Source organism: Pieris napi, chromosome 11, assembly GCF_905475465.1.
Source record: "Pieris napi chromosome 11, ilPieNapi1.2, whole genome shotgun sequence".
In the NCBI taxonomy this organism is placed as follows: Eukaryota; Metazoa; Arthropoda; class Insecta; order Lepidoptera; family Pieridae; genus Pieris; species Pieris napi.
This window is the reverse complement of record NC_062244.1, coordinates 9,842,284-9,986,462: the sequence shown is the minus strand read 5'-3', so window position 1 is coordinate 9,986,462 and position 144,179 is coordinate 9,842,284. Positions and strand designations below refer to the sequence as shown.

At 33.2% G+C, this 144,179-nt stretch overlaps 7 protein-coding genes and 1 long non-coding RNA gene across 13 annotated transcripts; 3 read left to right on the top strand and 5 right to left on the bottom strand.

Moving 5' to 3' along the window:
- The first annotated feature begins 22,067 nt into the window (after nt 1-22,067).
- Nucleotides 22,068-23,897, top strand: LOC125053639 (cysteine synthase-like). The gene has a single exon (XM_047655089.1). It carries the CDS (start codon nt 22,133-22,135, stop codon nt 23,111-23,113), a length of 981 nt encoding a protein of 326 aa, XP_047511045.1. The 5' UTR covers nt 22,068-22,132; the 3' UTR covers nt 23,114-23,897.
- Nucleotides 23,898-49,415: 25,518 nt separating this feature from the next.
- On the bottom strand, nt 49,416-59,632 carry LOC125053644 (protein hairy). Of its 2 annotated transcripts, none has more exons than XM_047655107.1 (4): nt 59,439-59,632; nt 52,107-52,202; nt 51,710-52,004; nt 49,416-51,395 (listed from the first exon to the last, which is right to left on the bottom strand). In XM_047655107.1, exons 1-4 carry the CDS (start codon nt 59,520-59,522, stop codon nt 51,118-51,120), a joined length of 753 nt encoding a protein of 250 aa, XP_047511063.1. In that variant the 5' UTR covers nt 59,523-59,632; the 3' UTR covers nt 49,416-51,117. The 2 variants fall into 2 exon arrangements, with proteins under 2 accessions (XP_047511063.1, XP_047511065.1); XM_047655109.1 differs by having other exon boundaries at nt 49,416-51,392.
- Nucleotides 59,633-66,895: 7,263 nt separating this feature from the next.
- Nucleotides 66,896-67,300, top strand: LOC125053652. The gene is made up of 2 exons (XR_007117599.1): nt 66,896-66,982; nt 67,226-67,300. It is a non-coding gene; the product is annotated as an uncharacterized LOC125053652 (long non-coding RNA).
- A 5,906-nt stretch (nt 67,301-73,206) lies between these two features.
- Nucleotides 73,207-82,791, bottom strand: LOC125053631 (sialin). Its single transcript, XM_047655078.1, has 11 exons — nt 82,481-82,791; nt 82,009-82,208; nt 81,740-81,820; nt 81,417-81,660; nt 80,449-80,663; nt 79,041-79,202; nt 77,953-78,085; nt 76,908-77,021; nt 75,931-76,061; nt 74,063-74,161; nt 73,207-73,865 (listed from the first exon to the last, which is right to left on the bottom strand). The coding sequence occupies exons 1-11, from the start codon at nt 82,572-82,574 to the stop codon at nt 73,791-73,793; spliced, it is 1,548 nt and encodes a 515-aa protein (XP_047511034.1). The 5' UTR covers nt 82,575-82,791; the 3' UTR covers nt 73,207-73,790.
- A 3,148-nt stretch (nt 82,792-85,939) lies between these two features.
- On the bottom strand, nt 85,940-87,842 carry LOC125053637 (transmembrane protein 19). 2 transcript variants are annotated; one of them, XM_047655087.1, is made up of 6 exons: nt 87,752-87,842; nt 87,293-87,531; nt 86,976-87,224; nt 86,760-86,909; nt 86,368-86,688; nt 85,940-86,221 (listed from the first exon to the last, which is right to left on the bottom strand). In XM_047655087.1, the coding sequence occupies exons 2-6, from the start codon at nt 87,447-87,449 to the stop codon at nt 86,061-86,063; spliced, it is 1,038 nt and encodes a 345-aa protein (XP_047511043.1). In that variant the 5' UTR covers nt 87,450-87,531; nt 87,752-87,842; the 3' UTR covers nt 85,940-86,060. The 2 variants fall into 2 exon arrangements, with proteins under 2 accessions (XP_047511043.1, XP_047511042.1); XM_047655086.1 differs by having other exon boundaries at nt 87,642-87,765.
- A 162-nt stretch (nt 87,843-88,004) lies between these two features.
- Nucleotides 88,005-116,772, top strand: LOC125053627 (arf-GAP with coiled-coil, ANK repeat and PH domain-containing protein 2-like). Its single transcript, XM_047655073.1, has 20 exons — nt 88,005-88,241; nt 88,335-88,451; nt 88,632-88,805; nt 89,344-89,428; nt 89,723-89,866; nt 99,012-99,107; nt 100,224-100,480; nt 103,236-103,352; nt 104,654-104,845; nt 105,596-105,702; nt 106,279-106,367; nt 107,563-107,657; nt 109,068-109,202; nt 110,344-110,414; nt 110,926-111,057; nt 111,816-111,973; nt 113,184-113,297; nt 113,978-114,084; nt 115,050-115,198; nt 115,887-116,772. The coding sequence occupies exons 1-20, from the start codon at nt 88,189-88,191 to the stop codon at nt 115,904-115,906; spliced, it is 2,412 nt and encodes an 803-aa protein (XP_047511029.1). The 5' UTR covers nt 88,005-88,188; the 3' UTR covers nt 115,907-116,772.
- A 3,389-nt stretch (nt 116,773-120,161) lies between these two features.
- On the bottom strand, nt 120,162-122,988 carry LOC125053640. 4 transcript variants are annotated; one of them, XM_047655090.1, is made up of 7 exons: nt 122,827-122,988; nt 122,446-122,575; nt 122,221-122,322; nt 122,048-122,152; nt 121,829-121,980; nt 120,792-120,969; nt 120,162-120,493 (listed from the first exon to the last, which is right to left on the bottom strand). In XM_047655090.1, exons 1-7 carry the CDS (start codon nt 122,884-122,886, stop codon nt 120,318-120,320), a joined length of 903 nt encoding a protein of 300 aa, XP_047511046.1. In that variant the 5' UTR covers nt 122,887-122,988; the 3' UTR covers nt 120,162-120,317. The 4 variants fall into 4 exon arrangements, with proteins under 4 accessions (XP_047511046.1, XP_047511047.1, XP_047511050.1 ...); XM_047655091.1 differs by having other exon boundaries at nt 121,838-121,980; XM_047655094.1 differs by having other exon boundaries at nt 121,829-121,968.
- Nucleotides 122,989-125,523: 2,535 nt separating this feature from the next.
- LOC125053649 lies at nt 125,524-132,545 on the bottom strand. Its single transcript, XM_047655120.1, has 3 exons — nt 132,243-132,545; nt 127,143-127,255; nt 125,524-126,815 (listed from the first exon to the last, which is right to left on the bottom strand). Exons 1-3 carry the CDS (start codon nt 132,306-132,308, stop codon nt 126,686-126,688), a joined length of 309 nt encoding a protein of 102 aa, XP_047511076.1. The 5' UTR covers nt 132,309-132,545; the 3' UTR covers nt 125,524-126,685.
- Nucleotides 132,546-144,179: the final 11,634 nt, after the last annotated feature.

The window sequence follows — 144,179 nt, the reverse complement described above, 5'->3', positions numbered from 1 at the left end:
AAGTAAGTGATCAGCCTCCAGTGCCTGACCGCCGTCGTCTTTAAGGGCAAGCCGGTTTCGGTTCGAGCGAATGTTATGCGCAGCCGCGGATCGAACCATTGGGATGTGGCGCACGCTGAAGCCACTAGGCCAACACTGCTCATAACAATTTATATACATTTATATGTGTATTTGACAAGTTAAAGTATTTTTTTTTTTTTTTTTTTTGGAGTTAATTTTATTTACCACAGGTAATCAAAAGAATTTACCAGCTCTTTATAATACAATTCAATGCATGATAACTTTTCATTATACACCGCATTGAGATGTCTGCAAGGCTTAAAACACTTTAATTATGAGCTCTTTAAGGAGCTTGTTTAATTTGCTTTGATAAGGATATGTAAAAGCTTAAAATATTGACCGATTGCATCTGCTTGAGCTGTCAATTTATATAATTAACCACAGATTTATTTCTTTATAATAGCAGTATACGACCTCGTGGATCTCGTGGCTTGTGGTACTGTTCTGGTTGGGGTATCGGGTTCGGGCATCGCAGTAAAAATAGATTTGTAATTTGTTCTCCACCTCTACTGAGATGACCCGGTGAGGTTTATTTTTTATGTCTATTATATCTAGACAAGACACTGTTAGAATAAAGATTTATTTTGTAGACCATAGATAATTGTGCGAAAATAATAATAATTCGGTAATGCAAATTTTTATGAAAATAATTGAAGTTTAATTGAGGTTCGCGAGGTTCGCGAGGTGTGCCTACTACGAGGCACACCTTCACATCTGTTATATTCAAATTCAAAATTTCTTTATTCAAAAACAAGTTACATTGTTTAAGCAGATATTGGAGCAAATATCAGCAAAATGAGGAAATGCAAAAGTCCTGTTAAGAGCATTCTTTTGAGGTCTGAGAACAGGAATAAGTCGCTGGGGGCCTAATCTGGAGAATACAGTGGAAACGGGCAATTAGAAGCCCAATTCATGGAATTTTGCCATCGTTTCATTAATTTGTGACACGGTGCATTGTCTTGATCAAACAGCACTTTCTTTCTCTTTAAATGGGGCCGTTTTTCCGCGATTTTGTCTTTCAAACGAGATTGGAGAAATACTGAAACAGGAAGCAACAACTTCAAAACTTTTTACGCGTTGATCGTTGTCATTGACTCGTAATTCGATTCCGCGATCTTCAATTTATGTGTCAATTTTTTTGTTTGATATCGAATTCATTTAACAAAATGTCTGATAGATTGTGGTATGCCCTGAAAGCATTTTAATTAATACCATACCCATAACTATACATTTCAATTTAAATTCATCGACTATTTTGATTTTCACAATTTGTTAATCACAAAAGACTCTTTGTATGTAATTTGAATACCTAAAGATAAAAAATTAAAAAAACAAAACAATTAGTAGCAAACAACCTTTTTAGATCTGGCCCTCAGATTTCTGTATCTGTTTCATGATCATTTGTTAATCTAATAGGCAAGTAGGAGATCGATTTTTGGGTCTAAGGCAAGCCGTTTTCCTCATGATGTTTTCCTTCACCATTCGAACAAATGTTAAATGCGCACATTGAAAGAAAGCACATTGTTGAACAACCGGGGAGAGAAACTACGATCTCTGGAATAAGAGTCGCACGATGAAGCCACTTGGCCAACACTGCTCTAAAAAAATTTTTTTAAGAAAATACCGTTTATATAATTTACCTACTTAACATTATAATCAGTTTCCTCTTAAGTTTGACGAAAAGTCAACACCAACGTTTATAATACCACACACTATTATTTTTAGTATTTGTATACAAAAAAAACAAATAGGTAATAAAATTATACGTCCAAACAATTTTTAAATTATAATAATTAAAATGTAAGATCTATAAAAAAACGTGTGTAAACGCGTTAGAAGTAAAACTTCTTTGACATAAGACGATACAAATCTTTTCAAAAATTTTATTCTACGTTTGTAGAAAAACGACACTAACAATAGATAAAACTAAAATGTTAACTATAGCTTAACTTCAGGGTGACGGTGTGCGCGCGCATCGTAAAACTTTACTTTCTTAATTTTTCCCTAACGCGCCAAAAGAAGTATAACCTCAAAATCTTTAATCTTATCTTTATAAATCTTATCTGTGGAATACAAATGAAGCAAACTTTTAAAAAGGCTGACAGGCAATAAAAACGAATAAATAATTATGCATTCGGATGCATCGCTACCGGAGGAAACAAGCGCGTGCTGTCGAAATCCACGTGCATTATTCAATACGCAATTGTCAATAAATTATTGCTCACATGGCGTCTCTCCCCACATACTAATGACGACACGCGGCACGCCACTTTTTGCACCTACACTTCCATTCAAGCTTTCATTGATACAGAAAGAAATACCAGCGAAAATTTTGCGACTTTTTGTTAAGAGACGTGACTGTTGCTGCCAAGAGTGTCTTTTATGGATTGATCGCGAATTCCAAATTTATAGGTTTTGCCACAATAAAGTTTTTTAGCACTTAGCAATTAACGAGCCACTTTGTAGGTATATAAAATCAAATCTATGACATTTCAACTCTACATTACGTTAAAAATTAATAAAAATGAAATAAAAAATGCAATTTGTGTTAGAAACTTGTTACAGCAATCAGTCTGCTTTATTTTATTGTTGAAATACCATTTAATAAGTTAAACATAACAATCAAATATACAGTATTTACAATTTTCTTAATCTACATAGTAATGATAAATATAATTACAAATTAATAAAACGAAAGTTAAAACCAGTTTAAAAAGTTTGGTCCCTGTGGCAGTGTACCTTTTACGCTGGCCTTGCTGTATTGCGATACTTATTCGTTGAGCGAGGAAAGCACCAGCTCTGGGGTCACCGGTACTATATACCAGGCACCAGCTTAAATATTTAATAGCGCCTATGCACTTCAACCCCACGGCCCAGTCTCTACTGCAAAGGGAACAAAATCGAAGTTGGATGAAAGACTTATTTATTAATTTACACTTCGTCACCTTAAACATAAAAAGTACAGGATACATAAGTTATTAGGCAACCTGCGGTCTTATCGCTAACAAGTGATTACTTCCAGCCAAGTATGGAAAAATAAAAGAAACACCTACTGAGGGTCAATCATAAAATTACATGTAACACTAGAAATTATTACTTTAATATCAAGACACTAAAAATACATAGCTTTAAAATATATTCTCAAAATTTTCAAGAATTAAGTTTAAAATACTTATTAAACAAAATTGTTATTATCGTGCAAATCAAAACTGTCGTAAAATTTGCCATAAATATTTGCAAATAACCAATAATAATTACAAATTTTATAACCCAATAGCATCGTTAAGATACGGACAAGAACGCAGTAGAAATGCCAAAGGCAAAAAAGAAAATTAAAAACTTTATAGTATGTTACTTGTAAGATGTCTAAAGATACCTTGATCTGTATTATCTATAGTAATAAACCGAGGTTTTATTTCGGTCACATAAAACTGTGATCTATGCATGTTTCCTAAAGAAGGCATAGACCATAGACATACTTCTTCCTTTGTCCACTTCATAACAATATAATGCACGATTATAGGCGCTTATGACTTTTTAAAATCGGGACGAATAGAATACGTAAAATCAGGTAGCTATTGTAATAGATAAGATAATAAATAATGATAGATTTCTTGCGAGAGGTGGAAAGGCAGAATATGACGCTATGGAAATGTGGTGCTGGAGGAGAATGCTTGGGGTGTCGTGGTCAGAGTTTTGTATAAACGTCTCGATACTTCAAGAACTCGGTATTAAGCAGCGTCTGATCTCAACAGTACTCGGCGTGGTGATCAGTCCATAGAACGCCTTGTCGTCCAAAGGAAAGTGGAAGGCACTAAACCGTGCGGGAGGATAACTACGCGTTGAACTGACCAGATCAAGTGTGCCGGTTCACTCAATGGTTGCAGCAGGATGATCTCTAATAGGCAACGATGGTGAAACGTCGTTAAGCACGTCACCTCTGCCCCTTCTAATATTACTACTAAATAGCGATCATGACCGCTCAGTCAAGAGTATATCTGATAAGAAGAATCAGAAATAGATGTATATAGAAGAAACATTAAGAAGTTTCTTGACATGCCCAGGGAACTGACATATACGAAGTCTTTGCTAAACTTGCCAGATCTATCCTAACAGTTCACACACTCACCATGTATATCGATTTATTAAGTTCATCTACAATAATACTTTCATGTTGCTAAATGCCTCCAGAATATGAAATATAACAGTCATCTTAGTTGCGAAGTTTTTCCCGCGAAGTAATCATAATTATAATTTTAAACTGAAACATAATATTAATTCAATGAAACGGCAATTCCAGGGTTAAGTCATGTTTTATAGTTAGCAATATAGCTTGCCCACCGGTGTCTGGCTCCTATAGTCGAATTTTTAATTAGACGATATCAACTGACGTTTACGGTGTTGTCAGTTTTTAATGAAATAAAAATAGTGTTGTGACAAAGTAAAAACCCCTGAATTAATGATCGGTGATGGCACTAGTCGCCGCGCCGCGCTTTGTAATAAGACGTCAAAAAACTGATTGTAGTTACATAGTACTAGTACCTAACTTATATCAGAGCACTTTTATACAATTTTGAAATAGAAATAATATTCTTTTATTGTTTGAAATGATTGACTATTCACACTCATTGTTCATTCATCTGATTGAACAAGAACTGAACGCATCACTATTACTTTAAATATGGCAACATTATTTTACAAAGTGACATTAGCTACTGTCAGTTGGCTTCGTCTAATTAAAAATACGACTATATATAAAGTGGATTAAATTTTTATATCTAAACGGCAAATCTTACATACCACAATTACGTCTGCAGTACGCCTGCGTATTTATTTAGACTGTTGCATTAACAAAGCATATTCAAAAACAGTTTTCAAGACAAAACGGTAAAACTGGTAACAGGGAGTGTGTGGCACGGGCAAAAAGCAGTTGGCGGACGTCGCGGCTCCTCTGAAAGGCTCATTAAGTCATGTTATTATTCAGCCGGGGACGCCATCTTGTTTTAAGTCCAATTTACAGGTTGTATGTGACAGATGAGCGAAACGCGCATGCGCTGACGTTCGCATGTCATTATGCTCTTTTGTAAAGCTTGAGTACGTCGTACAATATAAAATGCTATGTTTTTTTTAATATTAAATAGTGGAACAAATTAAGAAAAGGCGCCAACAGAAGACCAGTGATTATATATAAATTAAATGGAACAAAACTTAAAAGGACACTTTGTTGAACTGGACAGAGTTTCCCTCCATAATTATGTCCATGTTAACATACATATATATTACTTAGTTAATAACATATAGCGTCTATATAGTTTATTAGGTAACTTGACGTTGCTTTTCAGAAGTCGTGGTAGCGAGTGTCTCGCCTTTACACTATTTACAATAAATTTTTGCTCTGTGGTCCGTTTTTTTATATAAAGCATGAAAGTTTGAGAAAAAAGTACGCCGACAGGTAACTGGTTTAAATTCTGATAATTAGCAGACATTGTGTTTGTACACATAATTTTAATACATTATGATTAAACTTTTAAAATAATATAGAAACTCATGATTAATTGGGTTAAAAAAAGCGACTAGACAACTTAACAAATGATTTTATAGTAACATTAAAATATTTGAAATATCTACGAAGTCCTTACCACAAGCGGCCATGCAAGCTATATGTCGCAATGAATACGTAATTATTAATTCTCAGACGGGCACATAAACATTTAATATTTGATTAACTTAGCATCCTTCCACAGTATTTCTTTCTATTTCTTAAGCTTGTTTTCCAAGCCTATCTCAAATGATTAGTTAAATTAATTGTCTTATTTGTGTGCTTTAAATTCAACGAATAATAAATAAATTTAATATTTTAGTAACGTTCACAAGAGTTCCAGTTAGAGTAGAGTAGATACTAGATAGAGTAGAGTTAGGTTTCCATATATAAATGTCTCTTTCTATAATATGTTCCAAGTTATAATAGACACTAATTTTAAGATTCAGACACTACGAATTCCTTAAGTCGAAACTGCATACGTTTTAGACAAACAGTAGCCACATTATCCGAGCTGTCAAACAGTGCCTCCATTATAACCTACCATTGCATTGGTCCATTTTAATGAGTAATGGGCGTTAATTTGTGTGCAATGCGAGCGAGCTGTCATCTATTTAAGGTAACATTTTGTACAATCGTACTTTTGCGTTCTTAACGTCCACCAATTACTGCAATGGCATGTCGAACAATGAATAACAAGACCGCCGTATACGTTCATGTCAATTTAATGAGGGATGTTTGGGATTTCGTAGTGTCAATTGGTATTCCATTCGATTGAATCGAGTCCTTTTTTAAGGCACAGTAGCTTTTTTATTTAAGACGTATAAATTTTTTTAAGTTTCTGTAGGTTTGGACTGGACCTGGATTTCTGCAAATGTTTCGTGATCATTTGTTTTTTCTAATAGACAAGACACGCTTGACGATGTTTCCCTTCACCGTACGAGTGAGTGTTAAATGCACACATAGATATATATATATCCTTTCGAGCACAGCCCGGGTTAGAATCTACAATCTCGGGAAAGAAAGTCACACGCTGATGGAAAGTAAGGTAAGTGCAAGAATTTTATTTATTCAAAATCCGCGTATATTATCTTAGATGAGTTTTCTGTTGATTGAAACCTTAAACCCCACAACTGGAGATGGACCAGACAAATATCTGCAAGTTTTTTTGGGCATTGAACCTCAAAATCGTTACACATAGGCAACATTTTGTACAATCGTTAACCTCTAAGTTTCAGAGCTAAGTTATATATTCCCGCATTATATTGTTAATACCCATCACCATACAAATTAAATAAACTTTCTCAATCCACAATCTCACAGTAAATTCAAGTGTAAATAAAACAAGTTCGATACAGTTATTATACCATTATTAAACCTTTTTGTGATTCCTAATTCTAAAAATAGAACAAACTACACATTCAACGAATCTCCTTCGATGTTCAACGGTAGCCAATTACATTACTTTATCTCATTTCAATGTTGTATACAAAAAAGAAGCCGATAGCTTTGTAAAGTGCCGCACTTAGCACAGTAGATTTAATATATTAGCATTAATAGGACGGGGAATTATTTTTAAACCCATTATATGGAGTTATCGTTTTCAACTGTTTATTGGCGTTAATTACATTTATTTTGCAACGTTCCCCTTTGTTTTATGAAATACCTCATCTGCAAGTTTATAAATGTACATATAGTATATAGCACTTTATAAAAAAAATATCAAAATATTACCGGATTTCGTATGAATGATCGTCATTTTAAAATTGTCGATTAATAAACATCGTTAATGTGGAAGCTGTTAGGGAAAGATGCAGCTTTCAACTGTCATTAGATAATGAAAAATGTCGCATAGACAATTACAGAATTAATAAATAATAGAGAAATAATGGCGCATAAAATTTCGTTTGTAAATACGTCGCTTTATTAAATATGTGTGTAATCAGCACTTCAGCCGCCCCTCATTAAGCTTCAATTCCTTAATCTTTTAATTGAAATGTTAACTTCACCGAGATAACTTGACTTGTGTCGGATTAAGCGCCATTTTATTCGATAATAGTCGCCCTTATATTTATTTTGGGTTTGAAGCCGACTTAAGTTCCGTCAAGCTTATAGAGTGTTTTAAGATTGCATTAAAATTATCTTTCCTGATAACCAAGTAATTGGTACAACTTTAAGTAACGTTGTATTTTAAATAATTTATTCGCAGTATTTATGCTTTACTGATGAGTGAGATGTAGGTAATTAATTAGATACAGGAAGTAAGACTTATAGCATATTCGTAAGCATTGATTATTTTGTTCTTACATTACAAATGAATTAACTTGTCAAAACCTTAGTAACCTAATTGAGGCATAAACTATAAGACTTATTATTGTACGACATTGTATTTATTTGAAATTAAATAAGTTATTAAATAAAACAATATTAACGCAATAGACAATCGATACCTATAGACCACCAAAAAGAAGGACTGAGAATAGTTTTGTATGACAGGTAAATAAGTTTATTTTTAATATATTTGTTGCTTAAATATAGTTGACATTTTCAGTTATCTCTATCACTCTAACATTTATGACTTTGTTCTACTGGAAAACACAGATTAAAGAGCACACTAGACTAAAAATAACTTATTGCCGACAGAACATAAATAAAATAAAACCACTATACAACAGCATAGGTCAGTTTTGTAATTAATGATAGATCTGAATGCCAATCATGAGTACGTAATTACTAAGTTATTAAGATGAGTAATTAATCAGTGTCTATGATAATCAACGCTCAATCAGAATTTTAGTGTCTGAATTTACAAAATATAATTTAATTATGTCATTGCCTCACGGAATGTAAGTTTAATTTAAATGTACTTAAGAACTTTTATGTGTAATATCGTTTTAACGATACTTAACCATGTTTTTAGTGTTCCACTACTACCACGAAAGGAGAAGGAAAGGAGGAATACTGTTAATAGCAGTATGATCGGCCATTTATTTGAGTTCTGTTACTTTATATTTTTATTTTGTGATGTATATAAAGTGTTATGAAATTTACTACTATAATGTAGGATTTTCTTGTTGCGTAAAAACTTTCTTGTCAAATAGTTAGTATGTTTCTGTTTCTTTGAAAATGTCTGTACTCATTTTTATAAATGCCCGTATTTCAACACCATAAATTTTAATGAAAAATTCATTGATTGATTTATTCAGTATCACTAATTGTTTTTCTATTTTAATTTAATCTCTGATTCTTGTATATTTGTAGAGTAGAAGGTCTTATACCAATTTGGTAGCCAATTTTCCTATCCATAGATATTAGTTTATTACAAAGAGAGTAAAATGGTCCACAGAGGTGACTGACAAAACATTTAGTTATTTGAATTTGTAGTTTATGAATCGGAATAACTCCAAATGTAATTTAGCTGAATTAGTTGGCAATCAACTTTAATAACAAACGAGATTTAAATATATAAATAATAGGCCGTTACTCATTTTTCCATTTCCATTGTTTACGGGTGAAGCTACGGGTGAGCGGTGTTTGGCGTGTCCGATACCTTCCGGTTGCTCCATTGTTCTGCTGCTAATTGAATCGATCCCACTGATAGATTGTGTTAAGGCAATGCAGTTAAATGCGCCTAATCCACGGTATTTTTAAACCCAGAAACGCAATCCAAATAAGAACACCGTTTTATGAATATATAGGTGAGTGAGAGGCTCCATATAATATTAATTTAATAAGTTTTAAGGCTAGGCTAAGTTAGAGAGAACGAGAATGTAAGTGCGAATGAAAGAAGATGAAGTCTTCTATCAGCAGTAGCCATGGTGAAATAGGAGCACGCACTTACAGTGAGCATCTTACGGCTGAACCCAATAACCTATCTCAATCCATAATCCTGAGATAGTAATCTTAATCCAAATGTTGTAACAAGTGTGCCAATTAACCAATCGACGGATTGTAATAGCCATCTGTAAACATGCACATGTATATTTTAATTTTTAATGTTATTTGTACGGTTTTATTTACTTTATTTGGTTTACATTGATTATCAAATAAGAGTGAAAACTCGGTAAAATGGAACGACAAAGAGCATTTTATCCGTCGCCAAAAATGGATTGTCTTTGTAGGGGTTGGTTATTGAGATGCAGGTAGGAGATCGATCGACTGTCACGGTCTGATAAGCAATCAAAATCTTAATAAGATTATTGGGTATCGGGCGTTAGAAACAAGAAGCCGTACAATTTTAGATAACAATTAATTAATACTTGAATAGTATAATGTAACGTAGTAATTTTTTTCACAAATAACATATAGAAATGTAAACAGATGATAGATGATCTGGATTTTACAATTACTTGAGGTAACATTTATAAATCCGAAGCTTTATGTGGCAAAGACAATCATAATTTTGGAATGACAGTTAACAATAAAAAAGAATTATGAAATTGTATTAATAAAGTGTACAAACCTATTCAACGTGTATACAGCATTTTTAATACAGTAATATTTAAAAAAACCTTTAAGAAAATTATGAAAACAAAATTGGTCGAAAGAGGTCGTTATCATTTGGTATCTGCACGTATTTTAATTTGCATAATAATTAATTTGCGTATTAACATAGAATTTAAACGTGTTTATACATATTCGTATCTAAATTCCATTGAGATAAAGTGGATATCGGAGCAATGAAATGAAGCTCTCGCAGTATTTTTACAATACAGAATTTAAGATTTTACTTTTTTTTTTTAATTAATTTATTTATTTTTTCTCACAAAAACTTAAACTTAGGACATAAGCAAGTGACAGTTATATTATACTTCTGTTTATGGAAAAAGTAAGTCTGTGTGAGACTGATGCCTGCTAAAGGTAAGAGTAGGTACCTGTGTTACAGGTCATCAGGCCTCCACCACTTAGGATCGACAAGATCACAATAAGATTTTACTGAAGTTGTATAATTGTTTTATGTATATTAAAGTTGAAATACATTTTAACTATTTTACAAAATGCAATATTTATCTATAAGAAATTTTTATCAACTCTATTCATTATAACAAGCATGTTATTAAGGCAACATCTTGTATGCCAGTATATATACATACTTCAAGTAAAAGTATTTAATAGTTTTTTTAAAACAATATCAGTATTTTTACCGTTAGCTATTTAATCCCATAGTGTAACTTAGCACCTGCGAACACGATTAAATCGCGTACTCCGTAGTATTGTAAAGGATATGTGCGGAATGATGTGTAATTAAAATATTGCATTCCAACGCTGCATTACTAAAAAAATTTAGGGAAACCTTACCGCTGGCAGCATTTTTCTGTTTTTCTGATGCAGTCATGCTGCGGGAGAAAATATAATTACATATATGGATATTACTAGTCGCACGTCTACGGTACAAAGGTCAGAAATATGTTTATTGTTTTCCGCCTGGTTTTTCCGCGGCTGCTATAACTACAATACTCATTCTGTCATATATTTTCTTGAATTTGATGCTTTAAAACTTAACATAGCAGTGAAAAGGCGAACATCATACATTCCTTTTTACTTTTATAGTTTTCCAGTTCATTTAACTAAATTTACTATTATCCTTATTTACTTTATTTAATTATTTATTATTTCTAAAGACGATGGCAAGCGGATTGGATGTCTTTGATCCCTTGGAGGATGGGACGGGGTTTGGTATGGGGTGCTACTTGTGTGGACACGATAGCCCCGTCTTACCTCCTTCGGATAAGCACAAAAGCTGGCGCGACCAGTACCGATGACTCCAGAGCTGGTGCAACCTCACTCAACGAATAAGTATCGCAATAAGTGAGGAAACGCTGCTAGCATTAAAGGTACACTGTAACAGGGACCTAACATTTTAATTTTGTTTTCATTTTTTTATTATTATTATTATTACTTAGGTTTAAAATATTGTAAATACTGTACATGTATTAAACGGTGTAATAATTTAAACAATTTACTTTAAATACATCACACGGGAATACTCTGTCTGCAGCATGTGTTGGATTTCAATTTGGGTAAGAAACCAGAAATAGTATCTAAGGCTAATAGTGTCTCGTTAGCACTAGATTTCGCTCCTTTATACTTGTTATTCAAAATACTGTTACACAAGTTTGATCACAGTTAGATAATAAGATGTGCACTAACTGACCTGCAATATATTTATGGCTATCCGTTACATAATAAATAACCTATCAAAAAACTTATTTGCTCACATAACACCATATTATATAACCATAGATTCTTAACTTAAGAGTGATTACGATTCTTTGTTCTATTATTAGTTGGAAAATATCGTACTTAAGTTTTTTACTTAAAAGACTTACGGTGCTATAGAAGAACCTGAAAAGTAGGAATTTTAAACAAAAGGCTCCAGATGGAACATTGCGTTGGATTGAGATTGGACAAATGAACGCTACAAGATGACGTTTCATGTCGCGTGTCAATGCGTGAGCTAGAGATGCCGTTGACCAATCATAATTTGCATGTACAAACGTATCTCCGTCTTACATTCATTCCCCGGTCATCTTTATTTTCACGACGTGATTACGCGTCTTAATTTAAAAAGTATACCTACTGTACTTTGAAATACTTAGATAAATGCAATGGATTCCGTCGTGCGAGCGAGTTGAAAACAAAGACAGGTAGAACCATAATTAGTCCCTCATAAAACGAGGCGATAAAACCGCTCTAAAGAACTTTCATTGAGTTATGAGGGACTGCGAACGTTATGGGTTTTGAGTTGAGGCAAATTTATTGTATTCTATTTGTTTCTTTGTTATTCCCGTTATTACATTTGCCTCAACCGCAATAAACTCAACAATGCTGAACGAGAAAAACCACAAGACGTAAAGTCTAGAATTTTTAATAGTCGCTTTAAACATTTTTTCACTTTACTTCAATTTTTTACTAAACTATATTTTATTTTTGCTTCCTATTGGTTTTAGCGATTACTTCATATACACCATTGAATACAATACTTGGTTTATTAAAGGGAATATTGTTTACATTGACTGCTACTAAGAAACAAAATATTAAAAAAAATGTGTCCGTACCAAGTCCTGACAGCCTGTTACTATGTTATAAAAATGAAGGGCTTATTTGACCTAAAGAACTTTGTTCCCCATGTGGCACAGAGGGTCCAGCCTGATCGGTCTTGGGCAGCTCTTATACTCCACGTCCTTCAAGTCTCTTTTGCCTCTGCAATGATGCTTCGTTGCCAGGACTGTTTTGGACATACCTCTCGAGAGCTTGCTTGACTATGTGACATCCCTCCAAACTGGCTCAACCTCTTTCATTTCCGGTATTTTATCGTTAACTATAAAATGGCTATGGTGAAGGAATTTTGTGCTGACCTCTACAATTTTGAACTGAAGTTTGATTATTACGGACGTAGATTTTTGTTTGTGAACAAAAAAGAATTATTGTTTTTGGATTTGGAACAAAAAGAATTATTGTTTTTTGATACCGTTATATTATCTGTAAATAATAAAATAAATGTATCGAATAGCTTGAATATAAACTGCTTCAAGCTTCGGACCACCTCAGAGACTTCTGTCATTCGGAAGATTTACAGCGACGTGTCAATGTGTCTTTGTCAGGAAGTCAAGTGCCCACTCACTTCACCAATGCGAGTAAAAAACCCTATCGAATCATTCACTGAGCTAATTCGTAAGAATTAAAAATAAAATAAGACAATTGATTTTGAATTATAAGATATTTGATATAGGTTCTAAAATAGTGATTATTATCATTCTAATTGTATTAAAATCCAATCCTAAAGTACCTACTGTGTTTAATATTGTACGGTAATACTGTACAATATTTTTCTTCATGTAATAAAACGGTAAACATTATAACCATTACGGTACTTCTTTAGTGCGTTTAATAAGTGTTTATGATTTAATATATTATTAAATATTAAACGCATATTATATGGTCATAGATAAGACAATGATAAGTACACTCATTCATATATCGAGTGTTTCATGTTTTAATAGTGCCTTCAAGATTTCTTAATAATTTAATTGCTTGTCCTGTAAAGTAATGAAATTGCATTTATCTGAACTATGGTCACAGATATATTCTGTTGAGTGTTTTATTTAGATGTTTTTGTTTTTGTGATGTAGCAAATTATAAATTATTATTATTATTAATTTTTTAGTCGATACCAACTCCGGGGAAATAAATACAGATAATGCAACTTTCTCTGCAGCTGTGATACTTTTTGACATTCAACATCTTTTGTCTTCAGTCACCGTGACCACGCACGCTGTAAAGCACGCGAAACGTCGGATAAATTTAAAATTATGTCAAATAGTTGTAAATTTATAATAATACATAACTTTAATCCGGTAAAAAGCGTTTTTCTTTAAAAGACCAAGGCTGCCAATCGCTATGGAGACTAGCCGAGAAGATAAGCGTGGCAAATGCACGTAGAGACAATTGTCCTCTGTAGTTTATAACACATATAAATTGTTTTTGTTGTAAACGCAGTTTGAGATTTTATTGTGATTAATAAACTAATGAAAATAAAAAAAAATAAAAAAATAATCTATTAATTTTAACTAGTTATTTAAATAAATAAATAATCTCCAAAACGAGTTTTGAAAGTTCCAGTACACACAATAATGTGACTACTAATGTTTGGTACCTGTGGTCATTGCTCGAGTCTATATTTTCATATAATTTAAACATTTATAATAAAAATTGGTCTCGCAATTCTCAGTATTCATAAACGTAATATTCAAGGAAGGTAACTGTATCGAGCATATTGCAGTTGGTGCAAAAAGGCGACCGTTGTCCGCCTCTCGGTCATTAAAATCACATCAGTGGCTGATAAATTATTTTATTAAATGTCGATTCACACCTTTGCTCCGAGAACCATATCTAATCGAACCAAACTTTCGACTAAACATCAATACTTATATAAATTATAATACTAGCTGACCCGGAAAACGTCGTTTTGCCATATATTTTCTTTCTAGGGAACATTTTTTCGAGTTCAATAATAAAAAATAGAGGTTGATCGTAGAGGGGTGATAATTAGGGGTTGTATGAATTTTTGTATGTGGTATCATAAAAAAATAAAAACAAAAAGTTTTTTCTAAAAAATTAAAATTTAGGGGGATGAAAAATAGATGATCTCCAATTCTCAGACTTACTAAATATGCATAAAAAATTTCATTAGAATCGGTCCAGCCCTTTCGGAGGAGTATGGGACGAACATTGTGACACGAGAATTTTATATATTAGATGTTAAAAATATACTGTACTTGTAACTATGCCCCAACTGTTACCCATAATTTTTTTTTGTAACAGGAGGCAAACGGGCTGAAGGCTCATATGGTAAGTGATACCTGCCGCCCATAGACACTCACATTGCCAGAAGGCTCGCAAGTGCGTTGCCGGCCTTTTAAGAATTGGTGCGCTCTTTTCTTGAAGGACCCTAAAGCGAATTGGTTCGGAAATATTCAGTGGGCAGCTGGTTCCCCATAGTGGTGGTTTTCGGCAAAAACTATCTTAAGAAACGCTCAGTTATAGTCGAGGCGATACGTAGGTATTTTGTATTCTGCATTGATGGACTGCCCAAGAGTTTATTCAATTCAAACATGTTTTCCAATATGTTTAACGCGTTCAAATAATCGTTTTACTAATGTTAATGGTTACGTTACTAAACATTTTTCATAGCTTAAAAAATATTCTATTGCATTCAACAATGGAAACACCGAATCATATATCTAGTTCATGTAAAGTACAATTTAATTACAGCCACACGATTGATCGCCTACCCGTGACAGTGTATTGTTAAGGGAATTAATCATAGGATAAGATAATTCATATGAAAATTAATCATAATATGAAGATCGCTATCTGACAAAAAGCGCAAAATGTGATAAGCGCTATTACGAAGCAATTACATGCTCATTAAGTTTATTCACTGCTCTTTGTAGAACGGATATATTATTTAACGCAAGTGTAAAATTATTTTAAAATTAATATTATTAAATTATACTGTCGAATTCCGATTATGAAATTATTCTGCATTAAGATACTTGATAAAAGCTTGGACTTGAACTAGAATTTGACTAAATACTGTTAATAGGCTTATATTCTGATACTGAAAATATTCTTATTGTACAAAAATAGTTTTAATATAAATGTGTAGAAATAATTAATATAACTTATAAAATACTGTTTTCATGTCAAAAGGAAGAGACTGGCTGCCCACAACACAGGGAATCCTAGTGTGGGGGCCAGTGCACTTTACTTTACTTTATCTAAATATCTTGTATATTGTGCATAATAAAGTTTTCTTTCTTTGTTTAAAAAAAAAAATCTGGGAGTTGAATCAAGATGTATGAAAATTTGTCGACACGAACTGTAATTTTCACACAAATTTAGTAGCCAACTTTCTACATACACTAATGTTAACACATCTTTTATCTTGACTAAGCCCCTTGTTTATAAATGTAGGGAAGTTATTAGCGGTGAAGGTCTTTGCGTCTAAAGATTTTTTAATTTTTTTATTAATTTTCACCTCACCAGAAATGTGAGGAACAAACCCGAAAGGTTGTAGCGACTCTGTTGTTTTTGACATTTGTTTTAGTTTATAAAACCCAAAAACAGATCAATAAACAGTATTGCAAAGAAACATTTCATTATAATATTACTAAGACTATTTCACATTTCATTAAAATTAAGCTTCCAACAAAAGTAGTAATTTCAATAAGTCATAAATCGTACCTCAATGTTTTATCGATTGCAGCTTTTATCGAACGACAATCAATTAAAGCTCAGCAATTCGATTATTGATTTCGTAATTAAAGCGCATTGGTGGGTGTGACTTGCGTGCTTTCAGACTTCTCTTTTTACTCATAAAGTATTGTACGACATAATTGTACTTTTGCCTTTTAAATTATAGTTTAAATAAAACACAACTGGTGGCGCCTTTGCGTTTTGTTGCAACGTTCGTAGGTCTTATATTTCTGTTTGTGTGATTGTTTTTTTATATACAAGGTCTGATCTCCGTAGGTAGATTTTCGTCACCAAGTTTTGGGTAAATGCGATATAAAAAAAATATGTTTGCGGCTGGACTCGAACCACGAAGTACCAGGAGGAACTTCCAAGCGTTAGAAGCTATCGTGTCATTGTGTTTGACACATTTAATTTTAATTGTTGAATATCTACTCGTTACTAGCTTTCAGTGTAATTACTCTAAACCCTGTATAATTTTATCGTCTTCGTATGGGCAATAAATTTAATAGAAGCAATTGCAATTAATTGCAATTAACGCATAAATTACAAAACTGCGGACACAGCGGAAAAATATTATGATTAACATGTACTTTGATTGAGTAATAAGCTCTGCCCAGTTCCCAAATCAAGGGCGTAGAACGGAGAAGAAGAACTTTCGTACTCCACCACTGTTTGTAAAAGCAAGTAAGAAAATGCAAACATTGACACAATGCTTGTAATAAAAGTAGCAAAACGTAATAATTGCGACTCGAATTTGCATAAAGTAGGCTTTGAGGTGTTGCTTTATTTATCGTCTACTAAAATCTCTCAAAATCCTTGAGACTTCATACAAACAAAAGCAGTGTAAAGTCGACATACAATTTTCTTAATAAATATATCTTTATCCTTTATAAATCTTTCAACCCAACCGAGGTACGTTAAAAAGGATTATTATAATAATTTTACGCTACGACCGCGATTTACACAATAGTATCATAAAAATATGTATCTCTGTTGTATACAGTCTGACAGTTCACATGAATAGTGGTAATTAAGGACCGGGAACACAATGACAGCGATCATAATGTAATTATTCTTTGGCTGGCTTTATGCTAAAAAGTAGGGTTCAGTGGTAAAGTTTTGAGGTTTTGACATTGTAATAATATGGACTTTGGTAAATCATACTTTTTTTTTAGTAATCATAACAATCAAATATACAGTATTTACAATTTTCTTAACCTACATAGTAATAATAAAAATAATACAAAATTAATAAAAAGAAAATTAAAACAAATTTAAAAAGTTTGGTCCCTGTGGCAGTGTACCTTTAACGCTGGCAGCATTTCCTTGCTGTATTGCGATACTTATTCGTTGGGAGAGGAAAGTACCAGCATTTTTTATATATATAATTGCCTGTGGCAAATCCAATTTATGATTGTAACTTTTTATTCAGACCTCAATCATAACTTATTTGTTTTAGAACGCGGTCTTTTTTAATTTGACACATTTTCATATGCTACTTGGCTATTAGAAAAAATAATGATATAGAAACAAACACACAAATGTATTTAGTCTGAGTCTGGTAGAGATTGAAATAATATCAAAGAAAAACAAATACTGCATAAATAAAAAATAAATAATTATAACTGCATAAGTTGATAAAAAATGCTATGCAATAGCTTTACCGGGGCAGTCCCTGAGTGCCAAACGTTTTTTTACAGTTTGTTTTTAGTTTACTGTAGTAAGACTTGCATCTCTAACAATATCTTTATCAGTTTAGTCGACTAATGACCGATGAAGATTTATGTTATCATAAGGTGTATAATTGTTTTTAATATATTACAAAACTACTTACATAAATACATAACTGGAACGATTTGTGATAGGTAATTAAGTTAAATGTTCCCGTTAGTTAATTAGGTCCTAGTTCTGTGGTAGTTAAAAATATAAAACGCAAAATAAAGCGTTGCGTTTGATTGTGATTTGTCAAACGCAAGTAATAGCATGACGCATCATGTCGCGCGTCATCGCATAGTGGTCTAGAGATGTTGTTAACCTTCTTCTTTTGGTGCCTCTTTATTACTGGAGGTTGACCGTCAGCGTCATGAAGCGTGTATTGTCATGTGCCGGATGCAACTCTTACGCAGTCGTAACACTCCCTGACGTTACGAAGCCATAATTTTTCTTCTGCCAACAAACCGCTTGTCCTGGATTTCACCTATCATAATTAGAAGGAGGGGGTAGCGGTCATGGCGTAACACGTGGCCTATGTACCCAACTTTCCGTTGCTTGATGTCCTGCGTTAATCAATTACAATCAAACGGAACGTTTCGCTTTCGTAAACCATTCGTATACCCCTGGTTACTTTCTAAGTTACTCGTTTCTTCTTCCTCTATTTCTTTATAATTGAATCTATCTAACCTAATACAGAAACTAATCTATCTAACCTAACTTTCGTACAAGCTGATGTGAAACTGATCTAAAATAATCGTGATTCATGTGCACTTTTTCTTTTACGTCCTTTTTTAATATTGTCCTGATCACTGTTTACATTTTAATTGCTTTATTCTGTTCAATTAGTTTTGTCTAAATAACTATATGTTTTATGTATTTCAACAGTGGTTGCCTGAAAGAGATCGCTCTAAGCGATAAGGCCGCCAGTGGTCGTCATTTTCATTTAATTATATCAATTGCATATTTCTGTATGCAACGTGTTAATAAATAATCATTGTCCAATGACTTTCATTTATTGTATGTTGATTAACTTTTTACTATAAAGCTATTAAAACTAAGACTTCAAAGATCACTACTAATCTCGATACACACTTAGCCTGTATCGCAAAAACTGGCTCCTTAATCATATCCGCCTTAATCGATTTTCGAAAACTTATTTTTCACCGCTCTTATTTTACGGTCAAGGGTAAATTGTCCATAATTTAGCGATTCCAAAATGATGATGCGAATATAATGCCACCATTGACGCAAACGTTTTCGAAGGATTAGGTACGGTGATTTGCGATAATTTTCGGTATCTATATATGTATGTATGATAGAATAATGTGCCAGAGAGTCATGGAAAGAAGCATGCTGAACATAAGAAAATTAGACAAGCAAATAAGCACAGACATATCAGCTAGAACAGGTGTGACAGATATTCTTACTAAGATAGACCAAATGAAATGGAGATAGACGGGTCACATCACACATGCTACAGAGCCCCCATGAAGCAAAATATTGGAGAAATGGTACCCTAGAGACGGAATACGAAGAGGAGGCTGACAACGCAAAAGATGGGAGGATGAACTCAAATAACCAGCCGGCTACAACTGGAGAAGAGCCACAAAGGATAGAGAACAGTGGAAAGAGTTAGAGGAGGCATTTGCCAAGAGGCACACCGAACTCGATATACTGTAGTGAAAATATATTAAAGATCACAGAGTTTCAGAATATTTAGGCTATATTATATAATGTATCTATTAATGTAAAATATACAAACTGTACGTGGCAAGCATATCTTCTGATTTCGTGTTGTCATATTTGATGCATACGGTTAATCAATCATGCAAATAGATACCTAACGTTTAAAAAGAGAATTTTGAAAAATCTTTTGAACTGGTGAAGATTAATTTTGTTTAAGGAAAGTATGAGACTTCTATTACTCCAACCATGACTTCATCGCGACTGCTAATATTTATAAGATCCGTGGCGCGGCATATAAATATAATAATTAATAAATTACAGACAAGGATATAGTTGACAAAAACCCTCCAAATGATACAAGCAACAACTACAACTGAGTGATTTGCATAACAAAAGCATTATATGTGATGTAGTAAATGCAAAATACAGTTTATTTTATTTATTTATAGCAAAAGCCAAACAGATTGCGAAGTGAAGTATGTTACTCTGTAAAGAAGTTCATTTAATCTAGTGACCATACGCCAAAAACGATTATAAATACACCTATAATATATTTGAGCAGTGTTGGCTTAGTGGCTTCAACATGCGACAATTATCCCGGTTCGATCCTCGGTTGTGCACCAATGCCCTTTCTATGTGCGCATCTAACATTCGCTTGAACGGTGGAGGAACACATCCTGAGAAAATTGACTTGGGTAAGACCCAAAAAGTCGATGGCGTTTGTTCACAGGAGGCTGATCACCTACTTGCCAATTATTGACAAATGATCATGAAATAGACATCTGAGCCTAACAAGGACGTAAGACCACTGGTTTTTTTACCTACCACCCTAATTATTACTGTATATAAAATATTGCCATACAAATTAAATTAGCATTCGCTCGAGTGCGGGGCGAGTACAACATTAATTAAATAAAATTCGAATCGAATGAGTCGGCGTCGCCATAATTGGCCGGACCGATGATTACTTTATTGCTAACGAAGATATCATTTATTAGCATTAATGTTTTTAATTCGTCATGGTGATTACTTGTTTTACAATGACGTATTTCAATGTAGGTAATATTAAATCTTTTCAGACAGTCATCTTGGGAATCAATAAATTGTAGACATCAAATCCTTTTGTAAAACGTTTGAATTACGCGTTATTGTTAATAGTATTATTTTCGACTTTCCAGTACTTGTCACCACATAATGGTAACTTTTAGGTATAAAGAGTCACTAGGTGGTCAGGAAACGTTTTACTACAGAAAAACGTTACGGTGCGTTAACCCGGGGGGGGGGTCTAATCGCGAACTTCGCATCGATCCCGAAAGTGTTTCGAATCCAACAACCGTTATAGGAAAATGGAAACACTTTCGTAATAGGAAAATGTAAGTTCCGTCAACCGTAACGTCGTATTTAGTTTTCTGTTATAGACCTCCTGCATTAATGTTGTCAAAATAGCCTGCAAATGTCAAAATAATTTAAAACATTTAGTTAACATCATAGTGAAAAATACGAAAAAAATACCCACGGTATGTACTTCTGGTTCATGTTTTTTTAAACGAACCACTAAGCCACCGAGGCACTTCAATGAGTTGAAATTATTCTCATTGTTATCAATTATTTATTTTGTTTGAAAAAATTGTCATAGTGCTGCTCCTTAATATATAAGATAACTTCGTTATCTGTTTTATATAATGATAATAATATGATAAAACTAAATCAATAACGTCAATTACATCATACTGATTTTTCCTAAAATAGATATGAATATTAACATACTAAAATGTGTGTATATATAAGTATTTACAAACTAGCCGAATAAAATATTGATGGAATTTGAAATGATCTTATTATTATTTTTTATATTTAAAAAGATTTCAACTACGGCTAGTCAATTGTTTTCCTAAAAAGTATTTAAATACATTATTTTAATAAGTAAAAATAATCATCACAATGTTGTTACATTTAATTAATCTTAGCTAATTTAATTATATGTAAATTTCCATTTCGTTTCCGTCCTTCAAGAAAAGGCTCTTTTCTTGAAAGGCCGGCAACGCACTTGCGAGCCTTCTGTCAATGTGAGTATCACTGCGGTATCACTTAATATCAGGTCCGTTTGCCTCCTATTACATTAAAAAAATCATCTTGTTCGAGTACAACCAAATCGTGAGTCTATAAAATAATAACAATCACACATCGTTATATTCTATTCGCGTACATCTTAATAGTTCGACAATGCTATATTCGGCAAAACAATTTAACTCAATTGTATTAATGACGTCTTATCTATTTTGATATTCCGTGCAGCCATCTTTAATTTACGATCGCTAGTCGTCCGTTTAAATTCGTACAGATAAGGTGTCTGAGTGCGTAAAATCAGAAACAATGACAGAAATTAATGGTGTAAAAAATGAAATTAAATCCTCGGCGTTGGAGCTAATTGGAAATACCCCGCTTCTCGCGTTAGACCGTCTACATCCGGGACCAGGTCGTATATTAGTGAAGTGTGAATTTATGAACCCGGGTGGTTCTATAAAATGCCGCTCATCATTACACATGATTGAAAAGGCCCGAGAACGAGGTGAGCTTAAGCCCGGCGGAGAAGTCGTTGAAGTCACTTCCGGAAACCAAGGTTGCGGACTCGCCGTTGTTTGCTCGATTTTGGGTCATCCACTTACCGTTACTATGTCTAAAGGAAATTCCATCCAACGTGCGATTCACATGGAAGCCCTTGGCGCGAAATGCATCAGGTATCCCCTAGTCGTAGGAAGTTACGGAAATGTCACATTCGCAGATGTTGAACCCGCTTTGGAAGGGGCTATGAAAATGTCAGAAGAAACTGGTACATTTTTCAGCCAACAAATGGCGAATCCAGATAACATTGATGCTCATTATAAGACTACAGGTCCCGAAATATGGCGGCAATCGGGACACCGGGTTGATGCTTTTGTCACTACGGTTGGTACATCTGGAACGTTCACTGGCGTTGCCACGTATTTGAAAGAACAAAACCCGGATATTCAATGCTTCGTTGTTGAACCAGAAGGTTCTCAACCACTAATAGGATGCCCGATAACTAAGCCGCTTCACATGCTTCAAGGTGCTAGCTATGGAGTTGTTCCAGATTTATTCAAGTCAGATCTGATGGAAGATAGTATTAGTGTTACTGATGAAGAGGCAGTGAAGTATAAGGATCTTATTGGAACAAAGGAAGGATTGTTTGTTGGTTATACAAGTGGTGCAAACGTTGCAGCGGCCGTGAAGTTGTTAAACTCGGGAAAAGTACCCAAAGATGCATGGATCGTTACTATACTATGTGACACTGGATTGAAATATACTCCTGTACCCGAAAACTTGATAGAATAGAATAGAAGATAAGATACACACAATACGTCTCTATCAACAAGTTTAATCAGTACATTTATTTGCTGTTGCACATAACAATAATATAATCGACTTGTTTAATTGGAGGTACAAATACAACGCAGCCGGTTGCTATCAATAATAAAAGTATAATTAATCAGTGGCTGTTAAAGTTCGTCGTTATACCTTAAAAGGATTAATGTCGCCGATTGGATAAGTCCTGGAGTTGACGCGTGGGCGTAGCGTCCTTCGGGTGACCGATGAATTTAAATAACTTGTTTCGGCTACCACTTTTGACATAGCCCTTATTTTGAAAACGTTTCCGTTTCTTTTCTTCTCATATCACATTTCTAGCTGTCTCGTTCTATTATAATTCTGTTAGGTGCTTGCAAAGTGGTGTTGTCGTGATAAAAACTTGCGGCGTCGCAAGCGCAGGTAGCACGTTTTTTGTTCGGTTTCTTTCGTTTAATTTGTGTTTATGTTGTTTTGTGCTGGCCCGTGCCAGACGTATGCAAAGCAGGTACTGCAATGCACAAGGAGATAAATCTTTATTGCTCTTGGCTATCAAATAACTTAATTCAACTCTTGAAATGTCTTATGTAATAGTGAGTTGGCTTTGATGACCCGATGCTTATGTCTAAACAAAACTCTACGTGTGCAAATCTATTAAGTGATAACAAAATGCGAATAGAATACCAAATATGTGTTTATAGTAATCATAAACCTGTATATTTCAACGTAATGTTTGCATAGTTTTAGTCTTCTTTAAATAAATGCTTAGTTACTTCGTGACAGTTTTATTGATGCTCAAACTAACACGAATTTAAAATACATCGCTTATCGACCAAATGAGTTGACAATTATATTCATTTAAAGAAAACACTTTTTTACCGGATTGAAGTTAGGTATTATAATAAATTTACAACTATTTTAAATATTTTTTCCGATGTTTCGCGTGCTTTGGTGGTCACCGTGGTCACCGTGACCACGCACGCTGTTACTTCAATCCGGTAAAAAAGTGTTTTCTTTAAATGTGTAAAAGTTATGTCAATAAAAGACAATAATAATATTCATGTATAAATTTTTCTCTAGATCGGAAACTAATTACAAAACAAGTCAACAAGGAATAAAAATCAACTATTTTAGTGGTCTTAAGATAACAATAACGTTAAAGTACGTGAGCATTGATATTTATAATAGAGTAGGCACAAAGCGGTGCGACTCGTAAAGCACACAGATTACATCTGTGGACGTGGGTATGCATGAATAAGATGCAACCATAGACAACTTACACCCAAGACAAACTATAAATTCTGACTTCAAAAAGTGCGAAGGTTTTATATGCCTGTTATCGATCTTTGCAGTTAACAATTTATTCAATTACATTCTGGAATAATTATTGTTATAGTAATTAATACTCCCTCGTACGGTGAAGGAAATCATCGTAGGGGAACCAGCATACCTCAGACCCAAAAAGTGACGTGTGTGTTCGTGTGACGACCAAATGCTGACCAAGTAGGCCTATTAGGCGCAACCTTAAAGGTTGTAGCGCCACAGTCTTTATAATAATGTTTAATTGAAATAAAGTTTCTACATCGTAGATAAACCAACAATGTAAAATATATTTAAACTAGAACTACAAATAATCATAATGGTTTCAAATTTGTTGAATTATAATTCATTAGGAAATCATCACATTTACAAGAACAACACCCTGGGCTCATTATTTATTAACTAATGACGGGTAAATTGTGTAGTCGGAATCGAACTCATAATCTTCGAATGAAAATGCATTATATAAATTAACCGCTTGATCATTAAACAGAGGCAGTCACTCGCACTCACATTTTATATTATATGGTAGACTATGGTGTTAATCTATGTATATAATTTAAAAACAGAATTAATACATTTAAAAATTCTTTAAATATTGTCTATATACTGAAGGTTATTAAAATATGGAATTATAAATCACGCGATCATGTGTTCAAGTCTTATCTATTATTCTTGTCTTATCTATCTATATATTATTAACTAGCCGTTTCGCGCCCGCTTTGCTGGACGAATTAAAATAAATTTTATGTTTCATTATTTTATTTATTTTCATATTTTTATTATTCTTCTTTTTAACTTCCCGCTAAGAAAATTGAAATATTTCGAAAATCGAGTTTTTAACAGATGTTGACGTTTAGAGGTTCTAGGAAGCCTCCCCGAATGTTTCCGCGGTGAAGTCCGTATGGATAAATTTTCATAAAAGTAAAACAGCAATAAAAAAATCGATACGATCAGTGGTTTAGGCGTGATTGAGCCTCAAACGAAGACCATTTTCATTATATATATATACATATCAGATATATGAATCTTGTATGTAAATATCTTAAATCTTTCCTACTAACAAAGGGTATGTAAAGTCTTCGTTGTCTATACTAATGAGCGTACGTCGGAAGCCTTTGAGGAAGAAAATATTGCTATGAACGGAATGTATTACTGGTTTTTAATGTTGCTTGTATAAATAACGTGATATCTATAAATACACAATAATTTCATAAATTTGTTTGTTTGCATTGAATAGGCTCCAAAAACTACTATTTGATAAGTTTTTTTACTATGAGACTTTCACTATAATTAGTCGAAGTCAAATTTCTAAGTCGAAATACACCATAAACAAAACTACTAAAAGACTAAAACTTCGATAAACATACATTACATACCAAACTCAGCACATATGTCTGGGAGAAGAAATATATTAAAATGTAGGATTCAACGTGTTCAAAGTCAAAGCTTAAGGAGCAGAAATTTAAATAAATATAATTAAAAAAAACTATAAAACACGCTTTTAAAGCACATCAAACTAAAAAGTGAAAAATAATTCGTAATTTAGGCTGAAAATGGTAAAATGGTTGAAATGAAGGTGTGAAATGGTTGCTCGATAGACGAAAAATATGGCACGGAGCGCCCCACGCTTTTTCACAATAATACCAGTATTTTTTGTTCATTACCATTTTCAGCCTAAATTAGGAATTATTATTCACTTTTTAGTCCTAGCAGCAATACGTGTCGACTCAATTTAATCGTATTGCTTTGTGGACTTAAAAAAAATTTCATTGTTTTTTCGATATAAACCTATGAAATTATTATATTGTCGCTGATTCTTTATAAGTGTACAAAGTTTGAATTAAATCTGTCCGTTTAGAGTGGGTCAAAATCGAGTCAGAAGGAGTCGGTTACATACATACATACAGGTGAAGTTAATATAAAGCGTGTAAAAATAGTAATCACTAAGCGATTCTTGTACTTGCACAACATTAATACTTCAAATTATCGGGCCTATTGCTTTGTTTAATTCAGCTACAATTCAATTATCGCCGCGTGCGCGTTGATGTTTTGCTACTGTAGCAATTGCTACGAGACTTTTATTAAATGAGCTTTTACATTTAGCACTGAGACTAATTTTAATAGTTATACGATATTAAGTAATGATTAAACAAACTTGTTATTTATTTGTTGCATTACAAAACTTGTACACTATTTCAATAACAAAGCGAGACACGGTCGGCTTTCGATTTCAAGCAATCCCTTTCAAGCAATTATTGTAAGAAGAAATTATGTTATCAAAAATGTTAATATAATTAAAATATGAGCGTCGTCGATGCTAAACTTCAATATAAAATACAGTAAGTATTACATTCAAGATGAGAGACACATAAAAAATCCCTATTAAGTGTTTATCTGCTTAATTCCGTACGATTTAGATATACATATATTGGTTATAAGTTTAAGAAGTTTGGGTAATGTGCCTTCTTTCCAGTAACTAAATGATGAAATTGATGTTTATAACACGCGTACCCTAAAGAAAAGGGAGCGACCGCAGTCCCAAATACATCTTCAGCTTCTTTGAACAAGTTAATTAAGGAATTATACAAAAAATTGTGTTATATACCTTAATGATATATAACAAAGTATATAAAAACTAAATAAATATAAAAAAAATCAATGAAATATAAGTAAACAGTTTGGTACAAAGAAAATAGTGTTCTTGTGTTAAAGTAATTTCAAATTTCGAATTCTTTTTAAAATATGAAGCAATAAAGAAAAATTGCAGTACATAATGAAGGCACGTATTGCACGGATATTGTATGTAATCTCACAAAAAGCATGGTTCTGTTCATTGTACCCATTACGGAGGATAAGTCCGTGAGAAACATTCCTTAAAAACCTTATATATGTGTATAAACATTATATTACATACATTTGGTAGTACTGGTTACAGCAAAATGTATATTTTAATATTATATATGTCGCATCAATGGTGCAACTGTCAGCTGCCATTGTCATATTAAGTCATAAATTAACAACCACAAGGTCTAATCAGTTTAAAACCGTTAATACGTCTTGTAGTTTATTCGAATTGCCATTATTAATAGATCTACAAATAAATGACTATTTAATAGTCATTAGTAATAGTGATTCCATAGTCATTATTATTATTAAAGAGTTAAGATAGAGCTTTTCCTACCTGATTTATATATATTTTTTGAACCTTATCTTTGTCTGACCCAATATTTAATATAAATAAATATTCAGAAACACTCTAATTGTACTTATCTAGTTACAGTACCCAGTCATCTCTTTCTGTCGAATTGTATTTACGCCGTGATGGAAAGAAACAGAAGAATACTTGTGTGAAAACCTTGCAATCACACTGCTTTATATTTTAATAACAAGTTTGTCATACTTCTAATAATTACAAAATGATTTTAAGTTACCTAGTAAGCTAGATTTGTTTCACATACGTGTAAAACGTGTAAACAAATCATTGGTACTTTAGCAAACCTATAGATAGCTATTTCATTACTTAGCTATGAAAATATGTAGTTTGAATGATTCTGAAAAATTAAAAACTAAATAAAAATGGTTGCTTTAAAAAGCAATTTCGTTTTGAGAGCTGTCTATTTCCCTCTTAAATATGGCCTATTAGCATAGACACGTGTAGGTACTTAAAATGTCCGAAGACCCGATTATAAACATTTATTTAAACGAAAATTATAGGCAATTTAAATTTGGTCGGTGGACATGTTTTTCCGCAAGTAGATTCTTAGCGGTCCATTTACGTAAGGACTGATTTAATGTATTATTATGAAGTTATTTTTACGGAACGAAGAGAAAAAGACGTCGTCAACAACAATAATTTGAAAAAGTTCCAGCGTACTAATTATACTCATTAAACTCTGCGTTCTTTGTAAACGACGCAAATACACGTTTCAACTTGCAATTATAAGAAATTACTTCTATTAAAAAATATAGTCATAATTTTCGAAATTTGAATGATTTCTATTTTTGAAATTATACTTTTTTATTTAAACTAGCCTTTTTGGTATGTTCACACCGCCGTTAATTTTGTGTGTTATCATCGTTAACAATATTGGTATTTATATGAAATAAACTTAAAAAAACCTATATGAACGCTATTATAAATTTTCCTTCACAGATAAGTCGTAATTATACAGAAAAGGTTATATATGTAGATTATAGCCATATATAATCTTTGCAGTTATTAGGATGTTCCTAATTTAAAAGCAGCATTAATCATAAATTCAAATTTGAAAAAGGAACGCTGCACCCACCCACTGCGCCATAAAATACAAGTTCATTGGTAACCTAACAAAAGCCAGTTAAAATCATGGTTAATTGTTCCCAAAGATTGCTTCTTAGCGAGGCGCTGGATAAAGGTTATTAGAGTGCTATAAATCACAAGGAGGTAAGGCGCGCCGGAGTTCGAATCTGTAGGCTAAACACCAGGCAGTACAGAGAAGTCACGCAGTAGGCTGACGAAGAAATTATAAGGTTGTGTAGTAATAAATGAGTATGGGATACTTTAGAAAAATACTGACGACATTTTCATAATGTACCTAGTCAATACGAATTCATGCCGTTTGAAAACCAAAAATTTGTTGAAAATTATGGTATAGTTCAGAGACACCTCTGTCCACAACGAGATTCTTAAAAAAAAAAAGTGTTAGGAGACGTTACACACGTTAGAAGCTATACTACTTTGGCGTAACAAGATAAAAATATTGTCAAAAAGGTTATTCTACGTTAGACTAAAAACTACTCTAACAATAAAAAAAAAAAAGTTGACTAGGGCTAACTTCAGGGAGTCGCTTTTTTGTGACTGTGTGCGTGCGCATCGTTAAAATTTACTCTTATAATTTTTCCATAACGCGCCAAAAGAAGTATCTCTTCAAAAAACGTGTTTAATGTTCAAGAGTTTCCAAGTACTAGGCTTTCCTAGTTCTTGACATGTTTATCTTCTAATCTCCAAGGTGGAACGATTTATACTAGACAAAGAAAACGGAAGCCCGAATGATGTCCACTGTTTATCTTTCGACTGTGGCGTGGGTGCACACGAGTGGGAGAGGCGAGGGGCACGGGGCGGGCATGGGGTCAGGCGGGCCGTGAGAACGCGCGCGCGCCGCCGGTTCCCAGGCACGCGCCGCCCGCGCCGGTTTCTTCAGACAATCATTCTAATACCTACCTACTTCTAGTATTTTTTCATCTTATACTTGACTCGACATTGTTGACTGCAGATGAAAGCTACACAGACTAAAGGCATATATCGTCAAAAATAATAGCTCAGATGTCAGAAATAATTATAAGTTATATATAAAGATTTAGCTTATATTATTTAAGAGCAGTGTTGGCCTAGTAGCTTCAGCGTGCGACTCTCATCCCTGAGGTCGTATGTTCGATCACCGGCTGTGCACCAATGGACTTTCTTTCTACGTGCGCATTTAACATTGTGACTAGGGAATGCAATCCCGATCCCGCGGGATTCTGATCTCGCGAGATCTCGTGTAATTTTTCGGGATCAATCCCGAAGCATAATATGACGAGATCCCGTTCGAGATTGACGGGATTGGGAGATAATGATTAATTTAGTGCAGAACATACGTTGCGTTTCATTATTCGAAAGCTAGAAGACCTAGAAACTACTCTCTCAGAAAAGTTGGTCTCTTCGATAAAAAATCTGAAAAATCCGAATAATTTTCAAGATGATTTGGAGCAATGGAAAGGCAATGAGACTTTCCAATTGAATAATCCAACACTGCCAAGCAAATATCTAAATCGAAGAAATCAAAAAATATAATCACACTATTATAGAGATTAATAGAGAGTAGTAGTAGTAGGAACAAGTACAAATTAATATATAGTATTAAACGAAGATCACTTGCCACTTTCTATGATTGCAGAGAATTTAATATGTATAAATTCTACTGTTACACAAACTAATACATTACTTTAAGAGGAATTAGAAGATACTCTCCGAAGCGCTAGCTTAGACAAATTAGAGTCAGTAATACAAAAATAAATGGATTTTTTTGAATGTAGAGGAACAAGGGGGCAATTTTTGCAGTTTACATAATATAATTGCTTATTCACGCTGTTGCCAACCAGTGTTGAGTTGGAGTAAGCATTCTCAGCAGCTGGGTACATCGCAACGAACATTAGATGCCGGTTATCAGATAGCACTCTTGATACACTTTTTTTAATAAGTAACTTTCAAAATGTACCTACTACTTTTTAATCTCCTTAAAAATAATATAAATTCTTTTATTTTAATATGTTAAGTTCGTAAAACTGTTAATTATTGTTATTAGTACTAAAGGCCTTTGTTTTCTTTCAAATAATATTTTGTTTTAATTAACCTCATTATCATAAACAAGCAGTTTTCATCATATTCATTCATGTGAAATTCACATTTTTTAAAACATGACGAGATCCCGAAAACCTCGGGATCCCGCTGGATTGATATTTCTAATCCCGCGGGATCTCGAATTTACGATCTCGAGTCGGGATTGCATTCCCTAATTGTGACACAGTTGACGTCGTGTGTCAGGCACCGGAGACTGATCACCTACTTGCCTATTTCATTGACACATGATATTGAAACAGATAAAGAAATCTGAGACCCAGACCTGATAAGGTTTAGATTTATTTTATGTTATAACATTGCAACGCTGCTTAGTAGTTAAACAAAATTCAATAAGATCCTTTTTTTACTTACATATTGTGCTAATTCTGTCCGCTGTCAAATAGAGCAAGATCCCAGGGCCGCCAGACGTCACGTATTTTCTGACGGATGAAATGTGGACGATTGGGTAGTGTTAGTATGTACTATGATCGTATGCCTACCTGCTAGCTTGGTCAAACGGCCAATTTCCAGGTATCAGGTAATCAAGGTACACAAAAACATTACTTACTTCACGTTAATTCTCATGGCTGATTTTTATATATGTTTTCGAGTGTATAGTTAAAAACAAATTGTCAATACTCCCAGACACTTTCCGTCGGCCATATTGCTTGACAGACGCTTTAAGGGTCTCAAAATAATTAGTGAACTTCACGTAAATTCTGACGCTCCATTTTTATATATGTTCATCCGACAACTATTTTAAAAGCTTTGACAAGAAGACAGACCGATCCAAGGGGCCAATCATCCCCTAAACTAAATTTTAATATCTCTGTGAGTGGGAGAGCATTATCTACGCGCATGAGACTGAGTGAGACCGACTGCGCTGTTAAAGCCATGAAAATTACTTGAACGTGTATTCAACATAATACAAAAATGTATCTGTGATGTTTCTGGAATAATTGATGTAGATGCTGCCAGACTACAGTTTTTTATTAATACATACATGGTATCTGATATAAATGAAGAATTCAATCGAAAGAATTTAAGAAACTTCGATGCCAGTAACTTACCACCTTGTAAAAGTGAGCTTTGGCAAAAGTTTCGACGGGCTAGCTATATCGCTAGTCTTTGGAACAATACAAGTATGAAGATGATAAATATTTTCAACCCCGAAAACAATGGCTGGACACTACAAGATGGTAAATATGATTTTCATTGGTTCGATGGAGATCAATTACCGGGTTTTGTCAGTGAGTCGCTGGAAGAACAATCAGGTAAATTATTTTCGTTTCTCATATTATTTGTATCTTTTTAGTTTTTTCAGACCTTCATTGTTTAACTTGTTTTTTACAGAGGAAGAAAATAAGGATAATGCTGATGATGACGATCACGATTTAGATATTCAATTTCAAGATTGGCTGGATGATGAATTATCTAATTTCAACGATGATGATAATGAAGATTAAAAGCCACTGTTAAGAAATATTGAAGAATTAATATTTTTCCACATTGTTTCCAAATTTTAAATAAATAATTAATTAAAATAATTGCTGCTATTTAAATATAAATGGTATTTTTAAAAAAAAATTTTAGTTCTAATTAATAAATTGAAAAAAAAAAAATCGGCTAACTTTAGTATTATTTATTATGTCATTTTTTTTTCTTATTTTTGTTGCTATAATTTACTTGTCAACAAAAGTTCTAAAAATTATAAAATATCTGTTCAAGTAATTTTCATGGCCTTAATAGCGCAGTCGGTCTCACTCAGTCTCATGCGCGTAGATAATGCTCTCCCACTCATAGAGATATTAAAATTTAGTTTAGGGGATGATTGGCCCCTTGGATCGGTCTGTCTTCTTGTCAAAGCTTTTAAAATAGTTGTCGGATGAACATATATAAAAATGGAGCGTCAGAATTTACGTGAAGTTGCCTAATTATTTTGAGACCCTTAAAGCGTCTGTTAAGCAATATGGCCGACGGAAAGTGTCTGGGAGTATTGACAATTTATTTTTAACCATACACTCGAAAACATATATAAAAATCAGCCATGAGAATTTACGTGAAGTAAGTAATGTTTTTGTGTACCTTGATTACCTGATACCTGGAAATTGGCCGTTTGACCAAGCTAGCAGGTAGGCATACGATCATAGTACATACTAACACTACTCAATCGTCTACATTTCATCCGTCAGAAAATACGTAACGTCTGGCGGCCCTGGGATCTTGGACTAAAACCGTATTTTATTAAATTTGTACTGTAAACTATATTTAATAATAGGTATTAGAAATATACTGTGTAAACTATATTTCTAATACCTATTTACGAGTATAGTAGAACTATTAGTTTTGTATAAACGTTTTCTTACGCATAAAGACTGGAGAGTTAGTATAGTTACATTTTCAGAATCATAATATGGTTAAAGGTAACCTTCGACCTACAACTAAACTAAAACACTAAACATATTTATTTCATAATAAACTTGGATAGTTGCATTATATGTTTTAGTTTTTTAACTAACTGGCACGAGTTATGTTAAGTGATAACTTCCACTCCGCGACGTCAAAAGAAACCGCAGCCGAAACGCTCAAGAAATCTGCCGCCGCTGCCCAAAGACATTTCCAGAAGGCAACAAGTGCGTTGCCGGCCTTTTAAGAACTGGTACGCTCTTTTCATGAAAGACACTTGTTAAATTACTTCTGTTTATTATTCGTTATTGTTGTTTCTTTGTATTCTTTTTTGTGTTGTGTAACTGTTAATAGTCGACTTCTTCTTCTTCTTCTTATAGTGCCATCTCCTTGCGAAGGTTGGCGATCATCATGGCTATTTTAATTTTGGATGCCGCGCTTCTAAACAATGACTTGGTGCTTTGACCAAGCCATTGTCTCAAGTTTTTCAACCAGGACGTGTGTCTGCGGCCAGGTCTCCTTCTACCTGCCACTTTGCCTTGTAAGATTAGTTGAAGGAGCTCATATTTTTTGGAGTTGCGTAAAACGTGTCCGAAATACTCAAGTTTCCTTTTCTTAACCGTCATAAGCACTTCTTTGTTCTTCTGCATTCTGTCCAGCACGGTTGTATTTCGTATGCGGTCTGTCCAAGATATTTTAAGCATACGTCGATAAACCCACATATCAAACGCTTCCAGTTTTTTGGACATAGTCTCTGTCAGCGTCCAAGATTCTACGCCGTAGAGCAGAGCACGAAAGAGATTAATTATAGGTGTATAAATGTTTCTGTGTAAAATATTTAAAAGTTGTAAAAGAAATAAAGATTGTATCATAAATACGATAACATCGGACCAAAATTTAACTTTTACATGGCCACAAATTACAGTATTATATACGTCAGAATAATTCATTGGGTCGTGTGAGGACGAGATGGTTCGTGACGTGCTCTCAGCGTGAGCAACGCCGAACATTATGCATTGCATGAGAGCCGAAGTGACAGTCGAACCGACCTGCTTTAAATAATTGCATTTTAACATGGTCTCCTTTGAAACGATATTTGATATATTAAAACGTTATTAATGTTTATAAAACGACCTTTGAAATTTCCCGATTTTAATAATTTAAAGAGAAACGAGGCGTCCACCACACGCTGCCCTTCGTATATTAGGGTCCTTCAAGAAGAGCATACCAATTCTTAAAAGGCCGGCAACGCACTCGCTAGCCCTCATATATCACTTAACTTCAGATAAACCTGCTGCCTGTTTGCACCGTGTTCAAAAAAAGCAGCTCTATTCTAACATCCGTAAACACGCGACCAGTTACGTCACGCCGTTTGGCCAATGGGAGTTAAACGTAAGGATTCGTCTTTTGTTTTTCACTCTCACCAGTACGGTGATGCTGTAAAGGAACTTGAACGAAGTTACCATACACCGCTCTTCGATTAGGTAAAGACGCATAATAACGCATACTTTGAGTGAGGTCTTTGAACGAGATTTATAGGGAGCTGTAACATTGTCTGGTTCACTAGTTACCATTCGTAGGTCTCTCACATTCTTCGTTCTTCTCTAACATTTTACACCGTTCCCCGTCTCTAGTTTATGATTTCCATATTATATACGTACTATTATCCGAAAATAATTTATATTATATCAAGAAATTAATTGTTTTTACATCGAATATAACTAGCTAATAGTTTATCTAGTATAGATACGCCATCAAATGCCATGCGCATTTCAAGTAGAATTAACCTAAAAAATACAACTTCTGTGCATTTAATGACAGAGAACAAATCACTAACCGGGGTTATATCAAGCTAAATGGGACTTAATAGCATTACTATAGCCAAATAGTTTACTATCTTAATCTTTAGTTGCTTCGACAAATTTATCACAATCGTGACTTTTTAATACTATTAAAATAAACGCAGGAAAGGTTGCAGAATTAATTCAGTTGAACGGCGAGCAGGGTCGGAAAGGCGTAACCGATGTAGAGACAGACAGACATCCCGCGTCGGTCACGGTACTGATTTGCACTTGTCTTTCGCCTTCATGCGTTGCCGACAAAGGGATAATTTTTAATCATAAAACAATATTTTATTCTAATAAAACAACTCGTGATGTGTAGGAACGCAGATTTAGGTTATAGTTTTTAATAAATCTGTAATATTATGTGTGCAGAGAATGAATTTAGCATGCGGTACCGAACGCTACTTAACCTGAAATTTATAAAGCTTACGCCAAGCTAAATTGGGTTCTTGCTCAGTGTAATCTCAAAGTGCAAATAAATAGTCCAGAAGTACTATAATTAGCCCCAGAAGGGGCTTACGAAGTGCAGGTTTAAGAAGATCTCAGCGAAAGGATCACGATAATCTTAAAAGGCCGGCAACGCACTCGCGAGCCCTCTGGCATTGAGAGTGTCCATGGACGGTATCACTTAACACCAGATGATCATTCTGCCGGTGTGCCCCGTGCTATATAAAGAAGAAAACACTCCGCCATGTGCGTGGTAGTACACAATGAAAACTCATAATTTAAACAGTATGGGAAGAAATTTGAATAGTTTAATCACAATAATGAATTTAGATTGTAATGAGACGTCATAAAATTATCTTATCTTCATTACATTTAATAGTGATTCAACTATCATGTCTTAATAAGTATATGGTTCTAAAGTGTTAATTATACAATATTTGTTAAAATATTTCGTTAGTAGAAGCAAATTCGTGATCGGTATGTACATATTTTCGTTAGACCTAATCAAAAGTTACTGCCGTCATGTGATGTCGAACACGCATCCACAAAAAATAAATAGAGATCTTACAAAGCTCCTGACTTAATAATTTAATTGAACTTATTCAGCCTTAAGCTAAATAACTATTATTTCGTCTATGTTATCATTAATATAATTATTAAACTGCAATTTGCGTAATAGCGGTCGTGATGGAACAATGGATGTTCGTTTACCCTTAGGTGAATTATAAAAAAGTGTAATTTATCTCTTGGAGGTTTTATTCTATAATTCGAGTGAGCCTCGGGCGAAAAATAACTGTAATAAACAACGTATTGATACCAATAAGTCACATTGCACTTACCCAGAAAATGCCTTAAGTTCTTGAGAGCCTCCATCGATTTAATATCAGAACACTATTGTATTTTAATCTTGCCATAAATAAGCATTATTAGTTCAGAAAAGGTTAAATTTATAAAGGACATGGAATTTTTCATCAATATGTTTTGCGATTCGCTATTCGTTCGATATATTGCAAGAGAATTTTAACCCTATTTTTACCTAGGTGTTACCATAGCCATACACTCTAAAAAAGGTTTTAATGGCGCTTGATTGAAACTCGCAAGAAAAGCGGAAGCGTGGCCAACCCACGCAAAGCATGTGCTGACTTCTTTCTCGACCATTTTGACGTCGGCAGTAACCACTATTAAATAAGGCCCTTGCACATTACTAACGCGCGCTAGTATTTGTCTATTGTTACTTTAGAGTTATTTTAAAACTGTGATAAATCATTTAAGATATTCTTTATTAAATGAATTGATGCTAAGGGAAATTTTAAATTAAATATTTGTGAATAATAATGAATTTATTTGGACCGCAGCGTATAGTAACCTATTAAACAAAATTATTATGTATTTATAGTAACACAATGTATAGTTTGAACGTACTAAGCCATGACCAAACTAATTCTATAGATTTATAATATAATTGAATATCTGATATTATTTCATTCGTTAATTTATATTCCTTACCTATTCAAGTTCTTGCGTCGGCTACCTGTTATGCTGCACTGTTTTGATGGGCTTTTAGTGGAGTGGTGTAATAATAATAAATTCAACAATAATTGTTTATATTGCTAAAAAAGGAACCATTTATTACATATTTGGGTAAATATTACACTCGAGCTACAAATATTATTCAAGCATATTCAAGATATCGCTATTATCCACGATAACATTTTCATTATTGTTTTATGTAAAATATTCCAAGTTACGACACGTATAACAAACACAATCTTTGTGTAATACGTAAAAAAAATGACAAATGCGCTTTCTGTTAAAAATGGCTCTCAATGTATCCAGTTTAAAAGTAACGCCGGCAGATGCGTGTTCCTTAAAAACTCCTTAGATAAATTTCATAGATAATACAGAGTATATACTATTATAATTATTGTCTACAGTCTATGGTTTGTATGTTCTTTTGACAGCATCAACAAGCCTGAATCCCGTCGTCACGTTTCGCAGCCCTCCGAGGCTAGTCACGAACTTATGCTTCACTTAATTAACGCAAATAAGACAGTTTTGCGAATAAAAATAATCTGGGGTCGACGTTTCCCAAACCGGATTTAAGTGTCTTTAGTCGGCGTCTTATTCCACACTTTATACCATATTTACTTTATAATGAGCTTTATCATGACTTTAATAATAATCCATGCGCCAGCTTAAAGAATTTCGTGAATCATTTTCCCTTTAGCTGTAGGTGGAATTTAATGCGAAGTCATTAAAGTGGCAAATTTTGAAGGCAACGAGTAGAGTGTAATAAGTTCTATTCATTTACCTACTTTAACTTCTTAAATAAAATAAAAATTAAATATCAGTAAGCGTTAAACAATATTTTGTATTTGAATAAAACCGTAAATTTATTACTCTTAAATAGCTTCCAGACATTTTTAAAATCAACAACCGGACCCGACAGAGGTTGTCCTACATGATATTTCAAGCGATTAGGATAAATTAAACAAAGTCTGAAAGTACCGACTGCAGCGCCATCTGACGGGCTAATTTGTGAATCTAAACCATTCTAGGGCTAAACCCAAACGCATACAAAAAAAACCATCAAATAGGTCCAGCCGTTTAAGAGGAGTTCAGTGACATACACACGTACAGTAGAAATATATATATCTATCATATTATCTTTTATGTTAGATCAAACTGCACACCGAGTGTACATTTTTTGAAACTGGTTAAGTAGTTTAGGAGTCCATAGCGGACAAACGTGACGCGTAATTTATATATATTAAGATTTATCAAAAGATTATTTTTTAAAAGCTCCCAATGCAAATTACATATTTGAAAATAATCTGCGTGAAGTCATAAATGAATATTCAAATATTAAATGCGGTAGGTGAAATCAATCGATAAACCGTTAAAAATCGACAATCAAAGGGGTTCAGGTAAAAAATAGCTAGTCATTGCTTTCGGCCTCTTCTATTCAACCGTGAACAAATTCACATGACGCGGCCGAGTAGAAGCAATTTTTTTGTTTAAATCGTTTTTCTTTCTTGTTTGTAAGAGTCAGACGGATTGAAATGTCATGCCACGAGGCGCGTGACTTTCGTTGAAGATTGTTATGTACTACGAGAACACTTATCACACACTTCTATATATTTCTTATTTACTTTTATAACGAGTACTGCGGTTTCACCCGCCTTAATAACCTTATAGCCTGCCTATTTTATCAATATATCTCTCTCGAAGACTTCTGTTTCACACGATACCCGATTTAAAAAAAGAATCTATTAGTTTTTTTTGGCCAACCGTCTTGACAAAAACGAACACAAAAGAAAGAATTACCCAATTTTGTGGAGTGGTGCGTTTTGCCCGTATTTCGGCTATACATTTTTATTTATGTTTATATATTTGTGTTTATGTATTTCAAACTTATTGCAGTCGCAGTCTATAAAGCTTATTTAATATACAAAAAATATTCAATTGTTATTGACCAAATCCATAATTGAATTATCATTCCGAATTATGCAAATCTCAATTTGAAATCAATAAGGAATAAAAACATGTTGTGTGGTCACTTGCGTGATAACTCGATATAATTTTATGCATTAAAAACTGTAAAACCGAATCACTCAGATCGATTTATTTCCTTGAATCCGTAATTATACATTTGAGAGACTAAGAACGGATTTAACTTAAGTATTTCAGGCAATTTCGATTCTCAAAAAGGTAATATTTTGAGCCTAACTTTATAAGGTTTTGCTTGCACAAGCCTTTTTCTCAAGGGTCATCAGAAGTTGTTCTGTATAACCTAATGGGTCCTAGTACGACTAGGATTTTTCCTAAAGATCGGTGAAGCGCTGTTACTAGTAGTTTCCGTCGAAATTTTTACCCGTACCAACCATAATTATCAACTATATAATTTACGTTCCGACGGAAAATAGAATCCAGGCTCTTCTTTCCGAAACCAATAGCAAAAATAAAACGGGTCTTGAGAGTTACTATAAATAAATAGTGGTTAAATATTGTCCCATTCAACACTGGAATCTCAAATGATAGGAATGTTTCTATGTAAAAACATAACGTCTCGGTACATAGCAATTCTAATAAACTGTAAACAATAGTTCACAAGTAGGCGCTCATTACTAGAATGCTGTTTCGTGCTTAGTTTTATGTGTAGACGCGCACCTGCCCAAGGCACACGCCAACTAAGCAATGTTCACACTGACAGTATTTTATAAACTATATATAATCTGCGCAATTAAGATTCATTAAGAAATTCATCATCAATTAAGAGAAAACTAATAAGCGCGTTCTGCTCTATTGTAATTAGTCAAAATAATCATTAGTAGACTTGATATGCTGACCGTAGCGTGAACATAATAGAGATGATCTCTCTGAGAGAACTTTTGATCAACGACCCCTTGTGTATTTGCATACTACACAATTACCTTTGTTATTAAGTGGAAGGAAATTTATGTCCAACACAGCTATTAATATAGAATCATTTTTCTTTAGCCATGACTACGTACATATGATATTAATTGTATTCTCTTTTTAAACTGAGTGTTTTCAACGCAGTCTCTGCTATTTAATGGTAATCTATATCTAATATTTCAATACTATCGTAATTTGTGATCGCTTAGCAAAATCAAATATTACAGAAATCATGTAAGGACAATATAACCCGCCCTTACAATGTGTCCTCGCTACGCGCAAGCAAAAGATAAGGCGTGTGCATTTTATTTATTTTAACATTTTTAAGGCCACGTTCGCGTGGGCGTTTTATTTTTTATTGGCAACTCGGTAAGTCACGAAGCGGGCACCTTGAGGGCTAAATAGCACCTACGATATCCTACAATCTCGAAGCACTTTTTACTGCCCACTGAAATAGACCGCCATACTTCTGCACGCTAATGGTTCTACCACTCTTTCTTTTTCCGTTATTAGACACCGACCCACTATCATAAAACTTGATAAGATTTAAAGGCACTATCTTTTATGGTACGATTTTATTAACTTGTATTTTTAGCGTAGAAGATATAAGAGGCCCATATGTATCCTTAAGGTGATATAAATAAGGCCTTAGAGCTTTATTATAAATATATATATATTATTTATAAACATATAACTTTGATAATAAAACTATAATTAGCTCAGTTTTAATGTTCTGTCTTATATTTACTACCCTGATACTATGTGATTGTCTCAATTATAGAAAATAATGAAAAAAGAGAGAGTGAGAAAGATATGTACTTACTTCTAAAGTTATTTATGACAGTAATTAAATAATAGTATGTTTTCAACTGGTACATTCAATTAAGCTATATAAAAATCTAATTTTCTTTTCTTCCAACTCGGATTTGGGGAAGATATACCATTTATTGTAAATAATAATATTACAGATGTAGCCGGGACGTATCGCGAGTATGATTTTAATTTATGTTTTTAGTAAAAATATAAGAGATGGAAAGAATGGCACAAAAAATAAAATAAAAGATTTACCAATAAAAATGCGCACGATATCTTCGCAAAAACATGGCGATGAGGTAGTACATTCATAATTAAAGCTACAATTATTATTCCAGTTGTCTGCAGTCAGCACCAAGTCGTGACGGGATCGTCCCTCAGAAATCCGTAGACACGCGTAGTGCAAGTCATTGAATAAGGTACATTAAAGGGGTACATTCAATGCGAAAACATTTTTATTTTTTATTTAGTACGGTGTTTTGCCTTCATAGCAAGAGAACATATATTATTTATGACATTAAATTAAAACTAGTTCGTTAGTACCAGAGATTGTCGTTTTTTCAGTTAGAACATAAACTATATGCAGTACAGTTAGAACCGAAATTTCAAACGCATACATAATTTAGATTTTTTGTAGTAGTAGAAAGTAGAATTTATATTTCTAGAACTCTACTAATACTAGTTTAATTTAATACTGTTCGTAGAAAACTCACCTTCAACCCTCGAAAAGTTTTCTTCAAAAAGTAAATCAAAGTTCTAATGTATTTTCTGTTCATTCGGGAAATAAAAGTAACAAAGTAATATTTCTGCTCATTACAAGGCAAAATACAGTCTGCCAGAACAAAATTTTCAATGAAATCGAGTAAATTACCTACTTCATGAGCCATTCAAGAATACCTGGTGAACAAAATGGTCAACATGCCTCAACAGTTTCTGAAATAGCCGAAAAACTAATTAAAATCGCATAGTTCGAGAGTCGGACTGAAGGTTGTCTCCGAGCTCGATAAAATTCCGTCTGGCAATTTTATTTTGAGGCGCGCATTAACAACGTAGGTAATTAAGCATCGAAATGTCGCCACTCCAGAGGCGTCGCCCTAAGTAATGGCCGCTTCACAGGCTATAAAAGTGACGAAGAAAAATAAACGGTAAAATCTTATTTTCAGTCATTAAGCATGTTGGTAATGTATTTTTTATGAATTCCATTTGGATAATGATTTTTTGTTTACAATGAAACGGTTTAAGAGAATACAATTTATTCTTTAAATAGCGCGAACATTTGAAGATGTGTTTTTTGTTTCTTATAGTACAGGGCTCAAACGGGCCTCCTGATGTTAGGAGATAACTTTGCCCATGTCTCAATGACAGAATCTTGCTAGTGCGTTGCGATCTTTTAAGAACTGGTACGCTCTTCTTGAAGAACCCAGGAAGGTTCCACATAGTGATTGAATGTGGTCCCATAAAAAAAATCAGTAGCGCTACAACCTCTTTAGGTCTTGGCCTCAGATTTCTGAATCTGTTTCATGATCATTTTTAAATATATGTAATAGGCAAGTAGGTGATCAGCCTCCAGCGCCTGACACACGCCGTCGACTTTTTGGGTCTAAGACATGTCGGTTTCTTCACGATGTTTTCCTTCACCGTTCGAGTTAAATGCGCACATAGAAAGAAAGTCCATTGGTGCACAGCCGGGGATCGAACCTACGACCTCAGGTATGAGAGTCGCACGCTGAAGCCACTAGGCCAATACTGCTCCATACCTTATATTATACCTATCTTATGACTATCCTTTTTTAAGGTGCCTCTCTATTACTGAAGGTTGAACGTCAGTCTCATGAAGCGTGTGTCAGATGCACCAACTCTTCCACAGTTGCAATACGTTGCAATGCCAGGTTTTTGTACCAACACGCCGTTAGATTAACTAACATAACTATCCTAATGCAACATAATTAGGCCCAACACGTCTTGATACTGTTATAAACAAAAACTGAACGTTCAATTGGTCAATCAATCCAATTAATTTGAAAGGACTCGATAGCCGGAGAACTCAGTAATTGGTACGATTAATGTTCACTCCCGATCGATTCTTTCTTTGTATCAACATATTGAAGGCATGTTTGGAATGAATCGAAGTTCGACTGCCCACGCGCTTCTGTTTTTATTTATGCCATTTAAGCTCGCTCCGTAATTCTATGTAGGACAGGATCATGATTCTAAATGGCTTTATATAAGTTTTATTCTAATTATAATCTTCTATTATAATGCATTTTTTATAATGAATAAATACTTTTTTATTTTTTTTATTATTAATTATTAATTATACATTACCTATATTTAAAATGAGTGTAATAATGTAGTATGTCTTATATTTTAATATTTTTGTTTATAATGATGTCAACAATTTATTTAAATAACACCTAATCATAACTGTCGCACAGCATAATACATCTTTAAAATACATAGTTATATTAAAATTAATAAAAAGGAAATTAAAACAAACTTAATATTTGATATTGCAAACTCCAATACAATTTTGTATTGACTACATTAATCTAACCCACACTATTTATGAGACAGATAGATTTTTGCGTACATTTCATTGATCTTCAAGCCTTTATTTGCTACCTATATCTACGAACCCGAACAATTATTGTTTTGATGAAACTTTAATTTAACATTTCAATTAATTTTAATTTAATTCACTACGTTGTCAATAAAAGTGCAGATTTCAGAATTTCACGAATTCCATCTCACACAGATGCGAACGTGTTATATTTCGTTAATTTTTTCTATATTTGAGGTACATGACGCACGTGCGGCGTCTATTCATTGTGGGTGGTGTAGTTTTTATCCTAACGTGAACCCAAGTAAACAACTTTTAGCGGTGCTCGTCCTTTACAAACACGGTGACACGAATCTTTATGAGCTGTTTGCTCCAGTGGCTAATATCTCGTAAAAATCATAAAGAATATTGAGTGCTTGTCATATCGGCTTATCGACCTTTGGCGGTTTGCGTTCGCTTGATAAATTTATTTTATTTTATTTATTTATTTATTAACACTTCGTTGCAAAAAACAATAAATCAAACACAATACAAAAAAAAATTATAAGGGATGCAACGGGCGGCCTTATCGCTAAAAAGCGATCTCTTCCAGGCAACCCTAGTTAAAGAAAAAAACTAAAAAAAAAGAAACATGATTCGTGCGAGAAGTGCAGAAACAAATGTTATATAAAAAAAATATATATATACATAGTACCTTAATCTAAAGTAATACAAAAAAAAATATTAACAACAGACTAAAAACTTAAAAGCTAATCTTACAAATACATGGACAGCAAATAGTGATGTAAAAGGAAACATAAGATTTATACAAGTCACGATTGATCAGGATAGGATAAATCTGTCGTATATCAACACTAAAAGTGTTAGTACGGGTTGTTTAGCAGTGGTTTAGGTTAAGCGGTGTCGAGTCGGTCTACTGTGCTATTTGGTAGTTTATTATTGTTATTGTTTTTTATTAAAACCTGTGTAATTACTTTGGGCTTAAGAAAACACAGTCTATCGTAAAAAAAGTTTTTTTCAAAGAACGAAAAATAGTAGGAAACTTAAGTTTTTTTGCCGCGCACCACCACTATATGGAACCAGCTGCCCACTGGAGTATTTTCGAACCAATTCGACTTAGGGTTCTTCAAGAAAACTCGCGAGCCCTCTGACATTGAGAGTGTCCATGGGCAGGACGGAATTGCTTAACACCAGGTGAGCCTCCTGCCCGTTTGCCCTCTGTTCTATTTAAAAATTAGTAAGTAGAATAAGGTCGTTTAAAATGTCCTGAAAATATATGACAACATATCTATGCTTTTATATTTAATACTGCGCAAACAATTTAATGGTCTAAAATCTATTAAACTATATTATAAGCAAGTAATACAAAGCTATTACACATAAAAGTAGAATCACCACAGACAATAATTATAGAGTGGAGTTGTGACTACGCCCTCCCATTCTCATTACGTCGTGTCACGAGTCATAACGCTGATTAATTGGCCCCCATCACACCGATACGAACAAATGAGAAAAAAGACGTCAAGAAGCAACGACCTTCCAATAACGAGCCGTCACTCACACCGGCAGGAACGCCGAACGGTTTGACAACCGCAATTTATATGGAACTTGAGACCAACATTCCCAACTTGAATGATAGGTAATAATGTTAAAACGCTTACCGATTATAAAAATGAACACAAAACCCTTTCTGAGCTTCAAACTTTTGGTCAATTAGCGCTTAAATGAACATTTATTAGGGCAAATTACAAGTTTTCGGAAATAATAAGGAATTTTTGCGTCCACTTGGGTGGTAGACAGATGTTTATAAAAAATCACTTTGAGATTATCTTCGGCTGTTAGAGGGCGATACTGTATACATTACACGCGATTGATATCTCATGAATTTTAATATATATTGTGAATTAATACAAATTAGCTGGACATAAATATGATTTTAGCAAACGAGTTTCACCTGTTTGCGAATATTTTATTACAATCGACTTCAATTCATCGCGAATATTATGATTAATATACAATTTCGAGTCTTATATAAATCTTATTAAATTATACAAATCTGTGTCCATACTAAGACGGTTAAAGATAAAAAATCGTCTCTCGACACTTTAACCAACGTACGATGAGTTTTTCTGAACATGTTATATCATCAAGAAAGTCTAGAAAATCTCATCGTGATTGGCAGAGTGGTGGGCATCAGATTTCGAGGCCGATCGCTAATCGCTGGACCGATCAAGTAAAGGCCCTTACGGATCTCACCATCACCCAGGCGCAGAGGCTTGCCGAAGACTGGAGAGAGTAGAGAAAGTTGTGCGTCGCCACTAACACGACCTTCAGAAATGAAGAGTGTGACCGAAGAAGAAGAGTCCTACTGTCTGTCTCAGATAAGTATTTATTTACATTGCTACATTCAACATTCAATTACACCAGTAATCAAGGTCAATTTTTATATTAAATTTAGGTGTTTAATTTATCTTATAAATAAGGACGACGGCGTAACAATATTCACTACATTTAATTTTTTTTATGTTATAGGAGGCAGACAGGAGGCTCACCTGATGATAAGTGATACCGCCGCCCATGGACACTCGCTCGCAAGCGCGCTGCCGGCCTTTTAAGAATTGGTCCGCTCTATTCTTGAAGGACCCTAAGTCGAATTGGTTCGGAAATACTTCAGTGGGCAGCCGGTTCCTCATAGTGATGGTGCGATGCAGAAATTGCCGTAAGAATCGCTCAGTTGTGGAACGTTCATCATATAACATTTGCTTAGAGTCTTAGCAAAAATTGTTTAATCAATGTATGTAGGTCGGTCAAAATTGTTTGATCGTAGTAATTGCAGGCCATTCATATTAATTTATTGCCCGAACTTATAATTAAATTTGCTTAAAACTTTTGACGGCTCACTTCTCGAAAATTATAGTGTGTTTAAATATACGCTTCGAGCTACCACGGTGGTATCGATGCGATGGTTGCATGAAAATAATTATGCGACGCGAACAGTGATTGTGGCAAATTACCTCCGCAATAACTCCTTCAATAGCCCGCTATTAGTGTCGAAACAGTGCAAACAAACGGATGTTATGGACCCTTCATTGACGAATTAGCCCGACCACCGTCGGCGTTTGAAACATCCGTAGCACGTAACCCTTTTGTTAGCAAAAAATGGCAATAGATATTCAAAATTGGATGCTAAAACAGTCATTTGTCAACCTCGTCTTAAATATAATCAAATCATGTATTCCAATTAGACCTAAAATGGCACTTTTGAAAGTAGTTTCGTGTGGAGAAGAATGAGGAGGAACTCCACACATATTCTTTTAAAATAGGTTTACAATATTTTGTATACATTAGTTAAATTATTATATGTAAAGACAATGTACTCCTAGAATAAAGCTACTATACTAAAATAGGCACAAAGTATTGCTTACAAATTAAGCAATGCAGCGGATATATTACTAAGGTTAAAAAATATTTATTTATTTCAATCTTCATTTCATTACAAAACCTGTAATGATAACACTTAAGTAATAAGGAGGGCAATGTGTGGCCTTATCGCTTTCAAGCGATCTCTTCCAGGATCAACCAAGTACTTGCGCAAAATTGGTATATTTTCTTAGGTTTTCTATAGTTTACTATAACAACGGTTGGTTGATTCAGTTTTCACACTTAGACTCTCATTAGGTCCGTTGTGCGTGAAGTCCTGGCTAACTAAGCCAGCCTAGCTCCTTCCAGAAGCACCTGGGCACTTCGCAGGCTTCACGGAGCGACCTCACTGCTCCGAGGATTTCTGTACGTTGATAAGCCACAGCCAGGCATTGCCGGACTTCTTAGAAAGTAGTGGTTCAAATACATTTTTTTTGTGGTGGATAGTCCATTTATTTATGTAACCCTTAAGCAATACATATTGTCTATATGCTGAGGGTATTTGGTGAGTGTACTCGGCCAGACACAGAACACATAGGAACATAAATAGATTGTAAGTTACATTGTAATCTCATACAAGCGATTATTGTAATTTTTGAGATTAAATATCCATCAACTTAAATCTAATAAGATATGTCGTTCAGCTAGTTATTTATTTTTCCTTTATCTATTAATATATAATTGGGATTTGAAGAAAAGAATAGACAAAATAAAGAATTTTTTTCTTTTTTTTCTTCAAGAAAAACAACTAAGGTAACAGATGTTACAAAAAAAAACTTAGGTGGAAATGGAACAAGAGGAACAGAAAAGTAGAGCCAAAAAGTACTAAACTGGTGCTCAAGGTACAGCAAACGAAGAAGAGGAAGACAACTTAAAAGGTGGAAGAACGAAATTAAAGAAACAGCAGGTACATGGCAAATAGTGGCACGGTGCAGAGAGAAATGGCGGGATTTGGAAGAGGCCTTTTGAAAAAAGGTCACACAGATACCCAAAAAAAAGATTTTAATAGTAACGTGTTTAAATGTAAAAGTATCTATTATTTTTATATAATATACAGTTAATATATATAAAAAGTCTAGTAGTTCACTGTAAGTTAATTTCTGTTTTATGTTCGATTTATGTAATTTTGAAAGTGCCTTTAAGCTAAATGAGCAGTATCCATGTACAGATTCAGGTTTTTTCTTCACATCACGACCTACATACAATAAGGCTATTCGTGATCCATACATTGTGCATGAGCGCGCTCAATTCATGTAGGCTTTGAATTAAACACGCTGAACTGATATCGGAGATAATAATCTAAATGGGTTTGCGTTGTTGGTACCTCTTCGTTATTTTATAGCCTTTTAAACAAAAAAGTTAGCGTGCGGTAAAAGAAAAAGTCTTTTAAAATGCGTGTTTATATTGTTTGGAGCTGTCTTGGCCTACTGGTGGGTTAGATAAACTTGGTTCCATCCTGGGCTGGCACCAATAGGGACAGAAAGGCTAATTACATTTGATTATAAAAATTATCACGAAACAGATAAAGAAACCTGAGGAGAATACTAAGGGTTGTAGCGACACTTTTTTTCTTTACTCAAAAATTGTATAAGGTTCTTAAACAATTTTCGAAATATAAGCTGAATATCGACTTTATTTCTAATCAAAAGTTAAATATAGTGGCGATACAAAATAGCATAAGTACGGGCGTTAATCTCTTAAAACATTTGATTTATTTAATTTATTACAGCCTACGCGAAAATGTTAACGTGGAATTACGATCTAAGCATATAAACAGCGGGAACCGCGTTATTTTACTAGAGAATATTATACACGTGAATGGTTTATATGTAAAATAATAGAAGAACAAGAATGGGTTTCATTATATTCTTGTTCCTTAAGGTTTTTAGTAGTAAAACAATAAGTAGATAAGTAATGCAACAGCAGAATATGATAACAGAAAAAAGGAACCAATTTAAGACATGCTGTGACCGGATAGCGTTTGACAGCATTCTAATATTTTACTGTCCACAGTCCATACACCGCCAACTCGCGGGCATTTTGTGGCACAGATAACCAAAGAAATAAAAAAATCAATGGCGCTAATCTCGGACTTTTGAGTCTTAGCCTTGATGAATCACCGTCATTCTATGAGCTCCAGAACCTTTTTGACCAAAAAATTAGAATGCACGATATAAACTAACATAGGGAGGCACACGTGATACTAGGCAAATCTATGATAGAAATATAGGTATTAACTAAAGTTTTTATAAAATAAATCCTATCGGACCAATACTAAAATATTATGGTTATAAAAATCTTTATTTCTGTTACAAAGTTTTTTTTGTATACAGAAGCATGTACATAAGCTGTTCAATTAATAGCCTAGCCTTTTAAGCTAGTTGGCTGCGACATATGTACCTATAATTAACCTCAAAAACAAGATAAAAGAATACAAAGAAACAACAACAATTTTGAGCCAATTATTATCAATCCTTGAGCAGTACGTAATGAATAATAATCATATTCTCATGATGTCCATGTAACTATGCATCACAGTCTTCGTGATGAGTTACTGTCTTGGAGATCCATAATTCGATTCCCGGCGTAACAATCATTTTTACAGATTATGAAGGCTAATTGCCTTAAAAGTTATTATTTAAACAGACGACGTTCAGTTTTCTTTCAAAAATAAACTTTGGGTGGAGATAATAAAAGATCACAATGATTTTAAACGTTTATTACATGTCTTTTCATACTTATGAGTAAACTTATCATAATATCACTTCATACATTTATAAAATAAGAATAAAAACTACAGGTAGGTAGGTATTTATGCACACATATATAATACAAAAACGTTTAATAACAAAATTGACATTTATCGACGTTTATTTTTACAATTAAATCGAAATGGTTATAAAATCGCGAATGCAATTTAAAAAATACACAGAACTTGTTGATTCATAATAATGCGAAAACTTCAGATTTTTACTTATATATTTTTTAACTTATGATTCGATTAAATGGTTTAATTGGATTTCCGGCCAGGTAAAGATGTCGTGGTAACAATAAGTACGTACGAATATAACTATTTTAACACTATAAACTAAAAAATATGTTAGTTATCGCTAAACATATTCTTTATACACTAATTTGTTATTTACGAGCGCAATATTTATCTCGTCAACTTAAATTAAATTATAATGGAAGACTATGACTTTGCTGTTTATTTTTAAGGCACGCAGAATTCTTAGTTAAATAATTAAATACAATGTTTTATATCTAGTTAATAGTATCTCTAAATTACCATTACCTGTTAACGGAATATTTTTAATGATAAATGTTGGATAATTATCTTAAAGAATAGAGCTTTATTTCTATCATTAAATTATTTGGTCATTACAAAAATTTTAAGACAAATTACTTAACAGATCAAAATTATTCAAACAAAGAAGAGAGATTCGAGATATAACAGGCCCTAAGTAACAAAAAAGCCCTGCCAATATGTATACCGTATCTATTATAATCCGTTCAATAGTTTAGGTGATTTTTTTAATAATATTCAACAGCGTTTAAGAGGCTTATTAGGCAACAATGTACCACGCTGTCGATGCCCTGGTCGATGCCTTTCAATCGCGATATCGAACCTGACGTATTTGTATGCAATTTCGATGTAGTTATTTCCGTACTGATTTGTACAAAAACTAAACATTGAAGTTGGGTTCACGATCTTATTGGGAATCACTAACTACCGGTGCTGGTTGGATGACGTAGGCATTCAATGTCCGGTTGTCCGGTCCGATGTTTTTCCCCACAATGCTAGCGTTATTATATAGAATGAATAAGCCGTTGGTGAACAAATTGAATACTCAAAGTCGAATTTACAGGTCGTATAGTTAATAAATTATAATTAGGATATACAAAAATGCGTGCTCTATTAATTCAACATTCACAATCTAATATAATATGGCACTAAGTGCAACATATGATTTAATATATTGGACACAATCGTCCCTCTCTCTGAAATACTGCCATAGATGTCATACACAAAACTTTACAAACTTAACCTAAGGGAAGACCTACCTAAATGGCGAAACTAATTCAACTGACCACGAATTAATTAATAGGAACTTTCGATCACTCATAAACCACATACAAGTTATTATAATATGTCTTACAGCGCTAAAATGATCTGACATGGGTCACAATGGCCGCCACAACTTAATTTATGGTGTTGTAAAATACTGCCAAATACAGAGCATTCAATGTGGAACAACATCCGTAAAGCTATGTTCATGGTTTAGAATTCTCTCAAATTAAAGACAGTAGAAGCAGGCGAAACTTTGCAACTAGTCAGATCAGATTAAGCTACTATACTTTAATTATTATGTATCACAGATAAGGCTAAGGAATGAAGGGAGTGTCACCAGGGTCTCCAAGGCTTTTCTTCAGCAGGTCTTCGAGTAACTAACGCTAAAGGTGATGATTCCTCTGTAGGTGGTGGGGGTGTATCCCAGCCTGAGCTAGCGGGGGAGAAACAGCGCGGCTCTGAAGCGGCTGATGATGCACCTCGAGGCGATAAAGGCACAAGTGATGGTACGGTGCTTAGGGTACCAGCGTTGACTCCAGCTGGTAGGACCAGAGCGATGTCTCCGTTGGGTAGACGCGTGGGCACCAAGCGTACACCAGAACCGGCACCTGCTAAAATTAATATCTCATTTAAAATCTATATGCATTTGTAAAAGTAGGATATTCAGAATTAGTTGTGTAGTTTAAAAAGAGAGATTTGTGAGAATTATAAATGATATTAAGACAAGCGTTATGTTGCGTTATCACTACAATTCGTGGTGTTTAAAATATTTTGTTTTGTAAATTCAATATCAAATAAGATAAGGCCATAGCTAAGATGCCATAGCTACTGCCAGAGAGGAGATAGACAACGTGTGAGATAGGTAAGTTGACATTCCAAAAAAAATTTGTAAGGAGATAATAAAAATAAAATCAATAAATCTTACCTGATATGAAAATAGCCGAGTGCTGTGGAGGATTAACATCTTCGACATCAGAAGGAGGAGTGGGCGCCGCAGCGGGTCTGCTTCCTGTTGTATTAACACATCCTTCCAAGTGTCTCACTAGGCGCCTCTTCAATCCAGTCTCAAGACCCGGGAATTTCGCAACCTCAGATACACAATGACGATATCCAGCCTTGAACCTATCAGGTGACCCGGTGCCTTCTGTTCGCAAACCTTCCAAATGCTTCACCGTCATCTCCAGAATGTCCGCCTTCTCAAGCTTCGAATGCCTGGCGGGCTGTAATAAAGAATCAGTTAAGAATTTCACGGTAATTTCAAACGCGTCAGCCATTACGAGCAGTAAGGCAAAGTGCTTTTTATGAGACAAGTAAATACTTACGTCTTTTTTCATCGCATCGAGGATCAGCGCCTTGAGCTCGTTGAGACAATTATTGATGCGCGCGCGACGCCTTTTTTCCATTATCGGCTTGTTGCTCTGTAACAAAAGTAATTCGTTAAGTCTCCAGCAAATTGTATATTGGAAATGTTAATATTGCAACTCATTCAATTTGCGTTTGATTGACACTCATGTACTTCAGTTATAATGTTACTAGTCACTCCTTATATTTCCTTCTGCATTTATACCGACTACGTATTTGGAATTAGTACATTTATAAAACCAGGGCAATAGATAGACAACAAAACTTTATTACAATTTCATCTAATTCAACAGTTTTATATTAATTAGCAACTGAAGTCTGCAAGATTATCGAGACACGCATGACGCCTCACGCCGAAGACATTAGCAATGATCACGACGCGTGCGCTGGTCAAGGTGAAGGTCGATTCACTGGACGTGACAGTCAGTCACGCGGGAGACACGTGACTTCATTACCTATTAATCCATGGATGTAAGAAATTCGCTATTCCTTTATTGAAAACACCTAAGATAAGGCGACTTATAAAACACCAATAGCGCGGTAGTTCGTCTGAATGAAGAACGATTGATTTCAACGCGTTCGATGTAAATTGTCAATTGTGAATGTATGATTTAATTAAGATGACATTTAGTCCATTAATGCGAAAACCTTGCTCATTATTTACACATCAAATAAGGCTAGACTTAAATTGTATATTGTATTTAAAATCGCATTGTGCTGTCAAGTTATATGCAAATCTCACATCTTGTGGCATTGAGATAACATGATGCGAACACGATATTATAAAATACAAAAATTATTCATTTTGCCAGTCTGTTATGCCTGCAGGCTGCAAGTGCAGGAACAAACTGATGCTTGTCACAAACGATGAAATATACAAAGATAATACAATAATAATTATGATGACTTTTAAGCAGGCGCTACTAAAAGAAAATAATATGATTTATGTTTATTTCAATTATCTATTAAACAGGAAATCTTCTGTGACAAAAAATATTGTGTACATATTTGTTTTTGCATGAGAAAATTCCAAAACCATTCTTCGCAAAATTTCGAAGTTTGAGGGACAACGTGCAAACGTGATAAATTCGTATACGTAATTTAGTGAATCAATTCAAAGTCTACCAATCTATGTTTAACTAATGAGTTATCTAGAGAGTGACGTATATGGCTTTGTCATGTAGGCTGAGTTAAATAGCATAAACGACCTTGTGACGTCTTTGAGTTTGGCACGTGCCTTGTAGCAAGTTATCAAACGCTTTAGTCACACTACGGATTGCCTGAGTTAAACTTGCTGATTTGTGCTAGAATAAATACAATTAAGCACGTCTAGGCATTATTTTCATTATATTCCTATATAATTTTTGATCAAATTTGGCGTAGATAAATATTAAATCATAATACACAACAGTCTTAATTTTTTCTAGTTTTTAAATTCAGTGTAGGTAACATGATAGACAAATCATTTAATACCTACTTATTTGAGGCAAATTATGAAACAGGGATTTCATAGTATATTACTAGAACAAAGCTATATATATATAAATATATTATGTATAGATATTCAGACGTTTTACGTAACACTTGGCAAGGTAACCCGTACGGAATTAAATACCGGCGCCGTCTGGCACACGTGTCTACAATCACTATTCAATCTCCGGTGGTGCCCGGTGACACATATACAAGGGAATATGTATGTTACCGTCAAACAGCATCACACGAATATACAGTATTTACAATACTTAATCTACATAGTAATCATAATTAAAAATTGATTAATAGAAATTAAAACAAATTTGAAAAGTTTGGTCCCTGTGGCAGTGTACCTTTAATGATGGCACTTCCTCGCTGTATTGCGATACTTCAAATAACAGTTTTAAGACCACATACTACTTCTCTCGAAAATCAAGTAATTGTCTTTTCTGGCATTCAAATATTATTTATATTTACAGATACATACATGATAGTAACTCTATTTTAAATATCTTAACATAGTCGCTTCTCGACATCTGTACGCTTATATCGTAGTGTATATCCGCAAATTATTACCCTTAGACTATGCTTTCCAAGACTGCTTTTCAAAGACTATGCTTTGCTTTTTATGTAAAAGAATTAGATTCATTGTTGAGACTTGCCCCGAAGTATGTAACTGTATGCCAAACGTAGATTTTGAGAGTGATACGCTAACTAGTGTTTAATATAATATCGTAAGATTTCATTTAATTATTTCATGAATATCTGAATATTAAACACAGAGACATAATTGAATCTGTAAGCTATTTCAGGGGTCACTTTCAACTGGTTATTTTCCACAAGTTGGCACACACCCAGTGTAAGATACATAGTATAGTTTATATAAGTATATGTACAATATACATAGTATAGTTATAAACATGTACATTAATTTATTTTATTTATTTATTTACGTATTTATTAGATCTACAAACAGAGAGGAAATCTTAGTTTTAAGTTATAACTAATCCTTATATAGTTAGACGGGATATATAGGCCGTGTTTTGGAAAAAAACTATTGACAAGAAGGAATATTTTAAAGATGTAATAACATTAGATTACAGCAGAGATACATGTTTTTTGAATAAAAAATAGAACGTACCAAAAGGTCTACCCTGACCTAGGCAAACACATTTAAAACTAATAGCTGAATCCAAAAATATTCACAGCAAGAACAGTGCCAAGATATAATTAATTGCACAATTTATACCCACTTCTTACAATAATTAAAAATCGAATTACAATATTGAGTCTGTTCTGATAGAAAACATAACGAATCATTAAAAAACATTCGAAATATAAAAGAACCATCATGTTTAGTTTACAATCTGCCGATCAATTAAATATATTTATAAAATTTCAATAAATTCAATTTTGAAATATTGAGCAAGAAAATATTATATTGATTCTATTTGAGTAACCACTGAATACAGTTGTCTTGTATTGTACGTAATATACATTATACCACAGAGGTAAATGACAGAGGCGTCTTACAGCTATGAAAAATTAGAGACTATGGCGCTATGCATTAAATGGTCACCCTCAAAGCAAGTATTCAGTAAATTGGCACAATATAGCTTGCCCTCCCGATGTATGCGGGCGCGCGTGCCAATGCGTGGGAGCGGTTTCCGGCACGCTCACGATTCGCACCAACGCCCGCTAATGACTATATCCATAACTATGTGTAACAACAATTATATTAATAATCTATGTATTGTCCATATATCACATATTAGAGCTCAGAGAAAAGGATTACGTGCTAATGTAAGCAACGTGTAATAATCATCTACCGTTAGAAAACGTAAATTTTTTAACTAAACTGGATCACTTTTGAATAATTAAAATTTTGTTAAGTGGAGTATCGATTCAATATAATTCTCAGTAGTAGCCTGTCATCATAGTGGGCGGGCGTTAAGGTGCGTAGGCGCATGCGACTGCGTTGACTCTGTAATCTTTGACGCGCCGCACTCTTAGACGAGTGCGCCTCACCTTAAATATTTCAAGCTCATCTCTTATTATCCGTGCATTGCGTGGCTCTTAAGGACTACAGTTCCTAATTCAAACATTGTACACGAACAATAGGTAGAATCGAATACTCATATAACAATTTTTTTTAACAGCCCTTTGTAGACGTATAAAACCAAACGGAAACACTACTGAACAAACCATAAAATAATACATATAAACTATACGGGTTGCTAAAGAAAATCTATGCTTTCTCCTTTTAGATACTGACAGCGTACACTTGGTTGGTAGGATACTCAAAAGTATTCCTAAATTACCGACTCAGAAACAGGTTTGAAGATTCTATGCGCTTCTAATTCCACAACATGGCTACCATTCCGATCGGCCACACATAATTCAACGTTCATAGTGGGCGACTGTTCCCACGTCAATTAGCCTACGGGTACCGGGTGCCCACTCCGTCCACCCACGCGGCGTGAATCATGATTGTCTGGCGCTTCAGGGCTGGCAAGGCCAACAATTTCATGGGCCCTTGAGATTGTTACCTTTTGATTATCTGTGCTATAAGTTATCTGTGGTGTTTTATTAATTGTATTCTGTTGTCTCTAAATTGATTTTTCTACTGTCGAAAAATAACGTTTGAGTATATCTTACATACTACCTCGTATTAGGTATATTATAAGTTTATATTTCAATGAATATATAATATATAATGGGAGTCAACAGGGTACTTACAGCGTATCTTAATTTTTAAATCTACAGATAAAAAGGCCTTTAGTCTATTCATAGACAATAAAAGTAAATTGTCGTTCTACTATTGTGGCTTATGGTACCAGATAAATAGTATATTATAATATTAATCAAAAAACATTATTTTATTATAGAAAATTACATAATATTACAAAACACGTTCCCAGTTGCCACACTCGTTTATTACTATTAAAGTAGGTGAGGTCTATTAGCTCTGGCACTCTAACAAATTACATTTAATTCTTTACCGCTTTTATTGGAATCCACTAATTAGTGGTACGATTTAAAGATCGGTCTTCATTAGTGAATCAAAGTTTCGTAATATAAAACATTCTTCAGACGAATATATATGATTGGAAAGAGAACTGGCGTTATGGGAACTAATATAATTCTTATGCGACATCGTCAATTAATTTATTCACAAATTATCAGACTCGAATTGTAAACCGCCTTGGGGATTTTTGATCAGTTAAAAATTGATTATCTATACGTCCGAACTAAATAATGTTTTGTCACCTTATGTCACATTCGCAGTGACATGAGAGTGACAAGGACAAAATATTTAATAGGTAGTAATAATAGTATGATAATGAGTAAAAGAGTTAGTACTAAGTTTTTAAACTACGGTTCAAAGCGGCCTGTATTTGTATCAGCTATGCTCCTTTACGGTATCCTGCTTTGGAACTCCACTCCTTACCTCCTTCAATATTATTAGCTATTTAATATATATTATATTATTTATTCACTGATTAAATCATTATAGTTATAAAATATTGCAAATATGACGTGAAAAAAATAGAAATGATCATGCTATCTTCATATTACATTTCCATCGATTTATACAATACTATTAAAATTAGTTTACTCAAATTACATACCCTGAGCTTTGTCTGGAAGAGATTGCATTATGCGATAAAGCCGTATGTTGTGAAAATTTTTTTAGCTGTGCAACTTAGTTTTTAACCAATTTGTTTATATTCTTTATTGTGGACAATAAATCCATCCATCAATTATTATTATTGATGGAAATATCATCTTCATTAGCTCAAGCAACTAAGTACTTTCGCAATAAGGAAGAAACTTATGACTAAGCAAGTCCCAGCTTCATTTTCACAGCGTTTTTCATTCGAGTGAATCATTAAACTATTCAAGATAAAAATCATTTTACTATATTAGTTAGCAAAGGCAAAAACATGATTCACTGGAATTCTATTCTGACGCATGAAATATCCAGAAATTAAATAAAATAAACGTTCAAACTAGGCCTGGTTTTATTGAAAATTTTATCTAAATTTTTACTTAGGAAAGTGCTTGGTGGTTTCCTCGCTCAACGAATAAGTATTGCAATACAGTGAGGAAATGCTGGCATTATTAAAGGTACACTGCCAAAGGGACCAAACTTTTTAAATTTGTTTTAATTCTGTTTATCAATTTATTATTATTATTACTATGTAGGTTAAGAATATTTTAAATACTGTATATATGTGTGTTGGAAATAAATTATCTACTCATTTAGAAAAGAAGAAGTCATAAGAAATATTCAAATTAACTTCTTTCTAGTTGCCGTTTCTAGTACTAGTTCGGAAAAGTTCTATTAAAAGCCCTGACTCTAGTACTACTACTTTAAGTTTGAACTTTCTATATTCAAAAGAATGGTCGTAATTGATACAGTTCGTAAAAATCTATTTTTTTTAGGCGAAGCGAGACACCACTCCTAAATATGAAGAATTTAGTAAGCCTAACTTTAATATTGACTGCACGATTTAGATATTAAATGGTTACGATATACATAAATAAGAATACATGAGTTATTAGACAGGACATAAATTATGCGCTGATGAACATGTCGAAACTAAAGCCTATTTTGACAAATCGTACTATAAAATGGTATCGAAAAATTTGATGACCGCTATAATCGTTGTACCGCTCTCGAAGGAAACTTTATTGAATAATCAAATCAAATTCTATTTAAAAAAAAATGGTTTCGATGTTAGCCTAGGATTTTTTTAGCCCACCTGATAAGGTATTCAATTTTGTTCTTGAAATGTTTTTCTCATAACTAACTATTCTTTATCTCAACGTGTTCAAATGATTTTCTACGTGTAATAAGTACCTAAGCATTTAACATGAACAAGGCGCAGACGCACGCGTTTCCAAGTCAACCTCACGTTTCCTCGTGATTAGGTACTAATTGTTTCTTTGTGTTAAAAACTTTATGCGTAGGGTTGTCTAACACTTGTAAATGTTCCATAAATCTTATGGAACTAATTTTATTGAATACCTACTAAAGACCGTAAATATTTACTATGTATTACTATTTTGATCAATGATTACCATTCCTCAAAACCATATTGAATTGATTGATTTGTATGAATAAATACTTTTACCCTTGTGTACATATTATTATTAGGATAGCGATATTTATGTAGACACAAGACGTGCCACAAGTAACAAATTGTTATTACAAAAATTCATTTGCGTATTTTTGAATACAGTTTTTATCCTCCATTTGTTTTATCAAAATATTTATAACACGGAACTGAAAACGCGGATGTTTATGTACATGTACTACCTATTACCCAATGACTAGATAATAACTAGACAACAATAACCAGTAGGTACTATTGCAAGCTCTGACGCAAATCGAATGAATATTTATATCATCTGTGGAAGATTTTTTGTATTAAATACTGGTTAGTTACTAAATTCAAAGACGGTATAATTTGGACATTCCTAAATTTTTAAGTCTTAATTGATTATTGGCTGAATCCGCTTCGGTTAAATTAAACAAAAGTGTAGTTTATGATCACTATTCTAAACTATATATGTTTCGGGCGCGACATTTAAAATAAGTTTATCTACAATGAAAATAAACTGCCCCTGGATTGAACCAAAATAAACTATAAATTAGTAACAATAAGATAAAACAATGTATGCATAATTAGGAGCATTGCTTATAGAATAAAAATTAATTAACGTGTTAAGTTAATTAATTGTAAAATATTTCCGTAACGCAATTTTTTTTAAAATAAGAAGAATTTAAAAAAATTTAATAAACTACTCACTCTTCTATTGTCTCCTTTTTTCTGGTCGCCATTTGAGCTCATGTTTGCAGGATGAGCCTGCGTGCCAGCCACACCAGTCACCATAATGTCAATAATTGTCACCAATTCACGAATGTTTATTTTACCTAATCACTGCATCTCACGTAAAGTTTACGGTTAATCTAGACACACGTCTGTCGCGTGCAAGCTTCGGCGCGCGACTGAATTTTGAAGCTACTTTGCAAATGCATTTTGCAGCTCACGACCGGCGGGCGTCATAATGCCACAGCCAACAAATTGCAGCTTGGGCATGCGTTCCAAATTCGAAAAAGCATTAATCATTCTTTTTAATTGTTAGATAAAGTTTTTATATAAAATTACCCACAGATTACAGTCTTCGCTGTAACTTTGGTAACTAAGATAAATAACACTTAAAATAGTTATAGAGATTGTTATTTAATTAAAATAAAAACTAAATTATAAAAGTATATCATAGGTGTTTAATTTAACAGACTATAATTAATCTAATGCTATTTCTGTTCATACATCTGAATCTTAATGCATAACAAACCATAACTATATAGACTAGCTATTTTTCTAAGCTATGTTCTCGTGTCATTATCTCGTGGCTCTGCGGCCGTCTTCCACGAGCGGGCACGCGTCGTAGCCACGAGGCAAGCGAGGCTTCTCTCGCGTGGCGCGTGAACGGCCTCAAACGCTTGATCACTCCTCCACAACTCCTGTAATTAATTAAAAATCTGTCCACAGCCATTGTAATTAGACTGAAAGGAAACTTACGGAAATAACTTCAATAATACAAACATTGCATATTTAAAAGAAATACATTTAATACGTGACACTTACATTTAATCAACATATCCGTGACCCAGTTTATTACAAGTTTCACAGTTTTCAGGCCAATACAAACATAATCAAATATTTATGTTTAGTGCATTTTTATACACTAAACAGTATTTTTTGTAGTTTATCTAAGATAAGAAAAAAATTGTCTTCCTTACCAATTGATATAAGACGAGCTATCTTTAAATTTATTTAAAAAATCTTATTTTGATCATTATTCTGCCTCGTAATTAGCTACTACTTATAAATATTAATTGTGCCTCAGTAAACCTTTTGATTGGCTTTTAAATTTTAGTTTATACATTTATTTTTATTTTTTCTTTATTTTATTTTAGTAATAGTTACATGTTATTTTGAGTTTTTGCTAATTTTTATGCACTAATTCTTGTAGTTTACCATCTGTAGGTGTTTTATTTTTATTGTTCCATATTAGGGTTGCCTGGAAGAAATCGCTTGTTAGCGATAAGGCCGCCCGTTGCTTTATAACTTATGTAACCTCCTTTTTTATATGTATGTTTTTGTAGGTAATAAAGTGTAAATAAATAAATTGTCTATTAATGTTTCCCATTTATATAGTATCACTATGATAAACGTAATAAACTAAACCTTTGCTTGCTTGTTTCTCTTAATTTTACTTGTACGTATTTATAAACGAATCTTGCTTACCACACTCGTTCTTATTAAAATTCTACGCATAGCATCCCGAATTATTTGGAACAATTTTGGCTCAACAGATCCGGTCGCAAAATTTAATTGAATTAGATTAAAATGGTCATTTAAAGACAATTTAGTCCATATCTACACGCTCAGACACAGATCAAAGCGGACCGCGTGCATTCAGAATCTACTTTGCATACTATTATGCAAGGACCAGCGACTATCCTAATGATGCGACGTCTTACGAGATATACGGAGATTTTATTAAGTAACGTGCATTCCATATGTAGTTATTCCTTTTATAAGTGTTTATTTATTTACAAGTAATCTTACATTACTTGCATAATATAAAAGAAAACACTTAAAACCATAACAGAATACATCGATAAACAAAATATACGAAACAGAAAACAGTTTAGTACCTTAATAGATAAAAAAGGTAAACTGAAATTAAACATGACACAAACGAGAACTTAATATTTAAAAAAAATAAATAAATAAAGTTAAGGTAAGGTGGAAAAAGTCTTCATAAATTGTATTGTAGTTAGCTAAAACCCGATACATTGGCGAATTACGCAGATAATTCATGTTCGTACGCGGCACATGGAACAATTGTGAATATATTGTCGCATACGGGGGAGGGATTCTTAAAGAATTGATAGCAATTGTGCCATTACAGTTTCTATACAAATACATAGACGTATTTATATTTGTATATAATACATAGACTTCCATAATCCAGACATCCTAATATCCTTTAGCAATATGTACATTGGCTATTAGTCTGTGCGAAAAGAGAACCGTTAGGATTTGGGGTCACTGCAGTTTTCACTTTTTTATTTACAACAAAATTCACAAAAACAACATATTTTTAAGTCAATGTGAATTGATTATGGCAAAAATTCATCTGGAATAGTATAGACTACACTAAACAAATACACTTATTGTATGGCAATCAAGTTTTATAATAATTTCTTTAAAACATTCAAATCTTCGTATCTTCGACTTACTTAATAATAATATACTTTTAGAAAAAAAATATTATTCTATTAATTTGAGTGAAACATTATAATTATTATTTATTTGATAATTGAATTAATTTTAATAATGTAGTGATACAATAATATAAAAATGACTTTGATGATTATATGGATAATGTAATGTAGTATGTAACTACTATATAAATTCTACCTTTTAATTATGTAAGACTAATTTGTACGACATTATGAGTGGCAGATTAATTAAATGAAAAGGAGGGCAACTGGCGGCCTTATCGCTTTCGAGCGATCGCGAGTGAGAAAAGAAAAAATGTATTTAATTGGATAAGGTAGGCAAGAAGTACAAAAACACATATTACATATATGTAGTTAATAAGCAAAAAAACTAAACTAATAAGGGATACATGAAAAATAAAAAGTGTGAATCACGATAATTTAATTTAAGATCAGTCTCTCGTAAGTTAGTAATTTAAGTACGAAAGTTAGGGATAAGATGTGGACAGGTAATGTTTGTACAGATGAAATTTAAAAGAAGATAGAGAAGAAGTTAAGCGAATAGGGACAGGAAGTGAATTCCATAGCCTAACTGCAGAGACCTTAAATGATTCGCCAAGGAGGAGTTATGAGATGGGATTTTAAGGATACAATTTTCGGAAGGTTACTCTAAGCGTAAGTAATTTTTTTTTTAAGTCGTTATCTTGTAATCAGTTAGCTAGATTATGAGCAGTGTGTTAAGAGCTATTAGGCGTTCAGAGCAAAATCTCCATCAAGACGGCTCCTCTCTTTCAACCGTGTCTATCAAGACTTAGGATTTGTCAAGCGTAAGTAATAACTATATTATTATTACGAAAGTTGTTACAGAATTTTCAAATACATTTCACATATGCACACCACTAAACCATCTAAGCATATGCAAAGGTTGCTCGGACACGGTTCTCATTACCATTCACTGAGGTCTCCATTTAAACTCGACTCGTTTAACGACGTCCGAACATCTTGAATACCAACCTATTCATTCCTAGTTGGTTATGTATGGAATTCGTTTCAGAGGAGAATTTCAGACGTTATTTTGCATGATGTATGTGGAATTCATATCTTATATATTGTTATGTTGGTTTGTGTACGCTTCAAAAACTCAAAAAGTTCTGCACCGATCGATCTGAAATTTTAGCATGATATATAATCCGCATTAAGAATAATTGCTTTTATCTTTTTTCTTTTGTTTTTTTTTTATCCACAAGAACATACTGTAAAATTAAACATGTAAGAAATGTATTCTTTGTTTTGTTTCTCATTTCTCAACCATTCAATCACAATGTGCCACAGCGAAGTGCGTAATATATAGTTAAAAATAATCCTGTCTAATTTTGGGTATTAAACCTATAATATAAGTGAAGCAACGTTTCATCAGACTGAGATATTAGAAGTCAGAATTGTAGGAGACTAGAATATTAGAATCAATTATGAATTATTCATAATTTTTTTTTAGGTAAAGGATGATATTTTCATAAAGATTTATTTAATATTTTTTTTAATCTAATAGGAGGCAAACGGGCAGGAGGCTCATCTAATTTTATGTGATACCGCCCGATATGGACACTCACATTGCCATAAGGCGCGCAAGTCCGTTGCCGGCCTTTTAAGAATTGGTACGCTCTTTTCTCGTAATGGCCCAAATATTAAGTTTAATAACTGCAATTAAATTAATACCTACATACAAACCATAAATTATTAAAAATGTTTGAGAATTAGATGATTTTATTTTCATTCAAAATAAAATTAACTTCTTCACTGTTAAGCCAAAAAGAATAAACCTATCCGTAAATAGTAAATATATCCTATAATAATGTTTTGACTTTTGTCCTTATGATTTTGCGAATAAATTTCTTAACTATTAAGGTTAATTAATAGTAGATTGAGGACTGTGTAAAATTGAGAACACATGTATAACTGATCTGATCGCTGATCGTTGTAATCAAATGAAAGCCGTAATAAGGGTCGATGAATAGGGAAATAGTGTATTACATTTTTTCTAAACGCGGCTTCGCTCTTTGATTCGCTCATAATTATATACTATAGTTATTCCTTTTATTTGTTCAATCTTACCACATCATAAATATCTACATGATATAATAGAAATACAATTTAAAAAATCTGAAATTTATGTTAAATAAAACAAAATTACCAGCAAAACAACGGATTAGGTAAGAGATAGGCACAAATAAAAATAATAAAAATAAACAATGCTTGCGAATATATCCAACTCCGGATTATTACTGTTAAATCCGTCCTTATCGCGAAGAATTCGAAGGACAGGTGCCTAAACTCCTAGGTTGGTTTTTGCAGACGGAATTTCGAAAATTTTAGATGTTTCTTAGATCTGTTGCACAAAACCAACTATTTAGCATGCATTACAGAATTAAACATTTTAGATTTGTCACGAGTACGCTATTATAATTTAGCCACTTTTACTAACATCTGCAATTTAATACCTTAGTGTAAATTTCTTTTTTTAGTTTAAACTCCTTTTCTCCGTATATACAATAATGCTATTTTTAATTTCAAATTTGCCGCCCAAGATCGCCTTAGCCTATAATTGCGCCACTATTACAACGTGCTAATCTTAGATAGTAGGTTAGGGTTAGGGTAGTAGGACTCCTTTCTCCGCAATTAGACTCGTAATTGGTCCGTTGTGCGTACGAGTCCTGGCTAATTTAGCCAGCCTAGCTCCTTCCAGAAGCACAGAAGTCTCCTGGGCACTTCACAGGCTTCCCGGAGCGACCTCACCGTTCCGAGGATTTTTTCACGTTGATTAGCCACAGCCTCGCAATCCAGGACTACGTGGGTGAATCTTAGATAATCTTAGATAATCTTAGATAGTATTAGTAGATGTAATCACAATAAAACACTGAGCTCACACAAAGTAATCTCAGACAAAACTAACAATTTATAAAAAAGTTCTCAGAAAACACGGTGCCGTTAATTTTTTATAATAAAATAATGTAACTGTTACAGTTTAACGGTCCAGATATTTTTTGTCTGTGTAAAAAGCCGCCTTTATTCAAAAGCCATATAAACAATAGAACTTGATCTATTTTCAAATGTTTTACGACCAAAACTGGAGCAACTATTTTCCTTGTCTTTGGTTTTTTACTTCGCAATTATTTGTCTTTTATTTGTTGCTAGGTTTTACCGTTTTCATCCCGAATGTTTTTTTATTTAAACAATGTTCCACAGACCATCATAATAATAGGAACTAATTTAAATGTCGAATTGAAATTGAGATGGAAGCGTGTCTCGTATTTTTTTATTTATTTACACCAGCATGTTTGCAAATTGAAATTCTAAAAAAATATAAATAAAACAAAATAATTATACATCACCAATTTTAATGGTGGTCAACATAATTGTTAACTTTTCGCCAGCAATTTGTTACAGCTAGTAATTTCTCCTTCGACAAAGGTAGTAGCAATAAAACTTGTGCCACAACAAAAGGGTTCACTTCTTCGAAACATCGCAGCGGTCAGTAAATAATTGGTGACGAATAAATAAATAACCAATGAGGCGAATGGTAATGTGTATCCATCCGAAACGAATTGTGAGTTGTGGAAATAATTGAACGTGGTGTCGGCACTCATTAGCCAGCGACACAATAGGTGTCTGGAGAAAAAGATACAAGACGTAGAAAACAATGAGCGTTAGGTAGGCACGGGTGAAGACCACATAAGAACACATGAATTATTGAAAATGCTTTTCTGTTTAGGTAGGTATTTGTGTTCAAATTATAGTATAGTACAAACTTTAGAGTCTTAATTATAAAAGGTTAACGAGTTGGTATTTGTTATTATGGTTACTTTTTGTAGTCCGATCTGATGATTGATTTTAATATGTAATATCTACTGCTACGTTACTTTCGATCTTCGCGATAAGCGTGACTCCCGTTTGTCACCTTTAGGAAGAGATTCAGAATCGAGACTTAGCGTGAACTATGACTTAGTTATCTTTCTCTCTCGTTTCTTTTCTCGTTCTCGTTTCCCATATGTCAAAATCCATTTTGTACTCAGAAATACTAAGTCAAAGTTGGGCTTTGTTTTCCCCAACTGATGGAAATTGGCGACTAGAGCGAGACTAAGCTAATCGGACAATCATGTGATTAAAAATACAGATAATAATTAAAATGTTTTTACAACGAATACTTTATTACATTTTTATCTGGTTTCACAGAATAGTAAAAAAGTTTTTTCCATAGACTTAGTATATACTGGCGTATAGACCAACAAAGCGAGCGAGGGAGAAGAAAATCCCTTACGGAAATTTGGCAAGATAGAAAAGGATAGCGAATCCAATGAAACTGTGACTGGTTTTGAATGACAGGTCATCACAAGTCGGCACGCGGAGAAACAACCCCTTAGTATTTTGGATTTTTTGCGTACATCGTGGTTTATTTTCAGTAAATCTAATTGTATTCAACAATGGTTACATGTTCTGTGAGTGATTGTGGTGTTAATAATAGAAATAATCCTGAAAATTGCACATTTCACAGGTAAATACCCAAATCGTCATCACTGGCATGACGCGTTTATTTTTGGTTAAAATTTGTCTTTTATCCTATATAAAATATAAAATAATGCTAATGCTTTTGTTTACTTTCATATTTTGTATATGTGGAAGTCCATTTGTTGATAATTTACATGATTTTAGTGGATAAATATTTCATCAATTAATTTTACATGTACGCTAGGGATTGACTCAAATTAATCGATAGAATTATCGATATTTTATCTTGAATGTTACTTATGAAAATAAATGCTTACTTACGTTTACCGTCTCGTATCTGAACCATTTTGCCCAATTTTGTATTATTTGTCCAACAGATTCCCTCTAGATACTATACTAAGAGGAAAATGGTTGAGATTAATTGGGCGCGTTGGTTGGAATCCAAAGAAGAACTCTACCATTTAGAGCAAACATTTCCCGGACGAATATAAAAGAAAAAGACGAATAAATACAGTTTTAGTTAAAGGAGCCATTCCAACTTTATTTGTACCAGTAAGCATATTGCTATTTTACGAATATCAATAATACCTATAAAACATTGATATACGCTAGAATTGGTGAAATTTTAGGGCCTATTGCGCCAAACGCGTTGCCGGTTTGTTGGCGTTGATCGCCTGGTTCATTTTAAAATAATTGTAAAAAATACCAGATTTTCATCCAATACCTTTTTATTCTAATTTTATGAAGTTTATTTTTTTATTAAATAATGATGTATTTTTTTCTTCACATTTTCAGGGACATATAAAAGAGAGAATCCCGTCATCGTATATCAATCGGGACATAGCTCTACCTTCGATATCACAAGCTCCAGAAAAAAGTGTTCAGCTCACACCAAGAACAAAAAAGCTTATTAGCAAAAACGACAAACTGAAACAAAAGCTACAAGAAAAACAAAAAAAAATACGTAGATTAGCAGCAAAAAATAAAAGACAGGCTCTAAAAATAGTCACCCTGAAAGACGTTCTACATGAAATTCATTCAAGACCGGGATTGAAAGATCACTACAGTGATGTTACTATGGCATGCAGTAATGAATTAATACATAATTTAATTAACCGGGTTAATGACAAAAAATGTGGTAAAGTGCAGTCTTCGTGTAAAGAAGATATAACGATTCTATCGAACTCAAAATTGACTACTGACCAGCAAATTAATACATCTTTGACATATAATAAAATAACAAAGGAGTTTTCATTATCTCAAGAAACCGAAAAAGATAATGATTTTGATGACTTATATATACCTCACAATGAAGACACACTATCAAAAACTATAAAAAATGTCGTAGAGTATATAGCAGGGTTTGTCGTAAAAAAAAATAAAATTAAAATTTCTTGCGAAGAGTGCTGCAATGCGTTACAGTCCTCCCGTCAATGTAGTAGCCAAGAATCCTTCATAAACAAAAGAGACTTTTCATCTAAGGCTGATCAAGGCTTTTTAACATACCCTTCAAAAGATGTGATACAACTTTGTCTAAAAATAGAAAAATTTATTCGTGAAAATAAAAAAATCACTCAAGCTATTGGGAAATCTACAATTTGCAAAGCGGTACTTCTTATATTAGAAGATAATTCCGGCTTATTTTCGAGTTTGGAAAACCACAATTTGGACCAAGATATTTTAAGTGGTCATAGGTATTTAATAATGAAATACGTTATAGAAATTTACTTTGACATTCGACTTACGTATGAATGTAAACTTAATAATTTAGGAAAGGAAACTGTAAGGAACCAGTTTAATAAGATTGTTCTGTTTAAAGGTCAATAAATTAAGAAGCAATGAAAAAAGTTGTTTTTTTTATTATTGCATTTTTTTTACATAATGTCATAATTATAATCTGGACAAAAACAGTCTATGGAACAACTTTCTCCAAGGGTCGAACATCTAACTTCAATAAGTTATCGATAGTCCTCCAAAGTAAAAGGTACATCACTAGCTAATGCACACACTGACAAATCAAAATTGGTCACGCTTTATCGAGCTGCCAGTTCGTCTATACGCCAGTATATACTAAGTCTATGGTTTTTTCTGTAATCATACCAAAAACAATAGAAACCAGACTTTACAAAATTTAACAAGAACAATGTTTTTGAATACGATTATGTTAAATTAGCTAAGTTACGACTCAGCTAAGCCCTGACTTTTACATTAGCTTTTCTGAATATCAGCATCGTCTCGACAATGAATGTAATCCTAAGACCGCAACAGCATCAATAATACCTAGTTTGAACAGAAACGGACATGCAAAACAAGCATTTAGTCCGTTACCATCTTGCAACCGTTAATTTTTATGATGCAACCATTCAAATCCAAAAGGTAACGGACGAAAATATTGTTAAAGTCATAAATGCCCATTTTGTTCCTTTGGCGGCTCGTAAAACGACCTTCGTTAATATTTGGTATTTAAACAATGAAAGCGACGGGTTGACTATAGGACAATACCCGCCAAAATATTTAGCAAACAAGATGAAATTACTTAACAGTTATTGCAAGGGTTCGTTTGTTGGTTTTTTATGCAACTTTATGATGGAGAAAGGCGTGCGATCGACACACTTCTCAAAAGAGCCGCAATAAAAGGCTATTTTTTTAGTTTTAGCTTTCTCTTAGGAGCTAATTACGATAACCTCTTTATTAACCATGATTAGGATAGACTAAAATTCATAAACAAATTTTTTGTAAACACCAAACAATAGAACATCCTAATTGTACTTATATCTTGAACACCCCGCTTTCAGAAATATTAAAAAGCAGATAAAAAGCAAATAAAAACATACGCATTATGAAAAACATTTTGCATGCATTAAGTAATAATAAAAAAAAGTGTTAAATTTTGACACCTTAGTAATTTAAATATTTGTTATATCAGCGCATCTCGATTCGGAAGAATGTTGCACCTGCACACACCAAATCGCTGTATGAAAATCACGATTCTGGCGTAATTACACACCTTCCAATCTCGTAACGTGGTAAATGCGTTATAAAAAATACACGGGGCGAAAACAAACATTAGTTTTTTACGATAATCGCTTGGCGTCGCGTCGGTGATACATTTTCGGATCGCTTCGTGTTAGGTTATAATTTCTTCGCGCCAATGCAAAAAGTGTTATATCATAATTTTACATGTCAAATCACTGGTCCTGATACCAAATTAATTCACACGTGTTTCTTCCGGTCTGCCCGTTCCAGGACAGAGAATGGCTGCAATTTTAATTTTAGTAATATACATAAATATATATTAAAATTAAACTTGTTTTATTACGTATACTAGATAAACTTACTTGTCTTGGTTTTTACTTTCATTACGTTATGAATATAAAAAATGCCAGCAATATAAAAAACCTCTACAACGTTTTGTTACGTAAACATTTGTTTTTTTTTTAATAAAAATATCATATACTTACTTTTATTTGTTTTAAGTCAACCTTCTGTGTCTCAGATATGACATCATTTAATTTTTTGTTGAGAGGGTAAAATTCAGAGACGAGAGTTAAAAACGTATAGGATTTTAAAATATGTGTTTCAAGGTTCCGATTAGAGCTAAGTCTAGTTTCTGAATCATAACCTAAGTCCTCATTTACTTTACGAGTGTTAAATTCGCAAAGAAAAGTCCATTCGTATCGGGGTTAAGTCTCGAGGTTAAAAAATGCTTGCAAGTAGCTTAATTCTAGTATTTTTTTAAATAAAACATGACATATTATCAAAATTTATTTGCGACTCGTTTACAAAAATACATTTATAAAATGATATACACATGGAATTATTATACTTAGGTATAAAATAAAACAATTTCATCAAATATTTAATAAAAGATGAGATTCAAATTAATATATGAATAAAAAAAAATACCGTTAAGAATTATTACTATTTACTTATTATTAGCTAAAGCACAGATTTCATTGGTACTTTCAAACTCTTGATAGTGATTCGATGCGATGTTAGCACCGCGCAACTTCAAGGCGCTACAGATGTTGAGAGTACTACCTGTATAGGCTATTTGACAATATTAAAAAAAAAAACAGGTTATTTATTAGGTTGTAGAATTTATACAAAACGTAATGTTAAATTTGGTTTGAATTTTTTTTTAATTCAACAAGCAAAAACACAACGTTTACAAACATGCTAGGGCATCGACTCTAAACCTGACCATTTTGTGTCACGTGGCTGACGAATAGAAATCAATATTGTAAATTATGGATTTTTACTAAATAATTCACTATCTACAAGTTACTCCATTATTCTTACTGTCAAATTTCCTACAAAAACTTCGAGTGTCGGAATCGCGATCACTATTGCGAGGCCGCGTCCCTGTTACGTACATTAAGTACGGGCTTTCTATGTATATTATATCTCTCAGGTCGAAGCTCATCAGTTCTGTCAAATATATTAATACAATTCCAACGATAAGATCGAAAAGTTTTTACATAATTTTTGCCCGTGTTTGGCAGAATTAATTCACTGTAGAAATACGGAGAGAAAAATGTACTCCTTGTTATTAGGCAACATATTATACCTAACGCCAACATAGGCGAAGGTAACATAATAAGCGCCGTGAATTAATATATTTTGCAGCAAAATTAATTAGTTAGGGCACTGGTACAAAGGTTAAGGCTCTCAAACAAAACCCTTGTTGTTCGATCACGTATTCGTATCAATCGAGACGCAAAACTGTACAGACTTAGTATTTTATCTAAAACCTTTAATCGTTTTTAATTACCTAATTTGTGTAAATTGTATACAATTCTAGTATTAAATAAAAAAAAAGCAAAAATCTAATAAATATAAGTACCTACTGATAATATTTGACACCGCTCCGTGGTCGGAACTTACCGGAAACAGGAATACAATACGAACGAAAAAATTATATTATGTATGATCGTCATGTTCGTTCTCATACTTATTTTTTAATTAAAATCGTAAAAATATTTGTTTGACGCTTTATGATATTGTTAAATAAGTATTGGGATACTATAAATTACCTTAATGTAATGGAATGGTGAAAATCAGCTAAGGACCCTATGGATCGCATTAAATGAAACTTTAGTGTAATAAAGAAAATTGTACTAGACAAGAGTAAAACGCAGGAACGATATTTTCTTCCAGTATACAATATTTCTTAATATATTTGATTTATGTAATTAATTTTTGATATGTTTTGACCGAAATGTAGGCTGTTTTTAAGTTTATATTCATTAGTTTATGAAAATATAGTTCCCTTGTGTTTGGTAAATTCAGAGAAACAATTATTAGCCCATATAGTTTTGGCAACTTTGGCAAATCCTAAATTTGATATTTCTTTGATATGAATAACATAAATTAAATATACATATTCTTGTATTCTGAAGTTATAAGTGTCATGTCACTGCCTTTGGCTTATAAGTTAAATGTTTGGATTAATTAAAAGCTAAAATAAATTAGAATCAACAGCCGTTGTAAAATACAATTGTTATTTGTACCAAGTGTAGATTTAGTCTAATTAATATCTGTGTGATCTGTCATTACTTGACAGTTCGAATTAGCTTAGTATCGATTTTGTCTTAGCATTGTCAGTGTCAAACATAGTACAAATATGTTTGTCAAATGTTTGACAGCTCAACACCAGTTTCAACTATCGAACTTCAAAAAAACAATTTTTTTTTCGTTTCGAAATACGGACCTATAATTATTAATTTGCGTTTAAATTATATGATCTGAAAAATAGCAAATTACTTAAAATAGTAATCATGACATAATAAATTCAAACTCTTATAATAACATTAGAGGGTAGTAGCATAAATATTTTCTTGATGTTTATACTACCAGGGACAATATTTGTAGTTTCTTATAAACTTCATTATTTCACAGTAGATGCGTCTTGCGAAATACAGTCGGCTTGCCATGCGTATAGACAATTTTATCGCGTTTCAGTTTTTTTCCTATAGTAACAGTAGTCTATGCGGAAAGAGAACCGGCGTGGCAGTATTGCGTTGTTTTCATATTAATCAAGACGATTATCCAACTTTAATGACGTAAGTGTTGTCAACATAAAAAAAAAGTATTTAGCAACTTTCACGACACTTACTGTTCACAGACTATCATATAAGTACTACAAAATAGTTCTGTCAAAAAAATCTAATTTTTACCGACTTTCGACGTAAACAAAAATAGAAAAATTCTAGAACGCGTCCAAAGCGGGCAGATATCTAAATTATTATCGCTACCTTGACCCTGATAGTATTTACAAAATTAAAAAAAATTACATAAGTTTTTTATAAGTGACACGTTCGCCATTAATCACAGTCGTTCGTTTAATACTTATTTCAAAATTATATAAAAAGCTAAAGCTACAAAAAGGAATCAATTGTTAAATACGCATATAGTATCATAACTGACTTTTAAAAACTCATAATTCATCGTAATTTAAATTAAGATTTCGATTTTTTAATTATTAATAACTACATCGTTTTAAGAGTACAAATATAATCAGGTAACTTAAATGGAATGCGGTTTTATCGCTAATAAGCAATTTGTTCCAGGCAACTCTAGAAAGAACCCCTAAAAATCCTAGATTTTTTTGCTTCAAAGGGTGATTATCAGATGAAATCTAACTTAATCCTTAAATATTTTATATTATTAAACAATGTTCCCAAACTTGACTGAGTGTTAATTTGGCATTAGTTTGATCCTAAACTGTCAATTTGGTAAGCGTCAAGGCCAAAGAACTTAACTTTTTCTTTAAAAAAAGTATCTTAATATCGAGAACAAAATAGCATTGTTTTTCAATTTGTAAAGTGGAAGTTTTTTAAATACCTGTTTATAAATGTACTTAAACAAGTTCGTTTTTATTATTGGTGAAGAATGTGAAGAATTTATTTCATTTTGAAGTTGGTTAATACTCTAAAAGGCACAATAACAAACCACTAAGAAAATTCATAAAACATTTCAGCATCAGCATATATCTTTAAAGAACATCATATAACTCATAATTACATTATAATAAATTAGCAAATTATATTTTATAGTGCAAAATTATCGGCATTAAAAAAACAATGGGAAAGACTTTATACTAAGAATTACATATTTCATAACTGCCAAAATTAATTATTTTTTCAATTAAATTTCATAAGTAAATAACAAATTTGTTGTATAATTGTTAAAATTCAAAATAAAAATCGTTATTATAGTTACATTTTCATGGTTCAATAGCACCAAATTGTTTAACTATTTTTTTCGAAATTCTAGCCAAATCACTTTTGACATAGTCAATGTCAGTTGTCAGTGTCAACTGTCACACCACGGTGTCCAAGTGTGATACAAGTATTTCCTAAGATTCGGGGAATAGTATACTCTCGACTGGAGCTGATGCTGTCATGTCGTCATCATCAGGCCGGGACCAATCCTGAAAGAGATTAATTTCTCACTTAATCTAGTATACAATAACTAAAAAAAGAATAAAACAAAAGATGTTGCGCTTTTTAAATTAATTTATAATCAAAGCGTAGTGATTATTGAAAATGGTTCAGTTTGTATTAGTTTGCAAAGGTTTTCTTTATGTTTAAAGTAAGCTGTATTTAGATTTTAGTAATAAAATATTACCTGTTCCTCAGTACTGGCAAAGAACAAATAGAAGAGATTCGCGCCAAGATCGATGGCGGCTGCTAAGTAGAACACTTCGCGCCACTGACCCAGTGTTTGCTGAAAATATAAATTATAATAAAAAAATAATTAAAATCATTTTTTATCTGAAATAAAATTCCACAGAATTAGCTTGAAGTAAGGCAACATCTAGGCCCTAGTATAAGCTGTTAAACAGCTAGTTCTAAATGAAGTCTGCTATAGAATGCTATAGGCCTGAGTTTAGAATTGAAAACGGGCGTTATATTTATCATCTCGCGTTTTTCAAGATATTCATTTTAATAATGCCTATGTGCTTTAGGTAACACTTTAAATGATTCATTTCGTGGTAAATTTATAAAAAGCTATTTCTTAGACTAGGATGGTTTCTTTGGATTAAAAAAATGTGTGCGTGTACTAGGTGTACACACGTAAGAAGTGAAACTTCTTTATGACCTTAGTTTTCGAAAAATGATCTACTATATGCAACTTAACGAAATTGGTTAAATAAAGTTTAACAAAAGGCTTTTATTATCATAGACATGAATACAAATACAATTATTTCATTTTACCTTATTACTACTAAGATTGTTACAGAATTTCATTAATTGTAATAGAATTATTACTATCATTGTTATCGTTATTATATATTTTTGTTATTAATGGCTTCGAATCTCTTCGGATCAACCGTGGTAGGGACAAGAAAATGATGGCGCGTAAACGAAAAACGTGACGATTTGCTACAAAATTTCTCCCATACTTCGATAAAAAATTCATTCTAACGCCGATAAAGAAGTTTGACTTCAAAAAGCAACATGGCGCGTAACCGAAGAACGTGACGATTTGCTATAAAATTTCTCCCATACGTCGATAAAGAACTTTCATTCCAACGCCGATAAAGAGGTTCGACTTCAAAAAACAACATGGCGCGTAACCGAAAAATGTGACGCGTAACGAAAAAATGTTACACTAAATTTTTTTCCAACCCCGATAAAGAAGTTTCACTTCAATAAATTTTTAATATTCATACGATATATTTGGGAATTGCCACTGTCGAGGAAGACATAAAAAGATTAACCGTACGATACAAAAGGAGACTTCATAACATGAACCCCCTAGCTTCGGGCCTCTTGGAAACGACGGACAGTGTGTATCGGCTGAAAAGGGCGAAACTTGCCGCAGTCTGATAGTTTACGATTTGCGTTCCCTAATGTCATCATTTCATAAAATCTGATAAAAGAATACTTAGACCTGTTTCCTCTTTCCTTTCTACTTCTAGTTATGGTTTTAAGTTATTGAATATTTACTTCTTCAAACAAAGGTAGGGTTTTTGCTTGTACGTAAATTTTATCTATATTTTTAGTAAAATCAACGACCTTCGTCGAAGGCGGCGTTCTCTTGTCTCATAGGTCAATACTGACGATGATGATGATGGATTTTAAGTAAGTAATCACAGGATCATATGATTACTTTCATCTCATACTTTTTTAGGATAGAATTCAACACAATTTTGGACACGCCTCAAGTAAAATTGAGATTTAATTGATGATTTCATGTAAGTCCGCGACACACTATACCATGACATACAACTCTTCTATCTGTCAAAATTTATTTAACAGTTGGGAGTAGGCTAAAGCTTTACTTAAATATGAAGAAAATAGCAATAAATTTTTAGAATATAACCTCTTAATTTTATAAACAATGGATCGATTTAGTAAATCGTATTTTTTTTAAAATATAGACGACAATATCTCGTAATGTCACAGATTAGAGAGAAAACACAGACTACAAACTTAATTATGAGTAAGTGACATCTATAAGGCGCGAAATTTAAATTATCATAACAATACCTGTTCAGAGCTGATGATTTGTCCAATCACATATGGTGCCATGAACCCGCAGATATTGCTGGCCGCGTTCGTTATACCATACATTGTACCAGCAAACTGCGGCGATAGGTCCATATGGTTCATTTGGTTACCTATATGAAAAACGAAGTTTAATTTCATAATAATAAAAAAATTTGTTGGATCAGTGTTCGAATCCCGTAACCGTTTTACAAGTTTCGGATAGTTTCGTATAAGGGCGTCTAAAATCTAAACAAAACGACACGTTTCAGCAGGTTTTTGTTGATTACATTACTCACAAAAATATGTAATTAAAAAGAAAACATGTAATATGTTACACATAGGTTATAAGTTAATATGTGCAATGTATAAAGCTAAATGTTTTTTTTATAGCTTTACAATTTATTGCATTTTTATTTTAATAGATAAAACTGAGGAGGTATATAATAGTTGACCTATATGACCGATTATAAAACCTACTGATAACCTAGACTAGATAAAACCTATAAGTATAACTAAATTATTACATACTATTTGTTTTTATATTTTACTTCAATCTTATAATGAAACTATCCGAAATAATTACATAACCGTAACCGTATCCAAAACCGATATAATTTTATTCCTATATAGATCCGTATCCAGATCCGAAATATCATATCCATCACATCTCTAATTTATATCAATACGTAAATAGCTTCCGTGTGCTAGAAATGTCTAGATAAATCTGCTTCTTAATACATTTTAACTATAATTTAGAAAGATTTATGTATTTCAGTCAATTTACATAAAACCATAATGATACACCAAAATCAGCTCAATATTTAATTTTTCAAGGTTTACGACTCACTTCTGCCCTTGCAAATCAAGGGCGGGGAACGGGTCGCGAGTTTTAATAAAAATGATTAAATAATGAAATCTGAGGGATCCCAAATAGGGTTGTAGACGTACTGTATTATTATTAAACATTGTATAATTACCAGCATACACTGCGCCACCAAACGCTGATGTTATACTCAGCAGCAGCATGACAGCAATCCTGTCGCAGCCAGCCCATGCGATGCCCAACAAACCGAAAGCGGGGACAAAGGCCGCTTAAAATGATAGCACAGTTAAAAATCAAAATCATATTGGTAACTATACTCTGATTTTTAATTCCGTAGAATTCTGACAGCCATAATTTTTTGACATTTCAGAGATTACAAACCTTTTTGGCCGGGCACATTTTTTAATTTCAATACAAGTCAATATCTGACTCTATACAAACATTTTGTTTGTTAGTGAATGTATCCATTTTATTAAGTGCGGTGCTCAACATTAAAAGTGCTTTTACGGCGACTGATAATTACGTCACAAACAGTAAAAAACGCATAAGTAAAGATAACATTTTTTTTAAAGGTTTACTAAACCTGGAATTAGTAGGCAGTGATAAAAAAAATAATTAAAGTTAATTCGATATATTGTTCGTGATATTGAAATATTTCTTATCTTTGTATTAGGTCACTTGAGTAAATAATTATTAAAATTTACCTTTTTGTAGGTAAAACATAAAAATACGTAGCATTTTATTTTATTGGCCTAAAATGGGTCAAATTTGTCCCTTTTCGGTGAAGAACTCTTTTAGTTGCAAAATTTATGAAATGTCAGAATTCTACGTAATTAAAAATCATAGTATATGTACACTTATGAACGTTAATATAATAATAAATTATAAAATTAAAACACGTTTTTCGTCGAATATCGTAGAACTTCAAAACCTATCTGTGTGTCTTTATTTTACCGAAAAAACTAAGAATGTCTAACACGATATTTAACGGACTGACAGTAAGGTATAGTTACCAAAAAAACATTGTTTCTCTCGGTTTTTAACAGTTTGTAATAAAATACGAGACAAACACCGAGATAGTATCACTAGAATAATATTAAAATCTTTTATTTGTATCAAAATTCAGTGATTCGCTTAAGAAAGTTACTAGCTTGTTATTGTTGTTGTTATTTATGAAGTCAGTGAAATATTTAGCTTACCAACAGTGTTCCACAGCTTCATACTGTTAAGTCGCGAGATCCAGCCCTTGGCTAACACCCAGTCAGCAAAAATACTGATTAAAATACCCGCGATCCATGCGGTTAAGTACGGAAGCGCTGATAAGCGCGCGTTCTGAAATAAATATGGTTTAACATTTTATAGTATTAAACTATAAGGATGCATAAAAGATGGAGGGAAGCAAGGGATAATGTACAAAGAAGGTAAGAGAATGGTACCCTAGGGATGTAAAAAGAAGTAAGGGAAGAAATATGAGGTGTTCAGAGGATGAAAAATAATAGCCGGAGTAAAATGATTAACAGAAGCGAGGCGACAGATGTAAATGGCGACTTTTGGAGACCTTTTTAAAGAAGCTGACTAGTTGCCAAATAACAGAAAAAGTAAATAAATCTCTTCTAGTGGAGCACTTTATAAGATAAGTAAAGCCGTTAAGCATGACGTATTTCTCGAGCTCTGTACTTCGAGAGCAAACAACGTCTATGGTGAAATCAATTTATTACTACCAAATGTGCATTTGAAATAATCTAATCTTTATTGTAGTTATGGGTCACTATTTTGGTTATAATGGATTGCACATAAGACAGATATATATATGTCACCGTAAAATTGTAAATACCGTTCGATTGTAATCTATCTCGCGAGATTATAAACTGTCGAAAGATTGTGAACCTTAACGTATTGCTTACAATTTAACGTATATTCGGTTCGTATTATTCGGTAGATTGTAATCTATGTATCTTATTACAATTTTACGGTGACATATATACTGTGGCGAGCTTTTTTGTATGACTATTTAAGATAAACTTCCCATCACATATTACATATATGTTGTAACTCTAGCGGTTTTGGCAGCGCACGCCAGAATAGCTCTCAGATGGTAGATTTTTTCCTACTTACTTGATATTTTGGAAAATCTGGATCTTTATAAATTGTATGTGTTATTCTGATGTATAAGCTACAATATTATTGTAAAGTTTCAATAAAATTCATTCAGTAGTTTTTACGTGAAAGAATAACAAACATCCGTCAATTCAAATTTCGCGTTTTTAATTAGTAGGATTATACTTACTGACACAATATCGAAATGCAGAATATTATTCATATATGTAGGCAATTCCGTTAGCTGAGTATAGAACAGCCATGACTGCCCACACTGGGCTATTAATATTGCCCATAATGGAAGACAGGTGAGGAATTTAAACCATGGTATTGACATAGAGGATTTTTCTTCCTGGAAATATAATACGGAATATAAAACAAAAGAAATAACTTATTATATTTTTTGGTAAATTAGGTGTTAGGTACGAAGAGACTGGGAGAAACCTATTTAATACTTTTTAACAAGTAATTTGAAGGTTTTGTAAGATTAGGAGATACAGATACGCAACATTTATGTACCATAGGTATCCCTACCAGAGACCAGTATAAAAAAAATAGCTTTATTCATACAATTAAATAAGTAAATCAGTGGCGCTAAAACCTTTTTAGGTCTGGGCCTCAGACTTGTGTGTCTCTTTCATTATCATTTGTCAACCTAATAGGCAAGGAGGTGATCAGCCTCTTGTACCTGACGCACACCGTCGAACTTTAAATAGGCACACAGAAAAGTCTATTGGGTTACAGCCGGGGTCGAACCTACGATCTCAGGGCTGGGAGTCGCACGCTGAAACCACTAGGGCAACACTCCTCTAACGTTCTTATAATTATTAGTAAATAATCTTAAATGGAAATCTGTCTGGCTTAAAAAATATGGGGTTTGACCCAAGTCTTTTAAAGAAATCAAATTCAAGTACCGAATTAACTACTTGGGCGATTGGCATTTAGCATTTCTGGCAATTAAATTTACTAAATTATAATATATAATTGATACAGCTGTGTCCTAAATTGAAATCTGTTTCATTTAGATAATGACTAATCACTATTGAGACAATGCCCGCCGTTACATAGAGTAATAACAAAGATATACCTTCCATTTAACAGAAAATATCAAAAGATCCCCCAGTTTTGAGATGAAGAGCTAATGACAGTAAGAATTAATAATAAAAATTTATTAATCATAGAAAATTCTGGTAAATAATATGTGGTTTTGTTTTTATAAAAAAAATAATATATAAAAACAGTGTTAACACACAAAATGACTTTACTGTAATTTGGAGTATTGTACACACACATTGCTCATAGCCGTGGAATATTTATTATCATTTAGAATTATCTTGTCAATAACAACTGCATAAGGTTTAGGTTTGATAACATATTGATTATGAAGTTATTTATGTTTTCTACGTATAAACTCTCTTCAAAATTATGATCTATGTACTTCCAGTTGCTTTAATGATTTTTTATCCACAATTTGTATTATTTAAGTTAAAATAGTTTTGCAATTTTTCATAGACTATATATTATTTCCCTTATGATGGTTAATTAGAGGTGAGACTATTTGTTATACATAACAACAAATTTATTTCAAATAGTATTACCTGTGGTCCAATAGAGTATGTGATATATTCAACCTCTTTTGGACATATCCTAGGATGCCTTTGTGGTGAATCATAGACCAAAAACATCCAAGCTATAAACCAAACAATGCCGAGTCCACCAAAGAGGTAGAAGCAAAGAGGCCAACCTCCTCCAAACTGAAGAGTGCACAGCCATCCAGATATTGGTAGTGATATTACCGTACCTATGTTTGAACCTTGAAAACAATATTTAGTCTTATAAAGTATAATTATATTATACAACCTAATTTAAATGTAATAAATATAATTGTTATTGATGGTTGTGGAGTAAATTTTGGTCATAATGACTACAATGTGTTCAAAATGTGACCACCTTAACAAAAATAACATTTAAATCACTTAGCGCATCTAGTTAATAATTATTTTAGATCTAAAATAGAAAAGAGGTCAACCTAGCTAATGAAATTACATTACTTAACCTTGAATTTTATTGTATATTAGTATATTTGCGATTTAGAGCAAATGTTAAATTTTATGATATACACATAATATGTATTAATTAAAATTATCAATAGATTCTTAATAGACCCAAATACCTATGTTGCCTATATAAGTTTATTGTTTTGGATTTGTATAATAAAATCTTAAGAATACTTTAAAACAATGATGAGAATTGTGTCAACATTTTTTGATTCTCTTTACAAGAATCTCATAATTAATTGGTGATAATATTTATTGCATGCAATAAATAACCTTGGGTTATAAATGTTAACTGTCCCAGTATCACACAATTAATTAACTGAGATAAAATTAATATGATCCTATTGAGTGGGTGTGTATGGATTTTAATCTTATTTACTATTTCAAATTTTAAAATATATAAATGAATTTCTACTAAAAAGTACTATGGGGCACCCAAATTAAATCTTAGAAATACTAATAAGGTAAATAATTTCTCATCAGTAATGGTATTCTTCAGCTTCACTTACCAGCATAAACATAGGCAGCAAATTTGGATCTTTCTAGAGGAGGTATCCACCGAGCAAGCATTGCATGCATAGCTGGATAAGTGACACCTTCCCCAAGACCTTCTAATACTCGAACAACTATGAAGAATTTAAAGTCTATAAATGCAGCTATTGGACTTAAAATAGTAAATATGGCTGTCAATAATACACCAATGCCATATACTAATTTGCCACCAAATATTTCCGCTATTCTACCACCTGGCACCTGGAAAAGTGTGATCAATATATAAGCATGCAAATCTAAAGTTAAAAGTTAAATTATTAAAAAGTGATGATATGCACACCTGTGTTAAAACATAGCCATAGAAAAAGGAACCTAGAATTATACTTTGTTGTTCAGCCGTCCAGTTGAAGTCACCTGGTCTCTGAAAGAAAATTAATTATGCTGTTATTTTATTAAGATCTACATTCACTTACTGTAACCATACTTACTACTGCTCGCATTGCAATAATAATTGAATTGCAATAGACAATAGTGTATCTACAAATCATCTTTTTACCATTTTTATCTAATTTGATATAAAAGGTAGCAGTTAAAATAAAAATTACATACAGTAGGTGTTGAATCATTGGAAGCTGGTGAGGCTGGACACACATCTACTGTTTCATTGGTAGGTGTGGGGACTGTTGAATTAATCATAGCCACAATAGCTACTGATAGATTCACCCTCATTGCATATACATTGGCAAATCCTAAGAAGCCCATAATGCCAAGCACAGTTCGGCATTTGATCCATCCTGTAGTTTCCTCAACTATAAAATTAAAACTTTTTGTAAAAACTTAAATAATAACAGTGTTAAACTTTAGACATTTAATTTGCAAGGAGTTGATAATATTTTTAAAATGGCATATACAAACTTCTATAACATTACTTTCACCTTATTAGACTATTCATTATAATAATAGTAGTAATATTTATAGGTCTTTGACATTATTCAAAAAGTAGGTCGCGCAAATTAAAAAAAAAACGAGGATATCTCTTATTTCCTATTCTATAGGTAAACTAATAAGGAGTCAAAATTACCTGTATCTGGTTGTACCAAAGTTCTACGACTGCTAGTAACATCGTTTTCAATGTCCTCATTTAATATAGGGCTTTCGTCTATTGGCAATGACATAGTTTAATAATGCTTACACATTCCCAATTATTAAAACTGCTCGATAAGAAATCGAAAATTAACCCATAAAACTATTGGTGGCTTTGCCTAAAATAATACAGCGGAAGATAAAAATGACTCATAACACTGGATAATAACAAAGGAATCAGTTTCAATAACTTTGGCGAAACAATCACAAAAACTACGTGATGTATATTATTGTCATATTGTCTAACAATTAACATTTAACAATGCAATTGATATTTGATACATATAGCTGACATCTATTAAAGCATTGCCAATTGTCAAATGCTTACACCGATTACATAAACCAATAGCTTCGGACGGTTCCAAATGGCCACCATACCGCTGAAAATCAGCAAATTTTGAACTGAAACGTATGGCATGGTGATTTTCGTAAATTGGCTGCAAGACGACGATTATATGTGCAAAAATTTGCCTGGTAGAATAATAAAAGTTGAAATTTTTTATTTTGATGCTTCAATGATTTTTAGCCTATCCACCTTAAAAGGCCGATTACAACAAAAATAGACTTTGCCTGACTCCTCTCACTTTCAAATGAATTAAGCAAACTATACTAAATTACTAGCAGTCCGGCTAAGCGTTGCTGTGGCTAAGGTTTTTGTTATATTACATAGTAGTAATCTATTCAAGGGAAACGGTAGGAGAACACCAGTGTTGGGGACCACCATGCTTTTTTGGTGGTTATGTCATTATATTGTAGCTTATATGAAACGTTGGTACTTTAAACACAGCGCCATCTGTTAGAATTGTGACTATCAAATAATAAACAAATATTTTGCAATAAAATAATATTATGGGTATAAATGGAGATGTAAGCTATCCATAAGAATATTCAGCTTGTACGTTGTAGTGCCTAGCTGCGAGTTTTTGAGTGCTGGTATTTTTATTAAAACCGCCAGTTTCTAACGTTCCAAACCACATTCGAAGTTAGCCGTCCAGAGTGCGTAAATTTGAATAATTTCTGCGTCGTGATTTTTTCGTATAATCTTCAACTGATTTAATCTTACCCCATGTACTGTAACTTTACATTACAAAATTATTACATTAACGATTTCAAAAACTTAAATATGACTCGCCTAGATTAATTTTAATATTTTCTAATTCAATAATTGAAATGTATTCTTTAGTTCTAGGGTCTCCGAAAAGTTGGATAAGAATTATTGTTTTTAACTCAGGCCAACTAATTTAATTAACTAATATTAATTATTATATTATAAAAAAAATATAATAATATAATTCTCGCTTTTTCTTAAATTTAATAATTTCTGATCTCCCCCGAATATGGGTACAATATTTAAAATATCGGATGGGATTGTGCGTATTTCCTGCATCTTAATTTTAGCAATAACAGTTAATTATATACCTATATTTATTACAATATAGAAATTAAAAAGAATATACTTTTATTTTTCATTTTAATTTATTTTATAATTCAATATAATTTTATTTATACTGTATTTATTTATTGTAAGTTATAACTCATATAATTTTATATTTTATTTTTAATTCCATTTAATTACATATCAACTTAAAAGTTACTTAAATCTATTTCTACACAGTCAAACGGAAATAAAACGGGACAGGTTGGAATGTGAAGAGGTTTACTCACATAAATCTGGAACCCATTTCTTCCACTTCTAACTGTTACACTTGATTTTTAATTTTCACGTTTCACTTTTTCCGATCGCTCGTTATATGACAAATTTATTTGGTTTTGAAATACCCGTTAAATGCGTTTAAACACAGGTCAGGTCTACACAGGCACAGGATCACGACGTGTATCCTACCGGCTGCGCCAGTCAAATCGCGACGGTATTCAATAGATTTTTTTAAAAAATATAAAAGAAACTTTATTGATTAAAAAATATAAGTGTTATTAAACGATAGTCGATATTAGACTAATCTGAATATAATTCTATTCTTACTGCTAAAAACCCTTACATGATAAAATAATAAAACTAAGCATTCGTCGTAGTAGTTGTATTAACGCTTATGGTGCGTTCTGGGTATATGTGTGACAATGTAACTATGTATATTGTATACATTACGGAATATGAAAAGTAAAAATTAAATTAATTAAAATCCGATTTTAACTATCTTATCTATCTAAATTTTTACTTAAAATAAAAACTGGCGTTAAAAGTATTATATTAGGTCACCCTCCTGTCTTTGCTCGTGAATTCGAAAGGAGATTAGCGAATGGCTTTAGTTTTGGAAAAATGGAATTTTGAGCTATCTAGTAAATAAGTAATTTTTCTCGTGGAACGTTTTATTACCACATGATACAAAGAACCATGTTCCAGGACCAGATTGGTTCACTTATATTCTGTAAACGTCGTGCACTAACATACTGACCCGTATATTATTCCGAAAGAAGGGAACCCCGTCCTCTCGAACATGGCACAGGCAAATAAAATGTAGTGATGTTTTTACGGCCGTTATTCCAATTCAAAAAAAATATATCCTCTAAATTTTATGATGGGATTCGTGGAAAATTGAGATGGCAAAAGTTTGAGAACGTCTGTTTCAATCTTTCCCCTTTAGAGTAAGATTGATATATAAAAAACAAACAATTAGCTGTATCTTTGTTAAATAAAGGTATTTTTTCACTAATGTCAGATGTAAGTTTTCAAGACACTAAGAGCTATTACGCACTGTCGACTTGTCGCCGGCGACTCGGTCGCTGGCGACTGTGAGTTTCTACAGTTTAAATAGATGTCTACGCACTTGGTCGTCGGTCGCCCAAGCGACTGGGCGACTCGCCGCGTCGTGGCGACACACAAGCGACTGCCGGTCGCTGGCGACCAATAGGAGCAATGAGCATGGCTTCAAATGGAAGCATTCACACTGCGAGCAACTGTCGTAACGACTGGACGTATATGTTTTGGTCGCCGAAGTGACCGAGTCGCGGCGACAAGTCGACAGTGCGTAATAGCTCTAAAGGCTATGGACTTAAAACCGTTGACGACATCTTACATAAATTTTAACGATTTTGGAAAAAAATCAATCTTTCCCCGTCTCGTTTCCATCTTTACCCTGTTTTGTAGTCGCACCTTTATTTTTTTATTTAATTATTTTCTATGCTTTGGAATTGATTTAACAATAAGTTATTGATATTATATAAAAGTATTGTTATTGCTATTTACTAATCAAAGCCATTAATTAGTACAGGTTAATATTTATTCTACAAGAGGTTCAAACACAACTCATCTCATCAAAAAACCGTTCAATCTTCCCCTCACTCACCTTACACCATTTCAAGCAACAAGTTCATAAAGCAAAATAATTTTGATTTTATTCGATTATTATTATTGATATACCCTTAAAACAAACTACATGTACAAATTTTTTACATTTATTTGTTATAAGAACCCATATAAAAATAATTTATTAATTAGTCATTAATGAAATGCTGCCTTTTAAATGGACAAAGTTGCGTCATATGCATAACCATTATGCAATTTAAACTATTGGCCAAAATTGTTTACTTATTGTAGGAATCATCAAGCCCATAATAATTGTTGAAATTAAATTAACACTGTTATTATCCAAAATATTTTTTCCGCTTATATGTTTTATAGACATACTTGAGTGGGATACTATTTTACCCGCTTTATCAACACCTAAAAGAAAAAAAGCAATTTTAAAATCATGTAAGAAACACCCATTATGAATAATATTGCAAGATATTTTATTCCTTGGTAATAACTAAGATTAAAAACCATAAAGAGGAATCTAAGGCATTAGAGAAGCATGTAAAAGTTCATACCACTATACTGCATAGTCGCCCCCATAAGTGAATCAATACCACTTCCAATGAGACCACTAATTCCTCCATAGATAATAATAGGCCATTGAGGAGGTGCATATGTAAGTATGTTTGTATCAGCAAAATATAAAATAGATAAATAATGTGCAATTCCTATTACAAGTCCCCCAACAGTGCTTAAAACAGTTCCAATTAAACTAACGCCTCCATTTGTTCCTTTTGGTACTTTCTTAAAAGTAGTAATCAAATATGGATCAGATTTAGACAAAACTGTGCCTAATTCTGAGGCCCATGTGTCCCCATTACAGCAAGCAAGTACTCCTGAAAAAAAAGGTTAGATCTGTAACATTTAAAGCAAATTTAAATATTATTATAAGCTTAATTTGATTTACCAAGTACTCCCATACTCAACCATGATGCTCGATAGTCTTTAATAAAGTCAATAGGTCGCTCGGAAGACCCAACATCAATTAAATACAGAAGTGCAAGCTGAGTAGCCATTCCTCCATTACACAGTACTTGAACCCATGTTCTCTCGCCACCTATTTGAAAGATATAAATAAAATTCAAATTTGAGAATCTCAATTTGTAATCAAATACTTTTATACCTTCTTTAAAGTCCTCTTCAAATTTCCGTTTTAGATGTGGACGAAAGTGAGATGCCTTTGATGAGGTAAAGAAAAATGTCAATAATATAATTACAAAGCAATAGTTAGATAGAACAAGAACAAAACCAACAACAAGGGCAAGTAAGGCCCCACTGAGATTTAAAGTTCTTTTCTTGTAGCCATAAACAGCTATTGGTATTGGTATTAAACATGATGCTAGCCATCTGCCAGGAGATATCACAGGGAAGTCTGTAAAAAAAACACGAAATTTAATAACAACTGGAACTAAGTAATTTAATTTAGGTTTCATTACATACCATCAAAACCTTCACTCTGAAATAATTTTGAGTAAATTATGTTTATAATCCAAAAAGACATAGACAATGGTATTGCAATAGCAATTGAAAGCACTGAGAAGACATGATTATTTTGTATTCCCTTTTTATCTTCCATGTCATTTTTCTTGATTTCCATTTTTATAATAATTTCCTTCCAGCATTAAATATCAATATGAAAACAACCAATAAAATTGTTAAGACCAACAACCTGTTTTTAGCTGCAAATAAAAATAAATTAATGAAATATATATCAAAGCAAACATATTCTTTTAAAAATATTATTATACCAATAATATAAAGGAATATATTAAAAGAAAAAAATGCTATCAATAAATGGGCAGAATTACAGTGTCTGAAAGTAAGTGAAATTGCTAGTTAACCGATTTCCGAATTTTAAACTTTTAAAGAGTTTTTATGTTTACAAATAAAAATACATACTATACTAATCATCTCTAAATTCTATTGCAATTGGCACTTGGCAGGTGCTGACTGCTGACTGCTGAGTGACCACTGACCGACCACAGGTGGCCGGTGGCCCGTGGCGACGACCAGCGACGACACTGTTCCTCATTGGACCAGTGAATCTTGACGTTGGCATCTGCCAATGACAATCACTGACAATCTTGTCAGTTGTCATTTGTTATTCACTGACATAATAAAGCTTGATTATTGAATACAAACTTCAATCAATCATCAAAGTAAAATCGGCTGATTGAGTTAGTTTTGCTTACTAGTGTTTTTATATTGCTTTTTTTTGTATTTTAATTAATTTTGATTTGGTGTAGCATTTATGTTGTGTTGTTTATTAATGTCTCAGGAAAAAAATTAAGCTATGGGCTTTGTTGTTTAATAATACAGTATTACGAAAGTGCACGATGAAGCCTGTAATTGATTTTGATGAATGTTTACGAGACTCTCCCAAATTTAGGTAAGTTACCACACTGTTAGTTGAAAGTATGCAATAGAAAGTGTATCTTTCTACGTGCTTTGTGGTTTAATCATATCAACAACGACTGTTTAGGGAACAGCTGGAAACAGAAGAATCAAGTATTGACGCGTTGGAACAAAAGCTTGATAAAATCCTTAAGACATGTTCTGTTATGATAGAAACTGGAAAAACGTACATGAACCAGAGAAGGTGAGTTTTAATGGTTTTATTACATATCAGAGTCTTTTTAAGCCATATCATGATAAGCCATTATTTCAAATCAATGGTTACAACCACAGACAGGATATGGCTAATTAGGTTATTCCTTAGTTCAAACATATTCAATATTTACAAGTTTTTATAATTACTTTATAACAACATTATTTGCAGCATATTTACAAATGCACTATGGGATCTGAGTGGTAACTTCTCTGAGGACCCATCAATTATGTCTATGCTTAATAGAATGATACATGCTTTGCAAGAGATGACCAAATTCCACTCTATATTGCTTGACCAAGCATCAAGGACTATACTTAAGAATCTCAGTGCATTTATCAAAGTGTAAGTATGGTAATTAATGAAATAGTATCATCATAACCTGTTTTTGCAGATTTTAATGAATACAGATTTTTGATATTTAATAATGAAAAAAATGTTAGAACTAGTAGATTATAGAAATAGGGATGATAAAAGTTGTGAAGTTGACTTTTAATGATCTGTCTAAATCATAAACTTATCTATAAAGTTCATTGACACCTCATAGATATGTAATAGGTTTATTAAGTATTGTGAATAACTTTTTGTTGCCTTTTGTATCCTACAAAAAGAGATTACACATTATTTTGGTATATTGTTCAGTCTAACAATTCAATAGAAAATATTCAAATTAACCCTTAGATTCATAATAGATTTAAATATTAGCTTATATGTTAGATGGTAATATAACTTGTTGTAAATTATATCTTATTTTTACCAAGCATATTAACATACATGATAATTATTTCTGTATTATTGTGATTCACTATCAGGTTCCAAGTTATAATGCAATGAATCATCTTGCTTACGGATAATTATTGTTTATGTTTGGTTTTTGTTTCAGAGATATTAAAGGGGTAAAGGAGAGCAAACATCACTTTGACAAAATCTCAAATGACCTAGATATTGCTCTGATAAGAAATTCACAGGTACTGGTTATATACTGAAATACTTATTATCTAATAACAATTGAATCACTAATACCCCATCATTAAGAAACATATAAGGAGGTCCCGTAGTTTGTAATATTTTGCAAGCACTAAATATACCAAAAAAATTCTCATTTAGTTATTATATTTTAAATGAATGGATGAGGGCTTCTCGCAATATGAAAATGTCCCTTCAAAACTAAAATATAAGTTTTTCTTAAATGAGACCACTGCTTCCTTTTGTCTAAATGATTTATTTAAAGCTAAATGTATGCCTTTATTTTATTCTCAAAGGTGTCACGTCACAAGGCAACTGATGTAGAGGAAGTTGTGAATCTCCTACTGGCTACAAGATCTTGTTTCCGTCACACTGCACTTGATCATGTTCAGAAGATTACGATGCTACAGGCCAGAAAACGACATGAAATATTAGCAACTGTAAGTAGTACTTATTTCTGTGCTTAGTATTAAAAATGTATATTAAGAAATTATTTGACATAAGTAGGGATTACAAATTAAAAACTATGTAGAAGAAACACCCAAAAGTCAAATGTGTCAGGCACAGAAAGCCTGACTACCTACTTGCCAAAAATAAATTAGGTATTAGGTAGCTATGGAACAGATGCTATTGTCTTCTCTTATTGAGTGGTTACAGCATGTCATACATTAACAAGTGTGATAACCAATCAGCTTAATGTATATATTCTCAATCTGATTCCAAATATAAAATGTTACGTAGGAAATAATAAAATTTATGGAGACCTTGCTATAGAAACCTGTCTAGCCCAAAAAGCGTGTCGCCCCAACCATAGCCTTCAATTATATGATGTCTGTACTAATTAGGAAGGAGGCTATTATGTAATAAATAATCTTAATCACTTCATGTATAAAACAAGTTAATCTATATAATGCCTGAAAACTGAAACTACAATAAGATAAAATTATTGTTTTTAGCAGTGAAATTAATTATATAAATGAAATGTTTCACCACAGTTTGGAAGTTTTTCAAAAAAACTAATTTCTTTATTCAACAGGCACATTATCAGGAAGCCTATAGGCAAATAGATAAACACACCTACTTACATCATTAGCCTTAGCTTGTCCGTAAGAGCATATGAATCATTTTTTGACGCTAATATTGCGTTAGCTAAATGAATATATGATATGTTTTGTTTTAAGTATCCTACCATGTAATTTTAGGTTGTGACGTCAGCGTTATTAAAACGAAATTGGATTTCGTCGTTAGGGCTTTGTTCGGAAGTGCTAATGCTAGTCAATTATTGATAATATAATACAGTTTATCCTTGAAATCGCTTCAGAAGTTACATGGCAAGCTTGCTTGTATGTGACTGTGGACGTTAGTTACGCGCATTTGAATATTAGGTTTTGTTAATACTACATCTTATTTATTTTAGATAAGTAATCTTTATATACACATATTATAGAATAAAACGCTTAGACAATATACAAAGCCAAAACAGATTTCATTGTTAACAAAATATACGAAACAGAACACATAAGTCAATATTCATAATTAAACAAACAACTTAATATTTTAAATTTAAAAAAATGTTTAAAAAAATTAAGGCAAAGTCCTCCCGCTTTTTCATATATTCCCTCTTTGGTAAGGTGGAAAATGTTTTCATCTTCATAAATTGTATTGTAGTTGTCTAAAACCATTGGCGATTACGCAGATAATTCGTGTTCGTACGAGGCACATGGAACAATTCGTCATGATCGTAGAACAATGTCGGATTTGAAAAAAATCCATGTTTTATCATATTTGGATACTACATTGACTAAATATTACGGCTACATTAAAATAAAAATTCCATGTGTTTTGAATTTCAAATTAATCATTCGGTACGGATTTGATAGAAACGTGATTTTTCTAGAAAACTGTGTTAAATTTAATGTTGTTATTTTTTTAGTTTTTTCAAAACAAACCCTTTTGTTTGCTTGTATGCCAATTTTCATAATAACGGAATATGAATTAAAATAGTTATGACAAAAACTAACATGATTATATTATTTTGAAATGGCTGCCCTGTAAAGTTTACTATTTGTCAGATCTGTCATTATTTTACGACTATGACGAATTGTTATATCTTATCGCACACGGAGGATATATACGTGTATTTCCTAGTGTACCTCCTAGGCCTCCCATTGCGTAACACCCAGGCTATCGAATCAGTATAAAACAATGCGTGACTAAGTAAACATATCAACACTGAATTCGTAATGTAGTAACCGCTACGTCGTGTTCACCTGTTTTATTACGTCAATACTTGTTATTAACATAATTTTACATTACCGTTATATTTTTGTATCCTTGGGCTCGTGTGATTGTTTGCGCAGTTGTATATAATTAGTGAATGGACTCGGCTATACCTACATCTTTATATATATAATTCTTCTGTGAGTGTGTATGTCACTGAACTTCTGTCAAACGACTGGACCGATTTTGATGAAATTTTTTGTGTGTGTTCAAGGGAATCTGGGAATGGTTTAGATTCACAAATCAGCCCGCCAGATGGCGCTGCAGTCGGTACTTTCATACTTTGCTTTACTAATTGCTTGAAATATCATGCAGGACAACGTCTGTCGGGTCCACTAGTATATATATAAATATTTATTTTAATGGAATGGATGTGCGTGTTCTTCTTATCCTACGTCATTAAAGTTTGTATGTCAATTATGGCTCATGATGCTGGTTTGAAACACAAAAAAAATATTCTTAAACCAACCTCTTTGTTCGTACTATTCTTGAATAGTGACTGCAACGCAATACTGTCCGCTCCCGTGCCTTATGCGTTAATCTTTAACAGCTTTTAATTAAGTTAAGTGGTAGGACTCAAGTTGTCATTAAATGTAGTCTAATCAAACTTGATTTTATTGGGATCGAAGATGCAACAGGCATTTTTTTTCATATAAATTTGAGCGTTAATTAAAGCAATTTTTGCCGTCCACCCCACTATGTGGAACCAGGTGCTGAGGTATATCCGAACCAATTCGACTTAGGGTCCTTCAAGAAAAGAGCGTCCCAAGTCTTAAAACGCAGGCAGCGCGCTTGCAAAGCCTTCTGGCAGTGTGAGTGTCCATGGGCGGCGGTATCTCTAAACATTAAACTAATTTAAACAGTTTCAGAAGTATTCTGTGAAAAGCCTAGCGCTTTGTTAATTTTGTTAATTTCGATTGGTTTTGGTCAATTTCATGTCCTTGGCAAATCGTGACGAAGCGACAAATGATTATGATGCGTCAGAGTTCACATGCGAGATAATTTACTCTGTACAGAGCGATGTTAAAACATATGTACTGCTTGAATTTACCCCCTAGAAAAACACCTCGCCTTAAAATCCCACTCGCTGTAATTTATATTCAATAAATACTGAGATGAGGATATTACGACACTACTCTACTTAAATACATAAATTGTACAAATTAAATACATTGTAATTAGATATCAATGAATCGGCTATGACTCAGTACAATTTTCGTTTTACCATATAAAGAAAGCTTACACATCATGTCGTACTATGTGTAACATACATATTCCTTTTCGGCTATTAATTTGACATAAACCTACTATGGGAGCGTTCAAGTATTACGTAACGAATTTGGGGGGGGGGGGGTCTTTTTGTAAAACGATGTGGGGTGGGGATTGAATTACGCGTTATTGTTAATATTATTTTCTACTTACACCACATAATAGTAACAAAAGAGTCACTAGGTGGTCACCAAACGCTTTACTAGACTTGGGTACAGTACTCAGTGGCGTAGCTACCTAGGGGCTAGGCGGGGCAGTGCCCCGGGGCCCTCAAGCTCAGGGGGCCCTCAAATCCTTACCAGAAATCTCGATCGAACTGAAATTTTGGAAATCTCTCCCATTTTCAAAATAAATATGACAGGTTGCAACCCCACTTTAATCATGACAACTCAGTTGAGAGAAATTCAAAAGTTATTCAAATTCAAATTCAAATTCAAAAATCATTTATTCACGTAGGTAACACAATGTACACTTGTGATTCGTCATTAAAGATATAAATATTAATGCTTCTAATTTTACATTTACTGCCAGTTCTCAAATCAAGGGCGTAGAACGGAAGAGAAGAACTGGCAATAAACTCTCCGCCACTCTTTTTAATCGCCATGTTTTTTTTTTTTTTTTTTTACACAACGTTTGTAAGGAGCTGCAACCATTACACCATGTTCCACATGACATTTTAAGTAATTAATAATAAGAACATAAATAAAAACAAAGACTTGTCCCCTATCAGCAGGAGGCATGGTGAAATAGGAGCACGCACTTACATTCTCGTGGGAACAACACGCAAACACATAGTCGAAATAATTAACATCACCGCATACACGAATTCAAGTACGACCAGTCACCACAAGCAGCACCCGTTCACGAGTATGACGCATGGCCAGCCATCGCCCCCCTCGCCATATTTTAGGGAGAGAGACAACCCGACGCATGGACGCCGCCACAAGCAATGACATTTAAGCGAGCATGACGATCCTTGAAATGTGGACTTGGCTACATAAGAAAATAATAATAATACTGAAATAATTGGATACCACATGGATCACGGTTTGTTCCCACTTTACATTAAAACAGTCGTGGATGTTGACGATCGCCCCAGAGTCTGGAAATGCAGCCGAGAGATTCAGTCGTGTTACCTATAATATATACTGGAGCAACTCATATCCAAGCACTAGGATCGTTTAAATATTCATTTATATTATAATAAGCCTTAGCAAGCAGTTTTACTTTAATGTACGATTTAAATTTATTTATTGACAACGCTTGTATCTCACTAGGGATTTTGTTGAAAAAACGTATACAATTGCCTCGGAAAGAATTACTCGTTTTATGCAGCCTTCTGGTTGGTGCGCTAATTTTGTCTTTATTACGAGTACTATAATTATGGAAGCTACTATTCTTTTTAAAGATATCTATATTTTTCCGCACATACAAAATATTCTCATAAATGTATTGACTTGCCAGAGTCAAAATATGTAATTCCTTAAATTTGCTTCGGACCGACTCCCGTGGGGACAACCCACAGATCGCTCTTATAGCCCGCTTTTGCACTACAAATATCGATTTAATGTCAGCTGCATTACCCCACAAAATAACACCATATGACATTATGACATTATACTATGAAATATGCCTAGGGAATTCCCCTAAATTCTTTCTGCCCTGCAGTGCACAAAGTAGCTTAAGTAGCTTAGCATTTTTAAAATATTTGTATATCATATTTTTATTTGATAAAACCTATTCAGTTTACACAGCAGGGGGCCCCATTTTTCAATTTGCCCCAGGGCCCTTGGTTGCCTAGCTACGCCACTGAGTCAGTACTGTACTTAGGTACTGAAAAACGTTACGGCGAGTTCATGGAGGGGGGGTCAATAATCCAAAAATTGCGTTACGTAATACTTGAACGCTCCCTAACTTAATTACCTGCTAAAAGCGTAACTAAAATCTTGCGGTTATTTTAACGTCGCCGCTTTGTCTCCAACCATTTCGCACGTCAAATGCAATGATCAACATAATAAGATATATCAAGGTATACCGTCTTCATAAAAGTGTCTGACCTATTTGACTGTTTGGTTTCAACAAACACAGAAGTTTAATTTAATATAAATACGAAACAACAACAGAATAAATAGGATTGGAAGGGTGCGAGTATTCTATAATGATAATCAAACAGTCTATTTCAATGGAGCCAAGAAATGAGAGTGCGCTAAGTTTACTCCCGTTTGGCAAAAACGTGTTGGATTTTGACATTGGAGGTCATAGTTCGCGCTCTGTCATAAGTCTCGTTTCTGTATTTCCCTAAGGTCTCATATGAGGTCAATATTCAGAAGCCAGTCCGGCACCGTTCGTGTCAGTGATTGCAATTTTAATTGCGTAATTTAATTCACCAAGGTGACGATGGATTTTAATTGCGATTATGCATTGTCTGTGAACTATTCGACACAACAATACGTTCATTACTTGGCCCGTGGGAATTGGTTACAAAAATGGTCATAGCCGAAACTTTATTGTTTTGTCAAAATCTAAAAATACCATATATATATATATATTTACGGCTTTCCCATATGTACGAACGAAATATATATTTATAGCTGAACCATAATTTTGTCTGTATTGAATAGGGGTTTTCCTAAGAGATAAGAACAATTCGTTTAGTGCCAAAGAACAAGGCTATCTTTACCTTATTATACTGTTAAAATGAAAGAAACATTTATATACACACACAACATTAACAATAATGTGTAACACTAAATATAGAACTAAAGATATTGCAATGCGCAGCGTTATTTGGCCTCAGTACGCATCCTGGAAAGCCATCTAGAGTTAGTTGTAGTAAGCGCACTAAACAAACCTACAAATAACGTTCAATATATCTTTATCGATAAAAAAATAATCGCATAAATTGTTGCTAAGCTGAAAAAGACGGCTGGACCAATTCGATTATTTCTTATTTATCCTGTGGTTTTTATACAGAGGAAAATTGTAAAAAATATACAGAAAATCCCAAAAAACTGTTTTTGAAGCATTAGAAAATGTCTTTTAACATAATGGTAATAAATGTTTGCAGTGAATGAAATAAAACCAAATTTTGCTTATATGCATTTGAAAAGTTTGTTTTAGTACAAATAGGGTTTTAATCCGTTTAAGCAAACCAAAAAAGTCTGAATAACAAATTGTTCCATATGTTGCTATTTATTGTTTTGTAGTAATAAAAACTTATTAATACAAAACAATAAAGAATCAAACCTTTTCAACAAATTATGAATGATGCTATCCTAGTGAATTCAGACAGTGTCAATTAAGTAGATCAATCGTTCATGCAATATTATTGAATATTGAGGCTGCGTAATACGCGGTTTGATATGCGATAAAAATATGTGGTTTTATATAAGTGTCTTCTATAAATAAAATTAAACTTTATATACACCGTGATAATTGCGATAATTTTTATCTGAGAGTTGTATGCCCTGACGTGAAATCTATTTTAGTGTATGTAGCATATATATATAGCGCTTTGAAAAATATCAATTTTTATATCCACTAAATTAACACTAAATGTTTTAGGTTATAATTATGAGATGTTAATCTATTTAAGGGTAGGTTATTATCGTCGATGAACACGTAAAACGTAGAAGCATTACAGTTATTATTTATAAGTTTTTTTTTTTGATAGAACAGGGCGCAAACGGGCAGGAGGCTCATCTGATGTTAAGTGATACCGCCCCTATGGACACTCAATGCCAGAGGGCTCGCGAGTTTGTTGTCGGCCTTTTAAGAATTGGTTTCTTGAAGGACCCTTTGTCGAATTGGTTCGGAAATACTTCAGTGGGCAGCTGGTTCCACATAGTGGTGGTGCGCGGCAAAAACTGCCTTAAAAACGCTCAGTTGTGGAACGACGGACGTCGAGTTGATACGGGTGAAATTTCGTATTCTGCCTCGATGTACGATGATGAAACTCAACTGCGGGTATTAATCCGAACAAATCCTCTGATGTATAGAAAACTTGAGAAGTTAAGTGAAAGTATTTGGTACTAAACCGTTGCACAAATCTGTAAAGTTAATATCTTACTTATCGTACTTTACACACTTTAGTACAAATTGTATAGTTAATATATGATACGTTCCAGCTGTTAAAAACCACAATAATTTTATTCCTGTACTTGATAAAACTATCGCAAGGTCCATTGTATGGTAGAGTACAATTTTTCTCTATAGCAGTTCGTTAACTCAGAATAACCGCGTGGGTTATACGCGATTTTTTTAAATATTTACTGAAGAATACGTTCCATTCCAAAGCGAACAATTTACTTTGACCAGAACTTCATTACACATGTCATAAATGGAATTAATTAATAATAAATTCCAAAGTAACTCTGTTCATAATATGTTATAGTCGTGTCCGCATGATGTAGACACGGCACAGCTTTTCATATTTCTATATGTACGTAAATTTGTTTATATCATGCGTTTGTCCTAATATTGTGGTACAAATAAAAAAAAAATATTGGGTATAAACGAACTCAAGGCCTACGTACAACCATCGCGTATAGTACACATCCCGTATAAATCTGAGGTTGTGGATTTGTTTCTCAATGAAACTGTTTTTGGACGGAAGCCACAAAATGCTGGTTATGGTATGAACCCAATAAACGCCTATGTCGCCTCGTATAAAAATCTATTATCTATGGGTGAACCCATCCAATGTCCCCAATTTACCGCTATAATAAGTTATAGTAAATACGGAATCTACGATAACGTATCGGCGAATCGTCATCGGATTAGTCATTCTAAGTTCGACAGGTACTTAGTTTTCGTTGGCGCGGTGGCAAGGCTGCTCGCTTAGCGTTTAAAGACGCTAAATTGTGAAAGTGTAAAAGTGTTCGATATTTAAATTGACGATTGTGATTGGCCAACGAGGTAAACGTTTTGCGAATTCTCCTATTATACGTGCCTATGTAATATATTATAAAGATGGCATTTATGTAAAGTGAAAGTGTGTTGGGATTAAAATAACTCACATTTTACATTTAATCAAATAGATAAAAGATTTTAAACAAATAGATAAAAGGAAGTTTTGTATCTTGTTAACAGCGTTTAGATTATCCCTCAATAGGGGACGGGTTTTATTAATATTTTTAAGGTAAAACAAATTATAGTTTTGGGGCGCGATGATGATTATACTATAGACTTTGTATAATTTTGCGCTAACCACTAAGACAGTAGGGTGGTTAAATATTTCGAAATAAAATTCCATGTTATAGGTTTTTAATTTTATTTTATGTATGTGAATTTAAGTTAGTTTTGAAATCAACTTATTAGAAATAACAAATAAAGGCCATCAAAACATATCTTTCTTCGAGATTCATGCAATACTAAGACGGTTAAATTATTTAGTTAAAGGACCTTCTGTAATTAGATAACCTAATAACACCTTATAGCTTTTTTTTATTTTTTTTATACATCTGTCTTTACTAAGACGTCATGGAACATTACAATCTAGCCTAACTTAAAACTAATTTAAGCCTTACCTAGTTTACTAATAAGGATTTTTATATAAGAAAGTGTCCAATAACACTACTTACAGTCTCTATTGAAGGGAAGACACTCTGTTCTTATGTTCTATTTTTTTTTCACTCACTGTGTAGCACTTAATACTGACGTGCTCTAACACTAATTCACTAGTTCAAATGGCTTTGTCCTTTTAAGTCTTTTCACTATGCCCGTGGTGTCAAGGAGTTGAGTAGCCTCGACATTCACGTGATGGTGGAGCCTATGTTCGTGGGCTCCAGCAGTCTTTTTTATTATTGTGGCGACGTCCTCTACATTAAGGTCCCGATGGAGGTCGTTATTGCGAATATACCAGGGAGCATTGACATCGTATAGTGACCTTTTCAATATAAAAATATTTTTTTGAATAAATATAGATATTTTAGACCATATTATATCTATTATCGTTATCCTTAAATGAAGATAATACGCAATACTGCACAGATAATGATGTCATACTTCCTAGTAAGCGACGATATTTATTTACAGTTCCTGTCGTATCTTCAAGCCTGTTGCACCTATAACCACCAAGGAGCTGATCTCTCTGAAGACTTGGAACCCTTCTTGAAATCTACGGCTGACGAGGTAAAGTTAAAAATATTTCAGAGGGATCTCTTTTTGTTTAATTAATTCCATAATTTATTTCCTAAATTCTTCGTTTTTAATACATGCCTAGAGAATTATTAAACTAATACAAATATACTAATTTCGTATTACTTATTCTAAATTTGATTGATATCTAACTAATATAATAAATAGTTATAAAAGAGTGAAATCACTGATTTGAAATGTGCAAAAAGCTATCAAAATATATTATTATAGAAAACTAATCCTTTACATAAACATTTTCGATTTTCCTACAAATAAACACACGTTTGATGGTGTGTTTTTACTTTTAAAATTATTCCGTTATTTTAAAGAAAAGAGCGTACCAATACTTAAAAGGCGGGCAACGGACTCGCAGCGGTGTCGCTAAACATTAGTTGAGCCTCCTGCCCGTTTGCCTCGTCATATCACAAATAATAACAGAATAACTACACAAATATTTACACTTACAATACTAAAGCTGATTATCTGTTTGTTTGTTTCGTTGAATCTCATGAACTACTGGTTGGAATTAGACTTGTGTTATTACCAATGAATTATTATCAATGAAGGCCGTCTAAATCCACGGGGCACTAATTTAAGAAAAATGCGAACTTAGCGAACTATAACGTATATCAATCCAATATTGACGTACGGATGTCACACTTAGCAGGTCTTGTTTCACAATATTCTAAGACCAACTAAAATGATTCCACCAACGCAGACGCTAGTCCTCGTATTAGGGATGTTTAATTTTTAAGAATCTTCTCGAATATATAGCCTCCATCGGATCACACACGTGCATACACACCTATACATATCACGCACACTTAATTAATCAAATTTTGATTCGCTTTATTTCGCGTAGTAAAAACACTGCATATTTTTAAGCACCGAGTTCTTTTATTGTACCACGAAGGAATCTTGTAACCCATACAGGAATGTTCTAGTGTGGGTAACACTGTCCGTAAATGCAACAAATAGGTTTAATTAATAAAGTTTTATTATTCAACATATCAACTCCACTTTTCATACTAATTTACAATAATCGCGTGTCAATCATACAAAAATGTTAGTTAATTGGTCTACATACGTACAAACTTAATCGAATTGCAGATCGCAGTTATGCGTAACGATACAAAATCACTCGACAAGGAGATGGAGAATCGGCATACAATTGTTAATAGCAAAGATACGGTGCTGCCAAGTTGTAAGCCTGGCGAGGGAGAGGGGGAAAAGGATGGAATGCTCAACCCACCATGTCTTAAAAATATGCCACGAATGCAAGGGTATCTGTTCAAAAGGACCTCGAACGCTTTCAAGACGTGGAATCGAAGATGGTTCTATTTGTATGACAATCGACTTGTTTATAGGTGAGTTATCAAACCCCTACTGACTGACCTACTGACTAATTACACTTTATAACTGCAAGTGCAGTGTTGGATTCACTCAACCCAGTCGTTGACTGAATCAAAGACAATCGTGGATGTTCCTTTCTAGCTCGTACGGTGAAGGAAAACATCGTCAGGAAACCGGCATTCCTTAGACCCAAACAGTGACGGCGTCTGTTAGGCACATCTGTGCGATTTTTCTTGATAGGTGATCGGTCTAAAAAATATTAGTTAATAAATAACCAGACTGTAAAGTATAGCGCCTCTGGTTTTTTAACTAAAATACTCTTTCGTCTCTGCCCAATTGTTTTTACTCTGTGATGAAAAATGACAGATGAGTTTCGCACAGATTATGCTTTTTTGTTCATAGGTAATTTCGTGTCTATTTTCAAATAAATAAATTCGTTTTTTGGCTAAATAAGGTTAATAATAAAAGCGTAGACCGATTTTATTAACCTGATTTTTTTATTCATATTTATGTTTCATGCACTTATATTTAAGAGTGCAAAAATATTATGTATGTTTAATTTCTTTTGTTCAAAATCCACTTAACGCTTAGTAATGTAAATCGTCTATGTGTTAAGTATTCATGTGTACGCTGTTGTCATTTAGTATTTCCTGTACGTAGATGGAAAGTCGTAAAGTAGTTTTGGCTGTAAATACATTAAATTGTTAGACGAATGCGATACGACTGGAAAATTGTTAACTGTAACATACTTTATTCTTGTTCCCGAACGTCCTTATTTAAAGTTTTAAATACCATTGGCACTACAACCGTTTAGGTCTGAGCCTCAGATTTCGCTATACTTTCTGTGCCTGACACACACCGTCGACTTTTTGGGTCTAAAGGTCGAAGGTATGCATGCCGGTTTCCTAACGATGTTTTCCCTTTGAGCTAGTGTTAAATGCGCATATATACAGAAAGTCACAGTGCACAGCCAGGGATGAGAGTCGCTTGATAAAGCCACAAGGCCAACTCTGCTTTTAAATTGCAAATATATTGTACAAAATAATTTTAAATTAAATTATACAAGTACCATACATACTCCTGTTTTGCCAATATTTTAAGTGCGACAATGTTTTAATTATAGCGACATCCATAAAAAAGCATTTGAAAGGTATCATATTAACATATCGGTCACGCTTCAACTAAAACTAAGTGGGTCGTAAGTCATTGCGGTCAAGGGCGCGCTAATTAATTGCTTTTTGTTCTATGTTTTTGCTCCTCTGAAACAAAACTGAAACGAGTTTTGTTTATTGTTAAGGAGTGGTTCTCTTTTCGTATCGGCGATACTTTGGGTTTGCCGATATATCGGCATCCGCGATATTTTAATTGCCGATACAACGATACTTTTCGAGCTTTAAACGTTGCAAACGAGGCATAGACTATCTATGCCCGGGGAACCCCGCGTTTTATTCAGTTTGTTGTCTCTCTCACCCGCTGTGTCCCCGCGTATTCCATTTCGCTAGACAGTAAGGCCGATTTACATTATATTAGTGTTTAGGAGAGTGCTTTAGTACAACTTGAAAGGCAAGTTCTTTAGTGCTTTAGTGCGTTGCGAGTGAACGTTTACATTTCTTCCAGTAGAGTATCATTACAGCGCCACAATGAACGCGCAACGACGTCGGCAAATACGCTCTATTCTACGCAAAATACTAACTGTAGTTATGGAACAAATAGAAGACGAGATTTTATTCGAAATAAATAAACTAAATATAAATAATGAACAAGAAAAGAGCGTACCAATTCTTAAAAGGCTGGCAACGCACTCGCGAGCCCTCTGGCATTGAGAGTGTCCATGGGCGGCGGGCGGTATCACTTTACATCAGGTGAGCCTCCTGCCCGTTTGCCCCCCGTTCTATAAAAAAAAATACTAAAGTACTATCCTAAAGCACTCTCCTAAACACTAAGATAATGTAAACACAGTTGGCTTTTAACTGCTATCGCGCGTAGTATTTTTTCGATACCAAATTAAATAAAATACGCAATTTATAAATGTTAACTTTAATTATTAATTATTAATACTTATTTATTTTATTTTAATTTAATTATTACTTTATTTCTTAAAATTAATAACTAAAACTTTAATCTTTGGCTTGTATCTGTTTCTTTGATTTGTGCAAAGTCAATAATGCTTTCCTTCTCTGTAAGAGCATGGAGCATGGTACACATAGAGAAAGAGAAATCCGTTCGTGTACAGTCGTTGTTTGAGGGCACGCAGACTTGTACGCTCAAGCACTAGGTCAAGTCTTAAAATCATTTTATAATAAAAATTTACTGTCATAAACTGCTCACATTAGAAATATGTATATATAATATATAATATGATTGGACAATTCACACCAATTGACCTAGTCCCATGCGAAGCTGGTGAAGCTTGTGTTATGGGTACTAGGCAACGGATATACACACATATTATAGATAGATAGACATATAAATACATATTTAAACACCCAAGACCTAAGCACAACACCAAATGCTCATCACATCGATGTTTGTCTCAGCCGGGGATCGAACCCGGGACCCATGGATTCGCAGTCAGGGGTACTAACCACTAGACTAATGAGCCGTCAATGTATGTAGTGAGAACTGTATTTCAGGAGTATTTTACTCAATTAAAATAACAAAAATTATTAATTCTATATTGCGTAGAACATTTGTTTTTTATTTTTAAGATATTTATAACAATACTGATAGTATATTTTTTTATTAACTTGACATTTGTATACTTGATAGAAAGAGGACAGGCGAACTAAACGTGACAGTGATGGAAGAGGATTTGAGATTGTGTACTGTCAAACTCGTGGTTGATGGCGAGAGGCGCTATTGTTTCGAAGTACTTTCACCTTCAAAGTAAGTTTTATGCAAATTCGGGTTATCCTTTGTATTCTATCCATTATGTTAATTTTGTAAAATTCTTAAAAAATTCTAAAGTAAATTTTAGGCACGTGTAAATGCGTATTTGTATAAGATGGCTTTATTTACTATAGATAAAATTGTCATAGACCAAACTGCAAATCCTTTTTTGTATGTTTATTTATTTATTTCGTAATCCTACAGCTAACATAAATTATATATAATAACAAACAGATACATTGAAAATATAGCCAGAGATGGAATACATAATACATTTTACTACAAAAAGGTTAACAAATTTACAGAATCAAACAAACAACAAGAAAAAAAAATTAACTAAATAATACCTAATTTGGCTGTGTTGTGTGATGTAGGGATGTGTAAGAGTGAGTGTATGTTATCTATATTTTCTAAAAAAAAGTTTTCGTATTTGGTTGGACATAAAATTGTTAGTTGTTTTTCATGCTGTTTGTTAAAAAAGACAAAATCTATTCCAATGTTATAAAGCTGAAGAGGTTGCTTGATCAAACTAATCTTAGAGATTACTGGATCGCATTATAATCTTTTTGTATTGGATAGTCCATTATCGGGAAGAGATTATCTAGAATCTCACTACGATGAGTAAAACTGCGGGGCACTGTTACTATAATATAAAGTAAATATTAAACCAAATAGTATAGGAATATGTAGCAAAGTTTGTAGGCAACATTTTCTCTGACAAGAACCTTAAAAGGTCTGCAACGCACTCGCGAGTCTTCTGGGAGTGTGACTATCTATGGGCGGTATCACTTAACATACCGTTTGTATCTGTAACACACTCCCAAGTCAATAATAATAATTATTATTATTAAAGCTTTATTTAATCCATACAACAATTGGTTAGTTTACATTCCTTAATATTAGTATTAGTTAAGTTAGTAAGTTTTAAACAAAATTTAAGTTAGATTTATTTTTAATTTTTTATGTCTAGTTTTTGTATGGCCCCTTTTAGGGTAAAAGCCTCCTCCATATTTTTCCATTACTCTTTGTTTTGAGCATCCAGTTTTCCCCCGCTAGTTCTACAATGTCATCTGTCCATCTTTTCCTTTGTCGTCCTATACATCTCTTTCCAGTAGGTCCAGTCCATTTCGTTATTTCTAGTGTCCATGTTTTATCCCGCGCTCTAGCAATATGGAGTCAATAATTACTAAGCACGAATTACGTGAGTTGTGTGTGTGTCTTATGTAAAGAGATATTAAGTATTTATTAGACAGATTTTACTCCCATCAGACACAGTCAAATGATTGGCTTTTTTTTAGAAGTCACATGCTACAAGCAGACTCGGAGGAAATGCTAAATCTCTGGATCCAAGCTTTGCAAAACGGGATACGGTCTGCCATACAACAGGGACAGAGCAGGGATAACCCGGACTCGCAACTAGTGTTGGTGCCAGATACAAGACCTAATGGAGATAGAAATAACGTCGCCTATCCACTGATGAAAAAAGTTAGGTAATAATCATGTGTATACATCATTTTAGTTATCAAATTACCTTAAGAAAGTTTTAGAATTTACTACGCAGAACTGCTCAGTTCTTGGCCAAGTGGCTTAAGTATGTGTGTGTGTTCCTGAGGCCGAGCGTTCAAAATTCGACTGTGCACCTTTTTTTTAAGTCCGCAGTTCGCAATTGATACTATAGCAAAGGCAAACATCGTGAGGAAACCGGCATGTCTCAAATGCAAAAATCTATGAAATAAAAATGATCGAAACAGATGCAATCTGTGGCCCAAAACCTATTTAGGGTTTTGGCTGGTCGTACTTGAATTCGTGTATGCGGTGATGTTAATTATTTCGACTATGTGTGTTTGCGTGTTGTTCCCACGAAAATGTAAGTGCGTGCTCCTATTTCACCATGCCTCCTGCTGATAGAGGACAACTCTTTGTTTTTAATTTATGTTATTATTATCAATTACTTAAGATGTCATGTGGAACATGGCTTAATGGTTGCAGCTCCTTACAAACGTTGTGAAAAAAAATTTTGATTAAAAAGAGTGGCGGAGAGTTTATTGCCAGTTCTTCTCTTCCGTTCTACGCCCTTGATTTGAGAACTGGCACTAAATGTAAAATTAGAAGCATTTATATGTATTTCTTTACAGACAAGTCATAAGTGTACAAAGTGTTACCAATATGATTAAATGATTTTTGAAAGCGCAGCTGGATTATTATTGTCTCAGTTCCTATGTGAAATATTAATTTTTCAGAATATGGGAGCAGTTGTTAAGTATTCCGGGGAACAACTATTGCTGTGATTGTGGCAGTGCTAACCCACGTTGGGCTAGTATCAATCTTGGTATCACCTTATGTATTGGTAAGTTAACTACAATTTATTTAACCATGGTTACCTACTAGAAAAGGTTACCTAGTAACAAACACAGTGACATTCAATTCCTTCCCGAAATTAAATCAATAAAAATACAATTTCTTAAATTAGAATCTAAAAGCTAATGCTAATTCTAAATTGTAGTCAATAATTTCTTGAAAGAAATGCAAGTATTACGTATTGTCGTCGTTATTGACATTATCGTATTATCTGATACGATATATAATCGTTATAAAATTATTTTTCGTGCAATATTTACCAATTCTAATAATACTCGAATTATTCTAAATAAAGGTTACTTATCTAGAGCTTGATACTACGCATTCAAGTGATCAATTTAAAACAAACATTGTTAAAAAAGTACATATCTTTAAATATGTAATCATTAAGTTAAGAGTTTAATTTTATTTTGTTTGTATTTTTTTCTGTGTAAATTCATATTCCCTCATAATTGTCATATATTTTGGGACATTAGATTGAACCGTAAACTGTAGAATCGTATCTATGGGAATTTTACTTAAATTTTATTTTTGAGGAAACTACCATGTATCTCTTAATTGACAGAATGTTCCGGAATTCACCGTTCGCTTGGCGTACACGTGAGCAAAGTGCGTTCGCTAACCTTAGATGACTGGGAACCCGATATCATAAAGGTACGTACGTAAATATAAATGAAACAAGTGAAAATGTATCTCCCCAAAAACATATTTTTATACACATATATAACGAGGAAAGTTCTGCACTGATTGAAAAAAAAGCACGATTGGAAACCTATATTAAACCTTTATAGGTTATAGATTGTTTTCAAAAAAGTTAGGGATCCGTGCAAAATGTTATGTTACCTAAAATGAGAAAAAAAAATAACAATAAAAATCGCCACATCGCAGCGGAAATTATTGGTAAATGGTCTAAGATCCCGATATACAACGACCTTCACAGAGATGCTTATTTAATGAAACGTATTTTATATTTAATTTAATATGTCAATAAATATAATCCACATGGGTTGCCTAGCAAATGTCAGTCCAGAGTATTTTAATTAATACAAAAAAAAAAAATTTTTTTAAACATTTCACCAGTATGATTATTTGATAAATTCTATACCAATCGAAAGTATGAAGCCCATAGAATAGGCAAACGTTAGGTTGTTTTTAATCAATTAATTTTTTATGTGACACAAAAGTATATTTACATCTTTAGTAAAAAAGAAAGTTGTAGTGATACATATATAATACTACCCTGATTAAAAATATAGATTGAAAAAAATTTAAAAAAATTACTACATGCAAATTATAAAATTATTTTTTTTAAATAGTAATTAAACATACTCTGGACTGAAATTTGCTAGGCAACCCATATGGATTATATTTATTGACATATTAAATTAAATATAAAATACGTTTCATTAAATAAGCATCTCGGTGAAGGTCGTTGTATATCGGGATCTTATACTAAAAAGAGCATAGTGATGTACAGTTCACAGGAAGACAGACAAAACTTCTAGTAGTAAAAGCGTTCCAAGAGATATCTCTCAAATACGACTATCGTTTTCATAAAAAAATATCCACAAATAAATTTAATGTTGTGACGTGTCAATTATCTATGCTAATTAGCTACCACTCCCGTACGTCGACGTTTCTAAAATATCTTACACCAAACCGTAACATATTCATTAAAAAAAATACATTCGTCTAATTGCACCGTTGTAATGAAAGTGTTCATCTATCTCTTTCCATTGCAGCGTAATCACTATTTAACAGAAGAGTCAAGAGTATATTAATAACGTTATATAATAACTGTTTAACACTGTTTGTTACTAATGTTTAAGTTTATTAACGATTCTTCCAGGTCATGGCCGAGTTGGGAAATAAAGTGGTGAATCTCATATACGAAGCCAACACAGACGGCTCCACAATACCTAGAGCAACTCCGGATTGTGAAACGTATGTTTTTTGACGTGATAACGTCTTTAAAATCGTTTTAGTCGGGTGACATGTTCAGAAACTTGTGTCACACCAAAACCTCACGAGCGAGATCGCAGGTATAACGAGAGAGAGACGGACCGATCTCCCGTCTCATCTCGAGCGCTGCCAGTCATTCCGTGAATGTATGAAGAAAAATGTATATCATAGTCGAATAAGTAAACTTGTCATTTTACACCCGAAATTTATCAGCAAAAGTGTGAATAAAACGATAGATGTAATTTAAAATTTGAAAAAATTGTTATCTTCATTAATTCCTTACTTCCCAAAAACTTATATCACCAATAAGACGTTATCACGTAAACATCTCGATCGTAAACCTACTTTACAAACAACCAATATTTTTTTTAAAGAACGAGGCAAACAGGCAGGTTGCTTAACTGATGTTAAGTGGATCCTCTCAATGCCAGTGGGCTCGCGAGTGCGTTGCCGCTCTTTTAAGAACTGATACACTCTATTCTTGACAGAGTTCCACATAGTGGTGGTACGCGGCAAAAACTGCCGGAAGTCTAGATTGCAGGATAATGTTTCAATAATTAGTTGTAATTGAAATATAAGAGAGAATTACTATGGAAAAGAAATGCTCTCTGCGGTATATAGAAAATTCAACCACTTGTAATAACGACTCGTATTTTATAGGAACAAGCAAGTAAACAGTTCTTTGAATCAATATGACTAATCACTAGAATGAAGCTAATGAAAGAAAATAATTGAATTATTTGAAAACTTTCGGATGGCAACACAGAATGTCATTGAATTTTATAGGTTACTATGATTTATTGTCTTGATACTTCATGCAATTACTTATTTTTATTTCTATTTTATATTTTTTCCGAATAGTTCACAGGTATAATAACCTAAACTTTGTTTTATTGATTTTTTGGATTCTGATTTTGATTATTCCGAATAAAGTAGTGTTTTATAATAAATATAGTTTTAGTTTTCCATGCAATGCTAGTCATTTGAAGTATCAATAGTAAAAGACTAAATACTTACAGTATTTAATTTCATAGAAATACAGTTACTATCAATGTAAAAAATAATAAAATAAAATCAAGTATCAAGTAAGTTTAATCCACAAAATATATCAAACTTTTAGGGATACCATACAAATTTTTTTCGAATTTGCCGCGCTTTTTTTGTTATCTTCTTTCATTAGCCAGACTCTAGTTGTAATGTATGTTACAATACTACTTACGTCGTTATACGAGAATTTCTATAAAAAATAATAACTGTCGCCGGTCTATCGAAAACTCAACCACTCCTAGCAATAACGACTCGAATTTTATAGAAACCACCTCGTAAACTCCGGCATTTAAAATGGGCGATGCATTTTCAGATATTTCAAATTATTTATTAAATTTCAAACAGATCGGTGCGTGAAGTGTGGATACGTGCCAAGTACGTGACGTTGTCGTTCGTACGTAACATCGTGAGTGCGAGCGAGCCTCGACACGAACCCGCGAGAAATGGACGACGGTGGTCAGTACGAAGAGCGAGGAGACGGTAAATATTAATTTTACTTCTCTGCTTACATAAACAAAATGTGTTTATATAATTTGGAGAGGTTGTTAGTAAATATTACAATCACCAAACAGATCTATCATGAAAGTAATGCGGGCGCGGATCAAATTAAAAAATCATTTTGAGTAATCGTGTGTAATAAAAACCTCGTGGCCTCAGATTTTGTTAGCTGTTTCGTGACAATTTTTCTTTACAAGTGATCACCCCATTGTGCCTGATATGGAGATTTTTGGGTCTATAAGGCATGTGGGTTTTCGTACAATATTTGCCTTTACTGTAAGAGCGAGTGTAATGTGTGCACATAGAAGAAAAAGTCCATAGCTGAAGTACAACGCTCAAGCCACTAGGATAACACTCTGAGAATATCGCTGTTAAATACCGAATAAATGATTAGTAAGAATAAATATCGAATAAATGATTAGTAAGAATAAATATCGAATAAATGATTAGTAAGAATAAATATCGAATAAATGATTAGTAAGAATAAATATCGAATAAACGATTAGTAAAAGTAAATATCGATAAATGATTAGTAAGAATAAATATCGATAAATGATTAGTAAGAATAAAAATAGAATATATGATTAGTTACAATAAATATCGATAAAAGCTAGATTGTAAATTTAATAAAAAAGTTATCTAAGAGATAAAAGTGTTATACAATTTTGATAATATGAATAGCGCAAAATATTGAGTTAGAGCAAATATGTTGCATAGTGCCATGTCTAATTTCTATATCTAAAAATACAAAGTCAACTAAAACGTGTCAACTAAGGTTTGTGTGTTTTTATTGATTTCTACTAAAAACCAAGATACGAGATAAGTCAGACCAAAAGCAGAAATTTTATAAGTTTCTTTAAATAGTCTTTATAATTTTTATTTTATTTTTAAACAAAAAAAATTTTAGCAAACATTAAATTAATGTCTCCATATATGTGTATGTGATTAATGTTAATGTATTTGCTAAGAAGTTCCTCTGCTACCGTTTTTTAATTTTTTACTCGACATAATTAATATTCAATATCTTATAGGTTTCTTTACGGAATAAAAATCTATTCTGAACGTAGTTTTCGAGCCTTTACTGGTAATGTAATAAAGAGATTTAAAATAAATTAATTTCCAGAGTCCGTGCGTCAACCACAGTGCCAGAGACTATAAAGGATGAAAAAAGTGACGTCAATAGCAATACAAGTGGTATGTTAGTGCACGGCTTTGCCCTTTCTTAGTTTTATAATCGTGGCGAATAACTAAATCGGAATTACGCCGCGAGATCATAGCCAGACGCAGGCTGTTAAGCATTATTAATATAGCATTCAAAAATCTAATACTATTTTTATTTTTAATAGTAGTAAATAAATCTTAGGGTTGCCTGGAATAGATCGCTTAGTAGCTATCCCCGTTGCGCCGTGTTTTATTTTTTAAGTTTATTGTTAATATTTTGTTAATTTTTGTAAATAAATAAAATTAATAAAGTGTACTGGTGAGATTCAAAATCGAGACTTAGCGCGAACTAGGCCTTCAAAATGCAACACAATTTAGACTAACGGGAGTCAGTCTAGTCTAATATAACGAATTTTATATAAAATCAATAAATTTTACATTAAATGTGTTATTTTAAATAGAACAACTGCCAACATGTATATATTTTTATTATTTTATTTAAATCCGAAGCATTTGAATTAGCTTTTTATATTTTTTGTAACAGTTTCAGAGAGTTCAAGCAAGTCGGACGATAGCCCAGTACTCTTAATAGGCAAGGAATTGTCAAGTGAAAGGGCTGTCGACCTCAGTTTGCCTTCAGACCATGACTCTACAGAGGGGGAAGACGACGATCTTGGTGAGTTCAGAATTAGTCAGTGTTGACATATGTTTTAACGAAGCATTCTTCAAGCCTTTGAAACACTTTTTTTATACTTATAATATACATTAGTAAGTTAATGGAAATGTCAATAATAATTAAATTAGATTTATAGGTACATGAAAATTACGCGACGACAAAGGACTATTGAATAATATTTGCTGTCTCCCATACACGATTTATTTCTAACACACAAATATACAGTAACCTACATTGTAATAATAATAATTTTAAAAAATTAAAGCTATTGGTCTCTGTGACAGTGTACTTTTAACGCTGGCATTTCCTCGCTGTATTGCGATTCTTATTCGTTGACGGTGTCACCGGTACTGTCTATAAGACGCCAACTTTAATCTTTAATTAGAGCCTATGCACTTGAATCCCACAGGGTAAGACCTAAAGGGATCAAAATCAAAGTTGGGATTATGATCCCAACTTTGATTTTGATCTCAGACTATGGTCTGCCTAGTGTGGAACATTATATAAGTCACATATACACAAATTTACAGAACTTGCCTTTCACTTTTAAAAGGCAAAAGCGCAACAAATTGGTTCTAAAAGTATCTTAGTCCCGCTTTCTGAAACCTATCTCATGCTACAATGTCGCCTTTGACAACTGACAAATATTTCAAATTGTATATATAAAAACACAGGTTTGACAGGTCTTAAAACTAAATTTGAGTTGATCGTTACCAGAATAATGTCTGTTTCTAATTACAACGTATGTTGTTTGACAGACGCAGAAGACATATCCTGCCTGTCAGGCGACGCAGTGTTATGCCGCGCTGCGCGTGCGCACAACGTGTGCGTGATGAGAGCCGCGTTGGCCGCAGGCGCAGACCCGACTTGCAGGAACGACAGGCAACGCACGCCGCTGCATTGCGCCGTGTTGAGCGTGAGTTTTATTATTCATAGTTATTACGCAAGGCAAGAAGAAAAACACTTTATTTAATTTATTTGGTTTAATTCCGTGCATTATTTATAGAACAGACCCTAGCTGAAAGCTTTAAGAAATATATATATATATATTCAATAACCATTAAATTCAAATTGTTCTAATAATTCATCTATAAAAAAAGCTGTATACCCACCCGTCTACACGTATGTTTCTTTCTATCAAATGTGTAAACACAATTTGTCAGAAAGAGACGAAAGAGTGCTGTAGCAAAATTATACTTTAGTTTTATAAATTATTAGCTGTACCTATAAGGAATGTGTTATGTAAAATCTGTTATATATTTAAACTATCGTTTTTCCCCATACTTTACCTGAACCAACTGTTTTGATTTTTTTATCACCTTTCATCTGATGTTAAGTGCCGCCTATGGACTTGCCCAAAGACGAACACATCCACATCTTAAGCTGGCCCTTTTCTGAAGAACTAAGATATATCTTTGTAGATAATCCAATTTATAAAATCACGCGCAAGAAAACGCGTTACACGGTTGTTAGAACAAAATTCGTCCAAAGGAACTACATTTTCTGTTGTATGAAACGTATTGAGTGATAGTTACAATTGTTCACTTTTAATATTTATTTAATTTAATTCTAAACATTTTTTATGAAACATATTCTTAAGAATCTTGCTACAAGTGCGCATGTGCTTATAGTTACTCATTTGACTCGTTCAGCTGGCCCGAAGTGGGATGGTCGGGTCGGAGTAGGGAATAGCACTCCGAGAGGTTGTAACACTTGCGCACGGGCAATTCCTTTGTTCAAGTTTAAAGTTATACAGTTTACGTAAAATCAGTGAAGTGAATATAATGAATCAAGTCATCATTGGAGTGTTTAATTTCCTATCCTAAGAACTAGATTAGATAAACTATCCCTTAGGGAGCGTTCAAGTAATACGTCACGCAATTTTTGGAGATTATTGACCCCCACCCCCATGTAACGCGCCGTAACGTTTTTCTGTACCCAAGTATCGTGACCACCTAGTGACTCTTTATACCTAAAAGTTACACCATAATAACGCGTAATTTAATCCCCGTCCCGCATCGTAACGTTTTACAAAAGGACAAAACCCCCCCCCCCCCCCCCACAAAACGTTACGTTATACTTGAACGCCCCCTTACACAATATATTCAGTGTTATGACAATTTCAGGGATCGGTAATGGCCTGTTCCTTTTTACTGCTCAATGGCAGCAAAATCAATGACCAAGATGAGGACGGGATGACTCCATTACACCTCGCTACCGAAGCCGGTCATACTGGACAGGTAATCTATAATTACTGTTTAAATTAAATATATTTTTTAATGCAATTAGATTTTGAAGTACATATTGAATTCGTATTTAAGTCACAATCTTTTTGAGGGCTGTCAAACATGTCAAACTTTATACAGAAAAAGTGGTTTGACAGTTCTAATATTTAAGTTTGATTGACGTTCTATAATAATAAAATAAAAAAATTCAATAAATAGCAGTGTTGGCCTATTGGCTCCAGCGTGCGACTCTCATCCCTGAGGTCGTAGGTTCGATCCCCGGCTGTGCACCAATGGACTTTCTATGTGCGTATTTAACAGCTCGTACGGTGAATTAAAACATCGTGAGGAAACCGACATGTCTTAGGCCCAAAAAGTCGACGGCGTGTGTCAGGCTCAGGAGGCTGATCACCTACTTGCCTCTTAGATTTAAAAATGTAACAGATTCAGAAATCTGAGGCCCAGACCTAAAGAGGTTGTAGAGCCACTGATTTTTTTGACGTTCTATAATGCGGGTCTGAATGGCAGAGAGGGAGAATTGTATACTTTAAATTGGCCATTAGATGGCGCTTTTTTCATTATTACCAATATGATTCAATATGACTGATCATAGGAATTAATGAAATAGTACTAATGTACAACAGTCGAGGCCATTTTAAAGAGTGAAGTTACACTTTTTCTTTTTATGTTTTAAGGTATGTCTGCTCCTCCGGTACCGCGCAGACCAAGCAATAGTGGATAATCAGGGACGGACTCCGCTGGATATAGCAGTCGAGCAGGCCAATGCAGATATCGTTACGTTGTAAGTACTTCCCTTTCATTAACAAAATAACACATGTACTTATAATTTTTTTTTCGTGGCCGTTGTCACAGATTTCTGTATCGGAATATTTTTTTCTTAATAAGCAAGAATCAATCTGCACCACATATCACATGTCGAATGTTAATGTTACGAAACAGAAGTTCAGTTTCATAACCATGCGTCGAACGCACGATTTTAAAGTATATTATATATTTGGTACATTGTGTTTAAAAAAAAATACCTTTAGTAGGGCAGTATTTTCCCGCTGTATTGCGAGTAACACGTGATAAACGAACAGAGGCTTCCAGTACTGTTTGATGGCGATTTTTCCTTCAAATTACACACTAACTAATCTCACGCAACCGTCACATGTAATGTGCGCCCTACAGCTCCCACAGATTGCGTGCGGCCCAGCGCACCACTCGACAGATAGTTGTATTATATTTGCAATGCAACGAAATATAATTAGAACATGCTAACATTTAATATATCTAATGACTTCCAATTTTTAAGCTATTGCATAGATTTTAACGCGGGCTTTGAGCGCGGCGACCGAATCAAGAAATTCCGTAACGAAAAAAACCTTACACACGATGACGTAATATAGGTGCGGCAAATACGCGTTAGAGTGGGACAAAACGCATACTGCGCATTCCCATCTCTCTGACGAGATCGGTGACGTAGCGTGAGCGCGGCCGGTGCAGCCGGTACGCGTTAGAGTGAGATAGACTATATAGACGTTAGTCTGAGTCTGGTAGAGTTATAGATTGAAATAATATCAAAGAAAAAACTTGAATTAATATCAAAGAAAAAACAAATACTGCATAAATAAAAAATAAATAATTATACTGCGTAAGTTGATAAAAAATGCTATGCAATAGCTTTACCGCGGCAGTCCCCGAGTGCCACACGTTTTGTTTTTAGTTTTTCTACACTATATAACTTTTAGAATTATATGTTTTTAGACTCCGTCTTACAAAACTCAACGAGGAAATGCGTGAAAGTGAGATGTCCTCAAACGACGACACATACAACGAGGTGTTCCGCGACTACACTCAGTTGGCCCACTCCCACCCCGAGAGGCTCGTACGGCCCAGGCATAACAATAATGACGGTAGGTTAGAAATAGTAACGTAACGTTACGTTACGCCTAGTGGCTTAGGCTGAGCTCGGTGGAGCCAACCAACCCAAGCGCCACTGGATATTTATTGTGATTTATAAAATAGGGTGTGAAAGACCCCCATATTTTATAGTATTTGATAGTTTATTTATTTTAAAGAATGTATGAATATCAGCAGTGCTTTACCCCTGAGGTAGGTTCGAACCCCGACTGTGCGCTAATGGACCTTTTATGTACGCATTTAACATTCGGTCGTTTAAGGAAAACGTCGTGAGGAAACGGGGCTTAAACCCAAATATTGAGGTGTGTCGGACAAAGAAGGCTAATTACCTAACTAAGAAACAGAATCATGAGAGAAATGGGTGTAGTAATTGTAGTTAATTATTTTGTGCCTACCTTCATTCTCTAAATAAAATATATGTTATTATAATTAATTGTAATGGTGCCTGAGCAACAGCAGCTTGTGGTAACTTTTTTAGATGCGTTACCGACTTTTGACTACCTTATTATTTAAATATGTATCTAGATTTATGAGAAGACCCCACTTGCAGCCGTAGTATTATTAGATTTGCAGAAGAAAAGAACGGAATTAACGCGTTTAATAGGAACTTTGTAGCTTATTTTTTTCAAAAATGTAAAGTAGTAATGTGTATATTTAATAGTGTTAATCTGACACTTTCAGGTGAACAATCAAGTGAATGACGTCTGGAGAAACAGCTTCGTCGCTTCCAACGCTGGTGGTGCGAGGAATAAGTATGGAATATTACGTATTTAACGGATTTAGACGCGTTTTCCTACCAGTTTACTCAAAAACTATGTATAGTATATACAAATAATATAAAATAATTATTTCGTTTTCATTATTGTGTATTAGTAATGGTTTGGACTAGTTTTAATCATATTAAAACAGTTAATTCCATATAAAATGTTAAAATAAATCATTCAATAATTCTTCCATATACATAAAAAATAACAATTAATTCTAGATATATGCTTCTTAACGTTGGTCAATACACCTGTACGGCTGGACCGATATTAATGAATTTCGTGTTTGTGTTAGTATATATTGGTAATTGTTTTGTGTATAACGTACGGATTTATAATCGTTGAATATAGGAATTGTGCTAATTAGATATTATTAGGAGTTAAATCGTCGTGGCTTAGTGGTTAAGAGACATCGCCCGAAAATTCGGTGAAATAATCATTCTCACAAAAGGCCGATAACCTACTTGCCTTATACACACTCAAATCGGCTTAATAGTAAAAGATCTCTAAATTAAATGCTTTAAATGTCAATTAATAAATTGCTTATTTATACATTCCTAATTAAGTTGTTAATAATCAAATCAATAATTAGAACTTTGACTTTTTATCTATTGCGATATGACATAAATGCCTTCATCAATATTCTTACTAGTAAAATTAATTAACGTTTTAAAGTACTCTTATGTCTCTTTTCATCATAGCATATACACAATTTGATAGAACGAGACGGAAGAAGTCAAGTATAGTGTAATTTCTTTATATCAAACATTCTAAGGTAGCTAAGCTAAAACTCAGAAACGAGACTTAGGGTGAGATCTATAGTGCGCACTTAGACTTTGCTCAGACTTAACTACAACCATTCTTTACTTTTTTAAAGGATAATAAAGAAGGTATTGCATGAAATGAAACATCAATTTCTGTCTTAGCTTGAGCTTAGCTTAATCTCACCGTTAAAATGTCTATAAATATACTAAATCATAGTTTAACCTTAGTGTTTTTCGTAAGTAAAGTCTGAGCAAAGTCCAAGTGCGCACTATAGATCTCACCCTTAGACCCGTTAATATCAATCATATTTAAATCTAGTTTTGAGAGCTGTCAAACTATTTTTTCAATTTGACAGCGCTAAAGGAGCGTTTAAGTATTACGTAACGAATTTTAGGAGGGGGGGGAATCGTATTCAACGTTTTTCGATTTCGTCCCGCTTCCGCACCATCACCGCGACCGCTACTTGGCTGAGCCTGAACTGTCCCGAAGTAGGGACTTCCAACGTAATAACGAATCTGAATCCCTTTAAATCCATATTTCAACTCGTGTCTCAAGTCACAATCTCGTCTTAGGGAGCGTTCAAGTATTAAGTCATGTAATTTTTGGAGATTATTGACCCCCCATGTAACGCGCCGTAACGTTTTTCTGTACACAATAGTAAAACGTTTCACCACCCAGTGACTCTTTGTAGCTAAAAGTTACCATTATGTGGTTTAAAGTACTGGAAAGTCGAAAATAATATTAAAAATAACGCGTAATTCAATCCCCGCCCAGCATCGTAACGTTTTACAAATAAAATCCCCCCCCCCCCTCTCCCTCCCAAAATTCGTGACGTAATACTTGAACGCTTCCTTAGCCTTGTTCAAGTCACCGATTTCCGTCACTTGGAGTATTTTGAAATACAAAAATTATAGTTAAAAGCTAAATCCCGTTTCTGAATCTCAGCCAGCGACTCGAGAATGTCCTTTCTTCAAAGGGTTATTCCTTTAATTCGACAATTTGTATTTAATTCGTCTCGCCAAAGAAATAATCAGTGATCAATTAAGTTTTGTAAAAGCTTTTATATCCTGTGATAAACATTAAGCTGATTTTAAAGTATAGAAAATGGAAAAATAAGAAATTTATGTGGTGCCAATGAATGAAGTCTATCGAATTGCAAAAAGATAGATAGATGATAACACCGATTTTGTTAGTTTTAATACTATATATTATTTACAATGTTTTAGATGTTTTAGTATAACGCAACTTTATAAAAATATTCGCTTTAGCAAACATTTTAAAACGATTAAATGCGTAGAGAATGATATCACAATGTATGGATAAAGTACCAAATAGCTATGCAACACATAAATTATTTGGAAGATAATTTGTGCTATTTGACATTTCATCGGACTCATAACTTATGATGGACTTTATGTGACGAATAGCGCTATCTGACAGTCGTGAAACGCAACAATAGTGTTTATCCTACCAATAAGTAATAAATAGCTAATTTGGAACTTATGTAGAACTTATCCGTACATTGTGAAACAGACCCTTAATATTTTAACCATAACTATTGCATAATACATTACTTTTATTACACAAATATCGAATTAAGATCGTTATTTTTTTTAATTAGTTCAAAATACGCCCACGGAGCGCTTGCGCGTTTTCTCAATATACGTTACGTTAACTATTCGATTATAAGTATAAGGGTGTATTTTAAATATCTGCAACCTATTTCAGATTGCCTAATTTATGTTGAAATTTTATCACGAGATCTTACGTTGCCGAAATAAAACATTCCCAATTAAGTATCATTCCATTTGCATTTGCAACGAATTTAAAGAATCTCTTGCTTGTTATTTTATAGATTATAAACAATATATTTTCCTATTTGACAAACAAGGGAAGGGATGTCAAACGGAGATCGAGACCATAGTTTCCCGCTTATGAATGGTCTGATTTTTTCACACTCAAACGAACGTGTTATTGTCTTTCGTTTATACTTAGTTGTGTTTAAAAAATGTTATCAATACATTGGACGAAGTAAAATGCGTATGTATGTCTGTGCCAATCGTATGAAAGTTTGTGTGGCACTTTAAAACTTTACCAAGCTATGATATCTCTCTATCTATATCTATGATATGGTGCACGTGTGCGCTGTGGTTAATAAAGTTTTCTAGGTATTTATGCCTACTCAACTTTAAGCCCGAATCGGTTGATAGGGCTGGTAAAAGAAAAAGTCGATGTATTTTAAAAATTATTGCCATTCAAAAGTTGTTAAATTTGACGTTCAAAAATATTATTACAACTATCCGACTGTTTTAATTTCCCATACAATGTTGGCAAGTGACAAATAAAGATGGCGCCTTTAGTCCGAATTATAACACAATTTTTTTAATTTGCCACTTGCCATTTTGATATCCTAGAGAATATTCGTGCATAATAAATTTCCTATATACTTTCTTATTTATACTTACGAAAAATAAGTAAATTTAAGTCTTATCATGATTTTGGCAAACGTAGAAAGCTGGAGAGGCTGGCTAATCAACGGAATCTCGCTTAGACTCGCTCGCTTTGCATACATTATGTTCAGCAATTTTGCTGATAATTAAATATTTGTATATGCTACTCTATTTTCCAAGGGATTTAAAAGAAATTTGACCAACTGAATTCTAGGCATCAGCTAGTTTTCTGTTTGTATTGTTGCGTGCCATTTAATAATAGCACCTACTATGATTGTTTTAAAGTATAATAAACAATAAACTTTTTGTAAATATTTGTTGCTTACAAACCTTAATTATGTTATACGAATCTGTTGTGAATTTGTTTCATCATATACTATTTGTTAAATAGAAATATTATATAAAACTTTTAAACATCGAATCTAGAAAATCAAATCTTTGATAAATCTTCTGTGATAGGACACAGGATTATCTACCATTAGTTATAAATATAATACTCTATTGATGTTTGATGTTATAATAATTATGTGTAGTTGTACTGCTATTAAATTTTGTATAAAATAATCTTGTTTTTATTTCACTAGTGGGGAATTATGAAAATAAAAAAATGCTTGAAAAATTTTTATTGAACCCAAAAATCCCAACACCCTAAAAAATTAATTTCATTGGTAATAAACAATTGATTTATAAAATGTTAAAAACAGTTGATTTTTTACGATTTTCTTAATAATGATATTATTTTAATTTAATTCAAATTTCCGAAATAGAGATTATATTTTAAAATTTAATTAACAATTATTTCAAATACCCAATGAAAAGCAAGTTTTGTCTCGACTCGGCTAAGACTCGTCATCGAAAATAGTATGACCTGCATACAACTTTGGAACGATTGAATTACGCCGTTTGCCATCGTTGAAAATTCTACTGGACGTAGTAAAATCAACCTTCTGCATCAATCAAAACAAAACATGACATAGTATTACTAAATATCTCCTATACACCAAGTGTTCAAGTCATCAATGTATAAACTTACACATGTAAAGTAAAAAACAGACCTCGCTAAGTCAATATGTCATAGCAATACTTCGAACTGTCAAAGTAAGTATTCTATGATTGAAAACATCGTTCATCATTTACTGTATGCCATTATTGGCAAACCAGTTATCAGCGTTTTCTGGGGAATAGAGAGGCTCTTCACTGTTCACTCCGACCATTCTGCGAGCTTCAGCTATTCTACTGAAGCCCAGTGTCACACTCGGTGGTGGCGAATTTCCACGGCGGCGAGGAAAGTATCCATTGCGATCGAAACCTGCCACAAGTAACACACATGAGCTACTACGCAATATCTTAAAATATATGTACATGTATTATTAAAAATGCCTAAAAACGGACAGTCATTCATTAAACTGATGTTAACATTAATTAAATATAATACCTATATAACTAAATTAACAATAACTAGAAAATAACATATTTACAAGAACACCCCAATTCTAACCAGACACTGTACATTGAGTCATGGAATATGTCCACCCCTAAGATCTTTTGTATAATGACTCCTATAGGAGTGCATTACTGTCTGCTATGAACTAAGAGAATAAATTTACCATCATTCGATCTTTGATGGCAATATTTGATGGTGTGCGCCCTATCCCCGGTGGCGCCACAGCGTGGGCAGCGGAAAGCACGAAGGACTGGGCACAGCACACGACCACGGCTGTCCTTCAATACATGAGACAGGTAGAACTCTTCATTTTCACCATTGTTCTTGCAAAAAGCACATTCCTGAAAAAAATACTGATTACTAAAATTCTTTAATAATCTCTGACAAAAGAATGATGGTAAATTTTGATATCAGTTAATCATTTAGGGTCGATTCGACCAAACAAGAGTAAATCTTAATCTTAGAATAAATCGTCAGTTAATCGAGAGTAAATCAATTTTACGTTTTACCAACTACAAATTCTAAGAATAGTGGGCTTATTCGGGAATTGCTACTATACCGCCGTTTCGCACGGAATAACAGCCTAGAATAATTTAATGGCGTCAGTCAGTACTCAGTCCAATCAGCTGATTTCTGTCATTTCACAAATATGAATTCTGTGTTTTAATTTCAAGTCAACGCAACGCACTAAATTAATAGTCTAGCATTGTATAATGGAACGTTTAAACAATTTATTATTTATTTATTTTTAGATTTTTTATTTTATATAATATTAGAATGAAATTCAACTGGGCTCAACAGAAGTTCCTTTTTAGACAAAGCCTCAAACAAACAAGAAATAAAAACTTTTTGTTGTCGTTTGACACCTGTTTAAAAAGCTACTTTTTCACACTATAATACGGCAAAATCGAGTTGACATGATGTATGCTCTTACACTGTCCCGTTGTAGAACAACATTTATTTGCCGAGTTTTATTTTCGTTCACCATTCTCTCGCTATTCGCGTATTGTTTGTTATTCCTAGCACAATTATACTATCGATTACGTGGACAAACGACTATGGATTTACTCGAGATTAAAATCATGGAATAGATTATTCTTGGTATAGTTACTCGTGTATAAATTGAAGTTTGGTCGAATCGACCCTTAGTAAATTATCTATATTAATGATAATTTAAAACTATATTATGGCTTCACTTACATCTATTACCTGGCGTTGTATTCGTTGTCTCTCATTTCTTATCTTAGCCACCTCCACCAGGAATGCGTACAATATATTAGGACGAATGGATCTTAAGACATTTCGCTGATCGCGTGTCAGCATTGATACGTAGTAGTTAGCTGTTGACAAACCTAAAATAAATTTATCCTGAATATGGAAAATTGTTTTCAAATTAGACATAGCTCTATCTATACATACATTGTTCAACCAGATCCAAATTGTCTGTATTTAGAAAAGAGAAGATATCAGAATCGTCAGGAATTCCATTCAAACCCGCGGTTGATTCGGCACCACTCTTGTCATCTAGAAAAAAGGCCATTTGTAAAGTCCATCGAAGATTCCAGAATCTAGACTAATGTTGAGTCACTCACCCAAGTCGGTTTTAATTTGATTTTCTTGTTGCTCGTTTACATTTATTTTTGAAAAATCATTAATAAACCCATTAAAACCACCGGAAGTTGATGGAATTGCATCTGAAATAAATTATTATTTTAAGGTAAATACTTACGTTATCTTTAAACAAATCATCAATATTCAAAAACATCGCGTTGTCAGATTGTCGTTTGTTTTCAATCAGTGTTTAAACAATAAACTACCTTGATCAGCTATCTGGGGTTCCATTTTATTCATGTATCCAGAATTGTTTAGGGACTGAAAAGGAACTGCATCTGGAGAAAACTGTGTCCCAGTGTGGTTCATCGTAGGCACAGTAGATCCCTGAGCAAACTAAAATAAATACAATGCCGAAATTTTAATCGCACTTCCTAGATATCTAATAAAGAACCTAATAAAAACCAAAATAATGTATTTAAATTCAATTACAAAACCATAGAGAAATAATAAAATACCCACGAGTATATCACATGAAACAATTAAAATACTACACGTCTCAAATACATAAATTAATAATCTAGAAATACGAGGAAAGTATTGACCGAATCAACCAAATCATAAACAGTTGTATACTAAATACTTACAGTATTAATAATTTCAGTAGCCATAACAATGCTTCTCTCTTCAACGTAATTGGGCATCATTGCACAAAACCTTTAAAACGAATTCTCTACTGTGACTCGAAGGGACTAGAACATTGGCGAACCGTGCAAAGCTTTTATAGAGTCAATACAATATACATATGCATAATCTATATTGTAATACCATGACATCGGCGACTGTCACTACCTGGTACCGAAATATCTATTACACCGAATATTTTTTAAACTACCTTCAATTTCGTTAAAGACCACTATTTTGAGATACGTTGAGTCATTGAATTTTAATCTACCTACAATTTTAAAATATTGAAGATTTATTATAAACCTTTCATATCATAATTAATGTTGACACATATTTTAAGTAGAAATAACATAAAGCACCTTTATAGTATAAATATAAATACAGTTTATACCTAGGTAAAATAGCCAAATAATGAAATTCGCCGTACAACAAAATGCCGTATAAATTGTACATTAGGTACATCATCGTTATATTAAGTCGTAATATTATTTATAATTAGTACGTATAATGTAATAATGTTTGTTTTACGTATACTTTATCGCAATATATTTTATTAAAATTAACGTGAGACCATTACAGAATATTATAACAGCACTAATTTTATGTACATATTAATTAAATAAAAAGTTTATATTCATAACGTTAAGAGAAATTAATTGTCCAATTTATTGTTTTTAAAATGTATGAGCATGAATTAAAAAAATGGTATCTCGTGAAATCATTTTCATCGTTTTACAATGCTCAATATGATTAGGTAGTGGGGCAAATTTCATTGAATAATAAATTCATTTGTAAAGGTGATTTGGGCAATAATGATGATTGGTTGAGCCCTTATACGAAAATTGCCTTCGTCCTGTCATTTGCCAAACTAAAAATATAATGTATTGTGGCTCAATACACGGCATATATATATTTAACCTTATATCTATCGCAACAATAAGGCCATTGGGTAAATAGGAAATATCTTTTTTTCATAGATTTTATTAAACTTCGCCTCGTTGCTTAGCCAAGTACAACGAAAAATAACGTCCACGAAGGACGTGGGCTTACGGGGTATACATTTGTTCGAAAAGTAAAATAATGAATCTCCGAAAAATCTTATACCATTTTCTAGTAGAACAAGAATTAATCCTAGAAGTTTTATTAGTATTATTATGTTACAAATATTAAGCTGGAATTCCATTACGAAATTAGTGGCCTGAAATTAATTTCGTGACATTAGTTTTATCGTGTAATTTAATATTTTCTTAATGCATGCATTAAATCCTTGAATGCAACTAAATTGCCCTGCGCAATTTTTTGGGGAAATTAGTTTCATGCAACTAATTTCATAATGTAATTCCCGCTTTACTATTACTGTTTTTTGGCCTATTAAAGCCATGTACGAAAAATTTAGACTCCTTAGAGTGAAAAAGACATCCTACGCGACAACAGTCACTGGGGTCTTCGGGACGGCCAGTCACTGGTCTGACTGGTCGTGGAACCTCCCTTTAGGTCCGAGGAAGTCTTCCGTCCTCCACAAATTAAAAACATTTAATTTCAATTGTTTATTTCATAAAAACTAAATCTGTCTAATTACACTGCTTAACAGTACAGCCCTGCTATTCTGTAACTCACTTTTCGAACTCACACAGCGGTTTTCGCATCGGCGGTCGCTGTCAAATCAGTCGTGAAGCAGTGAAAAGGTGAGAGCTTGTAGTTTATTGTTTATTAGAATGCCAAATCATAAAATGACTGCTTCACGACTGATTTCAGAGCGACCGCCGATGCGAAAACCGCTGTGTGAGTTTGAAAAGTGAGTTACAGAATCGCAGGGCAGGTATATGCTATATGTAGGTATACTGCATTATAGGTATTCTTTTTCATGAACCAGCCTTCAGCTGACGCACCCACGGCAGGTGTTTTCCTTAGACTAATTCTAAGTTAAAATTTAAACTAGATTAATATGTATAAAAAGAGTTGTCTCCTACCATTATTTATATGCATTATTATTCGGGAAATAAGAAAGCCAGAGTAATTATAGGTATTTGTCAGAGAGGTCAATTAAATTATCTCGAATGGTAGATTGATAATTATAATTAAGTATACACGCATGAATCTTGGCCCCACTCCGCATACGGACTCGCCTATCAACCATATAACGACAACGATTTAATATTATTTCGGCCATACCATGCGCAGAGGCGATTAGAACTTGTTTGGTAACACAGAAGGCAAAAGATCACGTAGGTTGATTCACCAATCAAGTAAATCTCAAGACTCATCATCCTCAAAACTACTCTACAAGAAGAAAGACGCTGGATAGTAACAGGTGGAAACAGTCCGCACCGGATGTTTCCTTGCTGGCCACGACGCTCAGACATAAGCTAACGAGCTAAGGGATTTCAAGAAAACACTTTTTTAACGGATTGAAGCTATGTATTATTATAAACTTATAATTATTTTACATCAATCCGTTAAAAAAGTGTTGTCTTTAAATGTGTAAAAGTTGTGTTAATAAAAGACAATACTATGAGTTAAGGGATATCTGCATGATGAGGGACACCTACAAAGAATTGTCGTTTTCATCGATATTAGGTTTTGAAATCATGCTACATTATGTAGCCTATTACTATTATAATATGTTTCCCATTAGAAAAATAAGTGAAAAACTGTAATTAGTTATAAATGTATTTATTATTATATTTGAACTGTCCTTACTTGTGCAGTAAGTAATTATTATTTAATTATTTGATTTACCATTGTATTTCAACATAAAAAGGAACATAAAAATTTCTTAAAAATAAAGTAGATTCATACACGATCAGTAATAAGTACTACACTTGTCACATTAAAAAACCATCTTTTATCCCTAAGTCAAGAGGTATCAAAGTCAGATACCAAAGATTAAGACGGTTTTTCAAATAGGTGCCCTAGACAATATTATTTTACACAAGCATGGCCCGCCATTGCCAGTTAAATTTGTACGAAATAGACACACACCAAGCGTGAACCACGTGATCGTGACAATTCCATACAAATTGAATTGGCGATAGTGCGCCATACCTGTTGTAATTTTTTTGAATAGGGCTCCATATTAAATCATTCTGGAATAAGGACCTTACAGACAATAATTAAGAACTAATAAGTACTTGTACAGGTTACATGAAATACTAACTTAAAGGTAGGTCTTCTCAGATGACAACACACTAAAATAACGGACTATTTATTTCGATATGTCAGATTAAAACTGTTCACAGATCTATTTTAAAATGTATGAAAATCATTATCTATGATCAATATATACTTTAATAAAATGTCAAATATCAAAAAATATTTCATTCTTGACAAAAAATGCTAATCGAAAACAATAAAATCATTTGCATTCATGAATCTAAGAAGACGGCCATCTCAAAACGATGCTACAAATACACAAAACCTTATTTCAAAACAGAAGTGATAAAGATTTAAAAAAATTACTACTTTTTAAATTAAATTGATCAACAAAATCGAAAAGAACAAGAGTTATAAAATTTTACTGGCGTTTAACCATATTTAATAAACAAGGCAAATACATCACTTCTGTTTTCAAATTTGACATTTAATTCGTGTCATACCTATAAACTAATGACCACAGGCGGCAAATATCTAAATGTCATATCTAATAGTACAGATTATACTTAAAAAAGATAGCCAAGTCTAAAATCTTCGCGGGCGTCACTCGCTGTCGCGATATAAACTGATGGTAATGACAAATTACTTGTCCATAAAAATTGACCGACGAAAACGAGTCACGATTGCGATGATTTTTGTCTTGGCTCCCAGGTGTTTTACAACGACCTATTCATCATCAGTCTCGTCATTCGCCCCTTCGGCTTCGGGTACTGGGTCCCGGCATTTCATCTCGTACGTACTAGACGCTTCGATGTCATCCGCTATGTTGCAAGATAAGCCTTCACGGCATATACAACTGAAAAAATAAAGATGTATTAATAATATTCTTTAAATAGAAAAACAGTAGGAGAATGTAACATTCACATTCTTTCCACAAGAGTCAAGGATTCTGACCAACCTTGTTGTAAAGTTTCTATAGAAAATTTATTTGGCTAATTTATTAATATCTAGGAAATTCCAATAAGCATTTACCACTACAATGTTAGCCTTCTTTACATGAATCTCAACTTTGATAACGCAAACAATTATAAAATTAAAAAAACAAAGAAAAAATAAGAAATAATGTCCACTATTGGTGTTGTTTGATTCTTCTACGATGTTAGTAGATTTAAAAAGAACTTACTATGTGTTAATGACTGTGATCTGTATCATCCTAGTCACTGGGTTGTATACCTTCCAACCGCAAGGCGTTTGCGGAGCACAAATAATTGCGGTGCCATTGGGATAGTTATCCCGCTGTAACAATTTCAATTAATTAGTACTAACTCTATCACTTACACAGATTCTGCGTTTGTGTGTAACTATAACTGTTTAAGGTACAAGCTAATCAACTTATTGTCTAAAAAGGGAAACAAACGCAAAATGATGTCTTCCCCGATCAGTCTATGGGCAAATAAAAAAAATTATATTCACTTCTTAGTGATAAACCCGTTGCGACATTTATTAGGATATTTTATGTTCCTTTGATTTTTTATCGTTTTGTTTATTAATTTTAATACAAATTATGTATTTATTTTTTGAGACTTGTAGACAGAGTTAGATTTAGAATTGCAAAAACTATTCTAACTATTTAAAAATTGTACCTATTTATCGCGTTCATTTAGTTTTTTTTAAATTCTGTTTAACCGATTATTTATGCGCCGATTAATTATATTTAGACTGACAATCTAATGCAATATGATTGATTAGCCCCACAAGCTTCACATGCTTTTAGGTAATAAAGCTCTGAATTGTGTAAAAAATGACGTATTGTTTTGTAGAAACGAACCTATATAAATCAAAATTTAATTTCCGGTTTTTGTTTTCAATAAATACAACTACTATCAGTATTGTTTATTCACATTTCACGCGGTAATATACCGCGAAGTCGAGTAACGTACGAGCGTAGCAATGGCCTTGAACGTATCCGCAAAATGGTAATTATTATCTGTAAAACGAGCCAGCGCATTTCTAATAGAAATGAAAAGATTCTATACTTTATGCCTTCCTCCTCCATATTGGCCTGAACGTGTTGCATACAAGTGATATATCAAAGTTTTAAAAATGGAATAACAAGAACTATGTTTTATCCGTTGCCCCGGTTCAATAAAATCTCTTTATTGAAATATTTCTTTGTTATCCTGATATTGGGGCTAATATGCCCGACATATAGTTTCTGGCATTGAACCTATCTTATCCATATTAAAAAACGTCAACAGGAACCCGATGTTTGGCTGCAGGTCATTGCCTTATTGACCTTGGCATATTCAATTTATCGCACACACGAAAAATATTTTCTCATAAAACAGTGATATCCTATTTAATATTTCTTACGTTCGAAAATTTTGTTTTTTTTTAATACGAATGTTATATAATAAATATTAAATCTTATATTGTTTAATAGTTAACTATCATTTAAAAGTGTTAATTAATAATACTAATAATTAGCTTCCTTTAATTATTAAGTAAAGGTTTTTAGTTAGAAAATTATGTTCATCAGCTTATTTTACTATTATTTTCTTGTAAGTTACATATTTATTTAACAAAGTAAGCTGCATAATTTACATTGACATCACATACAATGCAATAAAATAAAAAAATAAAAAATCAGTGGCGCTACAACCTTTTTAGGTCTGGGCCTCAGATTTCTGTATATGTTTCATGATGGTGATCAGCCTTCTGTGCCTGACGCACGCTCTCGACTTTTTGGGTCTAAGGCAAGCCGGTTTTCTCACGATGTTTTCACTTTTCCTTCACCGTTCGAGCGAATGTTGAATGCGCACATAGAAAGAATGTCCATTGGTGCACAGCCGGGGATGGAACCTACGACCTCAGGGATGAGAGTCGCACGCTGAAGCCACTAGGCCACAACAACACAAAGCAATACGTATACACATCGAAAAAAACAACACTACATTCAACAGTAATAAATTAAAATATTTACGAAAAGAACAACAATTTTTTACAGTACAGATTTAAATTGTTTCATTCATCTTTTATCAGTTCATTCAACGGACAATTAAAAACGTATGTTAATCTTTGCAGTTCATTCATTATTTCCATACATTTTGTCATGTGTGCTCTTTCCGAGAGGTAAGTTTTCGCTGAGGGCACGAATATTAACGGCGGTCGAAGTCGCATCCTAACGTATCAGGCACCGTGAGTCCTGCAGCAATGCCCGATTATTTTACTTTCCACGTAACAACTTTAAAATCATATAATCTATTCTAATATATTATATCATATTAGAATGTATCGTTTATTAGAACGAAAATTAAAATACATTTCTCGCTGTCTTGCGATACTTATTCTTTGAGCGAGGAAAGCACCAGCTCTGGGGTCATCGGTACTATCTACCAGGTGCCAACCTTAATATTTAATTAGCGCCTGTACACTTGAACCCTACGGCTCAAGAGTCTCTACTCCAAAGAAAACAAAATCGAAGTAGGAGGAAATACTTGAATATTAGAATAGATTATATTTACGAAGCCATTCGTGTTAAACGCGTAATTTAGACACTTTTAGACAGAAAACAATGTTAAATAGGCATGCTGAAAATAACTGTAGGTACTGGCTCATTTAGAACTTGTTAACTGACCTACCTCAAGAGCAGTGCATAATAGTCTGACGCAATTTTTATAGCGGCTCGGCGTACGTTATGATGCGCATTAAGGAATTGGGTACATCCTAGTTAATTTTTAAGACGTAGAAGTACATTTGTCAAATGGAGTGGCTATTATCGACCATATCATCAAAATACAGAAAAAATATCTTTAAATATTAACGTAACAGAAAAAAATAAAAACTGCAAAGCCGCGGTCGTATTTGGAGCTAAAGTACGAACTTATACACGGAAAAAAATAATATTTCAAAAGTCAAAAACCATTCATATAGGTAACACAATGTACACTTATGAACGTCAAAAAAGAAATATACATATTGCTTTTAATTTTACATTTACTGCCATTTTTGCCAAATCAAGGGCATAGAACGGAAGAGAAGAACTGGCAATAAACTCTCCGCCACTCTTTTTAATCGCCAAGTTTTTTGTTTGTAAGGAACTGCAACCATTACACCATGTTCCACATGACATCTTAAGTAATAATAATAAAATAAATTTAAAACAAAGAGTTATTCTCTATCAGCAGGAGGCATGGTGAAATAGGAGCACGCACTTACATTCTCGTGGGAACAATACGCAAATACATAGTCGAAATAACTAACATAACACGAATTCAAGTACGACCAGTCACCATTTATTTCGCTAAGCAAAGCACAAAAACATATATATACTTCATAACAATAGGCCTACAATCACTAGCCTAAATTAGGTCCAAATACTTCGATATGCGAATACTCGGCAAAACGAAAGAAACGTGATCATCGTCACGAGGCACGCCTCCGTCACGTCAGTATTAAGCGTTACACTAAGTGCCGATATCCGTATAACGTTTATCCGCCGCGGAATACTTCGGCCGATATAAACTAAATAGTCCGTTAACAGATACAATCTATCCGTTACGGTTTTGTGTGTTTAAATTGTTAAGCATGCACTGTAAAAGTATAATAAATTACGCAATGAACGCAATGCAAATAATATTTGACTTCTACAACTATTTCTTACGAGAATAGTTGACCCAGACTTCTAGTTAAGGCTTTAGGGGCGCGGTTTACGATAATATAAGAATGATTTTTAACAGGCGTAATTGTTGAAATTAAATATTGGTCAATCAAAGTTAGAGTTATGCAAAACTTATCGTTTAGTTATTCTTTTTTTTATATTTACAAGCCGTATAAAAAATAAAAAGTAAAATAGTTTTTATAGAGGATTATACCGTTAATTAGAAATTAATAGATAGAAAAATCCAGAAAAATAATTAAAAATTCGTTATTTCATTAAGAATGACGTTTTTGCAAATGTAGGTAGATCAAAAATATTTTTTTTATGAAGTCACTTTCAAATTTTTCGTAGCCGTTGCTGATTTTCAGAAGTTTAAATTGGTACAGTTTGCAATATACAAATTGCATTGTGTTTAAATAGTAAAATTTTACTACAATAATTAGCAGATATTATTTTTTTCAACTTTAATTTTGATTTATACGAAATACATGCTAGGTAATAGGTATTTCTGATGATTTAAAAAAAATCCAGAAAAAGCAATCGTTTTGAAACTAATCCACTATAACACCACTTTCTAACTGGCTGATTTAAAATTAAAACAAACAAGAAAATTAACCGCATTGAACATTTTTCGAAGCGAAATTGTGTGCATTTTTCTTATATGAATTCAAAGGAAAGTCTGAGGATATATTTTTTAAGAACGCACCCTTACAATATAAAACAAACCAAACTAATACCCAGTTATTGCTAACATTTTCTTATTCGCAGTCGTTAGAATATCGTTAATACAAAGTTGCAGAGATACCTACGTTTCCATTAGGAAAGGAGATGCCGGTTCATCCCAGTTATTACCGTTTATTACATAACTGTACTATTGTTCCATACGAATTTAAATAATTTGATTATAAGATCTAACACATATACTTCACCATAAATATACAAAATGTAAAATTATTTTAGCGCAAAAAACAAAAGTTCATCGGCACGTCACGTCATAACGATAACTCAATAAAATCAAGAAATATACCGAATTTTTAAGACTGTGTTACGCGTGTTGCACTATATTCTAACTTTAGCATGGGAGGGGAATCGAAATACCTCTAGACCAGACTGAACAAGTTCAAGGTCAGTGATTATATGTTAGTCTTAGAAAATTTGAATCTCATTTTAACGGTTTACACGAACAATCTCTAAAATGTACAATGATGAGTTATAAAAATTGCCTTCGTAAACTGAGAGTAGATATTGGAAAATTTTACAAATAAAAAAAATATATAATTGCATCATTGCTAACACGTCATCTCATTTCGTCGAACGATAAATCTTAATAAATACGCACATTCTTGTTTACTTAGATTTAAGCAAAACAATTTATTATATATAAAATGAATTGTTTATATTATTTGATTACGCGGTATGAAGAACATGTTTCTTTTTAACGACAGAAAATGACAAAGACGCGGGAAAAGTAAACTCCATCAAGAATGCTTTAAAAAAAACGTACATTTTACTTTTAATAAAATCTAAATAAATAAGACAAAAACCTTAATAACACAAGTATTTTACCGAAAATTAACTAATGCAAAAAGTAAGCCAAAAATTAGATAAATTTTGTAAACTCACCCTCTCGCGTAGGTTTGATGCTGCTGATAACATGCACAGAGATAATAAAACAATAAAGTATTTCATTGTTTTAGAGATTATGATTTACGAGTATGTTAATAACACAAGGTATATGCGGTGCGCGCAGTGCTTGTCGGAAGGTGAATGACGGCGTGTGCCGGGTGCTGCGATATTTATAATTTCTGTGACTCAATGGTCACAGATTGTCCTTAGCTAAATCGTAGTAGCGTTAAGGGCTACGAGATAATATAATTAATCATATGAATGATTTTGTACTACGATCCACTACGATTGTGGTGGTCACTGGTGATAACCGCGAAGACGTGACCGCACGATCAATAAACATGAGCTGTTTGCGTCCGATACTACGAGATCGATGATCTTATAAATTCCATTGTTTAATATTTGAATTACGTGATAATTTTTATTGCTATTTCATTGTTACTTAAATTGTCTGGTTGACACTTGTTATCTTGCTGTGACGTATTGACGAATTTTAATACTGAGATCTATTTGCCACGAAATTCATAAACCTAGCCTTTTTTTTTATTTCACAATATATTTCATTCTTTTGGTGTGGCTGGCGTTTTTAATTATAGATAACGTGTCTTTCTAAAGATTGTTTTATGAAATAAAGCCTGGCTTTTATATAATTTCAAAGAAAACTACGCTGGCGCCTTTTTCCCACTGATGTAGCATGATTATAAATTGCATCATACTAGAGCCGATAGATGAGTCACATTTCACCCTAAAACTATGCCGCTAATATATTGTTTTTAGCCGTTAAAAATTCGTTATTTCATTAAGAATGTCGTTTTTGCAAATGAAGGTAGATCAAAAATTATGTTTTTATGAAGTCACTTTCAAATTTTTTCGTAGCCGTTGCTGATTTTCTGTTAAGTTTAAATTGGTACAAATTGCAATGTGTTTTAATAGTAAATTTTTACCACAATAATAAGCAGATATTATTTTTTTTCAATTTCTATTTTGATTTATACGAAATGCATGTTAAGTAATAGCTATTTCTGATGTTTTATAAAACTTACTATAGAATTCGTCTTTTGTTAATTATTAATATCAGTACATATACGCACGCGTAGAAATGTCATAGGCACACTTTAATTAACTTACCACCTTTAGTTATTTTGAAGTAACATTATTGTTAGTATTGGTAGAATAAATATTGCTAGGTAACTAACTATTTACAATATATTATATGTAAAGGACAGTTCTCTTGAATTATTATTTCATTCATTAAGATTTACTGATTTCTTAAGTAATTATTCATCTTTCCTTTTTTGCAAAGTCTGTCACATTTTTTTTCGTGTGCTCACCTTTTTGCAAGTACCTTATCTACCTCCATTTGAAGAAAATGAAAAAAACGACATTCATTTTCCTGATCTTAAAAATTCGATTTAAAACTTTTTATCATCTTTAATGTGAATCTTTGTTGCAAGATAATCGTGTAGTTATCTATATATTACGTTTCTTAATTTGTTAACCCACATTAACACTAGAGTAAATGGGGGGTGGAGCCCTGGATGATTTAGATTCACAAATCAGCCCGGCAAATTGCGCTGCAGTCGGTACTTTCATACTTTGTTTAATATCCTAATCGCTTGAAATATCATGCAGGACAACGTCTGTCGGGTCGTATAGTAATCTATAGAAGTCGTGGTTTCTTAATTTATGAAAATCGATATATTTAAATGCAGACGCGGTCAAATGCCATAGACACACAAACACCGGTATTTTGACAATTTTAAAGTAACATACCTATGTATTGTTAGCTGTTATTATAAAATACAAATACGTTATATTAAAATAATAAAGGAAAACTGTTCTAGGGATATTTAATATTGTAATTGTATATTTTATTTTACATTTATACTATTTAAGTTCAATATTCAATATGTATATACATATGTAGCCGTATTCAATAGCTAATCAAGATTCATATTTGCTTTTTTGTGAGGTCAGTTTAAAATTCCTTTGTGCGCAGGGGTAACCGTTTGTTCTACAAATTGATCCTACCTTATTAATTAGCTTAGGTAACAGTTAGCAGCTTTATATATCTTATTCTAAAGTTACGAAATATATTATAATGTGGAATAGGGCTTATTAAATCTTTACTAAATTATTATAAAATCTCGCACAAGTTTTATCAAAATTATTTTTTATCTTCAAAGTAAAATCTAGTTTCATGATGACTCTGATATATTTTTTCGTATTTTGTTAAATTATCAAGTGTAATGTGTGAGCCAAAAAATGGCATACTTACGTCTTCAATTAAAGTAAGCATTCGTTAATATCTCAAAAAAGGTTTTAGTTAGATACCGTTCATATAACATAATACATTTATTTAATTTATCTACCTCTCTATCTTAGTTATTTATCTTACTTAGTATAGAAAGATATAATCTATCGTTAAGTAATCGGGCATTAAATGGCGTAAAGTTGTATCGTCTAATATGAATCTACAATCAAAATTTACATATTTAATTCACATACAAATAAAATATTACGAGTAATTTAAAAAAACAATTAAATAATTTTACGTACAACTTTGAAAACTTTAATCAAATACGTTATTTAAAACTTTGATTAGAATTGACCATTCTCGAATATATAGGGGCTTAAGGGCTAACCCGCGTCATCTCATTATTTCTACTTCGAAGCGGTGACACAATTGGCGAAACTGGGCAAGTGATACGAGACAAAGAGGAAGTAGATCACAGGATATACGCATCTTTTTAACGATGAATTTCAATTGAAATAAGCCAAAATAACGCTTGAGACCGTCTTACAGAAGACATATTGTGACTATCTTAACTATCAACATTATTTAATTAAAAATCGAATTTGGAATAGTCTAGAATATTCAATAGCCTAGTTTTTAATACTCGCAGGGTTAATGTTACTTGCGCGGCAGTGCCTAGTTAATAGTTATATTGTATTGTCATTTAGATATGTATATCACTGACGTCATTTGTCAAACATATTTCGATTAATACTTTGCGCTACTACTCTGTATCTTACGCATGCGACATCAATTTTAATAATAATTCTAAATTTTAATTTAATAAATTATACAAAACTCAAATTCGATGTATAAGCAATATTTTTTTATTAACTTTCAATATCACATTAACAACAGGGTTATAAAACTAATAGTGAATGAATAAATTGCTATTATAAAATAGATGTCGAAGTGAGTCCAATGCCTACGCGGTTAAGGTCGCCAACCATGGATTTTTGTGAGTGAACCCCGTCTCTTTTGTGAGTGAAACAAAACACCGACTGAAATATTACTTTGACTAACCCTAAATTGCTTTGAACTCTATTTGAATATATACGTAAATTCACTTACATAATTTTATAATTAATAATTATTATTTAGACATATTATCTAAAATAAATAATAGTATTATTCAAATAAATACTATTATTTTTTCAAATAGATACTAGGCTTTAATGTTAATCTAAGTAAAACCCATTTTGTTGACAAAATAACAAAAATGAGGGTGTTGTAAAAAAACAACATTTCAAATTTTAAAACTACCGATCATAACTAAACTATAAACACTGTTTAAACTTCTATAAATTGAAAATGTCTCCATCTCTCATTATTTGTATATGAAATTGTCATAATTCTTGAATAAAAATAATACTAATACATTTTTTCTCCCGGAATCGCAGCATTCAGCAACAGCACAGCGTATGTGCACCTTACCAATAACGACACGGAAATAATTATTTAAGATAAATAAATATCTCAAAAACTTATAAAAAAAGGTTCCGGTGGTAATAGTAATAATAAGAAATAAATAAATATCAAGAAATAATCATATACCGAACTATAGCAATACATTATTTATTCACAATACCTACTGTTGAACTACGGCTAAAAATATGAAGTGCCTTTTGTATATTCAAACGTTTTTACCTGACACAACGCACATGACTTAGAAACTTATTTTAGCTATTGACATAAGTATTCTAGGATAAAAGATTATTACGGTAAGCAAATTAATTTAACCGTTGACCCATCTATGAACCTGTGCCCGCAATAAATTATAATACTATAAAATCAGGACGCGCAAGCATCATCAAATCTCAATCGTTAGTCTTAACGTTCATCGTTAAAAATAACGGTTATTTAAATTAACCTCTCGATTTTAAACTGTTTGGAGCATCACGGGTTCGTTCAATGTTTTTTATCAAGGATAGGAAATTTACTAGTACATAATACTGATAATATAACAAAAATATTTGTATTGCGGCGTAATTCATGTTTTTTTTCAATGAAATAGATTCAATAACAATAAAAAGCGTTATCTTCCTTCCACACGTGTTTCGAGGCAGGATATTTTTGTAAACAGCTTTAAGAAATAGATCGACAGCGTATCGTAAATACAAATTGCCCTTTATTACCCTTATAGGTCGAAAGTCCACTATTAATAAAACTGTGCCAAAGTGTGTCTATAGCATGTGTCTACATATTCCAATCCGTCCAACACAATTTAAAAAAGTTGATGATGTAACAACGCTATGACGCGATGGGCGTGCACGCGGTGCCTCGTTGTCTGGCTGCTGTCGTTCACTATTCTAAATCTAGCATTCCTTAAGGTGATATCAGACGGTTCACTCGAATGATTGTTCACTCTAGTGAATGCTTAATTTTTTTTCATTCTATGTTCACACGGCTTAGACGAAATGATACAGATAATGAACATTCATTGTTTTTTCTTTTAAATATGTCATCGAATGAAGTCGTACCTTGGAATTAGTTTAATTTGTGATCATTTAATCAAAGATTTTATAGAGTTTGCCCGCATTGTTCGGTCTTTGTATTCAACAATTTTGTGGTTCCAAAGGCATTGATAATTTTTAAAGTTCTCCAAAAAAAGTAATGTATTTTGATCGTTCCATTTGAACACCATTTTGCCGCATGAAAACAATATAATAACACACAGAAAAAAAAGTTATAACTTCGTCGACAACGTGATGTCCGTCGGCTACAGGACACAACAAACGAACAACGAACGAAACAAAATGGCCGAATCCGAATGAACGTTCTCTCAGTGTTCAGACCGTTCATTTCTCGTTCATTCGGAGCGGGAATGAAAGATACCGGATGCCAATATCCAACACTGTTGGATCGGTTCACTAATGAATTCATTCGGCACTTGTGTTTCATTTTTTGTTCAGACATTTCATTTCGAATGAAATGTACCGAATGAAAGGTGAAAATGAACAAAAAATGAACCGTCTGATATCACCTTTAAGGTGATATCAGACGGTTCACTCGAATGATTGTTCACTCGAGTGAATGCTTCATTTTTTTTCATTCTATGTTCACACGGCTTAGACGAAATGATACAGAAATGAACATTCATTGTTCTTTCTTTTAAATATGTCATCGAATGAAGTCGTACGTCTTGGAGTTAGTTTAATTTGTGATCATTTAATCAAAGAGTTGACAAAAAAGAAGCAAAGAAAACGTCGGCGGTGGTGGGTGCGACCATGGATTGAAAGAAGAAATTTATTTTAAAAAAAAATATTGGTTGTTTGTAAAGTAGGTTTACGATCGAGATGTTTACGTGATAACGTCTTATTGGTGATATAAGTTTTTGGGAAGTAAGGAATTAATGAAGATAACAATTTTTTCAAATTTTAAATTACATCTATCGTTTTATTCACACTTTTGATGATAAATTTCGGGTGTAAAATGACAAGTTTACTTATTCGACTATGATATACATTTTTCTTCATACATTCACGGAATGACTGGCAGCGCTCGAGATGAGACGGGAGATCGGTCCGTGTCTCTCTCGTTATACCTGCGATCGCGCTCGTGAGGTTTTGGTGTGACACAAGTTTCTGAACATGTCACCCGACTAAAACGATTTTAAAGACGTTATCACGTCTAAAAATACTTTTTCATTTAATCAAAAATACTTTTACATTACTATGTATTTTGATCGTTCCACTTGAACACCATTTTGCCGCATGAAAACAATATAATAACACACAGAAAAAAAAGTTATAACTTCGTCGACAACGTGATGTCCGTCGGCTACAGGACTCGAAACAAAATGGCCGAATCCGAATGAACGTTCTCTCAGTGTTCAGACCGTTCATTTCTCGTTCATTCGGAGTGGGAATGAAAGATACCGGATGCCAATATCCAACACTGTTGGATCGGTTCACTAATGAATTCATTCGGCACTCGTGTTTCATTTTTTGTTCAGACATTTCATTTCGAGTGAAATGTACCGAATGAAAGGTGAAAATGAACAAAAAATGAACCGTCTGATATCACCTTAAAGGTGATATCAGACGGTTCACTCGAATGATTGTTCACTCGAGTGAATGCTTCATTTTTTTTCATTCTATGTTCACACGGCTTAGACGAAATGATACAGAAATGAACATTCATTGTTCTTTCTTTTAAATATGTCATCGAATGAAGTCGTACGTCTTGGAATTAGTTTAATTTGTGATCATTTAATCAAAGAGTTGACAAAAAAGAAGCAAAGAAATCGTCGACGGTGGTGGGTGCGACCATGGATTGAAAGAAGAAATTTATTAGGAGCTTTCAATACATTGTTGGAAAACTAGCCGTTGAAGATCCTGATTCATATTGTAATCATCTTCGAATGGATGAAAGTAAAAAAAAAAGTTATAACTTCGTCGACAACGTGATGTCCGTCGGCTACAGGACTCGTAACAAAATGGCCGAATCCGAATGAACGTTCTCTCAGAGTTCAGACCGTTCATTTCTCGTTCATTCGGAGTGGGAATGAAAGATGCCGGATGCCAATATCCAACACTGTTGGATCGGTTCACTAATGATTTCATTCGGCACTCGTGTTTCATTTTTTGTTCAGACATTTCATTTCGAGTGAAATGTACCGAATGAAAGGTGAAAATGAACAAAAAATGAACCGTCTGATATCACCTTAACGGACGTTTTACTCATTCTATTCACTTGTCAGGTGTGTATAAATACGCTACGAAAACTAGGTCTCATTCACGATCTCGCGTGCTTTCTCTCAGTTGCGTAGATCTAACCTACGTCCAAGCAACGACATACAATATAATATATTTTTATTTTCTATTTGTTTATAATATTAGTTTTAACAAAGATGCTTTGATTAATATATGTTTTTGTTAACCTATTGTACTAATTAACCCGTGGAGGGTTCGGACCTCGGCTATTTACCAATACGCTGTGGTTGTGATCGAACTAAAGGATTTTTCTAGACATGTGCGTAATATGGCCTTAGGAAACCAGCAAATACCCAAAAAACGGCGTGTGCTAGGAGCACCTACTTGCCTATTCATAAAAGGCTTAAGTTCACTAGTTTTACAATTTCGTAACAACATAATAAAAAAACCCTTATAAATATAATTCACAGAACTGTTCTAAGTGTTTAGCATCTATTGTCCAAATGGTATTTAAGATTTCTCAGTTGAAGATCCGTTTACCTTAAACATTCGTGACTAATTGCAAATATTGAGGGTAGCTATAATGTACGAATTATAATGTCCGTAACGTCCATACTTTTTTTAAATGTTATATACACAAAATGCATGTTCGCCACCGTTGCCCTTAGAGCTTGAAAGGTGCTGGATGGATGCCAGATTATTCTATAACAGCTGTCCAAAATGAGCCTCTTATTATCACGAAAACAAAAATATTAAAAGTAAAGTGTAAGTAAAGTCGAGACGAACACGAATAAAACTGTCCATTTTATTGATTGCCGTCTGGCCAGGTTTGAATGTCTGCGTATTTTAATGAGTCACATTAAATATGTTTGTTTAGGGAGAAATTTCGGAACGGCTTTACTTAAAAACAATCGCCTATGATCGATATTCCCGTAGGTATCAAAGTTTTTATAGAAACTTGATGTAAATTGTAGAGGCTCCACACAACGTTTCTACTTTTTCTACCCAATTAAGTTGTCAGCATCTCGTTTCATTCACTCATTCAGAGTCATCATTCATTCTCACTAATAATAATAATATAGCTTTATGTTTATTCCATAAAAATACAAACGACACCAGACATTAACAGTAAAGACATATCCTCCACGTGTTGGAACTATAGCTTTAGATAAACGGCCAAGCGTTGCTGTGGCTAAGGTTTTTGTTATACCTATTACATAGTAGCAAACTATTCAAGGGAAACGGTAGGAGAACACCAGTCATGGGGACCACCATGCTTTGTGAAACGTTGGTACTTTCAACACAGCGCCATCTGTTAGAATTGTGACTATCAAATAAACAAATATTTTGCAATAAAATAATATTGTGGGTATAAATTGAGATGTAAGCTATCCTATCTTTTAAGTTGGATCAAACTACACACGGTGTGCAAATTTGATTGATATCGGTCCTGTAGTTTAGGAGTACATAGCGGACAAACAACGTGACACGTAATTTATATATATATTTGCATAATGACTAAAAGATTTTTAGTTTGAATCGTAACTACACTTATGATAAAGAAATATGTTTGAAATCAATATTAATATTGTCTGATTGATGTACAGAAATTTTGCATTTTTTTGATAAGCAGAAAACGTAAATATCACAGTGAATAAAGGAGCTTTAATTGAACAAAATATAACAGGTTTTTAAGCTTACAAATTATTTTTAATATAGCAAGTTGTAAATCTTTTTTGCAGTTATGAAACGAATTGCTTCCAATTACAAATTTCAATTCCAGCCATTAAAAAACTTCGAGTAAGTTGAATATAAAACCTCCTTCGTTTTATAACTTTCCAGTTGCCAACCGGGATTAAATTATGAAGGGACATAAACTACTGTGTAATATTTACTATACAAGTCTTATTTAAATTATTAAATACCGATTTGTTTTATAGGTATAGTTACGAGAAATTGTCTATATTATATAAACCAGTGGCGTAACTATATCATCTGGGGCCCGTGGCAAATTCTTTTGATGGGGCCCTATCAGTAAAAATCGTCACGTCACTCAGTTTAATTTTATTATAACTTCGAGATTTTTAGCGTACTCAATTACACGTTGTATATATATGTCCCACTAATGGCCATAGGCCTCCTCTCTCAGGCGAGAGGGAATGGTCTGTAATCCCCAGCTAGCCCAATGCGTATTGGAGACTTCACATTCATCCATAGAACATAATATCTCTTGGGCAGGGGCCCTCTTGGGTCGGGGGCCCGTGGCAATTTGCTAGCCCTGCCACCCTATTGTTACGCCTAACGTAATGGTATGTGGAGGGCGAAACAGCCTCAGTCACAAAAATGTTTTTCAAAGGTGTAAACGTAGCATACCAACGTTGGTTCAATTAATTGTTGACTGTCCGAGATTTGACATTGTTATGCTGCCTAGCCACAGATCCCTGATTCCTGATCGTGTGCCTGATAGGCTATTACTACGTAAATTTGAATCTCATATAAATAAATTACTAAATCCAAAACTATATCACACAAAGAGTCTGATCCCTAAAGGCCGAGGTACCCCCCAATGCTGGCGAGGGCGACATTTCCTCGCTGAGTTCCGTTGCTAATACGCTGTGAAAAGACCCAGCTCGGGGTTTAATATCGCGCCTGGTCGATATTAACCCCCGAGCTGGGTAATTGAGGTAGTCATCTATTTTATAAATTAAAGGACTATTACTATTATTGGCATTATTATATACATTGAGAGCAGTGTTGGCCAATTGCTTTAGCGTGCGACTCTTATCCCTAAGGAACCGTTCAAATATTACGTAAACAGATTTACTGCAATTAATCCCCCCCCATCCTCTTGTCAGCAAAAGTAAGAAAGCTCTCAAAAATAATAGTACATAAACGTATTAATTTTTTGTAGCAATCCCCGAAAATGCATGTCGTTTTCAAGCATAGATTAATATGTGTAAAAAAGTAAATAGTAACTGTTGACGCAATCACCAAATAAGAAAATCAAAGAACCCCCCCTTCCCCTGCACCCTATAGTGCTTACGTAATACTTAGGTAGTAGGTCCGATCCCCGGCTGGGCACCAATGGGACTTTATTTATATGTACGCATTTAACATTCGTTCGAACGGTGAAGGAAAACATGGTGAGGAAACCCGCTTGCCCTAGACACAAAAAGTCGACGGCGTGTGTGAGGCACAGGAGGGTGATCACCAGCTACTTGCCTATTAGGACAAATAATCATGAAACAGCTACAAAAATCTGAGGCCCAGACCGAAAAAGGTGCCACTGATTTATTTTATTATGTACATTGACTGGTACGATTGTGTGTAAGTACTTTATGTCAATGGTAATCAGTTAAGTATCCGTTTAATGTATTAATCGGGTTTATACATTTTGCGATATCTAGAATGAAGCACGTGCTTATCACATAGTTCAGAGGCTATCCTACTCCTACAATCTACGACTTACTATAATTCTTTCATAAGCAGTTGTCAAGGACATAGTAGAAAAAGTATGGCTATTTTTGTAAATTAGAGTAAGCATTTTTTTATCTTTCGCTGCCGACACAAAATAAAAAATGTTAATCAGGTCTATGTTTTAAATTGTGTCAGATTTTCAATTTAAAACAAGACTTCATTACTTACTTACTTAACAAAAATATATAATAACGATAACAATGATAGATAGTAATACTAATAATTCTATTACAATTAATGAAATTCTGTAATAATCTTAGTACTACATAGTAGTACAGTAATAAGTTAAAATGAAATAATTGTATTTGTATTCATGTCTATGATAATATAAGCCTTTTGTTAAACTTTATCTAATTTAACTTTATTTAACCAATTTCTGTAAAGTTGCATATTATAGTAGATCATTTTTCGAAAAATAAGGTCATAAAGAAGTTTCACTTCTTACGTGTGTACACCTAGTACACGCACACATTTTTTTTATCAAGGACCTCTTATTGAGTATAGGCCTCCTCCAATTGGCTTTATCTCTCTCTCTGTTTTGAGCACTTTTCTCCCAATCCTCTCCACCAACTTCCTTAAACTCGTCAGCCCACCGTGAGGGTCACCTCGCTTTCTTTTTCCTGGTGGCCCTTTCCACTTTGTTATCCGCTTTTTCCTACCATTGTTCATTCGAGCGGTTTGATATTATGTTAATTTTGTTTTGTTATACATGGCTGACCATGCGACTTCTTCAATACAAAGAGTCACCTCAAGTCGTGTGCTGCGATATTGCGGGCTTCTCGATTGTGAGGAAGTTGCATGGATCTGTTTAGTAGTTATAATTTGTAAGATTGTCTTCATGTGTGATATTTGTGAGCAATAATAACATAAAATAGAAATGCGACCAAATTTTCATATCCAATCTCTAATGAAATAGATTTATTTTGAACATGTAACTAATCCTAACATTTACAATTCGATGTACAGTCTCTAGTCGGTGTAAAATATGTAATAGAAATAACTAGTAATGTATTCACATTTTTACGGTTAACCCATGATAATGACACGCATCGCCACAATCGAATACGCAAGGCATCAAAACACAAACACAAACAAAGCAAAGATCCCGTGTTTTACAAATGCAATACAATGTAGTACAGTTAAACCTGGATGAGTGAGAGCTCAAGGGACCGCGATCTCATTATCATTCATAGAGGTTTCTCACTAACCCGAGTTTCTAGCTTACAGAGTTACAGAAGGGGTCTGTCTCACACACAGAGGTCTAAAAAATACGGCAAATATGACGTAATAGACGTTCCTCGAACTTTAATAACAAAACAATAACAGACGCATCATTCGAATACAATGTAAGTTCATAAAACTATAGAAATCATAAAAGACGCATATTTGGTTTGAAATTATTAAAAGTCCCTCGAAATTCAAGGAGTCATAAATAGCAAAAGTTAAATCTCACTTATAGAGGTTCACGCGTGAAAAATTACTGTCATTTGTACAAGTTTGATGTTT

Coding starts and splice junctions, on each gene's coding strand:
- LOC125053649 (XM_047655120.1), bottom strand. CDS start 132,308: ATGAAATACTTTATTGTTTTATTATCTCTGTGCATGTTATCAGCAGCA. Junction 127,256..132,242: donor CATCAAACCTACGCGAGAGG/GTGAGTTTACAA, acceptor AAATTGTTACAG/CGGGATAACTATCCCAATGG. Junction 126,816..127,142: donor ATCACAGTCATTAACACATA/GTAAGTTCTTTT, acceptor TTATTTTTTCAG/TTGTATATGCCGTGAAGGCT.
- LOC125053637 (XM_047655087.1), bottom strand. CDS start 87,449: ATGGAAATCAAGAAAAATGACATGGAAGATAAAAAGGGAATACAAAAT. Junction 87,225..87,292: donor TCAGAGTGAAGGTTTTGATG/GTATGTAATGAA, acceptor TTTTTTTTACAG/ACTTCCCTGTGATATCTCCT. Junction 86,222..86,367: donor GGCGACTATGCAGTATAGTG/GTATGAACTTTT, acceptor TTTTTCTTTTAG/GTGTTGATAAAGCGGGTAAA.
- LOC125053644 (XM_047655107.1), bottom strand. CDS start 59,522: ATGGTGACTGGTGTGGCTGGCACGCAGGCTCATCCTGCAAACATGAGC. Junction 52,203..59,438: donor AAAAAGGAGACAATAGAAGA/GTGAGTAGTTTA, acceptor CTTTTGTTACAG/AGCAACAAGCCGATAATGGA. Junction 52,005..52,106: donor TCGATGCGATGAAAAAAGAC/GTAAGTATTTAC, acceptor TCTTTATTACAG/CCCGCCAGGCATTCGAAGCT.
- LOC125053631 (XM_047655078.1), bottom strand. CDS start 82,574: ATGTCATTGCCAATAGACGAAAGCCCTATATTAAATGAGGACATTGAA. Junction 78,086..79,040: donor TGCATTTCGATATTGTGTCA/GTAAGTATAATC, acceptor TATTTATTTCAG/AACGCGCGCTTATCAGCGCT. Junction 77,022..77,952: donor GAAGCTGTGGAACACTGTTG/GTAAGCTAAATA, acceptor TATCATTTTAAG/CGGCCTTTGTCCCCGCTTTC.
- LOC125053640 (XM_047655090.1), bottom strand. CDS start 122,886: ATGATGCCCAATTACGTTGAAGAGAGAAGCATTGTTATGGCTACTGAA. Junction 122,576..122,826: donor CTACTGAAATTATTAATACT/GTAAGTATTTAG, acceptor TATTTATTTTAG/TTTGCTCAGGGATCTACTGT. Junction 120,494..120,791: donor CCATCAAAGATCGAATGATG/GTAAATTTATTC, acceptor TACTTGTGGCAG/GTTTCGATCGCAATGGATAC.
- LOC125053627 (XM_047655073.1), top strand. CDS start 88,189: ATGAAGCCTGTAATTGATTTTGATGAATGTTTACGAGACTCTCCCAAA. Junction 88,242..88,334: donor CGAGACTCTCCCAAATTTAG/GTAAGTTACCAC, acceptor ACGACTGTTTAG/GGAACAGCTGGAAACAGAAG. Junction 111,974..113,183: donor TGCATTGCGCCGTGTTGAGC/GTGAGTTTTATT, acceptor TGACAATTTCAG/GGATCGGTAATGGCCTGTTC.
- LOC125053639 (XM_047655089.1), top strand. CDS start 22,133: ATGACAGAAATTAATGGTGTAAAAAATGAAATTAAATCCTCGGCGTTG.